The sequence below is a fragment of the Myripristis murdjan genome, chromosome 1 (genome assembly GCF_902150065.1).
Source record: "Myripristis murdjan chromosome 1, fMyrMur1.1, whole genome shotgun sequence".
Classification (NCBI taxonomy): Eukaryota; Metazoa; Chordata; class Actinopteri; order Holocentriformes; family Holocentridae; genus Myripristis; species Myripristis murdjan.
In genome coordinates, this window is record NC_043980.1 from 18,557,162 (window position 1) to 18,663,449 (window position 106,288).

General features: G+C 40.8%; 2 protein-coding genes across 2 annotated transcripts; one reads left to right on the top strand and one right to left on the bottom strand.

The window, feature by feature from the left end:
- Nucleotides 1-9,332: 9,332 nt before the first annotated feature.
- fbxo41 (F-box protein 41) lies at nt 9,333-51,905 on the top strand. The gene is made up of 13 exons (XM_030059366.1): nt 9,333-9,881; nt 10,927-11,156; nt 28,790-28,997; nt 34,922-34,995; nt 41,689-42,077; nt 43,590-43,828; nt 43,997-44,112; nt 44,923-45,075; nt 46,077-46,172; nt 46,261-46,379; nt 48,723-48,881; nt 49,927-50,042; nt 51,180-51,905. Exons 1-13 carry the CDS (start codon nt 9,333-9,335, stop codon nt 51,240-51,242), a joined length of 2,511 nt encoding a protein of 836 aa, XP_029915226.1. The 3' UTR covers nt 51,243-51,905.
- Nucleotides 51,906-60,613: 8,708 nt separating this feature from the next.
- smox (spermine oxidase) lies at nt 60,614-73,976 on the bottom strand. The gene is made up of 7 exons (XM_030062897.1): nt 73,876-73,976; nt 70,286-70,520; nt 68,221-68,447; nt 64,955-65,128; nt 63,705-64,449; nt 62,110-62,270; nt 60,614-61,189 (listed from the first exon to the last, which is right to left on the bottom strand). The coding sequence occupies exons 2-7, from the start codon at nt 70,491-70,493 to the stop codon at nt 61,037-61,039; spliced, it is 1,668 nt and encodes a 555-aa protein (XP_029918757.1). The 5' UTR covers nt 70,494-70,520; nt 73,876-73,976; the 3' UTR covers nt 60,614-61,036.
- Nucleotides 73,977-106,288: the final 32,312 nt, after the last annotated feature.

A 106,288-nucleotide genomic window follows, 5' to 3' on the forward strand; every position in this document is an offset into this window, starting at 1 on the left:
TAAATCAAATTACATTGCTTTTCTCACACCAACTCAGTGTTAAGTCTGTCTTAACTCTCCTATCCTTGTCAGACAGTGTGAACATCCCACTCATTGTCAGCTTTACGAAGGGAGCTTTTCATCTGCACTGATTTCCTCTTCTCTTCCACCAACTTCAATATCGTGCCACCACACGCTCAGGATAAAGTTGTATACAACAGCCTGAGACACAGTAAAAAAAAAAAAAAAAAAACAACCAGATGCTATTTTCTGCATCATTTCCAGCAGATGTCCTCTAAAGATGCTACGTCCCCAGTCTTGTTAAGGCTAACACAGCATGCATATTTTGTACATTAGCTTGCCTCTGTGCTTCAGGGTTGCTCAGATCATATAAGAAGCAGTTTCCCCGTCAGATAAGACTGTAGTGACATTACTTGAAGGAGATAAATATGATTAATGGATGATAAGGCTATGACCAGAAGGCTATCTGCAGTCAGCACTGTCTTAAATAAATGGGACTGAGTACTGAAAAAAAATGTACGTTGAATCACAGGACTTAACTCTGAGTCTGTAGAAGTACACAGGGAAAGTGAAACATGAATAATTAGAGTCTTGCAGTTACTTCATTCAGGAAAAAAAATCGTGCAATGGAGGTGAAAAAGGATATGGTATCCTGGCCTCTTGTCACATTAATCCTAATCTAATTTCCCCTCCTTGCCCATGAAAATGAATGCACTGAACACATACTGGCCTCCCTGTCTCATATATTACCAACCATTAATCCATACTGTGTTTACCTACACACACTGATTAAAACAAGCCTATTAATGGGGGCATGGAGGACAGGAATGGGTTAGTGCCATTAGTGTTTTCCTCCTGGGATTCATGACATGTGATGATGATCTATGTACACTGGTAGATAATTGTTCCTGTGAACAGGCCTTTGGATCAATAGTAGACAGTGGTGAGAACGAGTCTGCCTATAGGCCAACATTTGCCTCGTGGCGAGTCCTTGTGAAAATCACTCAGTCTCATTCAGTATCCCCACCTCGTTGTGACATGAGCTCCAATAATGATGCTCAGTCTGAGTCTCTGCTTTGAGAACAGTGTGATTTTATACCACAGGGCTCTTGGTGTGCTCATTTTCATCATAGTGACATGATTTCAACAGGTGTTTTCCTGGATCACAAAATATCCAACTGAACTACATACTGCCTCCTTGTTTCCCTGTGTCCTGTGTTAAAACATGAAACCAGCGAAAATGAGTAAATTGTTATAATAGGTCTGGTTAGGAGTATATATTTTCTGTTGAGATAAAATTGGTGGTCTGTTTTTTTTTTTTTTTTTCAGGCTTCATAGTGAGGAAAGCGTGCTGAATCTCTTTCAACATATTGTTAGTGGTTGGTCTTGCCCTTCACTGTCAGGTGAGCAGCTCCAGTCAGTGTGATTGGCCTGTCATGGGAGTCCCATGGCCTGCCCTGGGCTAACACACTTTGACGTGTTCATGTAGAAGCCTAGCAGGCGTTAGGAGATTTCACTAAACCTCTCTTTCAGGTTGTAGTAGAGTACATATACTGTAGTAAGCCTGCTGAGCTCCTGGGAATGTGTTGGATGTCTGATGGATTCCCATCCGTATCCGCTGCTGTCTAAATGCTAGCAGCATTTAGCACATTTTTCCATGGCATCAGTGTTGTGTCAGAGTTGGGTAATATAATTTTTTTGATGCTGTGATATTGTCTCCATATTTTACTGGGATTTTATCATGGTATTGTGAAAATGAGGTCCTGTGGGTGTGAGCTTTTTTCCAAAGGCAAAAAACTCAACAAGAAAGCAACAAGAATACTGTTATTGAAGCGTAGGCAGACACTCGTGTCACACCTTGCACTGGCATCACCAGTATTATGTACAGTGGCGTAATTGCAAGTGCTTAGTTGAGTTCAGTGCAGCAGTTTCTCCATGTGAAAGTTAGCAGAGGACAGGTATGGTGGCTCTGATGCACCTTGACTCACTCTTCTCCCCACACCTCCAAGCCAAAAAAAAAAAATCTTATCAGAGATCACAGAGAGGAATAAATCTCGCCTCTCTCTGTGTTGCTGTACCAGAGCCCAGTGTACCAAGACTGTGAGGCTGAGAGATATTTTGCTTCCAACTAGTGATTTCAGATGTCTTTCAGAATGGATTCAAACCAGTCTGATCATCTGGTGCTCATTCTTTAAGGGCTAAGCTCTATGCAGTAACTGCATTAGCCTGAGCCTGAGGGCTTGTTGATGGTGTTTTTGTACTTGGTGGTGCAGAGCTAAGGAATTTCATTGGAAAGACAGCACCATGGGCCGCACGATCTTCACACAGGTTGTGTGCAGAGTTTAATTTCATTGGTGCAACTGAGCTTATTGTTGTATGCCTCTGGTAATGGCTCGCTGATGACAGTTGATATTGACAGCGCAAAAGCCTCATTTTGCAGATGTAAGCACACTCGCAAAACATTAATGACATTTTCACTTCCTCTTGTCTCTTAGAGTACATCACTCAGGCTTAATGTGCAATCACACTAATGCTGCCCTAATTGAGCAATATTTTCAATAACTATCTGCTTTTACATTGTCTGTTTAGTCAGTAATCAATAGTCCTCTTTTGTTGATCATGTTAATAGGTGTAGAGGACACTGCAATCAGCAAATCATGTAGCTTGAAAAAGCCCATTGTTGGTGCAGACTGTTGCTGTCACTGTAAAATAAGCATAATATTGCTACTGTGTTTGAGACTAGGTAGGCCCATGTTGCCCAGAAAGGCTATTTGTGCATTTCACAGAGAAATGCTCCACTTTTCAAGAATTGCTGGATTAAAGCTCTGTCTGCATTGCCCGTTTGCAAAAATATACCCGAATGACAACGTGGGGCTGCGCTGGATTAGAGCATCCTACTCTCCCTAACCGAGACCCCATACATTTGCCAAATATGAACACTTCTCTGTCCACAGGAAATGATGAATGGAAACGAGCACATCAACACAGTGTTTCCATGCACTCTCCAGTGTCCACTGGGGCTGAACAATATGGTAAAAAAAAAAAAAAAAAATGTGATCATTTTTACAGATATTGCAATATGATTCATGATTTTAGTAGGATTAATAATTTTCACATTATAATGTTCATTTTCACTGGAAAAGCTATTACGTTGATGATGGTGTGATTTTTGGTGGAGTCTGTATCAAACAAACATGTTTTCATACATCAGGAAAGTACAATTTGTAAGCCATCTGTGGCACCATAATGCTTTATTTACAACGTTTTGTCACACATTTGACCTTTAACAAAAAATTGCAGCTCCTGTGATTCGGATAATGCACTCGACCGTATAGCCATTTCAGTAATATTTTGATTAATTGTTCAGTCGTGCTTTCCACCAAGCCCACAATTTTGAAAGGTGTGAAGAGTGAATAGGAGATTGTGTCTGCAATAATAGGCCATCGAGCTCTGCATGGAGGCAGTAATAATTTTCTGATTGCAAAGCATTAAACCTTACCCAATGCTAAAAACCTACCTTGACCTTATTGATTCAAATGTCTCCAGCATTTGAAAGTTGCAGTCCACAGAGAGCAGTGTGGCAATGATTTTTGGGCCCTAAGAGCAAAATCTGTCCAAGTAATAGAAGCTGTTCTCTATATAGAAGCCATATATCCATGATTAAGAACTCAGAAGGCATGCTGTAGTGCTGATTTGTTCCTTAAGAGCAAAATATATACTGTCTCAGCAGTGAGTGGGTGCACCGTCCAGTGAAAGTTACACCCACAAACTTTACATTTTTTGTTGCTCTTTTCCCCCTGGTATCCTTTGGTGATCACACACTAGCTGCGACATTAAGTTCAGATTTTTCAAAAGGTTACCTCTCAACTGCCCTTTGGAGCCGCCACCGCCGAGAGTTACCTAGCACAGTTTAAATAATTTAAAACTGGATTTACAGTGGTTATGCTCTCTTGGCCCTCTTCTGCTGCAGCCTCTGATTAGAATTTCCGTCTGTCAATCTCTAAACCAGCTGCACCTCGTCTGTCGCTCCCCACCACTCGGAAACACTTTCACCTTCTCTGCAGGTTCTCTTCTTCCAGCCTCCTGACGCCCACACCTCCACTCACCTGCCTGTCCTCTTTTTCACTCCTGTTCTCTGCCATCACCGGTCTATATTTTTCATGACAACTTTCACCTGTGACTTCCTTCCGACTTAATGTTAGCAAGACAGCCTTTTTTATGCCAGCAGTGGTTTGGCGGGGGTTGACAACCTCTGAAAACTGCCTGCCATTTTTTATACAGCCTTTTCTCTCATGTTACTGCCATTAGGTCAACAGCGACAGATAATGTGCCTTTTAACAGTGTCACATTCTGCCGTCCTTGCTTTTTGCAGTTACAAGGAACCCAAGTAAAATTTAACTACTTGTTTTGTTTCATGTAAGCACATACATCCCGTCATCAACATCTAATTTAATTCTGTAAGAGCTCATATACAACGGACAGACGAAAATAAGCTCATTCTAAAGGCTTTTAGAAAGTAAATTTACATTCAGATGCCAACACAGAGAGATACATTCTGGCACAATAAGGTCACTCATAGAAAGGGAACAAAACAACCAATTAGGATGATATTATTGTTTATCTATCAATGTCAGTCAAGAAATGAGGGTCTGCAGCAGTAATGGTGCATTTCCAATCTTTACTAATGCCTGTAAGCATTTCCTCTGCCCTTGACTAACATACCTCGTCATAATAAGTCATAAACCACTAAACTCTCTAGATGTGGAGTAAAAACATGATAACAATTTTAATAGGCTAGAGGAGTACAAGAAATACAGTCTGTACTCTTATTCATGATAAAACCTATCTTGCCACAGTGAGATTTGTCATTTCAGCAGGTGGCTGCGTTATGGAAGCATCATCATTACAAAGCCATTCGTTGTACAGTGTGCCTGTGTCCCAGAATAACATCACAACAAGACTTGGACTTGGGACAGCGGCAGATGTGCCTCTAATTATTACATGAGCGAAGAGCCATTTCACTTTTGCAAAGCAATTGCACAGTAGTTACCCATGTTTAAAGGGCCTCTTCTCATAGACCACCTGTCAGGGGTGGAACAATAAATTAATAATGCAATATATCTTGATACTTCCTCTTGTGATGCATCATCAATACACTTGTGCCAAGTCGATATTTGAGTTTCCAACTTCATTTGCACAGATTTTTTTTTGGCATTTTCCTTAGTATTTTTTCATCTTCTATTACAAATATTGTGATATATCATAGCTGAATTCCTTGCAACAATATATATCGCACATCACAGAATCGCCTGTCATGATACTATTGTTATCGTGGGTAAAATATTGTGAGTATGGTGTAACCCCGAACTTCAAAAGCATCAATTTGTGTTTTCTCATTTCTCTCTCACTAGTCAGTCTTGGCCAGGTCATGAAGTTGTGATTTGATGCTGGCACTGGAAAGGCGGAGAACTGAACTGCACTGGGGCAGATGGGAAACACAGTATGGTGTTGTGGTTTCACTTTTTCTTTGTGCTTGAGTGAGATACAGTCTCCAGCTAGTAGCCCGCACCCCCCTCTGTGTGTTTGTGTGTGTGTGTGTGTGTGTGTGTGTGTGTGTCATTATTACATACCCTACCACAGACACTATCTGAAAATCTACACTGAAACACTGAAGACAGTCCTCTGGGATGCCGCAGCTGTGTTCCATTTGTGAGATGTGACATGTGGCCACCAAACATCCTAACTTCCTTCCTCCCGTGCAATTAAATATCTCACTTAGCAATTTTAAGCAATTGGGCAAGCTGGCTGTCTGCAGTGTTGTGACTGTGACTGAATCCCTCCTTCTGTAATAAGTGGGCATGGCTTGCCAGTACACTCCTCATTCTACCCTCACCAGACTTCTAATAACAGTCCGCTCTGCTTGGTGGGTGCCTTGTCGGGGATTGCCAGTGTATGAGCTCTCTGCTTAGAAAAGCTTGTGTCTGTGCTTTGTTACGTCCATGGCTGTGCCCGCTTTTCTCATAATAGATGTTGCAGAGAGTGATGCCAAATCCCTAAGAGTGCGTTCTGGTTAATATTCTTGGTCTTTGAACCATTACCCATAGGGTTGCTGCTTGCAAAACAGATCTACTTAACAAGAGCAAGGGCAAATTGCTGTAATGTCACATACCATCATTGCTTGGATGAGGTATCTGCAGTATTCAGCATTATTTATTTGTGATGCTCACAATTGGATCAACATTCCAAAGGGTCCAGCAACACATTATGGAAAATGAGATGAGCAGAGCTATAGGGATTTGCAAACAAATTCTTCCTAGTAGAAAACTGATGTTTGCAAGTGCACTATAGCCTTACAGTATTCTTTCCTGTAAGCAGCTCCTCCTATAGCAGCAGCCCATGTAAAATCTTTTAGACAGATGACAAAATCAGTGTCCACAAGCCACATCTGTTAACTAGAAAATGCAGTAACACCAGTTGTTCAATATAATGTGACCACATGGAATTTGTGTGAAGCAAGACGTATGAATGTGAAGCAAAAATGGTGTAGCAGGGTACAAAGTCATTCCCAGCTGCACTGACCTCTAACAATTTTTAGGTGAAACAAATCTTAACATCTTTTTTGTCCTTTTAATAGTTGACACTGAGCCAAAATTGGGTAAAAATGTAGTATCTGATACCAAAAACCCAGAGTAACATGCCAGTAATGAGAGAAAACTGTCTTTATTTTCTGCATTTTTTATTAAATGTGTAGGTCATTTGTGTGATTGTGCTGTATCACAGTCACCTTTCAGAGACAATAAACTGCTAAACTGTTAAATTTTCCCGTGGTTATATGAGGACAAGAGACATCATTTCAATTCTGTGGTCACTATCGTCCATAACAAGCTAAACCTCACCAGCCTTTAATTGGGACGGGGCTGATGTCTGAGACTGACCTGAGGATCTCATGTGAGAGATCTTTTAGCACAGGATCTTTGCTCTGCCTCTTTAAACTTGTACTTGCTTAATTAGAGAAGCTGACGCCGGGGAAACGACAGTCAGTGGAAGCCGCCATGCTGAATTAATTGGATTTATTAAACCAGGGGCATCAATTGCGGGCTAATTGGCTGAACACGGCAATGCAATGTTCCTGCTCGGCTGTCCATGCTCAGCTTCTGAAGCGTTAGTGGCAGATGGAAATGATGAATGTTAAATGCCTTTATTCCTGACCCCACTTCTACAGCTTGTTGACGGACACATGGTCTGACAGAATGACTCATTGTTATTCAGAAGTTAATGAATTTGTCCAAGTAAAATAGTTCAAGTGTATTTGATTGCCTCTTTTTGGACTTTTTTGGCTTGCATTTTATTTGATTCTTCTGCAGCTACTATCACACAGTTGGAAATATCAGGCAAAATTTGAGGCTTGCAAGGAAATACAGAAACAAGGGCTGTGATGCAGCTCAGATAGCAGATATCAGAGGAGCTGATTGGTTATGAGATCCCTTGCGCAGGACGTTTAGCACGGTCCTTTCTGACCGCATCGACTTCGGACACTGATACAGAAAATTCCCTCACCATTCACAAGCACTCACACTAATGGATCCATTTACCTTTCCCTACTCCTCGCTCCCTCTAAGTATTTCAGCATAGGAGTGCAAATCTGAGAGCAGTTTGCCTCAGCCATAGTGAAGTTTAGGTTTCATGTTTCCTGACCGCTGACCCTAGATCAATATTCTTACTGAAGAGTCCAGACATAGCGGGCCCTGATGTCTGCCTGTCCAGTCAGCTGAAGTAGCAAACAGTGAGAGATGGACTGCCAGAGTGAGGGAATAAGGACAAGGAAATTGAACTATCATCTGGAGTGCATTTTTGACAAGTTAGAAGATCATTCCAGCATCATTGTTTAGTTGTGCCCCCTCATCTTTTATTTTTTTTTTTACATTCCCCTACATTTAATGTTATTTCTGCCTTGTTTACATGCATACAACCCAAATCAGCATTTTTTTTCAGTCTGCCTTGCCATACCTCAAAGACTCATTTGCTCTTAATCAGTTTCAAATGTCATGAAAACAATCGCCAATTTGAGGAATTTGTCAGGTGAAGGTGATCTGTCACTGTGGATGAGAGGTGTTTTGTGTAGTTGCATTAGAATGCTTTGGTTGGGTGGCACCCCTTGTTTTTAAGGTTTACCTTAAAGCAACATGGACGTTTAGTAAGGCATTATCCTGTATAAGTTTTTTAGCTCAATACAATCAATATAAGTCTATAATCTGACACTCCATATGAACTAGGTGCAAACATGACTCAAAGAGTATCTCAAAGGATGGGCAAAAAAAATATGACCACCACCTCCTTATGTGATAAAAAAGAAGATAATTTGATGGTTGAGGCAACATGGTTTTCATCATCTGCTGATTCACTAAGTAATCACTTCTTTGTTCCACATTTTTGTCAGCTGAGTCGAAATAGCCCTCAGTCTTTTTTGCAGTTTCAGTTAATGTTGGCATAAACAAACAAGGTATACCAAACAGTATTCACATAATTCACACAAAGAATTCACACAAAGATTTGCATTTTTACAGTACTATTGTCAGACTGTCGAATTGTCAGCTAATACATCTGTGCAGTTGTTTTAAAACATTTATAGCAAACGTAAGGGAAAAATATAATTGATCTCATAACATAATGAAAAGTACTGTAAAATGACCTGCAGTGGTGGAGATCATTTTCAAAATCATTTTTGTGTAGTTGGGTATTCCTATCTGTTGTCTTTTTCTGTAGTCAGATGGTATGCATAGTGGTTTTAATGAATCAGAATAGCTAAACGGTCATGGTCTATTTCAAGTCTTATTTTGAAACTGTTATTTTATATGAAACATATATAATTCATGCCTCATTCATTTTGCACTCTCAGATTTTCATTTTTCATCTGCACATTTGAGAAGCTGTGTTGCCAGCATCGCCACTGAAGAGATTTTATGCTGTAACAGGCCATACTTAAGTATGAGGCATTTAACCTGTAATCAGCATTTTTCTCTCTCTGTTTTTAGGACCTCAGGCAGGGGAACCAGAGAAGAAGCATAAGTGAAAAGAGCAGCCGAACTCATGAAGCGGGCGCCAGAAGAAAGCGTGTGGATGTGAGTGTTGCCACCATGTGTGGTTATGTGATTGAGCCGGGCTCTTTCATTGCACATGGGATCTGCCTGGGTCCTACCAACTTCCACTAACTGCCCTACTGCTCCATTTTCACCATGAGAGGATCTGCCAGGCGCTCGGCCACTGTGCCCTCATATCGGCGCTACCGTTGTGCTGCGTGAGCGCCCCCACTCATCCGGCGGTTGTTGCACGGAATGGCCTCTCTGGACCTGCCATACCGCTGTCCTCGCTGCGGGGAGCACAAGCGCTTCCGAAGCCTGTCGTCCCTACGTGCCCACCTGGAGTACAACCACACGTACGAGACCCTCTACGTCCTCTCCAAATCCAACAGTGTATGTGATGCTGCTGCTCTGCTGCCCCTAGTGGCTGAGGGAGCTCTTCTCACACCCGCCAACAACAACGACCCTTTTGAGCCACTTCGACCTTCAGCTTTCAAGGAGCGACGCTTCCCCTGCCGTGAGCTTCCTTGTCCAGACGACCTGGGATTGACCCCCGCCAACTCCAACACTGCAGCCCGCTATATCCCCAATGTGGAGTTTCCCCTGGGGGAGATTTTTATGAAGAAAGCCATGACATCCACAGACCCGGGTCCGCATGGAAACCCCAGCACAGCTGTAGCAGTGGCGGCCAATGTAGCGGCCAGTGCAGTGGAGGCGGCCTACGAGGAAGGCCTTGCCAGACTGAAGGCACGGGCGTTTGAACGACTGGAGCTGGATGAGAGGCTGGAGAAACTGTCTGAAGAGGTAAGAGGATCATTATGATCACGGTCAGAGGTAGTTAAGCTTACTGTACAGAGCTGGGTGAATTATATCATCATATTTTTAGGCTTGAAATCCTCTCTAAAGCACTTCATAAATTCTCAGTTTAACCCTTTAATGCAAAGAGTCACATCAGTATGATGATTCTAGTAGGGCTTGGCATATCATGATATTTTTGACCAAATACATCGATAATGTGACAATATTGTGGGGTTGACGCTTTCATAGAATATTTACATAATTAAATCTTTAATAACTAATCATCAGTGATGCCTATATAATATTTATGTGGGTACAGACAAATATTAGAACAGCAAGAACACTTTGGTAAGTTCCCAAAATATATCATCTTACTGTAACACAGCCCTCAAAACCAGGAAAAGACACAAAAATACTTACACCATATCACAATATTACAATATCGAAAAACCAGATGATATCTTGTCTCATATCACAATATCAATATAAAATCAACATATTGCCCAGCTCCATTAGAGGTAGAGTAAAACAACACTTTCTACTGGCACCATGGTTTGTTTTCTTGCAGACCTCAGGACTGACTTTCTTTGTTGTAACGCTTTACAAGAAAGTGTCCAACATCTCCAGATTACAAGGTCAAAGTAAAACAAATTTCCTACAAGTAGAAAAAACAAAACAGATTTTTTTCTCATCAGAGCCAGTGCTTCATTCCTTTTTATGTTGCACTGCCTCGGTACATGGTATCCAGGACATTATGTCATGGTGACCTCTGTGTGACACATTTACTATGTGTGAGCACAATAACTCAGACACAGCACGTAATAGAAACTTCATACATTACAGGTTCAACTCCTACATGCAGGAGCAAACCGAGTTTTTATTAGCATCACCTGTGCGCTATGCGAGTTCATGTTCATGTTCATAGAAAATATTTGTAAATTGATGGATTAATTGGCCTAATTAATGTCTTCAGTGGCATAACTCGCTCCGTTTAATATGTCGTGGTGATTATGACAGGACATTAGGCAGCTCAAATGCCTCTTGTTTGTAGGTGGAGCAGAAAATAGCGGCCCGTGTAGGTCGTCTTCAGGCAGAGCTGGAGAGGAAGAGCTCAGAGCTGGAGCGGGCCAAGCAGGAGAGTGAGCGGCTGAGCCAGGAGAAGCAGGACCTGGAGGACAAGGCCTCAGAGCTTTCTCGGCAGGTGGACGTCTCTGTGGAGATGCTGGCCAATCTCAAACAGGACCTGGTTAACAAGGAGGAGGAGCTCAACCACAAACAGCAGTGAGTGACACGCTGCACCTGTCTTTCAACTAACTTTCCTGCACACCCTTATGTATAACACACCACCATAGGACTGAGCAATTAATGAAAATATTAATCAAATCACAGTATGGCCATGGGCAGTATCCAAACTGAAGGAGTTGTAATTTTTTGATAAAGGTAAAATTATGTCTGGTAATCTGTAATATAAATTTAGAAATGTTAAATAAAATGTTGATTAATGTCACCATGTATATATAGTATATTGCATGATTGATGAAAAAACACCCAATCATGTGGGAAGAATACGCAGCAGGAAAAGGTCCAGTTCCATGCTGTGTTGTTTTGGTGGCTGAAGGACATTAGTAGAATGAGTTTTCTGGTTTCCCCATGTTTCACTTAGAAGCAAAACAGCCTTTAAATGTGACACAATAATCACTTGATATGTATTGATAATTATTGATATTGACTGGCATGATTTTTGGCCATGTTGCCCAGCCCCAGGTAAAATATATGACAAAATATCATCATGAACAACATATTGTGGCGCTATGGAGATGCCCCGTCCCACAAAGTGTATTCTCTAGCTGAAAGAAGGCATGTCTGTTTGGTGCACACAGCAATAACTGTTGCAAAATTACTTAATAACTGCATAACGATTCATGATATTATTCATGCAGCTCAATAATGGCAGAATTTCTTCACCATATTGCTCAGCCTAAACCAACATACACACAAAGTCACACACAACGCAATAAGTGCAACACAGAAACATATGTTGTCTCCCCTCCACCCCCCCACCCTTACCCCTCTGTTGGTGGCTGTGATCCTCACTCATATCCACCTTCCAGATGTGGGCTGCATCTGTCCTGCTGCCGTCTCCGTATCTCTAAGTGCCGAGCAGGGCTGCTTAGTCGCTCAAGCTGAATGAAGGGCAGGACAGGAGCAACTGGGCTGGCAGCAGAGGCGTCTGATGGCGCTTGCAGCACTTGGCCTGCCTCTCCACAGAGTTTCATGATCTAAACGTAGGGCTGTTGTAAATAAGAGCTGTGTGCAGACATAAATAAGTCGGGCAAAGTAATTGTTTCCTGGCTCAGGAGCTGATGAACATGGTTTGGATTTTTCTCACAGGATGGCACAAGGTTTACATCAACTACATTGTTGAAAGAAAGGCTTTCAGATTTTTACAGCTTTTATCGAAATTAGTCCCAGGGTAATTTATTATGTTGTTCAAACTCTGATGTTATTCTCAGCAGTCTACAGACTACAGATATCCATGTTTTTTTCACTGATGCTAAGTGTATTTCAAAATGAAAGGTAATGAATTAAAATACCTCATCCTCACATTAACGATTCACAGTTATGTAGAGGATGGTAGCTTTCTGCTCTGTCAGAAACTTGGTTGACTTTTTAAAATTCACTGTAAACTGTGAACTGTGATGTGACAAATAATAGGATTGAATTTGCATAAAAAATGTATTTGGTCCATGCCAAAGAGCCTAAGGCCTTCCGGTTTCTTAGAATTAATGCCAAGTGTTTACAAAAGGGAGACATGAGATGCACTGACAATTCACTTCCCCCAATTTTTTCCTTAAAGTCGCACTGATGTGGCAAAGCAGACTCTGGAAACAGAGCAAGTCAGTGTTTTGGTGTCATCCAAAATAGGAATTATGCCCCCATGAAACACTGATACTTTTCTTTTACAAATCTGTTCTTTTGCTTGAGGAAAGTCAGCGTCATCTGTATCACAACCACAGTCATCTGGCTGGTTGACGTTTGAGTTATGAACACAGACAAAAGCAGCATTAATTGCTGCTTATCAAGACATGTATTTCGTGTGGAGGTTTAATTCTCCTTAAGTGTTTGATTGGTTTTTAGATAGCACAGAAAAGGGATGGGGGAAAAGACACGGAGGCAAGATGTCTGGGTTTAGTGCTTTCATGTTGCTTGCAGTGTAGGAAAAACCCTCAATGGGATTCAGAAAATTGAACAGAATTTTAAATCGCATTTGTCAACACACCAGTAACTGGGTCCATGTCCACGCTGACAGCTCAAACTCTTTGCATTGTGTATTTTGTTACTTTTGAAACAGAGTGATAGTGTGTTACGCCACTTTCTTAAAGTGACCTACACGTGAATAATATCATTGTTTATATTAAATGGTATGGTATCTGTACTGTGCTTTCCATATACAAGTGTGTCTAGCCTCCTCCTTCTATCTTCCTCTGGGGGTTTCATCGCTTCTCCATCAGTCTCCTTAGCAGGCCTGAACGTTAGCACCAGGCCAAAGACAAAAAGACGTTCTCCAAGTACAGCAAGCCCTCCAGTCTCATCACAAACACAAAACTGACACCATACACTGTGTTTGTGTTTGTACACCACACTTTAGACATTACCAATGCAAAGCTGTTGCATATTAGTTGAGGGTCATGGTTGTGTGTCATCCAGCGTGTTTCAGTGCTCTCATTTCGTGTCTTGACATAATGTGAAATAGAGCAGGGCTATATGTATACTATATGTGTCTGAATTACAATAGATAACACATTGGGGCATCTAGAGACATGGCTTATTCAAAGTGATGCCACCAATCTCTTTGTATCTGTTAGCTTTACAGAATTAGAAATGCTTTTCTCCCGTAGTCTTTTGACAGAGACAAATGCGTAAAAGTCGACGTAGCTGATCTTGTGTCAGATTAATACGGGGCTGCATTTCATTAGTTTGAATAGGTGTGCATTGTCTCTTGGTTGTGTAATTTTTGCTCCTTAGCCCTGCTATTCTGTGTCCCTATTGTAAAAAAAAAAAAAAATACAGTAGCTGTCAGTAACAAATTGTCTGTTAAGTTCACAAAGCACTGCCTGGGCTATATGACTGCCTTGCAGCTATGCCAAAGGCCCAACATCTGTCTCTGTTTCTCCCTCTCTCTCTCCCTCTAAGGAAAAGCTGGCAGCCGAACAGTGAGCTCTTTCAGACTGTAAAGTACAGAGTAGCTCAGAGATGGAAAAAGAGCATCACAAGCGGTGAATGTCCAGCAGGTTTGACTGTGAGGATGACTAAGCAGTCGTTAACAGACACAGAACACTCATCGCTTCAAACATGGTCGCTTTAAAACCCTTACATGCCGGGCTGCAATTACAAATGAAATCTATTATATTGGCATTGAAGGATGTGTTTTTACTTTTGAGTTTTACCAATGAATTTAGAGGGTGTGTGAGGCCAAGTGTTCCCTTCAAGGATAAGCATCTATTTTTTTAAACATCAAAATGCTGTTAGATGCCAAAAATATTAGGCAGATAACTGGTGTTGCTATGCAACCGTGGGGAACTCATGAGAACTGGTTTTGGTTGCTAGCAGTGCCATGCACAAAAATAAGTCTCAGATGTGATCATTTCCTGCATTGTGAATTATTTGGGAGAGAATGCCTGTGCTAGAGCTGTGGAGCCCTAATCAGCAGACATTTTAGCCTTAAGATAATTAAAAAAAAAAAAAAAAATGAGTGAAGCTTATCTCTGTCTTTTTAGAGGTTTACACACTGACTCAGATTAGATTGGAAAACTGCAAACGTATTTTGTGTCTGTCAGAGGAATATGCTGCCATAATCTTCCTGGCCATTAATGATTGCTTGAGGGTATTTAGTGGAATTTGTTGCTGTTATGGGAATTATGTAATTATGGCAACTGCTAATAATAGTTGATTCATTGTGCCAGTTGATAATACTTAAGTGCCCTATCTGAACAATTTTGATCGTGTCAATAACATTTAAGATTCCAGCTCAGTTTCCAACAGTGTTTTGTTGGCCATTTCATACATAAATCAGACAGTGATGGCCAGTCTTGCTGAGTGCTCCTGCAGGACGATATAATACGCTTCAGTGGCAGCCACATCAACAACCACAAGCTTCAAGAGAACCAAAAGCATCTCTGCAAAGATAGTGAATAAATGTATGTTTCTGTGTGGCTGTTTTTATGCAGGCCTTTAGTTTAGCTTCAGCGTTGTAGAAAAAGCTTATGTAAGATGCATGAGTAGAGAAAGGAGAGCAGCAGAGAGTAATCAGCTTGATGGGTGCATGACAGCAAAACAGAGGAAAATTTAGACCCCTGTTAGGTTTTTTTCATATCACAGTCAGGATCAGCACACACCCAGATGCAGCAGTAGGCCTCTACCCTGAGGCTTGATTCATTCCTACATCCAGCTGCGATTAAGGGAGATAAGAAAGTTCCTTGTGATGAAATGAAAGGACTTTCTCAGCGTGTCCAGTACGCAGAACACGTGGACGAGCGTCGCTATCCCAAGTGTCAGTTTTGCTGCCGTGGAAACAAGCAGGGTTCTCATTGAACGGCATCGTTGAATGCAAAGTGAAGCTGTCAGGCTAGAGAGAGAATCTGCCTCATTAACGGCAGTGTCTTAGACAGAAGAACATGCAGTATTAACAGAGCAAGCAAGGTTAAAGCGATTGTAGTGACAAGACTTCAGAAGGCGTCCCGGTGGAATGGAGCGAGTGTATGAATGTGAATGGCTAAATTTGAAAACGTGGACAGTTTGGTTTCTGTAATGTGGAATTTATTTTGAAGCCTGCCCCTAAGATGTATATAGTCAAGGGTATTTTTGTGTTTTCAGTAAAAAAAAAAAAATGTCCTCTATAGATTCAAAGAACAGCACAGCAGAGTTTTGTTTATCCAAACGCCTCGGGGATGGAGGTCATCCAAACCAGTAAATTGTTTGGATGACAGAAATACATTGCAACACTGATGCCAAACACTTCCACATTATAAAACAGGCATCTCCAAAATGCCCAGTACAGTCTGTTTTGTATTAGAAATAGTTCCATTTATTAACAGGGAATTTGCTATAATTGTGCACAATTAACAGTGTACTATTTTGTGTGTATTGTCACGTTATTGTTTTTTTTGTAGTCCACTTGGATTGGATGTCTGGGGTTTGACATCCAATCCGGGAAGCTATCATATAACTGCACAGGATTGTGGCACCACATATAAAATATCTAACATTTTTAGCCCGTATGTATACCACAGAGACCAACGCAGATGCAGCCTCTCAGATTTCCACCAGCGATATGCATTGGTTTATAATGAGAAAGGGTTGTGCTTGTTAGCGGATAACCAAGAACACAGTGTATGGAAGGTCCAATGAATCGTAGCCCTCAGTTAGAAAAGGATTTATGGGCATGAGGCGGCTGCTCTGCGCCGTAGATGGTGGCCATGTGATGGAAAAAGTGATTTATGGGCTCTTGAGGCTGGATAAAGATGCCTTCAAAACAGAGGAAAGTGGAAACAGAAAGGTTGGCGCTCCCCCTCACCGGAAATGCTCCTCCTTTCTCACTTTGTTAAAGCTGAATTCCACCATATGGCTTTCTAACCTCTATTCACATTTTATTTTGTCTCCAGTTTACCATAAAAAATGCCTTGCACTACACTGCTTCCTCATCTCCACCTTGCTCAACTGTAAAATATGATCTAATTTCAAATATAAGGACAATAAATTTTAAAAATATGCTTGCTAATGCAGAGCACTTTGGACTGCCCAAGCAGTGTAGGCGCAGCACACATCTCATGTATTTGCCAACCAAAACAAAGCAGCTGCCACAGATAGCTGGTAGGTGAGGGAGTTAGACGGGTTCCTAAACAGGTAGATTGATTTGGTTGACTTACTTTAATGTCAGGGTTAGCCCCAGGTTATCCTCTGGGGACAGGAATAACTTCTCCAACTCTGCTCTGTGATATCAAGCACATCTCCATTTGCTGTTTCATTAGCCATTTCCATTAACTAGAACTGTCCACAGTCTCATTCATGGCAACTCAGGTAACATTAATCCACAGCTGGACACATTTAACATAACTTTAGGCACCACCAGCTACTATTTGTAGTCTGGGGAAAACAGCTGCTAACCACTCCCTTTTAGGGCTTTAGAAACTTGAATAATTTGATTATTAAAAATATTTGAATTCAAATTCTCTGCCTCAAAGCTTCTTTTACCTGTAGAACTCAATGCAGCAAGCTGTGAGACACAACGTCAATAATTACTGTGACACAAGCACATGATTTGACTGCGCAAGTTTCAAACTATGATAGCGAGACACACACAAGCGAAGAACAAGAAGAATCAGACTTGTCTTGATCACAGCAGAAAGTGTGTAAACTTAGGATCTATAGCGAATACAGCCACTGTTTCCCACTACAGGAGCTGACTACAGTTACTGTTAGTCATCACTGGCTGGCCCCTTAGTTGACTGAGACTTGAGACCCGTGAAAAATATAATGCTTTTGCAGTGTTACCATTTCCCTGGAGAAGCGAGCCAAACATGTTGCATAAATGGAGACACTGTGATGACACCCAAACTGACCACCAACGCCAGGGAACTGAGTTTTGCCCGAGTCGGCCTACAAGTCAGGACGGAACAGGGGTGAGGATCATAATCTGCTTCGAGCTGGAACAGAGACCCGGGTCTCACTGAACTGCTGTTGGCTCCGTGTTATCATTGGAGGTTGCATCAAGTTACAATGTGATGCATTCAAGCTCAGTTCAGTAAAAAATTGTTTTGAGCGAAAGTAAATTATCATTATGTATCATGATGTAAATTATAATTATTATTATCATGATGTGTTCAAATGTAATCTTGTAAATTGTAAAATTTAGTGTTTGGTGAGAAACTTGAATAAATACACAGGGTTCCTACACTGCCTGGAAAAGTATGAAAAAGTATGGAATATAATTTTGATCATTTCCAGGTCTGGATAAATATGGAAAAAGGAGAGAGTATGGAAAAATATTTGAGTTCCAGGCTATTGTCTGTATCTCCAGTTTAAAAAGCAGTTCAAACATCTGCCCATATTACGGTGCACAAATCAGTGGTGGCCCTTGCTGCACTGTCCCATCCAAGGCCACAAAATGGGAAAATGCAAATTCTCTGAGAAATGTTTTACCCGTCCACAAAATAAAAAATGGTGGGTAAAGGACTCCATCAGGGAGAAAAGAGCATGGTGCAAACTGTAGTGTGTGTGATACATTTCAACATCTCTAACAGGAGCGCGGAGCCCTCACAGGTCATATGGAAGGGAAAAAACACACAGTGCATTGTCAGCACCCGGTGTCTCATCATTTTTTGTTCACCACACCAATGCGAGGCTGAGGCGTGATGAAGCATTATGACCCATTCAGTGCCGAGGGTGACTTTAAGTGGCACTGAATGAATTAACAGTTGGCAATAGCATAGCTACAAAATATAACATGTTCACAGTTGGAGTGTTGACATGCGTGATAAACATGCTGCTATCCGTACCAGTCGTCTGAGATGTTTCACATAAAAAAATCAACTGAGCTGTCTGGAAAAGTCTGAAGTTTTGAACAGGCAAATGTGAAGGAGCCTTGAATACATTTGTTTCAAGGAGCTGTTTTCACAGCAATGTAAAATATCTATTAGAGAGGGAATTAAGACCTGTTCAACTTCCCAACATTAATTCTAACCAATAGCTGAAAATGAATTAATGTAATACGGCACTTTTTGCATTAAGAAGGTTTTGTTTGGAAAGGTAATTTCTTGTATCGTTGAAGTATGCAATAAATGTAAGTATTTCTTATCCGCTTACTTGATTAATTGATGGGATAATTGGTAGAAGACTCGATGACTAAAATATTCGATAACTGCAGAGCTGCTCCCTCTATATCCTGATGATTCCACTAGCCGTTCTGAATCCTCCCATTTATCTCTCCATCAGTCTCCCTCTCTGTGTTGCCTGGTTTGCTCCTCTGCATAATCGGACAAATAAATCCAAGTGGTATCTGAAACTTTAAATGTTGTTAATGTTGTCCTGGTCGGCCTCTTTGAACTGTGCAGGAATATCTCACAGTTTAATTCAGCTGCACGTCGTGCCCCCGTGCTGAACCGGCCTCACAACACTCCACTTCCTGTTGTAATTCCACTAAAAACAGTTCCTGTTAAACCAGGAACTGTAGACTTGATTAAAATAATGCTCTTTACATGCAGCTAGCTCTTTCATCAGCTACAACATGTGCATAGCCCTGGATTTGGTGACAAATGTTGTTTTAGGGTGAACTTATTCTTTAGTGTTGACTTGAACGGCTCACGCGACCACTGCAGGTTGGCTGGTAGAAGGTGCACTCGGCCCACAACGAAATAAGACGCTTTCATGGTTTATTGGATTTCTGCATCAGTGTGTGTGGTGCTGTTCCTCAGTGGAAAGCCCAGTCTGAGGCAATGCCATAATTTTTTTTTTTTTTTAATCTTAAGCTGTCAAGCTGTCGTAGAGCTGAGTGAGTGCTGCTAACGTGTGTGTGTGTGTGTGCATGGACTGGCTCGCAGTAGCCTACACAGTCCCAAATCGAAATTTGCTCATTTTGTTTCCATTTTTTTCCTGGGACTATACTTCTGTATCAATCACATCACTGGCAATAGCTGCGCTCCACACCTGGATATCCGCCTAGTAGTCTCACAAAATTGGTGCTGGTTAGAGGGCAAAGCACATTACAAAATCCTGCCAAGTACTGTTATCTTTGTTCACTAAACAATATCATTTAAGAAGAGATTCTCAAATATTGACTGATACATTTGTGGTAGCATTTTTCCCAAAATGAATACATACTATCCTTAAGCAAATTCCGTTTCTCTCATGCAATTTGCAGCGCACTAGATAATCACCTCGCCCTTATATCCCTGGGTGTCTGAACTAGCTGTGAATTTTAATGTGTCTTTAAAATTTTGGAGAGCAAGCAGAGGTAGCAGGAACTCTACATGGTGCCGGTGGAGCCACAATAAAATATTTACTTTCTGTGATTGATCAGAGCCAAGACCTGGATTACTGGCTTCTTGAGAAGCTAGTCATGCACTTCACTGGGAGGCTTTGAAAATGGGATTGATGAATGCATCAGGTCGGTGAATGGCATATTTTCTCCTTGTGAATGTGTCTGGTGTTCACGCTGCATTTTACACCTTATTCCTGGAGTGGAGCTGCCGCTCTTGCTCTGAGCCTGATTTCTGTGTGCCTATTCTCTCGTTCTCCTCATTGTGCCCCCTTTTCCCTTTGATTTGATTTCACCCTGTATTCCTTTCATCATCCGTTTCCTCTCATCCTTTCATCTCGGCCTTTCTCAGAGCACATCTCTCACCTCATCTCATGTCGTCATATCTTCTACACAGCCTCTTATGCAGCCCCTCCTCTTTTTATGTTTGTGTGTGTGCGTGCATGGGAGTGTAATATATGCTTATAAAAGTGTGTGTCTGTGTGTGTGTGTGACATCATGACACAGTGACACAATGTAGCCAACTGAATCCATCTTACAAAAAAAAAGCAGCATGTGATCCAGCTGTCAAAGCAGAATGGCACACGAGCAGATGCCCCTTGTTAAAGCAAAGAAAGCATTTATTCATACAATGGCTTTGTATTCTTTGCGTTTCCAGCCTTTCAGTCAATCATCTGTGCTCTTAAATATTAATGAGGAATAATTTTGAATTAATGGTCAGAGATGATGACAACTCTGAAAGGAGGCTGACAGTGATTGTAATTAACATTTAAACAGAATACTTCAGAAGATCATGCCTTATTAATCATGCCTGTAATGGCCAGTACTCTTGGCTATTCTGTCTATCACGGCTGTTAAGTGATAGTGAAATCAAACTGGCCTGGCTAACGTTATTCATTAGTTCTCTATCATGCAGCAGCAGGTTCAAGGTTTAGACTGTCCATTGTGATGTATCTTTTCATTGCAAACAACAGCAGCTTAGACAGCTGCTGGTTACAGGCTCTCAGTCTAAGTCTATATTCAACAAGGCTCGAGTGCGAGAACAAATTGGTCCTTTTTGTTTCCAAGTGCCTGAAGTGAAAACTAACCATTTCATTCCCTTTCAAGTTTTAGATGCATATTGCACAAACATGCCCCTTACTGTAGTCTTGTGGGAGCAAGCAGCAGAGAGGAAGACCAGTGTTGGTGGCTTCCTGTTGATCACTTCTTAAGGAGAGTGTAGTAAAACCAGCTAGTGTCATACTCAAGCAAAGCAGTACTTAAAGGCTTTCTTATGTATCCTTATCCTCCGCTCTTCAAAGCGACTACAGGAATTTTAAACTGGATATGAAACAGTCACAGTTTAATACCGATGCCTCTGTATAACCTACATAAGCAAACAACACCATCGGCGAGAAGATTGGCTATTTCTATAGTTCCTGTAAATGCCTGTCACCAGGCTGGTGTCCCTGCTGAATTAGACAAAATGAATTACGCACGCAGACCGGCAGCCCGTGCTCATGCTCAGATCCCACTTCACAGTTAACCTGCTCCGCTGTTTTTATCTTTGCTCTGCTTCCTGCTCCATGTCTTGTTCTCCCTGCCTTTGCATAGTTATCTGTGCCTCTATATATTATCTTTTTTTAGTGAATCTGAGACAAACGTTTGAGCGTTTGCTGCAGTCAGCTGTGGTTCAGGATCTCTCTTGACATGCTATATTTCTTTCACTTACTTTCAAAACAAGGCCAGATCAAGATGTTTACGACATGAGATGGTGGTGCTCATGCAAAATGCAGTGGAAACACTACCTCTTTGGTCCACAGGGGGCGCCAAAATCAACACTGAATGAAAGGTCCTTGTAGTTGCTTTATTTAGTTCCTTCCCAACCATGGTGCATTAGTGTTTGCGTTGAGTATTTCCCAATTGTGAGGCGCCCAGTTTGCCTCAGAGCCTCGCTAGTGTATACAGTATTTGTCAAAATGTATTTCTTGTCATGACAGTTACAACGTATTTACTGGAATTCGCTGAAATTACTCAGCTGCATTCATGGTAGAGTGTTATTGTCAGAGTGACCACATCTTAGATGATCTTAGAGATTGTTCACATACTGAGTCAATTTGATTTTCTTATTTATTTATGTCAGTAACAATCATGAACAGATTTCTGGAGTCAAGCCAGGCTGTATATGATGAGCTCAGTTTATTGTATTCTCTCTTTGGGAATGCATAGCAGTATGAAGGAGATGAAGGAGATGAAAGATACCAGTAACTCAAGGCCTAGCAACAGTAAGTGAGACTTTTTTTAGTCTCAAGGACATTCAATTCTATGAGATATTTCTAAACAAATATATCCCATCTGACAGTAATTATCCTAGATATTCTAGGTTCACTTTGAATTAATTGTAGGATTATGCTAAAGATAAGATGTGGTAAGATCAACTGTACAATTTTACATCAGATATTTGATTAGTTAGCACAATTCCACGACTCTTAGTTAAATAAGAATTTGGGAACAGATTTATAAACTTTTTTTTCCATACTGCTTACACACAAACCCATTTCTGATTTATAATAAACATTTCATGTGTGCAAGGGGCTTGTGATTTACTACAGCATGCGCTCTGATTTGTTGTTCCTCCATTTCACGACATGCAGCAGCTGAATGTGGGTTTGTTTGCTTTTATATACTCGCAAGTTTGTCAATGAGCATAACTCTTAGCATAAAATCTGTATGTGGACTGTTTGTGTGTGTGTGTGTGTGTGTGTGTGTGTGTGTGTGAGGGAGATAGATGTTGTAGACTGAAATGTTTTCTTTCAAGAATGATATAGAGCTGCAAGGCAACAGTGTGTGTGTGTGTGTGTGTGTGTGTGTGTGTATGGTCGAGATGGAAAAGGGAATAAGAAAGGAGATTATATGTGTGAGACCCATCATCGACCTGTCAGCATGTGGCCACAAATACGTTACGTGACTTCTCCTTGCTTACAAACATGGAACAGAGTCGTGAAGATGGTGCTACTCCATCAAAGAAACCGCGCTGTGCCTCGCCAGTCATATTTACTGAATCTGCCCCAGATTTAAAACCTGCTTATTCATTTCCCAGGATAGACGCCGATCTGATTTTGAGCCCCCCTAGCCACCCCCACCCCCGTGTCCGGGTAACTGTGTGTATATGTGTCACCTTCTGGCTACATTTCTTAGGTGTTAGTGTGAGTAATGCCATGAGACAGAGGTGAGTGTGCTTGTGTTTAAACTAGGATTGACAACAGGAAGCAGCCACATCCCATTTTTTTCTCTTCTCCTCTCTCAAGACTCCTCTGCTCTCTGCTTCCACATGACTGCAGATTTCTGTTTGCGGTCTCTTGCTTTCCCTGGTCCTCTGCAGTGTTTTTCTCTCACTGTCTATTCCCCCCTCCGCCCGGATTTTATCAGTTTCTGCCCTGCTTCTCCCCACCTCTTTCCATCTGAGTTTACCCCCTTATCCTTCTGTCTCCCCTGATCCGATGAGAGTATGTTTTCTCCCTTTTGCCATTGATGTTTTTTTTTCCTTTCTCTTCTGTTTCTCTCCCCCCCAGCATGACCTCTCCCCCTCCCTCTCCTGTTGTCCGCACTCCTCTGCCGATTTTGTTCTTTAGATCTCTCTCCTAATTCCCCTGCTTTCCCATCAGGAATTCCTTGCGGAGGGAAGTGCAGCCAGTCGAGTGTTTCAGCTGCCAGTGTGTTGTATAAATGCAGTGCTTCCTTAAGAGAAGGCATGTGGAGGGAAGGAGGGAGGGAGAGATATCTTGTCCTCAAAGACTCATGTGGCAGTCTCCGTTAACGACGACACACCAGGGCTGGATATTAAGTACAAATTGTTCAAACGCTGATGAAAATGCTGATACCAGAACACAAAGGCTTTTACTTTAGCCTACATGACACAGCTTTTCCAAAATATTCACAGAAATTGTACAATTGCTATTGGCTACAATATATGCTAAAATGAAAACACACCAAATTAAGACAGCCTGCCAGTGCAGTGCTGAATCATGATTGTGTGTTTTATTACCTAGTGAATAATCGGAACAATGACTTTCAACATCCAGTGCAGACTGCCAGCTCATATATTACATTACATTATACAAGTTTCGATTCAAATCATACTTGTTTAAACAATAATTGCATGCTTTTTCAATTAGTATGGTTTTAAATGGATCATAGAAGATGAATCAGTGATGGATGGGGAAGACACAAGACTTAGCTGTTCTCTCTTTGATCTACCGAGACCCATTGCCAGTGTGTGTTAGTCTTAACATGATCACAATCTATTATGTCTAGTGCTTCTTTTCATGTATTTTCAGTTTGCTGTTGAAGACAGTGGTCTTACAAACCGTCACCTTATCTCTAATTCAAACCTGACAAAGCCAGCTTCATATTCCCTCAGCTGAAAGGAGGGACGTCATGTTTTGAATCTCTGTGTCAACTCTGATGATAACCTTGAGTTTGAGCTGAGTTCTCGTTGTCAACCTGATTATTTTTGAAAGCCAATAATGTTTTATTGATATTGCACAAAGGAGACAGTAGGTTTGGTAACGCTTCATTCTGCCATCTTTCACTGTTTCACTTCCTGTAGCATCTGTGACGGCGCGTCTTACACTCCATTATTATGGGGGGAACCAGATCCTGTCATTTCCTGTCTGTTTGGTTTCCTGAGCTTTGCTGATAAGGCCCCTCTGATGTGTTGGATGAGATGGATGAGATGGAAGACCTTGGAGCGGAGACAAATGGTGTCTCATACACACATATTCACTGTGTTTGAATTTCCATAACAGTGAAGTGTCGTCTTTCGCAGTGGAGAGAGCAAGAGCGTGACTGACAATAGTCTGCTGTAATTTTAGTACTTTGTGCCAGATGTAAATAAAAAATATTGCAAATTGTGTTATCTAACATTTATACAGTGTAATTGCCAAGAGACAAACTTTAAAGATCATGTAAAGTCACTGGAGAAACACTATGGCCACTAAATTTGGATTAGTTTCTTGCAATGTAAGTACTTTTGTAACCTCACCTGCCTTCATTACTTTTCTTCTTTTTTTTTTACAAGATTATTTTCTGGCATTTCTGCTCTACCTGATAGTCACAGAGAGAGAGACAGGAAAGGAATGAGAGAGTAAGGGGATGGCATGCAGCAAAGGGCCTGGGCCTGGACTCGAACCCAGGCCGCTGTGGCTGAGTCTTAGACGAAGTGGTGCGAGCTCTACCAGGAGAGCCACCGGGGTGCCCCGCATTTCTTTTCATTTCTATAATCAAACACCTACTGTAGTCTAATTTCGGAGTCGTATTTTTTTAGATCCTTGCCTGAGGACAGGAAAAGTTAAATGTGCCAGACACTAAATTATTTTTAGCCAGATATGCCCCCATTTCAAGACATTTGAGTGTAAGTGCCAGTGCAGTTTTGTAGCAGATTGTGAATTGGATAATAGAGAGTAGTGATGTTTCAGCAATGGTTGAAACCTAACAACATCCTCCAGTGGGCCTGCATCATACATTAAAATCAAGTATGTAGATGAGAAGAGTCTACCTCAGACTGTAGATGTTCATTATTTCATCACGTTTGAGAGTTTTAACTGAATGAAAACATGAAGCATACTCTTGGCCTGAAGTGTTTAAACCACAGGGAAGCAGCTTTATGCCCCCTTTCTCTGTCTGCACTGATGGTCTGAAGTCATGTTGCATAAGCTGGCCTTGAAATTGCTCCTTTGGCCTCGTCAAGGTCAGATGACAGAATTGCCTTGTTAAGCTCTCCTGGCTACATTGTTAGCAGCTGGCACTGTTTATCAGAACACAAAATACACATATAAAGGAGACAGAGACAACTTGGAAAAGTCTTCATTTTCTGGGCATGTACAAGCAAGGAAAGCTTTGCAGTGGGAGTGGAGGGACTGGAGGGTGTTGGGGGGAAGGAGATTTGGCCTTGGTCTTGGTGGGGAATCATAATGTACAGGATGAACTGAATGTAGCGGTGTCTTTATTCATTGTCTCTGTGTCCCTTTGTGTGTGTGTGTGTGTGTGTTCAGCCATGACTGATTTATATACCAACACAGTGGCCTATCCATCACAGGGTGCACTCAGCTGGTTGACAAAGACCTCTACTTGGTCAAGGCAGGTTCCTTGACTCGCTGACAAGTAAAACTCATATTCTTAAAATGCCTTAAAAAGTAGGTGAGATCTGATCTAACAAATCACATCTGACCGTTTAGGGGTTCTTTTCAGGGTAACTCAGTCATACAGACTTTTTTCGTTAAACAGAATCACTGTCAGGAACATGTTTTTACTCACTGTGCAGGCAGGGCCAAAAATAGCACATCTCATTACATAGATCAAGTACATGCTGTCACCTTGCCCATGACGCTCATGCCCTCCAGACTACTTACCTTACTTTAGTCCAGCACCCTCTAGAGGCATAAATATACCAGGATTTCAGCATTGTGGTAAAAGCTCCCTAGGAAATATACATTACAGTGACCAGTGGTCAGAGCCAGGAATTAATATAAATGTTAAAGTAGAAATAGATAAAATGTAATTAATATAAACATAAAAATAGATTTGGATCTCAGATTTGGTCTTCTGTGGGTCTTTATGGGTTTGAAGAAATAAACTCCTCTTATCGCTAGCTCCTTCAAGTTTTTCTCCTGAAAAGCTGCTAATCTCATTTTATCTTGAGACAAAGCACTGGGGCTTTTCCTCTTAACAGTTTTTTTTTCTTAATGATCAAAGGGGGAAAGATGTCAACCTGTTGGGCATTTGTACCAGCCTCCCTTTGACGTTGTGAGCTGAGAGTCCTGTCAAGATTCCCCTTCAGCATGAAGTCTTGTATGCGAGGGAGATCAACCATTAAACATGCTCAACACGCTGCAAAACATGCCTTTCTCCAGCAGGCCGTTCACTCAAGGTGACTACTCAGGTTCTATGGTAATCCTCCATAGAGCACCAATTAAGGCCAATTAAGTAATTCCAGGTCATCGTGGACAAAGGAGATTAACCTCCAGGAAAGCATCTCCCCCTGCTCAGGCTCATTAGGTGTAACAGAATGATAACATATCCCATACAATTAGACTAGATTTAGACTCCACAGTTAGATGTCATGATCCAAAAAGCAGGGGTCCACACTGTATCCATTTCCACCCTCAGTCCGGCTTACATTGGTGTAAGCCAAAAAAAAAAAACAAGACATGGACGCGTATAGACTTGACTAAACGAGACTAATTGGCACCCTGACCTTGAATTCAAGCCAAGTGCCCAAAACTCCACTTCTGTATTCCTTATCTTGTATCCATGGTTACCCACCGTTCAAACTGCATCACATCTCCCCTTATCCACAGCAGTCGCCCCAAACCCCCACACATCAAGAGCAGTGTCCATCGCCTCCACTGCTTTCCACTAATACTCACAACAGGCACAAATCTTCACTATCTGGCAAGGCAGCCTTCAAGTCGTCTTCTGCACATTCTGCGGCATGAAGTCTCAACCCTTACATTCAAAATAAACACCGGCATTAGAATTCCAGTAAAAGCACAGTCATCTACCATCAGCGACTCCTCTACCTGGGCGAGCAATGCCAACATTCATCCCCACACATCAGGCATGCCCAACGTTATGACATCAGCAACCTTGGAGAAGGACGTCCATATGTCATAAGTGTTTATAGTAACTTGGAAACTTCAAACAATATCACCCCATCATTTTTTGCATCTTCCTCTCATGTATAATCCCTCCATGCACTCGCACACAAATCTTTAACTGTGGGAACTTCTGGACGTCTGTTACGCTCATAAAACCAATCACTAAATATCCTCCATCTAGTACCATCTAGGGTCAGTGTTTCTGATGATGTTTTTCTCCCATCCTAGTGTCTAAGCTTCCCCGTGATATCTGTTTGATCCAGCTTCGGCCTCACAGATTTATGTCCACAACACAACTTGTGACTCCTCACCCAGACCATGCCAGTGGAATTGCACATCATAACAACAAAGTATCTATTGCCTCTTATAGTGTGGACTGGCAGAGGACGTACAGCAATTTGCCTGATTGGCATTGATTATTGGACTTGATTGTGAGGTTTTTACTGTGCACTGTGGTGCTGAACTGGGTAGTGCTTGGCTTTTTCAAAACTATAATCAGTCCGAAATATTTGTAGTCAACACCTGGTAACGAAACCAGCTGTCTGTAACAAGGAATATTTTATCTTACTGGCAGTATCCCAGATCATGGCTTCCAGGACTGCATTAACTCCTGCCCGCTGAGCTGAGCCCTCGATTTTCCTTCTTCCTTAATGGACTTTATCATCTTGTCTTTTTACTACAAAGGTTCAATACACCCATTTAGCAGCTTCCTTCAACTTAGACCCATAAGTGTATACTGTCCACTTCTGAGATTCGGTATTCTTATTTGGTTCACACCATTTTCAGTTTATGAAAGTAAGTGCTGGACAAAGTTTTGCTTCTTGGTTTGTTTGCCTCTGTATGTGCTAATGGCATTAAAGCAGTTGTTGTGGTATGGAGATGATGGGAGCTTGTTCAGTGTGCACAGTGTGCGCACAGGCTCCATGTAAAGGCAGGGACAGCAGAGTCCCAGCTTGTGTGTATATGAGAAGTGGTTCTCTTAAAAAATTAAGAATAAAAGAGTGCCCCTACAGTCACATAAAACACGTTTGTAGAATACACAAGCATCCAGTATTACAGGTCCACCTCCTATATCTTCCTGCCTCAGGGGAAGAACAGCAGATCTGAAGTTTGCACCCTAATGAGAGACAGCTTGTGCAAATTATAGAGACAGAGAAAAACTGCTCGGTTTAGAGATGATGTAGTGTGTCGTCTAGAATATGATGAATGTCCCACTAATGCCGCCGTTCTGCCTCTGCCCTCAGGGAGGTCGCCCAGATTGACCAATTCCTCCAGGAGACGGCAGCACGTGAAGCCAACGCCAAGGTGCGCCTGCAGCAGTTCATCGAGGAGCTGCTGGACCGAGCCGACCGCGCGGAAAAACAGCTGCAGATCATCAGCAGTTGTGGCACCACACCAAATGGCAGCCTGGGACGATGCAGCCTCCAGGGCTCAAAGGGCAATGGACGTCAGGTGAGGAATCTCAGGACGGTCAAGGATATTACACAGTGTTAACACTTTTGTGCTACTGCTCAGAGCACTGCTAAATTTACTGTAAGCAATTCCGTGTTTTGTGTTTAAGACTGTTACTGCCACACAGTTCCTGTTTTCAAACTGTCAGGAAATAGATGGAACAATTTTAAGTCAGGCTGGCTGATATCTGTATCCTAATGATTATAAGATTTTTTGGGGTAGCAAGATATATATAACAGCATCAGCTAACATATGCAAAGACACCTTAAATTATCTTTCTGAAGCTCATGACATGACTGGATGATCATATAAATGTGACCAAAAGAAATACATTTTTAAATAATACTGTCCAATTTGTCTCAGATCTCCTTTGATGAGAGGAAAAATTTAGACGTCAGAACTGTGCATCAGCACAAGGTAGCATCATTATTTCACCACGCTATATCATTCTACTGAAATCCATTAAATGATAATATGAAATTATCACTAAGCACTAATTTCAAAGCTGCTCAGAGAACTGCTTCTAGGTTTTCAGCGGCTATTGTCAGAGCAGCTTTTTACTCTTGAATAATTTATAAGCATTGATTATATTGAGTAATGTCCTGGTAGTGCATTACAAGACAAAACCATAATACACTTACCACTGGTGATGAGGATACATCAAGTCCTAAGAACTGACTGGCAGACTTACCCTGACTTCGTTCTGATCATGGATACGAGTTTCAAGGTAAAGTACTGCCCAACAAAGAAAGTCTGTCAAAAAGGTATGTTTTTACCTGTGCAGTGGCCAAGCTAAGCATAAAATTTTAGTTTAAGTTATTTTGACTGGATGTCTTTTGCGCTATTCATTCATCAGTAGGTAAAATAAAATCCCACGCATACAGTACAAGATGAGAATATGAGTTCATTAGGGGGGTAACAATATATTGTGTCACGATACTTCACGGTGCAAAAATGTGGTGATGTTTGTCATCAGAAATGGTCAGGATGCACATTGTGGAGAGCTGCACTCAGGTTATTAAACCATCTCACAAAACGAACAAATATCAAAACAAAGCAAAAAAGTTGTACTAACTCAGCCTGGGCGCCGACACTGCCCCCGTGCAGCGAACTGGACACAATGGGAAAATGTCCTCCTCACAGCAGCTGCCGGAGGAGGCGAGTTTCTTTCCTCAGGCAGAACAGGGAAGAGCTGCACACCGCTCTCGGGAGGAAAAATGCCATGAAATGTGTCCGAAGCTGATATAATCTGTCAGCGAGCAGTGGTTAGAAACACTGATCTATTAGAGAATGTCGAGAAAACGAGAATATCATGAATTGGGATTGTGAAGTCAAATCAAGTCAAGTCAGTTCTTATTTATATAGCCCAATATCACAAATTACAAATTTGCCTCAAGGGGCTTTACAGGAATACAACATCCTCTGTCCTTAGACCCTCACATCGGATGAGGATCAACTCCCTAAAAAAATCCTTTAACAGGGAGAAAAAATAGGAATTGAGTGAATCGTTACACCCCAAGAGTTTATAGTGTTATTATAACCACAAACCTCTCCAGCGTGACATTTTTTCCACCCAAAACACTACAGTAGCTTGAAGTTCTGAAATATCAATACACCACTAGTGGATAATGTTTCTGTATGACTTTCTCAAAGATTGTAATTTTTGTTCAAATTTTCTTCACCCTGTGTCATTTGATTTGTAGTTGAGTTCAAGTTCAAGTTTATTTAGAATCCAATATCACTGTCACAGTCTCAAAGGGATTTACATGCCCACAGGTTTACAGCAAACAGGACGACACCCCCTGACTTAATCCTCATAGCGGGCAAAAAAAAAAAAACACGAAGAGAGGAGACTCCATTCTGAGCCAGAGTGGTTTGCAACAGGTGTCGACACAGTGAGAAAAATACAAACATTACAGTCATAAAGCAAATGCAAGAAAACACAGTAGCAGACAATAAGACAACAGAAGCAGCAGGAGGCCTCGACAGAGGCAGCAGACACACGCAGGATGAGGACCAGCCACAGAGCAGCCACAGCAGCCAAGACGAGGGGGGTGACGATGACGAGGAGGATAACACAGAGGAAGACAAGGAGGGGAACCTGAGAGGAAGAGCACAGGGCATGCATACTCAGGCATATGAGACACACACACACACACAGAAGATGGGGGAGGAGGGGGGAGAACATTAGTGGTTCCATGAAAAAGAACCAAGTGGATAAATGCGTGGACGCGGCAGAGCTAATGGCCTTGAAGGCACAGATGCCAGCAGGGGGAGCAGGACCAGGTAGTGCAGGGCACATGGACAGAGCCAGGGCGCCGACCTAAAGAGGTCGCAAAAATAAATGTATTTCTTTGCTCTTCTATCCATCTTACATGTGTTTTATAGCACTGAAATAAAAGTAAAATTCACTTTAAACTTTCATCAATCTTTCATTCAAGGGAGACTCCTGTAAGTCAAATTCCTGTGTAAACAAGAACAAAATCAACAAAACCAAACAACAAAATGTGCATGCCCTGTGCAGTGGGGTGCCACTGATTTTGCAGAGGACACCAGCGACAAACTTGGGAATCAATGTCCCTTTGTGGGCTGAATGTGTGCTGTATTGTGGGATTATGCCACCATTATTGGAAGAGTTTGTTTACATTCAGCTTGTATGTTGTACATGTTGGTTTTGCTGTAGTGTTCAAGAAATGAGTCGGTCACTAATGTGCATAGGACCTGCAGAGGAAAAATATTTATGCAGGATAAAGCTCACAGAGGGAGAATCAAGCAGTGATATGAACGAAAACTATTTCTTGTTGATGGCTTGGATCCATATGAACCACCGAACAAGAGTGGACTGCAGATTCAGACGCGCTGCTGCAGTTTAAAAATAGATGGGTGCACAAGATGGAAATCCACAAACCAGCCACAAACCAGTATCTACTATCTGCTGTCCTCTCATAATGGCCAAACTCCCACTGCAGTGTGACAAGTGTTGACAACATGTTCCTAAGCTCTCATTTATTTTGATTTTTCCCTCTAATCAAATGATGTTCCCTCCATGTGCTGGGTTACAGTCAGTGAAGCTGGAGAGACTGACCAGCCTGTGCTCTGAGATGTTGAGGTTAGGACTTCCATTTCCAGTGGAGTTACACCCAAGACTCGATCCCTCTCTGCTTGGCACTCACCATCAAAACACTGGGAATGGGAGTGCGGCTCTACAACAGACTACATCCTGACCAGAGGGTGTACTTGCACATAATGCTGCCACGTGCTACGGAAACCAGAGACTGGCTGGCCGCCTGGGAGCACACTCCAGCTTGCACAATGGCTCTTTCCCCTTACTTTGCCTGATTAAGTGTTAATAAAAAAAATATATTCACAGACACTTCCTGTTCTTAAAAATGTCACTTATCGGTGAAATCATTATCCAACACTGGGTGAGAAAGAGGTGGCCAGTTTCACCGCACAGATCTGTGCGCTGCCATGGAAACCGGTTCTCGCTGCTGTTAAAGATGCCAAGATGATTTTGTAACAGAGGTAGTGTACTAGAGATCCATCTGAGAGACAAACTAACTCTTTCATTCCTTAATATATGACTGACGCTCAGTGAAATCTGTCTTCCCCTCAGATCAGACCAAGATTATGTCCTCAGCTCACCCACTTCCCAAATTCATACAGTGTGAAGTAATACAATGAAAAATCTAAAAGTTGCTATAATCATCGAAAGCTGTCTTGTCTTACTTGACTACACAGCCTGTTGATGAGTGGGAGCGAAATGATGGAAATGATAAATTGGTTTAATGACACTTTTCTTGCAAACTACAAATAGACCCTAGGAGTGTTTTTAAAGACAATACATTTTGTGCATCTTTCTTTTTGAAACCCATTTGACCAGAGGCTGACCTGAAACACTACCTGATACATTTTTGCTTTGAATTCAGTCGTCAACCTGTCTCCGTATTAGCACAGCACTGTAGGACTGTGAATAATCAACGTGACAACTGCAAGTGCAAAGTCGTGAACATGCTGGCAGCTTGATATGTTATACTGGGGTGTGCCACACACACGCACACACACACACACACACACACACACACACGCACACACACACAAAACCCCACCCACCCTGACTTTCTATCTCTCTATCATGGCATCAGCAAGGTCGCCCTTATCTCCTAGGAGACAGGTTTTTAGAGAAAGCCACAGCGGTATTTTAGGACTGACAGAGAGGGGATGGATGACTGGTTTCACCTCACCTGCCAGTTCAGTCAGAGCTGAATCTAAGCTGTTTTTGTCAGGGGAGTGGTGAAGTGAAGACAGCTATAATTCACTGTTTGAGTTTAACAGTATTTTGGTTTTTATAAAAAAGAAAACTGAGGGAAGATGTCAGGGACCATCAGAAAAAGACAAGTTTTAGACATGTGCAAGTCTAGATCAGGGGTTTTCCCTCTGTTTTAGATGGATGGGACATATGCTCTGTGTTCCACTCCTTTTTTTTTTAGGAGATTTGCCCCTGTTCTGCCTTCACTGCTGGTTGGCAAGGATTTAGAGTGATGGATTGTGTTTGCCTGGTTCCTCCCTCATCCATTTTCACTGGCAAGAGGCCAGAGTATTGCGCTGTGAGATTGAGACAGAGAAATAGAGTGTGACATTGTGTGTGTGTGTGTGTGTGTGTGTGTGTGTATGTGTGTATTTCTGTATGCATGTGACTGTCTTTTCCCTCTGCAGCACTTTACAAGTTCCACCTGGCACCAGTTCATACACACGCACACATACTGTACACACACTGCACAGCATACTTGAATGCACAGGTTGCAGTGAGTGCTGTATGAAACAGTGACTAGGAGGATTTTGCTGTGACTCAGATTGCACACCCACGCCCAGATATATTTCCTTAAGTCTCACCCAATAGCTGCCGTGGCTTCAGAGCTCTAAACAAAAATTCTAGGCTATAGCAAAGATGGTGACCCTTTTTTTTATAATGGCTAGACTAACTTTTTCAGTCAGTCTCAGTAGAGCGATAAATGAACTGCTTTGGTAGGCTAGTACTAATGATTGATGCTGGAGATTGCAGCACTCTGTCGTAACAGACTTTTCTTGAAACACTGTGATTTATGGTCTCATGCCTGTCAACTTGCCCCTCCACCCACACGTGATTGAAGTCGATCCCAGTAGTCTTAACAGGTTTCCTCTTGCCTAATCCTCATTTGTGACCATCATTATCAGCTCATTGTGGTTGGATGGATTAACACGTATCCACGGATGCCCTTGGTTTAGGCCTAATGCTTTCACCAATTATGCTTTACAAGCTCAAATCGTCTGTGTGGAAGAGGGAAGATCAAGGCACGCCGCTTATCCATACTGAGATGCCAGATGTCTCCATTTTGTTGTTGGCTTTAACTTCAACTCTGATTATGTTCTGTTTGATAATCATCTGAGTTGTCATTGCTAATCTGAAATATTTATAGAAAAGATTCCCAGAATAACAACAAAATGGGTTCAATTCATCATTTTATTTATTTTTTTATTTTTTTGTAGCAGGCATTTATCAACTGATAGTTATGCCACTGTGCTAATTTCATTTCAGTAGGGACACAAACATAGTGCGTCCCTACTGTTTCTGCACTCAAGTCCCTTCTGGTCAGGGACAGAGAGAACAATTTGATAAAATCTATCTGGTGCTTCAGTTTTCAGTGGGTTCTCTATAATAGGCTGTAGATCATCTATAATGTAGGCAAGTACACATTTGTTTCACAAAAATGATGAACATCTACTCATCTACTTCATGTACTGGCAACCAAACTAATGATACAGCGAGAGCTAAATGGGCATCTCTCCTTCTTCAGGAGCTTACTGAAAGTACAGGCAGTGCACTGATGACAGTTTTCTGCCCCCTTTCTATTTTCTCTCCTCTTTGCATTATTTTGTCTCTGCAGAGAAATTCCAGCATTTCCGGGAGCACCCGAGGCATGTACCAAGTGTCCGATCGACGTTCATCCCCAAGCACAGGGTAAGTCAGCACACCACAACCACAACCATTCCACATTATATTCAATTTTTTTTTTTTTTTTTTTTTTGTATGATCAGTAGGTCTCTCTCTGAGTTGGAGTATCAAGTCGTTGAGATTGTAATGAGGACTGAAATCAAACCGACCCTGGGGACGGCTGTGCCATAAGTGGCTTTAGATAAGAGTATTTAGTACAAGTATAGAGACCCCGACATAAGTCGCTCACTAGTACACTAAACCATCATGAAGTAAGGAGAGGAGGATTATTAGAGCTCCCAATTGCCATATTACACACAGTGTAGTTAGGAATTATTTTTCTTTAAAATAATTGTAATACTAATAATCATATTTTAATAGAGAAGTAGAGCGAAGGGCCAGGCAGTTGGGGAGCTTTGCAGTGTCCTGTGTGAGGATTTTGAGCTGGCATGGGGGCTCAAACCAGGGACATACAAGTTACAAGAGGGTCGATCTTACCATCGTGTCACCACTGGATCAGTGCTGTGCTTCATTACTTTTCAAAAAACAAAACAAACAAACAAACAAACAAACAAAAAAACAATGATCTGGGATTAAGTTACTTGTTAGCAGCAAGGCATGAGACAGAATACAAATTGGAAGATTAGTGCAGTGAGCTGTACTTTTGTAAAAATGCTATTCAAAATGTAATAATATGTTTGTTTGTTTTTTAATTGTTTATTTAGTGCCAAGAGAATTTCTGAATTAGCTGTTAATCTAGCAGCTCATGGCTGTTAAATTGACTGTGTGCATCAGATTATGGCAGCATGCAAAACTGGATGCTTAGTGATAGCAGTCCTATCTCTTGTCCTCTGTCTCTCTCTTCCTCTCTCTCCCTCTCTCTCTCTCTCTCTCTCACACACACACACACAAAACCCAAGCACACCTCATCTTTCTTATCTTGTAAGCTGCTGAAGGTACAGTAAACACAGTGTGTCAGTTATGTGGAAAATATAACAGAATCCCATGAGTCCTGTAACTTTCCCATCACAGTTTAGTGTGTACGCTGCCTGTGGCTTTTGGGGTACAACTTGTCAGTCTTGTGAAAAAAGCCTGTAAGCACAGCAGTGCAGTGACAACACCTCAGAAACACAATGAAAACACAGTGACAGTGCCTGACGTCACAACCTCCATGATTGTGCGGTGGCAGAGCAGGTCATATTCACTGTTACAGATAAAACACACAAGTGTAGCCTGACACCAGTTTTTACTGCTTTATGACTTGTGTGGTTCTACTGTTGTTTGTTTCTCTCATATTTTCAGCACTTAGTCATCTAGCCCAATAAGTGATACATAAACACAGGGAATCCTAGTGGCTAAGCTGTCTAAGGTGCTTAATATAGTGGGTATGAATCCGGTTCCTATATTTCTTCACTATACAATGAGGGGAAAATGCCCAAAATACTTTGAAACAACTAAAGTATTAACGCAAGAGCCATGCTCTAACATCATGACTCACCTCTTATGGACTGCTGTCTGATTTTAAAACCACAAATTATTTAATTGAAATGATTGAAAAACAAAACCTCAAATAGGCTCTGACAAACAATTTAGGGCTAGAAGCTGTATGTTAAAAAAATGACTATTTTTCATCTCAGCCAGCAATAAATTTGCATCCTTGCACTTAGGCTAATCTGAACATATGTTTTTTGGAACAAGGAATCAATTCAGAGACCTTAACAGTTTTTCTGTCAAATATAATGGTACAGTGTTAAAGGAAAAATATTCTGTTGGACCAGTGTATGTCTGATGTGACGATGGCCCACTCTGTCATTGGGAAGTTCCATTCAAAGAGAAAATATTTGCCAAGAATATCCAGATTCCTCGATAAAGAAACCATGAGGACACTGGCTCTATCATTAGTCCAATGCCACTATGATTACACCTGCATAACTTGGTACAGTGATATTACTATACCACGTTATGCAGAAGACAAGCAGAAAATAAGCCTCAAAAGGCCCAGAATACATGAATGAGGGTCGTCCTTAATCTTAGTCCACGTACACACATTGGTCCAAACCATTTTAAAACTGGCTCCCTGTGGAAGGTAGAGTTCAACAATTAAAACTTTTTACATGGTTTATGTCCATATTATTTTTCCAGATATTTTCAGTTTATTGGGGATTCCCATGGCCTGAATACAAGAGCTAGTGTATGTAACCTGAAGCAACCCAATCTTAAAAATAAAGCAGGGAGAAGTACATTCCTCTATACGGGAACAAAATCCTATACAAAATTAAATCTGTTCATACTTTGAACAGTTTTAAAGAACAACTGAAGAACTGGATGCTGAACAAGTTATCAGGATAAAATATCCAGCTCGAGGTATTTAGGCCGGGTTTTACTTATTTATCTTGCTTTTTTTTGTTTGTTTGTTTTGTTTCTTCATTTATTTATTTACCTGTGTGTATTAGGGTAAAATATGAGTTATCAGCTTCAGTTTCTTGATATTACCAATTCTTGCCTGCCACCCAGCCATAAATTTCAAGGACTGCAATGGAAATAAGTCATGTGACTTTATTACAACTAATCGCCGACTAATTTTATTGTACTGTATGCACATTTGTGTACTGTGTTTTTAATTAGTCTAATAAAAGCAATCAATCAATCCATCAGTCAGTATCGTGCAGATTTCATTTCATTCTATGAGATTGTTATTGGTGCGCTGAGATGAATGTGGGATGTTGCAGCTGCATTTTTAGGTGTTTTTTTTTTGTGAATGGAAGTTTCTGGACCTTAGACACATGGAGGTATTCCATAATCTTTTGACTAATACAGCTGTCATTCCGTTTTGTTATGTGAATGTGTGTCCTACCGTAAACGTCACACTGACCCTCTCAGGCCTTTCCCACTGAATCATGGATGGCATTACTCAGACGGTGCCCTCGCAGCAGCGCTCAAAGCCTTCTGTCTCTGGTTACTCATTAAGTATGCTAAGTTTGTTATAACTGTAGCTATTTTTAGCACTCTGCACATAAATGGTCTTCATGTTGGGTGCACAGCAGATTTACTGACTTATTGACACCGGCTTAACCAGATATTTATGCAACAACCAGTGCTTTGCATGCGTCAGTTTTGCACCAGAATGGCTCTGTTGCTCACATTCAGTCCCAAACAGGAAACTGTATCACCATGCTGTAATCTGATTAATGATCTTTGCCCAGTCAGCTAGCTCCCCCGATTGATCATGCTCCACTGAAACAAATTGTTATCGCTATAGCTTCGGCCAGTGCTGCTTAGTTAGGTAGATTAAAACTGTGACAGTCATCATTAGCAAACATATTCCTGATCATTTGTTTTTTATTTTCAGAGTAACAAGTTGTTGAGCTGGTCTTTCTCCTTTCATTTGCCAGTTTCTCCTCCTACACACACACAATATGATTGGTAGAGAAGTGCTGCATAATGAGAATGTTGGTCCTTAAATAATAACATGCCGGCAATTATTTTAGCAATTATTTTCTGCAGTGTGTTTTCCTGGGTAGCAGGAAAACACACTGCAGGGTGCATTTTGAATTACATAAAACCTATTTATATAGTTTTTCATCATTCTATCTATCAATCTATCTATGTATTGTCATTACTGTTCTGTCTTCTGTTCTATTTTATTTATCTATTTTCTTTGTAGTTTTTGGTGTTTCTTGGGAAATTCTCAGATTATATTATTTCCGTAGTAAACCCCAGGCCCGTCATTCTGGCTGTGTTGTATTTACTCTGATCCTACCAGCAGTCAGGAGGGTGCACATGTGTCATTCATTAGCATTATTTAGCGGAAGGGTGAAGTAGAGCCGCTCATGTTTGCTTTACAGTCATTTCATTAGGCAGCAGATGACATCGCAATTACCACTTTATCATTGTGCGCATTTCCAAAGTTAATATAATGAAAGGACTGCGGTTTGATGTTGATGGATCTAAACTCATCTTGGTGCCATAATGTGCAGCTCATCAGGGCAGTGACAGTGCTGAGAGTCTGCAGCTGGCAACATGCAGTCTCACCTTCAATTCTCTCTCTTTTCTTTACTAGTTTGATGCAGAGAGACGCTTTGTTTCTCTTTGGTATGCAAAAACAAACTCAGATGGACATAACCAATTACATATTTTCCTGTTAAGATAATAGCTTTGCTTTTTGTGCACTGTGTGCTTGTTGGGTATTGTTCATAGTCAGCAGTGTTGCTTTTACTTTGACTGTAGCTGCATTTTAAACCCTAAGCTCTCTGTAAGCATTGGGCACTGGATAATCGTAATTGTATAAATTGTATGAAACTGATCTTTTTTCTACAAAAGTAACTGAGTATCTTTCACTTGGAGTACATTTTAAATGAGCTATGTTCTACTTTAACTTAGTATTTTTTCGGCTACAATTTTACCTTTACTCAAAGTGTTTCAACGAGGTAACAGCATAGCATGATTGGGATGTTTTTGGTACTCTTTCCGCCACTGAAAACAGAAGTGCTTGGAAGGAAGAAATGGCAGAGAACGAACAATGTCCTACTTTCTGAGAAGATGATATTTGTAACTGCTCATTATTTGTGTTCGGAGGAAGGTTATTTTAAGTGCTGTTGCAGTCTGTAAAAAAGCTGCCCTTTTTGTGCTATAAATCCTCTGAAATGCAGCTTTTCCTTGTCAGTCACACTAATTTGTGGCTCATTTTGCTTGAGTCTTTCGGTGCCTCTGCTGCTTTTAGAGTAACATGTTTTTTTAATTTTCTCAAATTCAGAACCAACAACATAGATTAAGAATTAAGATTCAAATGAACAGTATACCAAAGCCTTTCTATCTGGAATCAACCTGCTATGAAGGTTTTACATGTGTAACTGTAGAAATAAAGTCTTAATTATTTGTGGTGTGTGTCATTAGATGATTGCAGTCACATTTAATAATAGTATCCAGGCAATAAGGTTTTCATTAAAGTCTCAGGTGGAAACAATTTGCCCCCCTTGTATGCCTCCTCTTGGACAGATTAAAAACAGCATGCAGTTAAGATTGTTCTCTTAGCTGGGGCTACCTATCTCCACATGAGATGGCATAATAATCATAATATAAGTTATTTTCATTCATGTTTGAAAGTAATTGATTGTCCGTTAAGTGATAGGCATGGTGTGATTGTTATAAAAAAAAAAAAGTGCACAGTGCCACTAGACCACAGAAGCACCACAAACATAGGCTTTTTGAAGGTGTTCAAGTTCAAATGCTACTTGGGGTTGGCACAGTGTAAGAATTTTAAGGGGTTCCAGTTTTTTGTGGCTGGTTATGGCGGTGATATTCTTAACTACTTGCATATAAAATGGGAATACAAGAATTAACACACCAAGAGACAGGCTTTGACTATAAAGACAGCAACAATCAGAGTGGGCTAATCCATCTAATCGATAATACAACACAATTAAATTCAAGTTACATGTGTGTCCACATCACACCACATCTTAAAAACGATATGAGAGCAAAGTGACGTGTAATTCAGAGAACTGAGTTCCTGCACAGACAAATTTTATATTGTATTCTAGCAACCTGATCAGACATGTTTGAGATATTTCCAAATGTCTGTATGGAGGTGAGGTCGCTGAGGCATCAGTGGTGTCCCAGTTAAGGCAATATATCGTGGTTTTAAAGGCTGCATGACAGTGAAGGGATACAGTTTTCTGAACTTATTTGACTGTTCTAGCTGTTCTGTTATTTCCCTCTACCGGCTTGGTTATCATATCCACATTACTGATTGTTTATCAAAAATCTCATTGTGTAAATATTTTGTGAAAGCACCAACAGTCATTCCTATTGTGTCTTTACATTCTTCTCCCCGCTGCAACCCTGTATACATGTACTTCAGCAACATGCTAAAATAAGAATTGAAACACACACACATACACACACTAAGTCTAATCTGGATCAGTGTACATGCTCAAAATATGTTTTCACTTCCACCTTTAACAACAGTGTTCTGTACATGAGCACGTCCTGAGGCATCTGAAGCGTACCAAATTGCATGCAGTGTATGTCTTATTGAGACTTAACTTGGTGACCAGATCTAGCTGCCCATGCTCTACAGATTTGCTACGACTTGTTCCACCAAAGTGATTTGTTTTTGGTTGGAGATATGGGCATAGACTATGCGGTACATAGCTCATATTGTGTGTGGTCACCTGGAGAAAATCGAATGAAATGTTTATCCCATTACTTGTACTTCCTGGAAAATAGTTTATGTTTAGTGGCGAGCTCATGCCGCTCCAGTTAGCGAAAATAAAAATTCCAACCAATAAAACTATCACAGGTTTTGAAACGGTCCTGCCCCTCCAGATGAAACCGTTTCAATCTTTAACTGATATCCCATTGATTCACACTTTTGAATGTTACCTCCCTGCGTAATGGCACACCCCAACATCCATTTTCAACAGGAAATACAGTAAATAAAATCAAGGAAGCATGACAGCATTTCATGAAGGAGAGTGACTAAATTGACAAACTGGACATGCACATCCTGCTCTACTTGCCTCTGATTGGCCAGTTATTCATGCTTAGTCTCTCCCTGTCATGAGGTCCTCCAAATGAGGTGACCACTGGGCCACTTTGCTATCCTCTGTGTGACATGCCAAAATTGAAAAATCACTTATTCAGTCAGCGTTCATGTTTTTTTTTTTTTATTTAGTAATCTCACTCATCACTCACTCCTTTCCTTTTTTTTCCCCACAGGGCATCAGGGCGCCTCAAGTCAGTCTCACAGGGCTCTGGAGGTTACGACAGTGACAGTGTAGAGATGCATCCCATGGAGGAGTGTCCCGAGGCCCAGTACTACCATGTCCAGTGCCGACTGGGTGAGGGAGGTTACGAGCGTTCCCCCGGGGGAGGAGGTGGTGTGTCTCGGAGCTGGGGTCTCCGAAAACAAGCTATCCAGAACTGGCAGCGGCGGCCATACCGGAACAGCACTGAAGGGGAGGAAGGAGACGTATCAGATGTGGGTTCCCGCACCACCGAATCAGAGGTGGAGATGTGGGAGCAGGAGAGGAGGGCCGTGGCAGAGGTCCAACAGTCTGCTGCCCCGTACCCTCACCACGGCCGGGCCGGCTACCGTGCTAACGCAGGTAAGGGTACTCAGGCCAGTAAAAACTGCCCCATTGTGCTATAGCTCATACACACAGTGATCATTCCTGTCTGGTTGCCATCCAGCCAGCAGTGAGTCTGACTGAAGTGCTGAGACACACTGGAGCCCAGATTAACAGCCTGGCAGTGTAATAGTTTGCTTTGAGATTACTCCCACGGGAACAATGACTGATGTGGATCTGGGTCAGGATGAGTTGTAGTTATGGGTTTGGTAAAGTTAGGGGAGCTGTGCCAACCATGGACTGCCCAAAGAACATTCTACAAATTGAGTCTGGATCAGCCATGACTTTCTGTGGAAAAAATGTGGGGCAAAGGTCTCACATCTCCACGTCTGTCACAACAAACAAAGCAGTGCATTAACCACTATTCCTATATACTATATTGTACTGTACTCATTCAGTTGTGTGTGTTTCTCCCCCCGTACTATAAGCTTTGAGCTTTTATGTAAGAGCCATATAACAGAGGCAGTCTTGTCCACACAACACAGATTGTGCATCTCTCTCTAAACTCATTGCTGCTGCCCTCCATTTTCTCCACCTGCTGTTGTATTCATGAAAAATACCAGGTGTAGCATGGCAGTCCGGGAAGGAGCAAAACTGGGCCAGAGCCCTGTGACAGATTTGTCTGGACTGCTATGACTGTCCCATAAACACAAATAGATTCCTCTCACATAATATTCAACATGTTACTGACATTCCTACGCTCTGTCGTAGTCCTCCTTATTGGGAGAGTCCTTGCCAGGTTTTATCAGATGGTATGCATCTACAAGCACAGTTTCTTCAAGCATATAACACACAGATTGGCTGTTCAGTTCATTTGGCAATCTTGAGCGTAGGAGGTGTGTGTGTTTGTGTTTGTGCATGTATGTGTGTGTGTGTGTGTGTGTGTGTGTGTATGAGAGAGAGAGTGAAAGAAAGCAAGTGAGAGAGCAAAAGAGTGTAAGCATTGGTTCATAGCCCTGTTGCTTTCAAGATGACGCCTTCCAAGGCCAAGGATGAGTTGACTCATCCAGGAGCATTTTTGCTGGGAGGAATAAGCTTGAGTTGGATTGGACGCGAGGTATCAACCAATACATAGACATAAATAGATGCAAAAGAAGTGGGAAAAAAAGAAACATTTTTATGCACCCGGAGTGTTTGAGGTTGAAAGTTGGCGCCACCATGTGACAGAATATCAGAAAAAGAAGTAAAAAAAAAAATATATATATATATATATATGCATGTGGTGTAGTGTGTGAAGTTGAAAGTTGGCGCCACCATTTGACAGAATACCATTTTTAACATTTCATTAGTGTGCAAATTGTTAAATGCCTCTTTTAGAAATGTTGGCTGCAAAAATAACTTTCAAATCATGGAATATTCTCTCTCTGAATTTAAGTGTTGTGTTTAGTTGAATTGCACCTCTACAAGAGGCTCAAAGTATCCAGCTGCTGAATAGCAAAAATAAATTGTGCATCAGATATTAAGACAAAGTGTTGCTCCCCCTTCCCACAGCACGGTCTGAAGGCGTCTACAATAAGCCATGCCGCCATGAGAAGAGCCCGTCTAAATCCAATGAGGTCATCAGCCCAGAGATCCTGAAGATGCGTGCAGCCCTTTTCTGTATCTTCACCTACCTGGATACTAAAACCTTACTGAGGGCCGCTGAGGTCTGCCGTGACTGGAAGTTTGTGGCCCGTCACCCGGCAGTGTGGACCAGAGTGCTGCTGGAGAACGCTCGCATTTCTTCCAAGGTGAACGCTGTGATGCTGTACGCAGTCAATATTCAAAGCGCCTGGCGAGGCAGGTTTACTCCATCTGGCTGATCACCAGTTTGGAATAGTAGCATGCGCTGAAGTAAACAATGTTGTCTTTGCAGCATATAGCATTCATGCTCACTCATGCTGATGTCTGCCTCTCAGTTCCTGGGCACACTGTCTCAGTGGTGCACTCAGACGCACTCGCTCATCCTGCAGAACCTCAAACCACGACAGAGGGGCAAGAAGGAAACCAAGGAGGAGTACCTCAAAAGCACACGGTGAGACACTCACAGTGGAAACAACCATACACACATACTGCTAAGGCTGTAAAAAGTTATATTGTTACCGTGGGATCTTTATTGTAATAGATTTGGAATTGGAAATCACACTGCGTTGAAAATCATTCATAGTGTTAAACTACTGACTGATTTTTCGTGTTGTTTGACGGCAGCATTCCATTAGAAGGTATAAGACGGAGAGTTGAGATAATCATGTAGCAGTGCTCTGATACCCAGTGACATACTGTTGGTATAGGTGTGTGTGTGTGTATGTGTGTGTGTGTGTGTGTGTATGTGGGTGTGAGGGAGATAGACAAGGTAGACTAAAATGTTTTCTTTCTAGAATGATATAGAACTGCAAGGCAACAGGACTTTAACCCCTTCAGCTACCTCCCACTGCAACCTTTTTCTCTCTTTTTGTGTGTGCATGTGTATGTGTATGTGCACGTGTGTGTTTGTAAATATGTGCTTGTCCCTTATCAGTGTATGAATGTGCAGACTCAGAGTTCCTTTCTCATTTCAGCATACTCTGACGACAGTGTACTCTCTCTCCGGCTGCTATCTCCATATTCCCATGAAAATATAGGATGTATTTTTCTATTTAGTTTTGGGTTTCAAAATTTCTGCAGAATATATGACACCTCAGAGGTGCCTCTTAATTTTGCATACATTGCATGGTCTTGGTGTTTTGCCAGATAATGGTTGTGGCAAAAATTGCAGATATTTTGTTATATGCCTTAAAAGATTGAGGCGCTCTGCTCATTTCGTTGTCGTGTTTTCTGTCATCCTCCTCTTGCCGTCCCATCTCAGTGGCTGTCTGGAGGAGGGTCTGGAGGCCATACTGAAAGCCACAGGAAGCAACCTACTGATTCTGAAGGTATCTCACTGCCCCAACTTGCTGACCGATCGCTCCCTCTGGCTGGCCAGCTGCTACTGCCGAGCCTTGCAGGCTGTAACCTACAGGTACACCGCCACACTGTGATCTTTACTCATTCATAAAGCATTGTAGGGGGGTGGGTGTACATGTCTTAGTGCAGTTCCCTGATGTTACACTGATGTTTATGGTCATGTCATCAGTGCATGGTTTCTCCAGTGCATCTTGGTCCTGAGTTTTTTCCAGTGATCTTTGGCTCTCACTCAATCCACTCCCCCTCCACTTGCGCTTCCTCATCGGAGCTTTACACCATCTCTAAATGGAAGTGCACATGCAGAAGGAAGGAATAAACATTATACAAATGTAGCATCCATCTTGCTAACATTATATTGTCAAGCATTGTTGTTTCCCCCCCACAGTCTTCCCACTTGGCTTTAAATATCATGGAATAGCACTGAAAAACAGGGGATGATCATTTTGTTACTAAGTTTAAAGGACATGCAGATATTATTGACAAATTAAAACCATCCAAAATTTATCTTATAGCGTAAGTACAACGGCATACTAAGGTCAATGTAGGGAGAAAAAAAATTACTGTGTTGTATCTAAGAGAGGTTATTTTAGTGAAGCTACACTTTTGCAGAGACATTTCAAAAGACGAAGGACCTTAGACCTTTTTTTTAGACCGTTTTTGCTTTTGTTTTACAAAAACAGGATCTTAGCAAGAGATGTGTCTAACAGTAGCTATGGCAACAGCTGCTCCCTGCCTCATGTAGTGAGTGTCAAGAGTGAGTGACAAGAGAGTTTAGCTATGGTTTTAGACTCTCTTCTTATCAAGGATTTGCCTGGACATTTGTGAGTGTGACTCCATTAGGGGTGTCACTCCTTATCAAAATGCTAATGGAGAGGAACCCATTTGGGAGAGGCCCCTTTTCTTACAAATGACCTTACAATGAAGATCATCTTGGAAAACCACACTTTTAAGCTCTGGCTATGACTTCGCTCCACCAGAGGATAGCACTTGACATATCACTTGCATTCAATATGGGTTGAACATAGACATGAATTATGTATATTTGTTATATCGCAGGAGTGCCACAGACCCAGTTGGCCAGGAGGTGATCTGGGCCCTCGGGGCAGGCTGCAGAGACATCATCTCCCTGCAGGTGGCACCACTGCACCCATGGTAAAAGACTGGCGAAAATACCTGTGGATTTTTTGCTTTTTACCAAATACTGTGTGCATTATGAAGACTATGCTTCTGTCTCTTTCAGTCAGCAGCCAGCTCGCTTCAGTAACCGATGCCTTCAGACCATAGGAAGATGCTGGCCACACCTGCGTGCTCTTGGTGTGGGTGGGGCCGGGTGTGGCATCCAGGGGCTGGCCTCACTGGGTAAACAGAATCACATACATTGAATAGAAGTGTGTACAGAACAGTGTATACAGTCATCATTCACTACACGGTGCAAACCATGTGAGGGATGGCAGCTACTTGAACAATAATACACAACAGGGGGCGCAATACATCACATAGCACATATGTCATGCAGCTCAGCCTCAAGTGTATTATAACAGTTATACCACAGTTTCATTGTTAGTTTGTTACTGATTGTTTATGATTCGCTGCTGAGAAAAGGATTTCAAGAAAAATAGTTCCATCTACGGCCTGATTTTTACGGGGTTTCAGTTCAATAGGTCAGACATCACTTTGTGTCAGCTTAGTTAATCAAGTTAAATAAGGCGGAGTGATACAATGCCAACATCAGAATGCCTCAGCCAATCAAAATGCAAGATTGTAACTAACAGTGGTACAATCTGCTATTACACACTTTGTATTTGTAGGTAATCTGATTGCTTGCAAATGCTGACAAGTTAAATCTAGTATTTTCAGTATAGGTAACCTCTTTGATTTATAGCCAGTAAATTGTTCTTTGATATCTTCTTTTCTAAATTACATTTTCAAATAAAAATAAATCATATGAAGTTACTACAATTGTTTTTCCCTCACACTTTCTCATCAAATCAAATCGCTCCATGTAATTGTCTTGTTGCTGTTTACACACAAGGGGATGCACTTGTTTTTCTTACTTACTTTCTTTACTTCTTTACTGTTCTTACTTACTTTACTGTATAATATTAGATCTTTGTTATGTGCCATCAATGATATCATATTACTCTATCATACTGTCTTATTTTTTAAAGAACACTCCTGTAAGCGCTGTCTTAGAAGTAAGTTGCAAGCAAATTCAAACACTACTATCATTGTCTCTTTATCCAGTGAAAGTGAAAAAAGTAACATTTGTGGCTTGATGGTAGAAAAATGCTGTGTGCTTAGGGCACAAATGGCCATCAAAGCTGAGAAAAAGAAAGTACAGATAGTGCAAAGAAGGAACAGATGACGAGAGTTCAGTCTGTGTCCTGTAACTACCTTTTTATCTGAGAGAGACAAAAACGTCTTATGGAGCAGTGTGGAGTATAACAAAACATTGGTTTCTTTCTGATATTATTTATAGACGCTCCAGAAAAACGCGGTTATGCAATCGCATGAATTCGCATAAATCACCCAAATGTCGCTGATTATGTGGGGGTCAGTTGTTTTCCAAAAGGGCGCATAATCCCTGCAATAATCGCAAATTCCCACGGAAAATATGCGAAATATGCGGGTCTTGCTTGATTTCATAATTTCCGCATTTCCGCAAAAATGAAGAAAGCTAATCAATCTCATTTGCACATTACATTATTGCATAGCAATATAGTATTCAATGGTTCTAAAATATGATATTGCACTGAACAGGGTTCCCACAAATGGTGCAATAAGGCTCTTAAACTATTTAGACCTATAGGTTTGGCTCATTGAGAGCTGTTATTTCTAGATTTTAGAGTTGATGTTCAACAGTTGAGTTTAAACTGTTTTTGAAAACATTGTAGCAGATGGTTTGTTCTACCGCAATTTATACCTCAGCAGGAAACATGTTTTATTTTTGACAAATTTGTGATTGATGAATGTTTAAGCCATGCTTAAGTTGATAAAATAAAATAAATTAAACATTACCAGCACCTTCTGTGATGTAGCTTGCTTCTAGTATGCCTGTCTATCATAGGATATCTTTAACTATCTTTATCTTTAACTCACCTTTTTTTTTCCAGTTCCCGCATATTTCGCATCTTTTCACATATTTCACAATTATTCGCATACTTCGCAACTTCCCGCAATTTCACCACATAAAATGACATAAAAAGCCCGTATATTTAATCGCATAATCAAAGAATCAAGGATTTTAGTCCGCATAATCAAGGATTTTTGGCCGCGTTTTTCTGGAGGGTCTATATTTAGATGTAAAATAATTGTCCATCCTTCATATACTGGCTCCTTGACAGTTGGACAAAGAAATGCACCAAAACCACAAAAAATGACAATTGCTCTTGTACTTAGTAGTGTGAGAGAATCTACTTGCACTTCAGATAGTGCATTTGATGTCTCCTTTTATAATGGTTAGGGCATAGCTACCTTGGACCTGTTGGGTCCTAAGACCAAGCCTTATATTTTTTTCATGTAATTAATCAATGGACTTTCATGGTCAAAATGATAAATGTACTGTTAACAGTTCCTTGGTGTTTATCTCCCACTTTAGCCTTTGCTGTTTATCATTACCTTTTCCTCCATTCCTCTATTTATTCCACCCTCTTCTTCCCCATCTCTGTATTTCTCCTCCCACCTCCCCTCGCCTGCTGCCAGCGAGGAACTGCATGCGTCTGCAGGTGCTGGAGCTGGACCACGTGAGTGAGATCAACCAGGAGGTGGCAGCAGAAGTTTGCAGGGAAGGCCTGAAGGGCTTGGAGATGCTGGTTCTCACCTCCACACCAGTCACTCCCAAGGCTCTGCTCCACTTCAACAGTGAGTTTGAACAGAACAGATTACTGCACAGAGTACAGTACGTGCATTTTTATGGTGCATTCACAGCATGCTTTACAGTTCACAAATACACAGTCCTTCTGAATCAGGACTAAGATAGTATTGGTTGTACAGTACTATACTATACAGTACTATAGTGTTCATTTAATGTACTGTATGTCAGTTTCTACACTACATGTACATATAATATGTCTTCATGCAACATTTGTGTGTTATATAACAAAAAGGTATACATCTATCAGTCATATTACACCTACTACTTTAATTTGTACTATCTATGGCTACCAGCCATATAATCTGCATTAAAGGAAGCAATTATGGTCATGGTTAAAATTATATTGAAGGGTGAGGTTAGTTTTTAGTGTAGGCAACTAAAGCTTTGCTTAAGGTAAGGTAACTGGAATGTAGCATAGCTTGCTTCATCAAGAAGTGGCTACACAACCACAAACATCCTAGACTCAAGTGTGACCATCCACAGCTTTCTGTGCGGGTGGACAAAGACCATCGTGAGAGTGGGCAGCCTATGACAGAGGACACTGTCCGGTCCTCTGACCATCAAGGACAGTCGCTCTCGTCCACTGCCCAAAGGTCAGAATGCCATGGTGCACCACTGAGCGGAGCCGTAGATCCTTCTTACCTGCCGCCATCAGACTCTTCAACTCTGTAACTGCTGCAACAACATAGTTTCTCCTTCTGGAGATCAGTAAAATACTCTATGTATATATGTATTTAATTAAACCAATTTGGCTAATATTAGGTTAAGCTTTTGGTAATAAGAAAATGTCTTTGCATGATTAGGGAACCAAAAGCAAACGTATCCTCCGTCCACCACCCCCCAGCCACCATGTCCTTACTTTGTACTGCTCCATTTAAATGTCAAACTACTGCCTGTTTTAGTCACATGAGGTCTGTTTTCTGTTTCACCTGATTCAAGAATATCCTAAAAAAAAAAATTAGGATGCATTTACTTTTTGTATCCTGTATGAGAGCACCCTGATTGACACCCATACTCTCTCCACTCACGTAGGCGTGTGTCGCAACCTGAAGTCCATCGTTGTTCAGATTGGCATAGAAGACTACTTCGAGGACCCCAACAGCCCTGAGGCAAGGAAACTGTTTGACGAGATGGTCAACAAGCTGCAGGTAACAGCACCTTTATATCTCATACAACACTGAGCCCACACCCAGTTTTCTGTTTGATATGCAGGTATTTCAGATATTGTAACGTCCATAAAGTTGTAAAACCTGAAAAAGGTCAAGACCAAGTTTGTAGTGGGTTTGCACTTTGCATTCACGTCTAGTTTTATGTTTTTGTAAAACAAGATTTCTGTTTCAGTTAGTCCTCAAAATACAGAGAGTCTTGGTATTTCCAGCCCACAAGTCTATGGACTTTTTATACCACACTGTACACATGACTAACTCTTACAATCATCCATCTAACAGCTGTTCAGTGGGTAAGATGCAGCTATTTTTATTACAACTTCAAAATGTTGAAACCACGACTCAAACCTTGAAATCCCCTTGATGGCTGGTGGAAGCGATTGCTGGCAGTAGCTCACTCAGTACGTCGTTTTGTGAGAGGATGTGATACATGCAGGCTCGGGTCACATTCCTTATAGCTGACCATTTGCTGGAGAGATGAGATACAATAGCTGTGAAATCCCAGGGTTTTATTTATGTTTTGTTTCTGTGAGTCAGAAACAGTGTGTCCCTCTTGGATACTACACTGTAGATGGTGGGATGGCTCATTGCAGTTAGGTAACTTCTCCACAGCTACAGCCAAACAATTTATTTTTATTCCAACCTCTTTTTTTCAGTATGCAGTTTAAAGTAAGGCAATTCTCTCCTCTTATATTCATCAGCCCTCTTGAATAGTGACTCTGTAGAGGCGAAGCCTAAGAACAAAGACGAGCATTCATAACCTTCCCTTAATTTTTGCATAGAAAATTGTGCTCAGGATTGTCAGTCAACTAAAACATTATAATACACAAAATGTGGTTGTCACTATACCACAGTACAGCTTTGTGCTTATAACTAAACCAGTGTGGGTTTTCTCATGGTCCATTCTCACCCAAATCTAAAAATCTTAAAAGCTATCACTAGATTGGAATGTTTTTTTTTTTCATCAAGGAAAAGAGGGGGTTGCTGATAGAAAAAAAGAAATCCTTGAAGAGCAGCAAAATGGTTTCTTATTAATATTGTACCGTGAAATTCCTACACCAGTTTCCTTTTCAAGAATTACAGTGGCATTCTGATATCCATCCCTTCTTTTCCTTTCAGGCTCTGAAGAAAAGACCTGGCTTCTCCAAAATTCTCCATGTAAAAGCAGAGAGTCTCTGCTAACATCCCTCGTGCAGCTAAAAGTCGTGGAGGGACTCCATCTTGGCTCTAAGCCATTCAAACAGACCTGGCCGTTTTGAGCCCTCTCCGTGGGGCTCAATCAGTCTGCAGCACCAACAGAAACAATGGAAGACCACAGATCGCCATGACGAACCAGGAAGTTAGCTATACTAAAGGCTCAATGTGCATACTCTATAACTACAAACTTGCAAAAAAAACTCATTTACTATTCCGGGCGGAGAAATCACAATCTCCCTCACTTTCATTATGACAGAACACTGGTCAGGAGGATTATTTGGATCTTAAGTCTTTCCACAATGGCACGATCTATCAAAAAAGGGGCCTGTCTTTAACATGCCAGTTAGGCTCAGAAAGAAACCCCAACAAAACTATCAGATTCTTTATTATCAGTTGTCTTTTGCTTCCACCATACCAACGGATCATGTCGTAACAGAGCCAGACCTCTTCCTATGAATACCTGGAGCTAGGTGATGATGCTGTATGTCAGTGTCTGCATCCACGTGTATGACCTTTAGCTCAGACTACCTTAGACACCAACAACTAGGGGGCAGGAGCACGTTAACAGTGCACAGCATATATAAATTTTCCACTGAGAAGGACATAAAACTTAATAGAAAAGGAAATTGTTTTTGATTTTGCAAGGGATCTCAACTGACTTCTTTGTGCAAGGGCAGAAAATCTCGAGGCAGTGTATGTAGAGGCTTTATGTTTGTGTGTGTGTGCGTGTGCATGTGTGTGTGTGTGTGTGTGCGAGTGTCTGTGTGTTTGTGTGTGTGTGTGTGTGCTTGCATAAAGCAAATGAGCAGGAACAGGATAGATGGGTTTCATCCAGCCTGCCCTGCACTCTGCTGGACTCATCTCCTGTGTGGATGACTTTCAAAAGAAAAAACATATTGCTTCCACCCCGTACAGAGACGTACTGTGCCAAATTCCCGGCTTTGGTGGAGAGAGCGAGGACAACCCTCCTATAATACACAGACAGTCTTCATCGACAGTCTTCTAGTCACTGCATGGTGTGGTTGTCATGGCAGCAATGCATTTTACCTCGTCTCCCATCCTCTGGTTTCTGTGTGAGCAGGATCCTAAGGTTCAGGATCAGGAAAAGGTTGCGCACAGACCTACAGCTCACCTCCCCGGACTCAACGTTTGATTCTGTTCACCGCTCATATCTGAGAGAACAGAACACAGTGTCTGGGTGTTGTTCTTAAACAAGGCTGCAAGTTTATTCATAATGTATTTCTCTCAAAAACAGGTGCCATTTGTAAGAGCATGTGTTTTGTCCTCATTCCATTGAGTGTTTTCTCCAATGTGCCATTAACAGCAAAAACGAGGGACCATGCAAGGCAGATGTTTATCTCTTCAAATCACAAGCAACACAAGTTTAACCCGAGTTTGATGTGAGAGCAAGCAAATGTTACTACTAACAACTGTGCTTCATGTAAGGACATGGTGCATATAGTTCTTCTCTGGGTAAATACAGTGGTGTTTATAAATCATATTTTACCATATTGTGGTAACAGCACCATGACAGTAACATAACAGTGCCATGCAAAGGGCTCGTCATCAGTGAACCCCCTCGCTGTTCCCTGCTCATGTGAATAATTATCAGGCATCGTTCTCAGGCTCCCTCTGCTGGTGTAAAGAGGCAGTTACACAGCTGAAAGGCCTGTGGGTGTTTTTGATTGATCTAGGAGATGATGTGCCCTTTGTAGTGTGTACTGCACAGACAACTACTACCCTGACTATTACGCAGTACTCTGATCAGGTCTTTAGAATCATGTTTAATTAACCTTCAGGCTGAGAATTAAATATGGTAATATGGTGATCTATCGCAGACTCTAAGGTGGTATTAGCAGCAATACTTTCAGTGGTAACAGTGCGCACTTTACCGTGCTGCAGTGCAGATAACCCTGATTTACAAAGGTCTACGTCTACATACGCCCACTTTGTTTGAAATAAATAATTAAGGTAACATAAAAGGTTTGCATTTGAGAGCTCCTCCGGCGTAGACATTTGGGTGAATATCGCAAAGTCTCCTCCCTTGTGACAAGTTTCCTGCAGGAGCAGAGAAAGTCTCTCTTTATTTTATCTTGCATAGTCACCTCATTTGTTACCAGGCAACAAGCCTTGTGTCTAAGTTTAATATTCAATAAATCTGAACACTTGTGGGTGGAGTGTACAACAGAGCAAGGTGAATGATTCCTGACTGCTGAGCGGGCGTTAGATCAGTGGGTTATTTAATATTCAAAATTTATTGGTGAAGAGAATGTTAGGTGCTGTTTTGGTCTCTGCTTCATAGTCAATATGTTTATGAGGAGTTGTGTAGCTGCGTGTCGTAGTACCAATGTGCTTGTTCCAAATCGATATGTGAGACACATTGTAACAGTTGTGGTTGTCCATTTCTCCATGTTTTCTTCAGTACTGCATATTATGGTGAGCCGGTACTGAATCGTTGAAAGATTTTGAGCTCAATTTCGTAGAGAGAAAAAGGTTTCAGGAAGGGGGTGTTTTAACTTTGCGGACACAATAGAGAAAACACAATGCACTTGTTGATTTTGAGTTTTAGACAATCCTGCCTTCGCTAAGAACTATTCTGTACATAAATTGTTTGTAAAGAAAAAAAAAGAAGAGCAAACATTTGATGTTATATAATATTAAGGTCATAATTACTAGGGATCTTCTTGATGGACAAAAGTTTACAGGTCTTCATTCTGTAAGCGACTTCTCTCCAAAGTGGAATGAAAGATAAACATAGAGAATTATATTATGTATAACAGTAGTGTTGAAATTGCAGTTGTGTATTATAGATACTTTATATTAAATGTGCATCAGAGTCATATAGAGATGGAAATTATTTAAGAAGAGGATAAAGATGATAATTCAGCTATTTATTTCTATAAAAAGAACAATGTCTATAATGTTGGCATGTTTGTGTTAAGCATCAATCATTAAGTTGCCTTCTTAACTGTTCTGCTACCGTGGCAAGAAAAATTATTAGATGTTTAAGAGCTTTGATTGCTTGCAGGTCAATACTGTTTCTCTTTATTTGATCAAGTCTGTTGTTGCACTAGTGAGGAAAAAAATAATATTTCAGATGTTTATTATTAGAGTGTTGTTTTTAATGTTCAGCTGTTTCTCAGTATTTGACAAAATATAATGCACTTTTTCTAGAACACTTTTATTGGCCCCATTTTTTTCTTTTCTTTTTTTTTCTTTTAATTTTAATTTATTTATTTATTTATTTTTTTTAAATTTCTGTGAACATGATGCCCAGCGTCCTCTGTTGTGCGGTGCAGGCTGTTCACTCACATGGTTATGGAAAGGAGATTGAGGAAACAGGATGATTGCCAGTGAACCACTCTGAGTGAACAGACTATTTACAGTCAGCCTTGCGACAATGAGGAAAACGCGCTTAGTCCGATGCATATCTTCTCTCTTAAACCATCTCTCATCTCTCATTGATCAGGAAAGTCATGATGCAACCTGATTCAACCACATTCAAGTGCTTTTATTTGGGTTCATTGCCAATATGACCTTATGCTCACCTTTATCACTGTCTTAAGATTGCTGGGTATGAACAGTGTTCTCTCTATGCCGATATGCTTTACATTACTTTTTAGCATTACAGATTTCAACGTCATACCTACTTTCTGCTTTATTCTGATAACGGACCTGCTGAAGTCTTTCCAGAGCGATGTTGTCTCTGGAAAAAGGAGAATCGAGGTGTTAAGTATGCCAGAATAATTCATATCTGCTTACTTCACCGTTCTCTGCCATTCCAAATGTTAACCAGATGTATTTCTTCTGTCAGTTTTTAAAAAATAAAACTTGTAATTTATTTACTGTATTAATTTAACACCAGAAGCTTCACTTATCATACTGAGGTGCTTCCTTGTAGGCACATTTATTTCATTATTATTATTATTTTTTTTTTTTTTACTAATTTTATTACTTCGTTGCTGGAGCTGCACCAATTTGTCATACTGTGCAATTTGAAAAGCAGTATCTATTCATCAGTCTTAATGTACCTCTGTATATATTTTCTGTATCAATGATTGTACTCTGCCCGTTCATCTGAATCGTATTTTACACATTACCTCAACACTTATCTGGGCAGTTAAGTGTGACTTTTTTTTTCTTTTTTTCTTTTTTTTCTTGTAACTTTGATTTTTAATTACCATTCACAGGTATGCCAGATGATTCATGAATTTCAGTCATGTGCTACAATGACAAAGTGGATTTTGTTGCTGGAAAAACTTCCAATAGAGGATCAGCATTCTCAAATGACTGCAATAGACGAAATGTTATCATTCATTTTTACTCATTCCTTGTCATCAATAAAATTGCTTAATTACATTTGCAAGTAGTTTCAGCAACTTTTTAAAAAAAAAAAAAATAATAAATTTATGATGACTAGAAGATTAGAGGGTTTCATTATTCAGATTTGGTATTTTTGTTTGTTAATCAAACAAGTAAACATCATGCACTTTATAGTCTTTATAGCAGCTGGGTTAACTACAAAGAGACAAAGAGGAGTTGTGTTGACCAATACTGTCAATTCACAAATTTTCTTACTGATTTTTACTTGTTTGAGAGGGACTGTGTGATTGAAAGTGATGAATGCACACAGGTGTTCATTTCCCCGACTGTTTCAACCACAACAGAACGAGTGCCTGTTAATGTTAGAAGTTATTTATCCTGGCTTCATTAAGAGATTTGCTGTAAATAAGAAGAAAAAGACAAATGGAGATGGAGAGGTGGTTTGTTGGCAGTGGTGTTAATAGCTGGCAGTTTATTTTTATATTTTCAAATCTTTTTACATGGGTTTGGGTGCGAATGTGTCGTTCTCACACGGAGTCTTGGTTCTTTCCATTCCATCTCGTCCGCCAAGTCCCCAACAAGTCTTGATATTTGCAGTTGGCAACAAGTTAATATCCATAAAATTTATCAGTTCCTTGTTCTTGGCACTCTTTTGGAATTGTTGTTTGGCCATTACATAATACTTAGGAGGTATGCAAGGACACAGTATCAGACAAGACGATGTGTATTTATAAATCATTAAAATGACTTTACTGATGGTAAACAGTTAGTCTTGCTTAGGTGATACGAAATCTGACTGATTTTTTTAAAAAATAGCCTATAGGAAGAGTTGTGAATGATCATTTTATTCATGTAACTTCTTCCACAGCGAGTTTGCAGCGTGTTTTATTGTCACTTTGTGGAAGTTTCAGTTTGTAATAGGGTCACAATGTGGTGATCCATTCATTAACCTTTGCTGTTTCTGGTAAATAACAAAAAAGATAAGGATAAAGCTACTACTACTGCTACTGCTACTACTAATAATGGTGGAACTAATTTATATACAGCACTTATGAAAACAGGATCACAAGATATACAAGTGAAAGCAATAACAGAAATGAAAAATTACACATTTAAACCAGATGCAGCTGCCACTTTCACCATTAAAATGAGGAACATGCATTACCATGTGTCTCTTTAAACAAAGCCATTAATGACAGTCATGAGTAATAAGTTAAAGATGATTAATGTTGAGCAAACTCACTCAAATGATGAGCAACCATTTTATATGCAAAGGTTTGAAAAACATCAGCAGTTACATTTTTTCTCTTTGTGCTTGTTGTTTTGGCTGCATGACCTTCCAAAGCTCAGATTTTTTAAACTTGTTTCACCCTCTTGTTCTGCCTTTATCTCAGCTTTGCAGTTTCAGAAAAAGAAAACCTTCTTGCCAAAGGGGGACAAAAAGCTTATTTATCCACCCCAGTCACTTTAAGACCTCATGTTCCCTCTTGGTCCCTGGTGCAGACTACCAGGCAGTGAAAAATGAAGAGCTGTCCAGCAGCTACAACTAATACCTGGTGCAGACCATTGTGGGAAAGGGGAGTTTTGGAGAAGCTGCAAGGTGACTGAAATAGTATACCAATGAGACTGTAAAGGTCTTAAACAAGAGAAGGAGTTATACCTTTGAGGCTAAAAGAAGCTGGGTTATTTTATTGTTTATGCTTGCAAAGCCTTGGCAATTTTGCCTGATCCACAGAAAAAGTTGGTTTGTGAACTGAGGCAACAAATAATGAAACAATCTCTGACTTTGTGTCATCAGGTGTCCTGAAACAACTCATCCATTTGTAGGCTAGAGCTCATCGGGTTTCATGTTAGAAGGTCACACTCGTCTCATGTTCTCAGTGTTGGACAGCAGCCTCTGGCACCACCTGAGGCAAAGTTTCTCCTCTGCCTTTCAATAAGGCCCCTCACTGATTAGGTACAGATGATCTGATGACAGCCATATTTATGCTCACCCTTGGTAATAAATTTTATTCCCCTCACTTTGTACATAGAGCTGGCTGAAGCAGTCAAGCATGTTATCCATATGAATGTAAACCCAGGTGGCATTATGCTGGTGGATTATTTGCAACAGAGCCTTCAGGGTGAAGCTGATTGACTTTGACCTTTACTGCAGGTGAGTTCTAATGATTCAGCCCTGAACTGGTGTTTTAATGCTGTGTGTTAGTCGTTTCCAAGGTCCAGTGTGAATAAATAGATTTGGATGTGTGACATAACCACACACACTTGGAGAAAATGTTGAAATTTGAAGCGACTTAATCTTAGTGTTGCAACTTAGATGCTGTGCGCTCCTATTTGTCAGGGCTTGCTGCCATTTTCAGTGTTGCATTGTTCACTCTGAAAACATAACATTCATCATGATGTATGCTCTTCTTCCAGAAATCGTCTCCGTGCTGATTTATGGAGGCACCGTCGTGGTCTCTCTGAGCTGTGTCAAGATTGTTATGGTCAGATCAGATCCAGAGTGGACATCACAGGGTTTCCTGCTGATCACTGGGTGCACCTGTGTCGTTCTCTCCAGCTGCTGCTCGTCAGCCTGGCTGGGAGGTTTTATTAAGAGGGAGCTTCGCCTGCTCAGTTGGGTGTGGGTCTCCAGAGAGTCAACACCAACAGTTGGCTTTCTGTGTTTTTTGTTATGAGTGGAAATCTGAGTTGTGTGTGTAATGGAAGTTTGAGTTGTTGTTGTTTTGTCAGTTTTTCATTTCCCCTCTCTCTCGTGACTCCCACTTTTCTTTAGTTTTGGGTCAAAATCCTTAGTTTGTCTATCATTTAGATAGAATCAGTGAGTGGCTCTGGGGAGTTTTATCCCATGTCACCTTTTTAGATACAAAAGGGCCCATTGTGTTTTGATTTGTTCAAACCTGCGCAGTGTTTGTTAGTTTCCCAAAGCTGTGACACTCATCCTTCAGGTTACACTTCTCTGGTGAAATGTAACAAAGGTTGATTGTTCTTTGATGACTCACTCTACCCTGTTAAGTGTTTGCTACAAATATGTCAGGAACTTATTATAAACATGGACACTATTCCTAGTCGATCTAGTACTCCTGCTTCCACATTTAATCCTCCTGAAAGGCCATCAATTACAGAAATTAATGCTGTGTGTTGTTCTCCAGCATTCACACACAGGCTGAGAATACAGAAATCTGTTGTTGTTCTTGTTGTTGTCTTTTTTCAGAGAACTTTCTTTTTATGCATGTTGCCACTAATTCTGGAGGCTCAATGTACTCCTACAAACCTGATTTGGCTTTGGGAGTAAAAACATTATCTCAGAAGAACTCCTGTTGATTATTGTAAGCATAACTCAGAAAAATTACAGAGAATGACATACAGGGGTGTGTTCTGTGTTGTGAGTGTATATGAGAGGACAGTCTAGATAAAGCTGTTATAACACATTTTGCTGTCTGGATGATCATTTTCTTTAGCTCAATTTCCCTAAGTAGAAAGTTGATTTGGATAACTTCTTAATATAGATTGCTAGCTGTCTCCAAATCTGAGTTTTCCAAACCCAGACTGTGCAAGAAGCAGCAGCTCAACATACAATGGCATGCTGGTCAGTATACCAGGGAATTTATTTAGGTTGTGCAGGGCAGCAGGACAGGCAGGGACGACTGACTGGTGGTTGAAGGGACAGAGTAACTTGTTATTTCAACATAAAAATAGAAGAAATGCAGTTTTAAAGATGCCTCTGTAGGCTTTTCAAAATTGATTTAATTTTAGGCAAAGTGATTATTGAAGTTTATGATTACATTCATCTAGTTTCCCTTTTGAAACTGAGGTTATGTGAATGTAAACCGTCTGACGGAACCATACAGAACCAAACACACATCCCAGAGTAATAAGACACTATCTCTATTTGGGGCCTCTTCAATTTCAAGATGATTCTGCGTTGATGCTCAACATCTCAAAACAGCTCTTTACCCAGACTGAACCTTCAAGCTAAAAATATATTAAGTATATATGTCTTCTTTGAGCAACACCAGAGGGACCCTACAAACCTTTGTAACAACACTGCCAGTCGCTATGCCGCCTGCATCATCCGTCTGTCCTAATCACCATCCAGAATGATACTGCTTCTGAAGAGGATAGCAATTCTCAATATTTTAGGTAAGCCATAATCTTCTGCAAGCTCCTTGTGAAACTCAGTAAGGCTGGAAAGATGAGAACAACACAAGCTTAGTGAGGAAATATGGAGAGTCCACCAGAGGGCTTTTTTGTGTTAGAAAAAAACAAACACACCCAGGTAAAGGTCAATATGGGAAAACTAAAGAAATTATAACAAAACTAAAGCAGCAGCTTTTGTTGCCATTAATACAAATTTAGTGTACTAACACATTTTCTGCCATAAAATATGGGAAAAAACAATTTCTATCATTGAAGGTAATTAGACAGATTTTTAAGTGGCCAAAAATGCCTATGTGGGGAAACTGAAGAAAATTAGAACAAAATTAAAGCATTTGTTTGACTTTTTGCCCCTGACTGATTTTTGAATGAAATCAAAACTCTTGATATGCTCCTTATCTCCCCTGAGGCCAGGACACTACTGTAAATAATTGTAAACCAGCTCTCATCATAGTGTCTAATACATGACAGTAAAACTTTTACACATCACTAATAGGTGGATACAAGGAGTAGAGTATGGGTGCAGAAATAAATTGCCCTGGTTTCCACGGCTTTTCTTGTCTTGTTTTCTTGTTTTTTTCTTGTTGTCCAAAAGAGGTGAAGACTGAGTTGAGGTCTGTACTAATACCATCTGTCACTTTTGGCAGAAAAAATACAAGTTTGGGGCCTTTTTTCTTTTTCTTTCTTTTCATTTGCACTTTGCTCACTTGGTTTAACCAGTTTAAAACATTATCTAAAGATGTTGGCAATATGGAAACAGCTTTTGCCTGTGGTTACACCCATCATAGGTTTCTACCACTCTGAAATATAATTAGGATAGATAGTTATATCACTATCCATTGAATATATGGGAAAAAATGAATTAGGACTTAGTGTTAGAGTTAGAAGTGCTGATTATGCAGTTTTTATTCTGTTAAACCTCATTTTTTTTATTTAGTCTTTCCATTATTTTGAAATAACAACATTAAGTACAGAAGGCACTTACAAAAAGAAGTTAAATTATTGATGCTGTTGTTAAAAACATTAACTTACTGATTAAAAAAACAACAGAAAAACATGATAAAGACAAATGACAGCACCATTGGCAACTTTTGAACAGTACATATCAAATAAAATCTAACTCTAAATCATGTGAATCTACAATACAGTAGAAACAATACTTATTTGTTATCATCAATGTAATGCCCCAACTATGCTTTAATATGTATAACTTAATAATTTCCCATAAGATAGAAAGCTTAGAACACAACAGTATTGTATGTTTGTCACTAGTCAGTGGTTCATTTTTTTTTTTCTTTTTACAAATTAGGCTTTGTGGTTTCAGCGCTGTGCAAGTCCTGATACATCTCTATCAGGCGAGTGGCCTCTCTCTGTCCTGACAGCAAAGCACCATGGGTAGTGGAATAGTATTTTCTGTGGGTGGCCTCTCCGGCGAACAGGACCTGCAGAGGCTGGAAAGGGGGAAAACAAGAGAAGGAAACAAGCAGAGACAGCCAAAGGAGAAGAGAAGGAAGAGGAATGATTTGAGAGAAGGGGGAAAAAAAGAACATGGAGACCAGATTAGACCAGATTAAAAACAAAATCTGCTGAAGTCATTTTGAAACACCATGTTTGACCCCTCGCAGGTCCCTAAGCAACACTGCTCTATTTTGGTGACAGACTGCTTCCTTGGTGTACTATATGTAGAGGGCAAATTTTTCTAAGTGGCTGTTTTCTGCTGCCAGTGTAACAGGGTTAAAGAGGGACTGCTGCAGAGGGTCACACTGTTCCTTCAGCACCATTAAGTGGGCACACAGACACCCACCCACCCACACACACACACACACACACACACACACCAGAGCGCATCAGATTTCACGGTCTACACTTCTGGCAGGGAAACAGGATTCATAACTCTCCTTACACCAGCTGTATTTGCTGTACATATGTGACATGTCAGTGATGACACAGCTGCATTAGTGAGATGCTGGGTTTGTAAACAACCAAAAGTGCAGTTTAATCTTCAATTCAGCGCTGTAATAAAAGAACTACATCCCTGCTGCATCAAAATAACGACAAATATAGCAAAATGGAATGTGGAAAAAAAATGTTATGCTTTATATGTATTTTTATCTGCAAGGACAATCTTCCATCCAAAAGCAGAAGAAAAGTTAATCCTCCTTGTTAATCTGTGATGTCATCCCAATACACAAGTCAAAAAATTGTCACGTGCATTGGCTGCACTGTCTTTAACAGTTTCTCTGTTTGCATGGTTACTAAACTGAGTAGCATTCTTTTGAATTATGATTAATGCAATCTGCAGGCAGATTGGAGGCAGGATCTGGCTGATCTACAGACAGGCACAGATGTGTTTTCTTGTGGTTTTCCTCACCGGGGCCTTGGTGCTCTTGGCATAAGGCAGTGGCATGGCCAGCCTCTCGAAATCTCCCCCGTTGGACCCCACCCTGGTGAAGGAGTAGGAGCCCCGGATGTAGGGGTTACTACCCCAGGAGGAGCGCAGGATACGCCTCGGCTTTGGAATGTTTGGGTTCCCTGACGATGGAGAGACAGACAGACAGACAGAGGCACCGGAGAAACAGGGACAGATTTAATGAGGAAGCAAAATTAGAAATGCATTCACACAAATACAGTTTGCTCAAAACTTGCACGGGTCCTCAGTTTTGATGAGTGCCTCAAACAGACCACTGACTACAGTCTGGAGCCGTGAGGACGTAAGCTCAGGCCACTCACTGGGACATCCAAGCCCAATCTGCCACCACGGATCATCTCATGTCCCTGTAAGAGCAGTGAGGCACAAGCTAGGCTATATGTAATAAGGCGACAAGTGAGGGGATTAACCCACAGTGACCTAAATAAGGAATCCATGTGTCTGTGTTTAAGTAAGTGTGTGCATGTGTGTGTGTGTTTATTTGTGTGTGTATATGGCTTGTGGGTGTACATTACAGTATGCATGCACTGTGGGGAACCCCCCCCCCCTTCCCCCAGACTAATCATGAAGTGACCTTGGCTGTATTATTGACATAATGCTAAACATAGCACATACCTTGTAACCCACTTTGTGTAACCCATTTTTCTATTCACTTTCTATTACTGATTCACCCCAGTGATTCAAACCAGTTTACCCATACAATAATATGCCAGCATAATAATGATGTAATATTTTATGTGTAATATTCTGTAAGGTACCTGTTGCAGCTACTCTGTGCCTTTTTGACTTCACATATACAAGAGCGAACCGTCTTACTCAGGTGTATCTGTCCATTTGATCAATATGGTCGTACTGACTCAAGACTAGTTAGTATGGCGTGCTGGACTGAAACATACACAGAACCTGAGTCACACAGCATCATCTGTCAGCCTCTCCATCAAATAAAACAAAATCATTTACCTCACAGCTAAAGCTTATGTCACTTCCCTTATCTAGATCACAGAAATCCAGCAAAAGGATGAATCACTGCTGAATGAGTCACTGGGCTGTGACTCAGTAACACAGTAGTAGTGATGCATGTCACTTACACAAGGTAGCATTAAGTTACTAATTCCTGGCATACGCAATACAGTGGAATTAGAGGTTAGTGTTTACTGTAGTGACTTTGTGGTATAATCTTTGAGTCACAAGGATAAAGAAAAGTACATTTTATTTGTACACAAACACATAGAATGATTGAAGCATTGTATTATTGTAATATGTAAACTGTAGCTATGTATGTGGGCATTATTGTTCTTGAACTTCCGTGTCAATAAAACTCATTAAATTAAAACTGAAATTTAAAAAAAAGAAAAAAGAGAGCAACAGTGGAATTAAGTGGCACTATGAATTTTTTTCAAGAAATTCTGCTCAAGAAATTACAAAGTCTTCTACTGTAGAGAGTTAATGTGATTTTTTTTTATGGGTATTGCTGATCACAAAACATACATGTCATAGGTTTCTTTGTGTGTTTTGTGCTGTGTGTGTATCCTGCTAACCTGTGAAGCGCCGCAGCAGCTCGGTGCAGATCTCAGCGACTAACTCGTCGTCGCAGCGCTCCATCAGCAGCGCCTCCTGGCCACAGATCCAGCCACTCAACATGTAGCCATAGCGCTCTGGCGGGTAGAGAACGTCGAAGCTGCAGATCTTCTTGTACCACAGCTCCTCAGGGTAGACCAGCTGCTCCAGCTGGGCCTCGTCCTCCCACACAAACTGAATGCTGTTGCACTCAGGGCTCCAGAAGGGCTCAGCATACTCGAGAAAGATCTTGTCGGTGGTGCTGATGCCCAGCTTCTCGATGGCCAGCACCTTGTCCTCTGGCAAAGATGGGGAGAACATGGCCTCATGGCTCTCCTTTAGCACGCCCAGAGAGGCTGTCACGATTACGTGGTCAGCAGTGATCCACTCCTCATCTTCGCACTCCACGCAAACGGGGTGACCTACGATCAGGGGGTACTCATGAGGTTGACAGCCACGGTTGTTGTCATTGTGATTGTTGCCCTGGTTAGTGTTGCTGCCCCTGGCGATCTCCTCCTGTTGCTGGGCGGAGAAGTTCCAGTGGATGCAGCGGACCGGTTTGCTAAGGCAGATGGTGCGGGAGGGGATGTCCTGGGCCAGGAGCTCCACAATCTTCATAAAACCTCCTGGAATGACATGATGGGCGCCAGGAATTTCTGTCCACTCACCGAACTCACTCAGAGACACCTCGTCCATACTGGCAGAGCTGCTTTCGCAACTCTCCACCTGAAAGGGACAATCACATTGACAGACAATCAAACAAAACAAAACATTTCTGCCCAATATCTACACATAGAATGCAGCCAAATTACCAGGAAACAAGAAGGCACTCCAAATTCTTACACTCAGTTAAATTTTAAGTACCAAATTTATTTTTGGCCCTACAAACATATACTCTGGTTTGGAATCAAGTCCCTGTCCACAGTTTCAGGTACTTAAAGTTACTGCTAAAAAGCAGTAACTTTCTAATGGTAGAAAAATAATGTGTCAGAGCTTCACCTGGTGCCACACCCATTCCTTGTAATCGGGCGTATGAGTGTATAGCACACAAGTCTCAACAATGTTTTGCAATTGTGTCAAAAGAGATTGCAAATGACAAAAGAAACCAGAGACGTACGGCATTATTACAATTAAGGTTACAGTGTCACACCCACAGACACATGCATGTGGAGAATACACACACACACACACACACACACACACACACACACACACACACACACACACACACCTTGAGGTATTGCTGAAGCATGGACAGCTTGAGCTTCTTGGTGCTTTCAGAATCATCGGGATCCAGCATGATCTTCTTGCGCACCACGTCCCGTGTAAAGACACCGACGCTGTTCTGGCTCTCAGCGCACACAGGCTTCCCATTCTGGAAGAACTCCTGAGTCAGCTCGTACACCTTAGGAAAGACGAAGGGGGAGATGGAGGATGGACATCCACAGAGATGAGGGAAGTAAGAGGGAAGAAAAAAATAATGGTGAACAAACCGCAGACAGAAACAAGAGAGAAAAGACATGCTATGCTGACCAAATGCTGATTACAGCCACAGATTGGCATCATGGCATCTAAATTCCAAGATTCAAACTACACACAAAATTTTCCTATAAGTGTTTATTTTTCAGTGACAATATTTTAAGTGCAGACCGGAGGGTTATCTGTTAACTTTGGCATTGTGTTGGTTTTTAACACTGTCAGAGATAAATGAAAAGTGATGACTCTGCTTTGCAAACTAATACACTGAATTGAAACTGAGAGCTGAGTGGGTGAGAAAAAGATCTGGGAGGTTATGACCCTTGTTTTGAGATGAATATGTGTGTTTAGTAACGATGCCCTTAAATCTCAGTCACACTTCATGTACTTCATGCTAGCAGTTCATTCATTTTAAATGAGAATCTATTACATCATTGCATAACAAATCCACTGTGTTGCAATACAAACACTGTATGCATTAAAATTAATGTACTTAAACATTTATTATGCAGGAATAAATTAAAGCAAATGCTTTACTCCATTTTTGATATCATCATATTTTGTGATAAAAATCAGTTCTAACACAATGATTAACAACATGCCTGATCAGTTCAGTCTCAACCTGTTTTGAGCCACAGCTTCATTGAGCTGATGTAAGTAAATTACTCTAGGTGAAGTAGAGTGTTGGTGTCTTCATTCAGAAAGCACAGAGTGTTGCAACCATATGTATTATGACAATCTCACTGACACGCTTTGACAATGAATCATAAATGTAGTGTTACTCAATATGATACTACAGACTGTACACAGTGTTAGGTGACACGAATTTATCACTGCACTTGTAATAGTGTTTTAAATATGTGCATGTGTGGCTACAGCAGAATCTCAAAGAGAAACATTCCTTTAAAACATACATAATAGACACTGTTGCATATGAGGAATTCCACTGTTAGTTTGTGTCTGAGGTCTACATGAAATCTAACAATAATCGTGTTGGTGGTTGGCTTGATCTTGCTGCTATAATGAGGCTAATATCCAGGCAGATGTCCAGTGAGTGGCGAGTGAGACTGTGTAGGAGCTGCAGTGCAGTACAGACAGCAGCAGCCTACAGTGATGGTGATGGAGCTCAGCTTGTGAACAGAAGGTTGCAGGCTCCATTCACCAGGCTGGTCAACAAACTATCATGTGGAGTGGAAAGAGAACAAAATACTCTCTCCCCACCCAGAGGCAGAGAGAGTACTAGAATGTCCCACTCAAGTAGAGGCACTGCTCATATTTATTTAAAGGTGTCCTGTGTAAAATGTGAAGGGACCCCTTGGACTCACCATACAAAAGTGTAATAAGCACAAAATCTGAAAATGAGACTACATGGTTGACTCACTGATATATTATATGCTTATTCTGTGTTTTTTTGTTTGTTTGTTTGTTTTTCAGTTGAGTTAAAACACTCCGTTTTTCAACCCTTAATTCTGCGCAGTGCTCCTTTAATTAGAAATAAAGTATTGGTGTAATAACCTGTCTCACTGAAGTAATACAGAGCAAATTTAAAATGTTAAAGTAAGTTTTACTTACTCTGCTTACTTTGAGTACAAGTTCTAATTACAATTCCTTTAACTGGAAAATTTGAAATAAAAAAAAAGTGCTACTTACTCTCCCTTACTTTAACAGCTACTACTGAGGTGCCCTTGGGCATGGCACCTAACAACAAAGTGCTCCAGTGCAGCTGCTTGGTGGTCAGCTACAGCCTCAACTGGTTAAATCCCAGGTGTGAGGGTATGTCTGTCTGTTTTTTTTTTTTTTACCTTCCTTTCCCCTCCTTATATTGAATGTTTTGCAAATTTGGTCTTAGTCAGTTTGTCTGGTTGAATAGAAGGTTCAAGAAAAAAAGCTGCATTCTGTCTGTGCTATATCTTCTCTCTTGTAAGTGTTTTCCCAGGCATGACCTAGTTTAACTATGCCAGTTATACAGCAGCTTATGTCTCCGTGTCACAGAGGAAACAGTATAGTCACAGCAGGCTGTAAATCAATCTGCATTAGTGTGTTGTGATGGGCAGTAGGACCTGAGAAGAATGGAATAATTAGACAAACATTACAGTGACGGAGTGGTACAGAGAAGAGTGTTTACCCTCTGCTCTTAAAGGGCGAGTTAAAATTTACTGATACAAGATGATATGACGTGCATATTACTACACACATTTCCCTCTTGGTACTTCTTCTGCTTGCAGAACAGATGGAGTAATAGGTGGAGTTATAGGTAAACTAGTGTGTCGTAATTGAGTGGCATTCTTCAATTAACAAAGTGGCTCCAAGATGTAGTGCCCGTCTTATGGGAACACTGAGCATCAGAGTACATTATTGTTGCATTTTGTTGTGGATGGTTTCAAAATTTTTAGGTTGTCTGTAGGGCTGGGCAATATATTGATATTACATTGATTTTGTGATACACGACTAGATATAATATGGAATTTTGGACATTGTAATATCGTGATACAGCATAAGTGATGTCTTTTCCTGGTTTTAAAGGCTGCATTACAGTTAAAGTGATGCAATTCCTTGACCTTATTAGACTGTTCTAGATGTCATATTATTTTTCTCAACCTGTCTGGTCATCATATCCCCATTACTAATGGCTGTTTATCAAAAATGTTATTCTGTAAATATATTGTGAAAGCACCAATGGACATCTCTGCAACATAAAAAACAATATCAATATTGCGGTAGTCGGTAGTCAAAAATATTGTGATATTTGATTTGCTGTCTGTGACTATAGGCTGCTATTGATTTTGCTATACCTGCTCAGGCAATTAGCCTCATCTCACACCACAGGGATCACCTCTTGAGATAATGCCTCTGGATCAATATCACTGAGTAAGTCATGCCAGCTTGTGCCAATGGATCCTGATTATCCCTTTAAGACACATCTCTATTGAGCATGAGTGTTTATGAGTATACATGTGCATACTTTGTTCACAGGTATACAGACACGTGTGTGTGTTCATATGTATCCCCTCATCTCCTCACCTCGTTGTACAGGTCACTGAACTCCTCCACCAGGTCCTTGGGGATCCTCTTCCCACTGTTGGTCTGGTAGTGAGCCACACCATTTTTGGTGTACAGGCTGATGCGTCCCACACTCCTCTCTCCATCCGTGGTGTGCTCCAGCAGCCCATTGTCCTCTGCCAGGTGGTACACTGGGTTCCCATTTGCACCATGGATCCAGGTGGCTCCAAGCTCCAAAGTTGCTTTTCCTGCACACACAACAGATGAAGGTACTGAGATCATATCATCATATATAAAATCGGATGTACAGGCAGCACAGCCGTTCAACAACTCCCAAAGGTGGTCAATTCAGTTCACATACAGCAAATACTGAAAGCCATCTGTATGCTGTCAATGTAGCATTCTTTCTTGTGGATGATGGAGTCACACATGCAACTAAGATTCATTAGGGAAATTTGCTTTTGAAATTCATTTATGTAATAAACATGGACTAACGCCAGGGACGAAAATGGCAAAATGCCTCTGTGATTACATAATGGCTAAACACATAAACAGACATTTACATAACTGGCACAAATTACAATCATGACAGACACCAAGGTTTACGCTTCATGGTGATGTATCTGTATTTTTATATGCGTGAGTCTCTCAAACTGAATCAAACCAAAATTGAGGGAGTCTATTTTTATTAAAACCAGATCTGGTGAGGTCTCCTTCAAAGCACATAATTGCCCAGTTTAACAGCTGTGTGTGCTGTAAAACAAATATCACAGAAATTACCATTCTATCTATAATAACAGCGAAAACATACTAGGGGAGCTTTAAAAAAGTACTTAACAGCCTGACAACATTTTCTCAGTCTATTTGCTGAGTGCATAAATACATGGCTGGCCACTTCCAGATCTCCAGTCAAAATGGCAGTTAATTACCAATCAAAAGTAAAGAATTGGGGAATGAGGAAAAAAAAATTGAACTGCACTTTGATAGGAAATAGACCTACTGTGGATTTCATAAACTAACTGGTTCTGCAGAATGGCATTTTAATCTCAATTTGTGCCATAAATTGAGTTTGTTCTCTAACAGTGCAGCAGACAAAAAGTGTCCAGTCTTGCTTTGTATGGAGCTTTACTGAGAAGACTCTGAAATATGAATAGCACCAGTAACTCTACTATTGATAAAATAACATTAATATTTGAAAATAATTATTTTTGCAGGTGTAAGAGTTGACTGTATGATGCAAAATAGAGGACTCACTCATTCTAGGTATTTTAAATGTCTTTCTATCCACAGTATTGAGCAAAATGTGTAAAAAAAACACATCACTTCTTTGGTCGATGCATCAGTTATGTCACAGTTTATTAACTGGCAGTCCAAGGTTTAATGATAACAATAAGTTATTAGTTTACATATCAATGTGTTTTAGTGCCACTGGTGATAAAGTGTATCTATAAAGGGTACCAGTTTATTATTGACTGTTTTTATCTGTATTTGTTTAGCTGAGAAATCAATTGGTCAGGCAATCAACTTTTATTGATGCTAACAGCTCTGAGTAGGTGAAATGGAAAAATCTACAATAACCCATACTCATATGGTATAATCAGAAAGATAACAAGCCTAAGGAGACAATTTTCTATAAAGCCATAGGTTTCATGCCAGTATGATGTAGTCCTTTCCCATTTAACTTGAACATACTGATTAAAACAAATTATTAAATGTGACACATGAATAAATATGGTAATTAATAATTTCTTTGCACATTTGGGAGTCTAAAAATCAGAGTAATTACATTTCACATCATCATTTTCTCTGGAAAAGCCACCGCTGTAGTTGTTTTTATTGATCCCATTAGAGCACTGTTAAAATGGAACTGATTGATGATTGGGCCTTTGGAAAATCACTCATCTGGCAATCAAAAGTCCTGTTGCCCCTGCGTGAGTTTACCCACAGGTACTGGAAGGGGAGTGATTTGGCAAGGGAGCTATCCCATGAGAAACCAGATAAGCCACAATTTAAATTACTGAGAAAATTTTGTGGGCTAGCAATTCAAGAATAAGTTTAAGACAGATGCAGGCGCACATCCTCTCACCGTGCTGAAAGCTTTGAACTCTCCCTCCAATATGGTCTGATGCTTCTAGGACTCTGACATCCGTAAAGCCGTTTTCCAGTAGGATCTTAGTTGCAGCAAGGCCGGCCAAGCCAGCACCAATCACCACTATTCGAGGCTGCCGATGAGTGCGTAGGCCGCTACTAAGAGGATCATCAGTGCTGTCTGACGAAATTTCACAACTTTGCATGCCGTCCAAGCTCCTCTTCTAGGGGGTCTGAGGACAAATGAGAAGAACAACGTTAAAAATGACACGTGCTACAGAAAATCAGCGGGCGACAGGAGTGAAGACTGAACTTCACACAGGAGGATATGTCAGTGGGACAAAGGTTGTTGCTGTCAATTCAATTTCCTGCTGTATGGCACCAAGAAACATAAACATTTTTAAAAACAAATTGTTACTGTTGTCAGAGCCTGCATCCTAGATTTCATCCCTTACTATATGTCAGTTACTTAAGGATGCTACCATTCATAGAGATGAATGTCTTTGAGAAGTACAAGCAATCTTGTTATTCCATTATGTTTGGCAGATTTGTTTTGAATGTATGGACAGCTGCCTGCAAGAGTAACGCAACGGGAGATCTATTCAGGACAGTCCTCTTATCCTACTAGACAAAACTACAAACTACCACATTGTGAGTAAACAGTAAACATTGTGAGTCTTTTTTTGTCATAATGGATTCTTTATTGTAAACTGTGGTAACCTTAGAGTAATTTTCTTTCCCAATGCCTCTGCAATGACAGTTTTTAATATGAAATGGGCCAGTTTTCTGACTTCTTACATGCACAAGCAAATCTGTCAACTCCTCTGAGGTAACAGAGTGCACTCCTGCTGTTGCACAAGACACACATACACACACACACACACTCCCCGCTTTGTTACCACAGCAACACTGGACACATGGTGGCACACATAGTACTATGCAGAAAAAACAAACTGATTCTTACTCATGCGGAGGTCAAATGATTTGAACACATTTGTTTGCTCCAAACAATGCACTACAGCTGTATGTGTGCATATATGTGACTCATGCACACATGAACCATACTGTTCATCTGTAACATTTAATGTGAGGCTATCCACCTGCCTCTGAATGGCCAGGACTGGGGAGCAGCTTTATACGCTCCACGAGTACAGGTGTACATTTAACAAAATGGATAATGTATTCACTGTGTATACTGTGAGGCATGTCAGTCATGAAGGACTTGTGAAACATTTCTTAAATGTTGACCCCTAGGAAAATGACACCTAAGCAGTACAAAGGTTTCCCATCAGCGTATTCATTTCCTATCACTCAGCTGGTTGCATCACATTGGGGCTGACACTACTAACCACAGAAGTCTGGGTGAGTCTTCACACTTAACCTCATACATTGCCTGCTCATGAAAAATTACAATGTACAGTGCTTAATACTGTAGGAAAAAAAAAAAAACACTAGCAATAACAACGCACATTTACCCAACTTGTATTTTATTAACATTGATAAGAGACTTAAATGTACATCATGTGTTTTATTGAAATTAATGTGGAAAATGTCTTATTGGTTTCAGTGGTATAATGCATTCCTTCATCTTGTAGTTTAACATCTTGCACTCTCATTTTTGTGTGAAAAGTAGGATGTAAACATATTTGCGTCCTGACTCAGGAAACCTCTGTTTAGCGAGAATTATTCTGTTCATGCCACTCTTGATTTAAAGGGTAATAGCCCATCTGTAGCATTCACAGGGTCAAAATACAGGGTTGGTATACACGGAGCTTAACACCATAAATGTGTGCTGAGTTCACAAAGGAACAACAGTTACATATGAATGACTCATCAAATTCACAGGAAGATGTCACACACTATGGCCTCTCTGACACACGAAGATCATGCATCCCTCTGTGGTTGCTTGTAATTCTGTGGCCAGTTAATACACTTGCCACATGTCACCACTCCTCGCTTCCCTGAAACAGATTACTGCATAGACTGGCCTTGGGTGGATAGAGGGTTGGGGATGGGGGGAGGGGATGAGAGGGTGGGCCACGACTGACCTAGAAATGGCAATCTACGCCTGACAGCGGCCTTTTCAAGGGTAAGGTAGGCCTCGATGCAGCGATGCCTTTAAAGGGCTGTTTGTGTGTCCCGTCTTTTTCTTCTAGACTAAATAATTCTGCTCTATCCAACTGTCCATGCACACAGACATATATACACACACACAGACATCTGCACTCATACCATTTGCTTTATCAGTCCACTAGCATGGCAACTAACATCTCACTTCGTAGGACATCAAAAAGGCAGAGTAGTCCGGGGCCCCGTGCCAAAGGCCAGACATTCCACACTTCTCTCCCAGCTCTGATGTTCCCAAGCTGGGATGTTGGAGCAGAGATACCCACCCCCACCCCTGCCACCACCACCACCCTGCCACTGTGGTGTGCACTTGGATGTTATCTTGGTCCAAAAAAAACAGGAGAACAGTGCCCCGGCGGTGCAGCACTACTGCCAAAGGTAAACACAAGTTAAGGAAGTGTAGATGGCTCGAACAACAAAAGCTCAACACATTAACTTGGAATTAGTGATGACAAAAGCACATCATCACCATTAAGAGGGATAATGCTCTCCAGGGCTTAATGAAAAGCGTCCAATAAAAATTAATGAAAGTGGATTGATGGGGGAGATTTTTTTTTTTTTTTTTTTTTTTTTTTTTTTACATAAATAAATGAAGGTAAACACACTCACACCCAGGCCATTCATCAACATTAAAAGACAAGAAATTATGATTTTATACTGTTATATTTTTAAAATCCCTATGACTCCAACACAGCGATTCCTCTAGGTACTGTGATTCAGATATAAGATACAGATGATGTAAAAAAATAAAATAAAATAAAATAAAATAAAGCAAAATGTGAAAGATGTGTGACTGAATAAAGAGAACCGATAACAAAGAGCATGGACGCTGTCTTTATGTGTGTAAAAAATAAAATAACAACAATCAATAGGTAAAGAGCTGCGCTTTAGCCTATACACGGTCATCGCTGCCACGTAATGAAGCCCTGATGCCAAACAGGCAGCAGTTTGAAACAAAGAGACAAGTTCATTGAGTTACTTTGATTAACTCGGTGTGAAAGAAAACGCAGCGGCAACATAACAAAACTTGACAAGAACACGAATTCAAAGCGTCAAATGGAGCGACAATTAATAACACAAACCACACTGATTTACCAATCCTGGGGTAAAGTGTCCGGTTAAACAGCGACCAGACGGCAGGCTATTGATATACAACGTTATCGATACGCGTTTGATACAACCTGACAGCGGTACGCTATGATTTAATTCGCCACTTAGCTGTTTTATACATCAACAATCCAGTGACATTTGGAAAATAAGGTATCTACGTCGACCCTTGGTGCTGACAACTTCAGCACACAGAGGCTGCTTGTTTAGCCAACTTGAGTTCACATCACAGGCTGATTTAGCTTGTTTTCCCGATTAACGTTTTCTGTCACCGGAATCGTCATTGTCGACTCGCTGTTTTGTCACTACACTGTTTTTCTTATCGGGCTGTAGCTTTAGCACGCTGCTCGTTACCTGACTCTCTTGGTCTTCAGCTTTAAAACCTCAGAGTGCTCCGCTTTCCTTTGTGCCGTTTTTCCCTCGGACCCGGCTCAGCTTTGTATTTATGTGCCTCGAAACCAGAAGCAGCCAGTTTTCCCGTGGCCGCTGCCTCCTGGTTAATAAATATGAAGCACGGTGACGCCAAAGAGCAGCCGTCCACTGCGGGAGCCCGCCGTCAGTGCATATGCTGATGCCTGCATGCATGCATACATAAAATATTCATCACAGCCACAGCCATAACCGCAACAGTGGTACTAATAATACCACCACCAACAACAATCATTACAATATTAAATGTAGTAGTAGTAGTAGTAATAATAATAATAATAATAATAATAATAATGTTATTATGTTGTAATTGATGTTGCTGATATAGCTAACAGTGCACAAAGTCTCAATCCAATGAATGCGGGCGTCGAAATTATTAAATTAATTTTAAGTAGTGACATTAAGGCACAACAACACATTTGGAGAAGTGAGAGCTAGATAGATATAGATAGATGTTCTATGTTTAAAAATGATCAACCCAAGGTGTTAAGATAGAGATTGGAAAAAAAAAAAAAAAAAAAAAACAGTTTTTATGGTGCGCTTTCTTGACACCAAGGAACCCCGCTTTTGAGCAGATAATACCGCATGCATATTTGTTTCATGTTGTCGAACAGGAAACCCCTCAGGAAGTGGGAACTGTTTGTTTTGGCGGGTTGACCCTTTAACATCTCCAAAGGCTACCCCCCAACCCACCCCGCACTGTTTTGTCTACAGGTCAAACCCCATAAATCAACAGGAAGTCACGTGGGTGATTCAATCACAGGGTGCACCTCTCGGATGTCATCAGCGTTTGTCTGTGTTTGAGCCATTAATCACTGAAGTTCATCTTGCAGGTTCCCTCCCTTCCTGCCCTGTGCTTTGTCTGTGCTTTGTTAAAAAAAAAAAAAAAAAGTTTCCCATATGCTCATCAGAATAATCTGCTTGTTATGAAAGATGATGACACTAACTAAAGTGCACCACAGCTCCCTTTCATGACAAATCTCAAAGTCTTTGTGTTGCTTGTTGAACAAAGAGTTGTGCATATGCTTGATTCTGCTTTCCTGCTGACTTCACTGTGAGTTTAATTGGCTCCCACCAGCCGCTTCAAATGAAAAGAAAGTGAAACATTTTGAGCTTGTTCAGTTTCCTGTTTGTCAGTTTTCATACAGATTAACAGTGACATCTTCAACTATAGTTTCAATTAACTTAATTAAGTGCAAAACCCATGATGATTTTTTACTGGCAGGCATAGCAGACTTACGTTCCAGAGGTCAGATTTACACTGCGATTCAAAATCATAACTATTACTTCTTTGCAGAACCATTAATATCTCTAATCAGAATCAGAATCAAAAATAGTTTATTGATTCCTGAGGGGAAACTGGGTCAGCTGCAACCGCTCAGTTCTGAAGAGAATGATTAAATTATAAGAAAAATAGAAGGACAAAATATATCTAAATCAAATCTGCCTTTCAAATGTTTAAACAGTATGTGCATCATGGGTATTAATCAAAAGGAATACATTCAGAAATACAGAAATAAGAAACTGAGCATATGTAAAAAAGTATACCCACATATACCTTATGTACACAGGGATATTGTACTGTTGAATTATTGTCAAGTCCTACAGGTATCAACTATTGTACAATTAAATGGTTGAATCAACAGTATAAATAGCGTACAGTTATGTAGTTAACTCTGACTATGTGACCCTCCACATGAGACGTTAAACAGTCTGAAAGCCACAGGGACGAATTACTTCCTGTGGCGCTCTGTTGTGCATTTCGGTGGAATTAGTCTTCCACTGAATGTACTCCTGTGTGACCAGTGTGTCATGGAGTGGGTGGGGGACATTGTCCAAGATGCATAGTTTTGACAGCATCCTCCTCTCTGACACCAATACCAGAGAGTCTAGCTCCATCCTCATAATTTCATCAGCCTTCTTGATCATTTTATTGAGTCTGATGGCGTCAGCTGCCCTCAACCTGCTGCCCCAGCACACCACAGCAAACAGGAGAGCGCTGGCCACCACAGACTCATAGAACATCCTCAGCACTGTCCCGCAGATGCTGAAGGACCTCAGCCTCCTCAGAAAGTAGAGATGGCTCTGTCCCTTCTTGCAGAGGGCTTCAGTGTTCTTAGCCCAGTCCAGTTTATTGTCTATATGCACTCTCAGGTATTTGTAGTCCTCCACAATATCCATGCTGACCCCCAGATCCACAACCAGCTCCATAGTCTTTGCCACACTGAGCTACAGATTGTTCTGCTGACACATAGGCATAGTTTAGTATGAAATGATGGCACCCTCAACTCCAAGTCAGGGCTGGTAGGCAAACTGGATGGGGCCCAAGAGTGGCTTGACCGCGGGCCAGAGCTGCTCCAGTACAAGTCTCCCCGGGGTCTTCATGACGTGGCAGGTCAGTGCCACCTGTCTGTAGTCCTGGGAGCCACTGGGACATGGCATCTTAGGCACAGGAATGAAGCAGGATGTTTTCCACAGAGCAGGGACCCCCTGAAGACTCAGGCTCATGTTGAGGATATGATGAAGTTCTCCACATAGCTGGGTCGCACAGGCTTTGAGGCTGATACCATCAGGGCCTGTAGCCTTGCTTAAGCGGAGTCTCTTCAGCTGTCTTCTTACATGGTCAGGTGTGAGGTACACTGTACACTGGTTGTGGTGGTGGTGGTGGGGAGGGGGGGGTTATAAGCCTGGAGAGGGATAGTAGTTAGGAAGTCATGAGTCCATGTCCATGTTGCAGCCCATGATTCCCGGTACTGAGTGGCAGGAGCTGGGGGTTCTGTGTTTCTTGCAGGTGAAGGATAAACCGGGGATTATGAAAGAAAGGGCCAGTGAAAACTTGTAGGAGGCTCAATGCAAACAAGCTACAGTATGTCGCAACAAGCAAATTAGAGAGAGAACTGAAACCTGGACTAAAGGTTCTGGCTTTGACCCCAGAAAGTATCAAAGCTCCTAAAAAAAGTTACAAAGAAGCAACGTTCTTCTGCATGTGACCGTGTCTGTGCACATAAGCAGAAGTTCAAGCAGCTTCTCCATGTGATCTGGCTGAGGAAGTTCAAAATGGTAAAAGAACCAGAATCAAATAGTAAGAAGGTCATGATAGTCAGGGAAATCCAAATTCAAATGTATGACGATTGAGGAAGTGGAGCTCATTGTCATCAATTGAGCAAGGTTACACATTCATTTTCATTACTGTTTGGAAGAAATGATCAAACTATTCCTATTATTTCACACACTGACACTTAAAGGCACATCCATCATTTGGATGGACAGTTTATAATGTTATCAGCAACAAGATTTCTAGGTAAGTAGCCAAAGTTTTGGCCTATGTTTTACAGATTCTAACTTAATTTAATGTGTTATTGCATCACTGTTCTGTCCAGAAATGTTCTAGTAGGAGCTGGATAGACAGTCCAGACAAGAGACAAACTGACACAACATAGGTTTCAGTTTTCACACACACACACACACACACACACATTGGTTAGCACAATTATGTCATTTTTAACTTCACCATTGCCTTATTTAATTAGACTGCATTAGCTGAGAGGGTAAATTACAACACAAGACCTGAGAGAGACTGTTCACCTTCCTCTGGCTGGATACTTTTAATTGATTAACAAACACAAGCTGGATGAGCAAGTGCAATAACAGCAAAACATCAGTAATGAAGGTGTATTCATTTAATCTGGAAGTCAGATTTTGCTGAATGGAAGTAGAATTTCAGACACAAGTCCACAAAATCAAATCACAATTTACTCCAGTGCTGAAAATGTGGGCACGCTTTCCAGCTGTTTGCCACAAGTGTTTTAGTAGGGTGAAGGATGTATTGTATATGTGGTGAGTCATGACGTTAACTATGGATGAACTGTAATTAATTTATTTTCTTTATCTCCTTCCTCTCAGTTCTTCCTGTTCAAGGCTGCAGGCTCCATGCCAGCATCCACTGAGGGCAGGTCACCAGTGTGGAATGGGTGAAGGGGTAGGATTGTTCAAAATTTTAAGGTTTTATTAGTTGAAATTGTTATTTATGCGTATTAGTGCAGCCTGCAGTCACCATTAATGATACACTACTTTCCAGGAAATAGGTCTATGAGGAGTTTGAGTGGTGGGATTTTTGCCAAGCAGCAAATCGCACTCGATTGATTTGCTAAGTGCAGACCACATTTATTTCTGCTAGCTAGCCTGGCCAACTTAGTTTATGTTACCTGATGTTGGACAAAATGCAGTTGGTGCATTGTACCGGAGGTGGGTTCAGCTCTTTAGCATTTCTCTTTTTAACATTTCTCTTTAGCAAATGAAAAACTACATAGGACAACAAGCGCATTGCCCAGTTTTGGGTTTAACAGCAAACACCTGCTAAGATGAATAACGCCAACATATTGGTAGTTGTATGTATTATGAAACAATTTATAACAGCTGTACACACATCACAGTTGTACACAACTCACTTTATGAAGTTTTACATAGTTTTTTATTATGAACAAAAAAAAAGGCAAACAGAAAAACACAGGGTGTGACTCAACTTGCCTCATCATCATGAGTCATTTCCTGTCCCAGCCATTGATTGTGCTGTAATCCATTTTTTTATCATAACTTTTGTAATTTCAGTACCAATACTTTCAACCTATTGCGTAACATACAAAGGGACAGTCATAGACGGATACCAATCCCTATTCTGAATAGTTTTTATCTATTATACTATTGATTTGACAGTTCGATTTTGGTTCAGTGAATTCTGTTGAGAATCCATAAATTACTGCTAGAGACCGATTGCAATTTGAGATACTGAGGTAATTGTCACTGCACTGTTGTTTCCCAAAATAATATTGTTCTTTTAACATACAGAGTCTGGAGATCAGAATTGCACTGGGTATCTGCAAAATAGATTTATGGTACCATGCATCAACAGATTTGGAAGTAAGTCATGCTGTCTAACAACAGTATAGAAAAGAATCTACATTTTAAAAGAAAAGTTTTGTGTCTGTGCAGTAGCACTGGGAAATATCTGAGTAGCGTCGTTATTTGCTGAGGGAGATGAATTTTTCAATCATGGCCCTATGAAGAACAATGTCAATGTAAAGTAATGTAGCGGTTGTTTATAATGTATTGTGCTCCTATATTAAATGAAGGTAGCAGTGACACTTTACAATAAGCTCATTTCAGCAGCACAACTCCACAAAAGCATGTTCAAAGTACACAATAATACTCTGAAGCACTCCATTCTGTGTACATTTTGCATTTGGTTTGTTATTCCTGTGTAAGTAAAATATGTATTAGTATAATTCCACATTTGTCTACTAACCACTCAGAGGAATGAGAAGTGCATTAATGAGATAATTGTGCTGACGAGGGATGGGTTCATTAAATCTTAGCTAAAATTGTAAGGGCACAGTATGAAATCCTGTGGGTCCCTACAAGACAAGTTGACACTACTGACACAAGTGACACTATTATGCAATCTCGTACAACGCGTTTTGTCCAGGCCATGTATTTCTCCCTCAGGACCAAATGTCCCCTTACTATCTTAATTACTTTACAGGCTTCCCCAGTCGAGGTGGCCATGTAACGTGATTGGCACATGAATATGCATGTGTTTGCTGCATAATTTAAGAACAGAGGAATGCTGGTGTGGGATTGGTAAAGAGGTTGGATCATAAGAAAGGCTTCTCTGTTTGTTGGTCCACTAGGGTACAGAGACCTCACATTGTGAGTCTGGCCGGCGTTGGGTTTGCTGCATTGTCTATCGCTCCCCCACCTCCCTTTCGCTCTCTTGCACAGCTACGCACAAAAGAGGGGGAAGAAAGTGCCTTTTCATTGATGGGTGAGTTGGAACATGAACAGGAACTCGGTAAAGAGGGGAGCTAGTCAGCTGGCTACAACTGCCTTTCATGATCCTAAATGTTTCCCCAGCAACAACTGACCTGCATGAATCTAACAGAGCTTTTCACTACCACAACCAGTGCCTTAAAGAAGTGAGGAGGGTGCAAAGGATCGATCAAAGTACAGTCATTAATGGTTTGTTTGATTGCTGTTGTGTAACCTGCTTTGGTTAGTCTTAAAGGCCTTCTATGAATGGTAAAGAGTACATGGTCTGGAAAGGCAGCAGGGAGTCAACTGGAAAGTTCAGCTCAGGACTTTTTGGACAGAAAGCACTTGATTTATATGAGAGGGATGCAATATATCTAGTGCAAAGGTTTTGATTTGAAACAAATAAAAACATTTGCAACAGATATTATGTTAAGATATATTTATACTGTATCTCCAGAAGCAGAATGATGTACTTTTGACTTGAGAATTGAAATGAAATTGTGACTGGAAATTATTGTAGCGCCAAACACAAAAGATGGGGTTGTCATATTACACAGCACCTTCTTTGTTTTCCAGTTGTAGTTAAATTCTCTGATGTTCATCATTTCTGTCATTGAAATTCAATAGTATATTCATTGTTTCCCCCCACTTATTCCTATTCAGAGCCTATGGCAGCATTCATTGGGCAGAAGATAGGTACACACCATGGACAGGTCACCAGTCCATCAAACAACTAACACTAGAATACAGTTAATCACACTCACATGAAATTTTGAATCTCCAGCCCACCTAACTTGCATGTTAAAAACAACTATATCCATGGTGACCCCTGATGGAAGTACAAACCTTACAAACAAACAAACAAAAACAAACAATAAAGACGTGTACCTATTTAAAATATTGAAATACTAGAAAAATTAAAGCCATATAATCAGTCCCACAAATGCCTGATTTCCACACCGTAATCCGTATGTGCGAAGTTCCAGAGCAGTACAAAGTAATTGCTAAAGCATCCCATATATAAGTATTGCTTAAGGTGTTTTTTGAAGAACTCCTTTTGTCTGATTTGTTTAATCTATAGAGGCAGATTACTTTAGATATTAATCTCAACAGATAAAAAAAGTTTCTTGCAGTTCTACTGTTCCTCAAAGGCATAGTGCAAGACATAACACTTGTTTGTGTTATTAAGGCCTATGCACCAAGTGGCACAAAGGCCCTACTATTTCCAGTTCTTATTTCTCCACCTAAAACGCATTTTTGAGGTACGAGCTTGGTTGCTTGGAAACTCACAAAATTTGCAAATTTGCAAAACATGCATCAGAAGTGGCGAAAATTGATATCTGATATGGGTCTTGGGCTTAGATGTTGCAAATTGGTTCAAAAGCACTTTTCAAAGTCAAAGCCCCCACCTTTAAGTTTAACATAGATGCACAAAATTTGGTAGGCTGTTGTAACATCTCCAGACTCACAAAGAAACCTCTTGGAGCCATACCCTAACTCCAACAGGAGGTCAGCCATTTCGAATTTACTGTGCACTGTTTGCGCAGTTTTGACATTTCCAGGCATGGCACTTTAACAAATTCCTAGAGATTTCGCTAGAGCGACTTCAGATTTGGTGTGACCTCTAAAGTCCTTTTGCAATGCTAAATTGTGAAGCTTGTGAACATTTGTATGTTCTGCCATGAAAGACGAAGCTATTGTAATTTGACTTTATATTGTCCAGTCCACCCCAAATTTCACATGCTGGATAAGAATCCCAGCCTACACTACACTCAGCCTTATTTGACAAACATCCTTGGATTTACATCAGACTCACATGGTGTAGTCTACAGATGTTATACCGCAACTTGTTCACCAACTAACTACTGCAGAATTATGTACCACCGGATCTTGTTTCCTTTGGACCCCACTTGTGTTGTGTGCTTAAACTGCTTAGTACTGAGACCTCAGTTTTTTTTTGTTTGTTTGTTTTTTTTTTCAGTTTTTTGTGGACCTGTCGCGCTGTGTGTTGGATCCCCACTGCTGCCAGCTCTCTGACTATATGTTGCATAACATCCTCATTTTGGCAAACGCTGTCGATTTGGCCTGCTCACTGTCTGCCCAGATAGTGAGCAGAACCTTAATGTCCTTGTTTGACCAGGACTGCCGGTTGTTCTCCATTTTTCTTTTCTCTGTTATTTTTCTGCTACAAAAGCGAGCTGCTGCACTGACATCTGTGCTTACCAGCTGCACCCGTCTCACCACTTACGACCCTTAACTCCCCCTCACACCACACATCGCCCTGTGTGGCCATGAGAATTTGGTGGGCCATTAGCACCTAAAAACTGACCCCAACAGCCACACCGAGGTGTGATCAAAGCCGGAAGTGGCAATGGAAATTCAACTGGCCTTGGCACGCACTACCACACCCACATTTGGTGCAACAGTGGAAAGCTGGCAATTTAGTGCGTGTTTTCAGGCAACCCATTGTGGACACAGGAGTGGATAGTTACCTCTTACATGCAATGTCCAGTAGTCATGAAATTGTATATCTTTGTGTGGCCTACATTAGCATTAGTGATTAGTGATACCAAAGCTGCCGTTCCCTTTGATACCTGTGGGGGTGCAACAGCACATTCATCGCTGCTTGCAGCTATAATAATTATGCTGACCTTTAACCGTATAAATGTGAAAACCATTCCTGCATATTTTCTTTCATTTTTTTCTTCCCTTCTCCTGTTGCTCTTTTTTATACACCTTCACACCACCGGTTTCACAACTGGTCTTGGCCAGAGTTTTGTTTTTGTGGTGTAGCATGGAGTTTGGTCACACGGCATTGTGCCAAATCGTCCCCACCACCCCCACCCCACCACCACCACCACCACCACCACCTCTAATCTTTGTATCAAAAAAGCACAGACGTGTTAACAACTTTGCAGAACAGCCTAAACGACAAAGCAGCTTATCTTAAGACCGAGAAGTGGTGACTGTGTGCATATCCAGCACCACAAATCCTTGAGTTGCCCCTTTATAGTGAGTTACTACTAAAATATACTGTTGCCCAAATTCTACTGTTGTTGATGTGGGGATTATATGAATTTCAGAAATGAGGACACAGTTGAATGAAGCTCAATCCATGACCTGTATGATCCATTAATTGTGATAATGCACTGAAATCCCTGTTTTCAGAAGTTCTAACCTGGGGAACAAACAGGATCAAACAAAGCTGGAAAGGATTTTCACATTCTTTGGGATCACAGCAACACTTTCATATAAAAAAAAATGCTGCTTGTAATAAGCCTTCCTTTGCTTTAAGAAAGTTCAGAGCTGTAACAATGCCTCACAAAAGGAATAAGCTCTGTATGGTAACAAAATATTCTGAACTAATCTGAGATTTTGCATTTAGGTTAGCAAGCAACTGTTGTGTGTGTGTGTGTGTGTGTGTGTGTGTGTGTGTGTGTGTGTGTGTGTGCGTGTGTGTGTGTGCACGTGTGTACATGAGTGATTTAGGCATGGAGTGAACAAGTTAGAGTGAAAGAGAAAGAAAAGGAAAAGAATATGGGGAAGAGACTCATAACTGAACAGTTTATTTTAAATCTCCTTCCATTATTGTTTTAAAATTTCTTTCCACTTGACTGTGACCATGTATAGAAGGAATATAGACAAGCTTACAATATTAAGACTTTCACCCACTTTACTTCCACCTGAGTAAATTGTCTTTACTTTCAAGCACAAAGCTGACTGAAACATCAGCCTGAAAATCTGATAAATCCAGCATCAGTAGGTATTTTTTAGCCAACTTAGTTTGATACTAAATTCAGCATTTCACCCCCGCCAAATCAGTGTTAAAAACAGATTATCACCAAAAAGACATCCAAATGTGAGCAACATTAATTTAATAATTTAATCATTTTCATCAATGAAATGGTCGCAAGTAAACTTATAAAGTCAGTTTTTTATCATGTTTGACAATTGTATTAATTGTAAGTGGGTACTGATATCACCCTTTTAGAGACAAGGCAGTACTCTTTTTTTCTATTGTGGGACTGCTGCACATGATAAGAAAACACAACATGATTATGGCTTTAAAGCAGGAGAGCTTAAAGTGTTTGTACATGGCTCTTATTGAATCCACTGTGCCTATTTTTTTCAACCTGTGAACAAAATGCTAGGAGTTAGAGCGAGGGTGCTGGCCAGGCAGTACAGGTCATGCTCACTTAGACTGCATAGCTAAGTCTTTCCATCTGCCTTTCTGTTTCACAATTCAGCATATTCGATTCCTTTGTATATTCCCACTTCTCCATCTGATGCTGCATTACCAGAACATCTGGCTGCAGTTCTCGTATATTTTCAGCTGACTCTGTCTGGTGTCATGGAGTAAAAAACTTCTTGTTCAGAGGACAACGGGAATGCGACCTGGTATAATCAGTGCTAAACAAAAAGATTTTTATCCCCTTAAAAACTTTTTCTATTAGTTAAGTCACTTCTGCAACAACGTGCCCCATGTGCAAATCACAATAATAGAGACATGTAGCCCTTTGGCTATTTATTGACCAGACTGAAATGTGAATGAGTCCTTGAGCTCATGAATTCCAAAAATCCAATTATCCCAGTTTAAGACACGCTTCAGGATGTGAGGCTGTAATGTTGCCTCATTATCAATTAATCCCCAAAAGGTAGACAGAACAAAGTGGATTTCTAAACTGAGATGAGTTAGAAATGACTAAGGTACTAGATCTCTATAATCAATAAATTGTATTATTTGTTTCATACTTCAAATAACCTGTTTTGGTAATTACAAGGCATTTTTTCATTTTTCATCTTTTACTTTACAAAACAGTTTTTCTAGAACTGCCCTTACTTTACATGACAGTAATTATCTGTATTAATTTCTATTGGATTTGTTACAAGGTGTGTTTCTGAAAGTAATTATATGAGGAATACATTAGTCTATGTCTAGTATTTCTTATTAACTTAACTCGCATCTTGGATTTTTTCACCTGGGATTCTGTTTTCAGCACAGCAGGTGTATGGAGGCAGTTTGTGATTAATGACATATTGAAACAATAGAAACCAACATGGTATTGAATGACACCTCCTTTTCCCAAATCTGTGTAGTAGAGAGGCTTTTAAGGTACCATAAAGATACTGAATTTTGATACCCAGCTCTACGAATAACATGCTTAAGATTGTGTGAGTCGGTATGTTGGCAAACAAAGGTGGTGGTTGCACGGTGATGATCACGGCTGATCAGGTATTATAAGCACTCTCCTTACTTTTCCCTAACCTTAATCCCCCTTTAGGGGGCCGTGTGTTGGATGGACCAATGTGGACATGTCTTTGACTGGTGTGGGCGTGTCTTAGAAAAGTCTGTCTTGGAGTCTGCAATCTGCAATCTGGATTGTCTTAAAAAGGTGAGGAATCAGCCTCAAGGGGGTATGACACACTTAAAAAAAAACAAAAAAAACAATTTACCACTCTCTAGTGCAATTTAATTCAAATAAATACTAAGGTGAGGCACTTGATGTAAACAAAGACAGCAATTGTAGCATTACATGGTGCACTGAATTACTACATATTTGACAAAGCGTAAAAAAATGCAACTCCCATATTAGCCTTTGTAATAACGGCTATAGTTCAAAATGCAGGAAAATGTATTACATTTTAGGACTTTACTTATGTTTCATTACAAAATGCTGCATTACTGTGTAATGCGTCGTTATTGTAACACAAGCCCAGTGTAAACTAAAATAAGCTAATAAAACTAAACATGACTGGAACTTAGAACAAAATCAAAGCATTGGAATTCCATTTCTACGGGCAAAACAGACTTGATCTGATTAGACTAATGCACAATAGAACAATAACTTACTAGTTTTATAAATTTACTAATGACAGCATGAGTAAAATTTCATGTGCATCGTCTCTTGCTTTCTGTTGCTATGACTTGTCCCAACAATAGCACATTGCATCTGTCGAGGTTTTACAGATGTTGGTTGAGTAAGGGAAGTGTGAAGTCGAGATCCAGAGTCAGATGTCCGTAGTGCCTCTGAAGACAATCAAGACTATCTGCCAGGGGGTCAAGGTGGAGTTGAGGCGATGCCTATGAGTCCATCTCCTCAACAAACAGACACAGAAGATTTCTCTGAAGAGGAAGTTCTGACACATCCCTGCAGACTGAGTACAATGGATCCGACCCCCACGCAGGGAGGAATTAGAACCTGTAACATCCTGAAGTGCTGCCCATGACCTGCACTAGGGTCAACAACAAACTCACCAAAAGATGCCTGGAAATATTTTATGAGTGATGATATCATTATGATGGTGCTAAAATTCAAACATGGAGGGACAGAGAAAACCAGCAGGAAATGTGACAGGATAGAGACTTGTTTACAGAGAGGAACTAATAGCAGTGGTCTGATCATCAACGTAGGATGTGGGAGTTGGTTTTGGATTGTTTGCAAAAGCCACTGTACAAACAACTATGAGCATATGGAAATAGGAAGAATGGTTTGATGACAGGAGGACCAGGGATTTGTTTCAGGAAATAAACCACATGGCAGCATTCAGGTATGTGTGGGACTGTTTCTTTGACAACTGTGGAAGACATTTCATTGCTAGTGATTGTGTCACAGTACATACAGTAAACAGCTCATGCCATTTTGGGGCAGGTGCAAGTTCCTGCAATATATGCCCGGAAAGCCAGCTAAATATGGCATCAAAATATTCTTGCTCTGTGATGCAAGGCTCCAGTATGCTGTAGACGGTCTACACAGGGAGAGAACCAGGAGAGGAGGTCAAGAGCGATCTTGTCAAGACAGTGTGTGCAGTATAGTCCAGCAGCTATGTGCAATATTTTGATGGAATCGTGCACTTCACGATACAAGCATGAAATTTGGCACACTGTTAGAGCATGCCCTAAGGTTCATTTTTGGCTATAGGGCCATCGCAGATTTGTCCCGTGGTAACCGTGGCAACCATTTTTCAAAATGGCTGACACCTGCTGTGATTTTACCTATAACTCAGGTTCTTGACCACCTAGGATCTTGATCCTGGTGGCGAATCCTACATTTTCAAGGATGAGGAATACAATGGTACTATTTACAACATGCTAGGAACTACCTAACTACATATTTCCAGCATTCAGTTAATTAAATAATAGTAAAAACCATCAAAATATGTATTTCGGTATAGAGTATACTGTACATGTTTTCTAAGATGTTGACAGATATGACATGAAATGCATGTGTGTTATGGCAATAGCCAAAGTGGAACTATACAGCAGTACAGAGACAGGATACCATTTAGCCTAAAGGCATTTTTAATAAAGCCAAAGAGGAAAGAAAGTGTGACAACACAAAGTTACGTATGATGACACAGTCCACCACAGTAGCAAAGGGCAGTGCACTGAAGTGCTGCCTCGGCACATTTGCATCTTCCACAACACCCCTTTTTGCAACCACAGTGGAGGAGGTTGCGACATGCCAGGCTTGCTTCTGGTAGTGTGGTCCAGTGAACTTCCCATCCACCTGACAGAATCAGAACCAACTTTGTTGTCACATGACACATTTTACAGGTGTAAAAAAAAGTGGGTTAAATTATTTATTCATTCATTCTGTGTCCTTCCTCTTCCACCCCCAGTCACCTGGGGAGGGGAGTTCAGGGACTGCAACCATGGCCTGTCCCCAGCAGTGACCAGTTTGAAAGGCTGCTCTCTTTGTATGTTGTGCTGCTTGTGTTGGGGGGAGTCCACCAATCGTTCTACCTTTTTGGGTGAACAGCTGCTTCCGTGATTCCTTGCTGCTAGTGCGGTCATTCAGGAATACCACAAATCACTCAAGAGGCTCCATCCAGTCATCTACGGCGTCTGGTGTGGTAGCCAAGGCACAGAAGGCACGAGTCACATCACTGAAGTTCTTCCATGTATCCCATGTTGTCTTCTTAGCCCTGCCTCCTAATGATGACACAGTGTCAAAACCAGTAAAGGCAAACAGCATGATGAGTGCTGATTACCTGTTTCTCAGTGGCAAGGGATGTAACAGAAGTTGCCAGGAAGGAGAACAGCTCAGCTTTGTTCTCATCAATATGTAGATACTCTGACCAATTCCCAGGAATAGCACTGGATTGCTCAATGTGTCAACGAATTCCCTTCCCTCTCTTGCTGCATGTTTCAGCCTTCAGCGTTTCTAGTTAATCAGACAACACCCCACAAAATTTCCCATCAAGAGAAAAAAAAACCTGCCTCTAATTGGCTGGCCTCCAGACCAAGAAAAATCCAAGTCTCAACAAGAAAATATCATTCCTGAAGAATGACTGTTCCTTGTTCTCGAGGCTCTACATTGCATCACAGACATGGGATGGAAATCTGGTTGAGATCTTTGAGCATGAAAACCAGGCATGTCCACCAGCACTGTCACGAATGGGCAAGCTGAGAACTGGTACCAAGTCGAATTTGGTGGGCTATTTGATGGACCTGGTTCCTTCACATGAAAATGCATCCATTCCCACTGTCCAGGTCATCATTCCTGTGGTAGCCAAGGCACAGAAGGCATCAGTCACATCACTGAATTTTTTCCATGTATCCCATGTCGTCTTCTTGCCCCTGCCTCCAAATGATGACACAGTGTCAAAACCAGTAAAGGCAAGGAACATTGGCAAGGCTACACATCGATCTGGGCCTAATGTCCCCGCCATCTCATGAGTTGCTAAATACCAGAAACTCTTCCCAGCTCCAAAGGCAACCCACAGCTGAGCAATGTTGAGGCGTTGGGCTGCCATCACTGCCAGTACCAGCACATCTGTGTCAACTGTGCATATAGAGAGGTTGTCATACCCTTCCTTCACAGCATCTTCCAGGTGTAGTATGATGCGTGTATCAGCCTCCACATGTGTGCATGGTGCAAAACCTGATGTATCTTGGGGCTGAGTACAGACGACTTCAGCATGATGAGTGCTGATTACCTGTTTCTCAGTGGCAAGGGATGTAACAGAAGTTGCCAGGAAGGAGAACAGCTCAGCTTTGTTCTCATCAATATGTAGATACTCTGACCAATTCCCAGGAATAGCACTGGATTGCTCAATGTGTCAACGAATTCCCTTCCCTCTCTTGCCGCATGTTTCAGCCTTCAGCGTTTCTAGTTAATCAGACAATACCCCACAAAATTTCCCATCAAGAGAAAAAAAAACCTGCCTCTAATTGGCTGGCCTCCAGACCAAGAAAAATCCAAGTCTCAACAAGAAAATATCATTCCTGAAGAATGACTGTTCCTTGTTCTCGAGGCTCTACATTGCATCACAGACATGGGATGGAAATCTGGTTGAGATCTTTGAGCATGAAAACCAGGCATGTCCACCAGCACTGTCACGAATGGGCAAGCTGAGAACTGGTACCAAGTCGAATTTGGTGGGCTATTTGATGGACCTGGTTCCTTCACATGAAAATGCATCCATTCCCACTGTCCAGGTCATCATTCCTGTGGTAGCCAAGGCACAGAAGGCATCAGTCACATCACTGAATTTTTTCCATGTATCCCATGTCGTCTTCTTGCCCCTGCCTCCAAATGATGACACAGTGTCAAAACCAGTAAAGGCAAGGAACATTGGCAAGGCTACACATCGATCTGGGCCTAATGTCCTCGCCATCTCATGAGTTGCTAAATACCAGAAACTCTTCCCAGCTCCAAAGGCAACCCACAGCTGAGCAATGTTGAGGCGTTGGGCTGCCATCACTGCCAGTACCAGCACATCTGTGTCAACTGTGCATATAGAGAGGTTGTCATACCCTTCCTTCACAGCATCTTCCAGGTGTAGTATGATGCGTGTATCAGCCTCCACATGTGTGCATGGTGCAAAACCTGATGTATCTTGGGGCTGAGTACAGACGACTTCAGCATGATGAGTGCTGATTACCTGTTTCTCAGTGGCAAGGGATGTAACAGAAGTTGCCAGGAAGGAGAACAGCTCAGCTTTGTTCTCATCAATATGTAGATACTCCGACCAATTCCCAGGAATAGCACTGGATTGCTCAATGTGTCAACGAATTCCCTTCCCTCTCTTGCCGCATGTTTCAGCCTTCAGCGTTTCTAGTTAATCAGACAATACCCCACAAAATTTCCCATCAAGAGAAAAAAAAACCTGCCTCTAATTGGCTGGCCTCCAGACCAAGAAAAATCCAAGTCTCAACAAGAAAATATCATTCCTGAAGAATGACTGTTCCTTGTTCTCGAGGCTCTACATTGCATCACAGACATGGGATGGAAATCTGGTTGAGATCTTTGAGCATGAAAACCAGGCATGTCCACCAGCACTGTCACGAATGGGCAAGCTGAGAACTGGTACCAAGTCGAATTTGGTGGGCTATTTGATGGACCTGGTTCCTTCACATGAAAATGCATCCATTCCCACTGTCCAGGTCATCATTCCTGTGGTAGCCAAGGCACAGAAGGCATCAGTCACATCACTGAATTTTTTCCATGTATCCCATGTCGTCTTCTTGCCCCTGCCTCCAAATGATGACACAGTGTCAAAACCAGTAAAGGCAAGGAACATTGGCAAGGCTACACATCGATCTGGGCCTAATGTCCTCGCCATCTCATGAGTTGCTAAATACCAGAAACTCTTCCCAGCTCCAAAGGCAACCCACAGCTGAGCAATGTTGAGGCGTTGGGCTGCCATCACTGCCAGTACCAGCACATCTGTGTCAACTGTGCATATAGAGAGGTTGTCATACCCTTCCTTCACAGCATCTTCCAGGTGTAGTATGATGCGTGTATCAGCCTCCACATGTGTGCATGGTGCAAAACCTGATGTATCTTGGGGCTGAGTACAGACGACTTCAGCATGATGAGTGCTGATTACCTGTTTCTCAGTGGCAAGGGATGTAACAGAAGTTGCCAGGAAGGAGAACAGCTCAGCTTTGTTCTCATCAATATGTAGATACTCTGACCAATTCCCAGGAATAGCACTGGATTGCTCAATGTGTCAACGAATTCCCTTCCCTCTCTTGCCGCATGTTTCAGCCTTCAGCGTTTCTAGTTAATCAGACAATACCCCACAAAATTTCCCATCAAGAGAAAAAAAAACCTGCCTCTAATTGGCTGGCCTCCAGACCAAGAAAAATCCAAGTCTCAACAAGAAAATATCATTCCTGAAGAATGACTGTTCCTTGTTCTCGAGGCTCTACATTGCATCACAGACATGGGATGGAAATCTGGTTGAGATCTTTGAGCATGAAAACCAGGCATGTCCACCAGCACTGTCACGAATGGGCAAGCTGAGAACTGGTACCAAGTCGAATTTGGTGGGCTATTTGATGGACCTGGTTCCTTCACATGAAAATGCATCCATTCCCACTGTCCAGGTCATCATTCCTGTGGTAGCCAAGGCACAGAAGGCATCAGTCACATCACTGAATTTTTTCCATGTATCCCATGTCGTCTTCTTGCCCCTGCCTCCAAATGATGACACAGTGTCAAAACCAGTAAAGGCAAGGAACATTGGCAAGGCTACACATCGATCTGGGCCTAATGTCCTCGCCATCTCATGAGTTGCTAAATACCAGAAACTCTTCCCAGCTCCAAAGGCAACCCACAGCTGAGCAATGTTGAGGCGTTGGGCTGCCATCACTGCCAGTACCAGCACATCTGTGTCAACTGTGCATATAGAGAGGTTGTCATACCCTTCCTTCACAGCATCTTCCAGGTGTAGTATGATGCGTGTATCAGCCTCCACATGTGTGCATGGTGCAAAACCTGATGTATCTTGGGGCTGAGTACAGACGACTTCAGCATGATGAGTGCTGATTACCTGTTTCTCAGTGGCAAGGGATGTAACACAAGTTGCCAGGAAGGAGAACAGCTCAGCTTTGCTCTCATAAATAATGTTATGGATGGGCAAAGAATTCATTCATTCTTGTTGAGACTTGGATTTTTCTTGGAATGGAGGCCAGCCAATTAGAGGGAGTTTTTTTTTCTCTTGATGGGAAATTTTGTGGGTATTGTCTGGTTAACTGGAAATGCTGAAGGCTGAAACATGCAGCAAGAGAGGGAAAGGAATTCGTTGACACATTGAGCAATAAAGTGCCATTCCTGGGAATTGGTCGGAGTATCTACGAATTGATGATATAACTTGTGTTACATCCCTTGCCACTGAGAAACAGGTAATCAGCACTCATCATGCTGTTTGCCTTTACTGGTTTTGACACTGTGTCATCATTTGGAGGCAGGGCTAAGAAGACGACATGGGATACATGGAAGAACTTCAGTGATGTGACTCGTGCCTTCTGTGCCTTGGCTACCACACCAGATGTCGTAGATGACTGGATGGAGCCTCTTGAGTGATTTGTGGTATTGCTGAATGACCGCACTAGCAGCAAGGAATCACGGAAGCAGCTGTTCACCCAAAAAGGTAGAACGATTGGTAGACTCCCCCCAACACAAGCAGCACAACATACAAAGAGGGCGAGAGGGCAGCCTTCCAAACTGGTCACTGCTGGGGACAGGCCATGGTTGCAGTCCCTGAACTCCCTTCCCCAGGTGACTGGGGGTGGAAGAGGAAGGACACAGAATGAATGAATGAATAAATGATTAATTTAACCCACTTTTTTACATCTGTAAAATGTGTCATGTGACAACAAAGTTGATTCTGATTCTGTCAGGTAGATGGGAAGTTCACTGGACCACACTACCAGAAGCAAGCCTGGCATGTCGCAACCTCCTCCACTGTGGTTGCAAAAAGGGGTGTTGTGGAAGATGCAAATGTGCCGAGGCAGCACTTCAGTGCACTGCCCTTTGCTACTGTGGTGGACTGTGTCATCATACGTAACTTTGTGTTGTCACACTTTCTTTCCTCTTTGGCTTTATTAAAAATGCCTTTAGGCTAAATGGTATCCTGTCTCTGTACTGCTGTATAGTTCCACTTTGGCTATTGCCATAACACACATGCATTTCATGTCATATCTGTCAACATCTTAGAAAACATGTACAGTATACTCTATACCGAAATACATATTTTGATGGTTTTTACTATTATTTAATTAACTGAATGCTGGAAATATGTAGTTAGGTAGTTCCTAGCATGTTGTAAATAGAGTACCATTGTATTCCTCATCCTTGAAAATGTAGGATTAGCCACCAGGATCAAGATCCTAGGTGGTCTAGAACCTGAGTTACAGGTAAAATCACAGCAGGTGTCAGCCATTTTGAAAAATGGTTGCCACGGTTACCACGGGACAAATCTGCGATGGCCCTATAGCCAAAAATGAACCTTAGGGCATGCTCTAACAGTGTGCCAAATTTCATGCTTGTATCGTGAAGTGCACGATTTTTCGCATAGCCGCCGGACTAGTAGATTCAGGCGGATTTTAACATCACAATAGAATAACTTCTTTACCAGAGTCCAACCAGAGCAACTCAGCTCAAACAAACTTTACCATTTTCACTACAATCCAGACCACATGCCATAAAGACGGCCAGATCCACAAATGTGCAAAGCTCAGAATTTGGTTTCAGTGACAACATGACCATGGTGGATTATTTGCCAAAGAAGGGCAAGGCAGTTGGGTTTGACACACAGACATGGATGCAACCGGGGGTGCAAGCTGTGTCCGCAAGTCTCAGAGGAGATCCTCCTCTTTGTTCCTGCCTCCTTTCCCATATCCTTCCTGCCTTTCTGCTGAGCAAATCATCACAGCAGGTGGATGTGCGTTATTGTAGCCACTGTCCACCTGGTTTCAGTTTTCATCCTGTGCTCAACCAAACTTATGACTATTGCTACTAGCCAACATGCATGACTGTATAGCACCCCTTCTTGTGTCCATTGAAAGCATGAGTGAAGACTTATCCTGCTGTGCCTGAGGACAAAGCAGCTGATGATGGCAGTGTAAAGAAAAAGACAGATAATGTATTATAATCAAACAATAGGAGGAGTGGTCGCAACGGTGCTCTGGTATAACCAGTACTTACACCTTCTTCACTGCACAGCACTCTGATTACATGGCAGGTGTGAGCAACCCATTGCAGCTATTCGTCAAGAACCTGGCTAAAAAGATGATAAGTTAAGAATGCAATTAACACCCAGTGCCAAACTCAGAAAAAAAGCATTGTTCACGGCCACAAAATCTTCAAAACTGCTTTTAATGAAGCATTGTATAGGAAGAGGGGATGCCGCCAAAGATTGCCCCCCCACACAAAAACATATAACAGGTAATGATGTAATGTAGGATGTTGAGTGATGAAATAAATTACTGCCAACCAACCACAGGAGGATAGACAGGACCAAATAAGGAGGAAGAAGTGCCGGATTTGCCCAGCTGCCAAAGACTGAAAAGTCAAACTTTTGTGTTCACAAATCAGAGGAGCTGTATGCAAAATTCACAGCTACACACAAGTTGCTGAAATTTGCCAGGTCTGTATGCCCTACATACACACCCAAGGAAAACAGGTTGCTATTACTGTTAACATCTTTAGTTTGGTTTGGCTTGTTTATTTCCACATGTGAAATGTGAGGGAGAATTACCTAAAAACCATCAAGGATCTTGAAAAAGTGGCATTCTCCAGGCAGCGTATCAATTGAAATAATTTCGGCAATGAAGTATACACAATTTGTATGTGTCATACCAATGATTTTACATAAAGTAAAAGAAAAAATAATAATATAGTATATGATTTTGACAGCAATGTCCATCTAAATAACCATCTACCTTATGTTTTGATAAGTTGTTGAGTTACATTACATTACAATTCCTTTTATTTAATTTTTTTTCTATTTCATTATCTGCGTATATCTGTGTATATTAACTAAAAAAAATCACAAATAAATACATTTTAAACATCAAGGCAATCTAGTATAGATTTTGTTACTTCAATTAGTAATATCAGTATTACAAATTTGCTACTAAACTGTTACACATTTAAAAAAAAAAAAAAAAAAACACTTTTGCACATGAGTTCTTTTTGGATTCTCAGAGTTGAATAGAACATGTCATGCGTCAAAGGGTTAATTTAGGTCAGGACACACACTGCACTAAATGCCCCCACTCTCATTTTTAAACTGGTCCATTTATTCTTAAGCCCCCTCTGAGAGAGAAAAGGGAGTGACTGTACGGGTGCAAACAGATGCAGCCAAGGAGGAGGAGAGGAGCCAAGGATGTTGAAAAGTAGTGAAGCGTTATGAGTGGGTTGAGAGGAATAAAAGGGGGTGGCCAACAGGAGCAAGAGGCAGAGTGAGAGAGTGAGATGGAGAGGGAGGGGGACATTACAATAACAAATACAGCTTCCTGCCCAGACCGTCTGTGGCCTGAAGAGGGGAAAAATGACAAACGATTATCACATTAGTGTCCAGGCCCCTCTCTGTGGCTCATCCGGTGGTCCTGCAGTGAGGACGTGACTGGGGGGTGGGAGATAACCCTCTCACCTGACCTGTGCTCGCGGGGTTAAATTTAGAAGCAAGTTCAGGAAAGGGATGAGTGACCAACACCCTGATACAGTTGTTCTATGACCGGCATCGATGTATAATTAAACTATGTGCTGTGCTGCTTTGAACAGGGTTATGAGAATATAAACAAATGAAAACTATCTTAGCACTTACACATCCTTGCCAGCTGTGAGCTTTTTAGCTAATAATGGAACAAATATAAATGTTTTTCTATGACAGTCGTGAGTACAGACGTCCCAAATCTTTCAGCAACACCCCTTACTGAAATGAGTGGATAACATGATGACAACTGAGTGGTAAGACTCATTGTTTGGGCATAGAGAACAACAAAATGTGTTGACAGTCTCATTCATTAAACTGCATTTGACAGTAGTGTAAATATGGTGTGTAGCATTACATCAATGTTTTACTCAGAGTTTTTGCATTTTTTTTCTTTAATTCTTTAAGGCTTTAATGTTAACTGTGTAATATCTTGTTTGTCTGTATCAAACATTTGTTTAGCACTGATTCTTGGGAATTTGGATAAAACAGGTTTTAATTTTGAAAAAAAAAAAAAAAAAAAAAAAGAGTTAAATTACAAAATCTGAAGGTATATCATTATAGGCCAAGGTCTTGGCTGTTCAGCAGTGTACTGGTGCAACCTCCTCATTTTGCATTTTTTTCATAAAACAGGCGTTTTTCCAGTTATTAGGCTACTTTGTTTTTGTCAACACCGTCACCGTAATTTTTTTTTTTTTTTTATTTGAAAAACATATTTTTGTATTAAAAGAGACTATTACTTCAATAACTCAACAGCACCAAAGAAACATATTGTAAGCATATTCATTTAAAACAAATATAACTGCCTCTGACGGTGGTGACAGTGGCCTCATTACAACATACAATTCCAAAATTTATACCACTCAAGTCAATGGCTTCTTGCTTAACAACTTTATTTAACTATTTGGTACAAAAAAATAACAATCCTGAGCACTGTTATAAGCATTTTTCAGACTTCAGTCATCACCGTCAGACAGAAAACCTGACGGTGGTGACGTCTGACGGTGGTGACAAAAACCTACTCTTTCACATGATAAGCATGAGTTGTTCACATTAGCCATCTTGTTTCCCCCCTGTTGCTACCTACATCAGACCTCTTCTTAAAAAGTATACATTTATTCCATAATCGAATCTAATATTTTTTATACAAAAGTGACGGTGTTGACATGTTATGGTTGTGACAGTAGCAGTGTCCAAAAATATGAAGAGATTTAAGAGAAAATAGAAAACTTCCAGGAGCCTGAGTGGTCTTGAAGCATGCAGTAGAGCTCAAGGTTTGAAAAGGGATCCTCAGGAATGTAATTGACCTTGTAGTTTTTTTATTATTATTTTTTAAATAAATATCTGACGGTGGTGACGAATATGTGGGACACATTTTGAGCAACCACAAAATAATAGTAAATATTGTTCAAAACCCATCGTTTGTAGTTTTTAATACATATTATGATGTACTCTTTCATGTGGTAAATATATTATTCAATGAAATTATTACTTTTTGTTTTTAATCAAGTTGAAATGATTATCTCCTATCTGAGGACAACTGGTTTTGTAGGCCATGGGTCAACATATAATCATTAAATTAATACAAATTAAAAATAAACTTATAAAAAAACGTTACAAATGTGCAAAGGACCCCCTGATTATGCCCTTGATTCTTTTTATTAATTAAAATGTTGTAAATTTCCAACAGAAATAGCATTTTTCTTAGTGGGACATGATTTATCCAAATTCCCAAGTATCAGTGCTAGGTGAAGAGTTATATATTGTATGCACTGATTACAGTATTGTGTTTCAAGTCCATTAACCCATTGTGGGTTGAAAACCACTTCATGATGCTGATGAGGCAGACCCACCATGTGTTTTGTGCACTGGCAAGGTTGTGGGAGGAGGTTATTTCAGATTTGCAGCTCTTTAAATGCACTTTTTTGTGCTGACCACTAGATGTCATGTATTGCATGACAGATTGTCTTTCATATCAGCAGATTGTAGTCGTCACCTACTATAATCACTGTTTGTTTTGAGTTATATTGAAGTTGTCCAAAATAATAGTAATACTAATAACTTTATTTGTATAGCACTTTTTAAAAAACATAAGTAACATAACAAGCACCAGCACATTACCAAAAACAGGAAAATAAAATCATAAAATTCCAGTAGATTAAAAGACAAAACATAGAAAGTGTAGCATGTGATAGCATGTTATTATAGAGTTGCAAGGACTTTTAAAGTGTAAACACAGACTGAAATTTTTACAATCAATTTTACACTGCTTGCCATTGCACACCCCCCACACCTCACTCCGTGTGCAGTCAGCAAAGATACTTTTGCTTCAGTCTTCCCTGTGTTTGGCTCTGGATACTCTGCCTCATCACAGCACCTGATATATGTGTCTCAGTGGGAGAGCAGGGGGAGCTATGTGACCACGGACTTCTCCTGTTACAAAACATACAGTGCAGCGCTCCGGCTTTGCTGATTCTAAATGTCACAAGGACAGCAGGGGCTGCACTCACACACATGTAGGTTAGACTTGGTAAGCTATTCTATTCTTCACACCAAACTGACAGGCTTGGGTTAAACATTGGACAAATTCTTGGCTGTGGCTGCCAGGTGACTAGAGTCGCTGAGATGTAGTATAAAGTGTGTATGACCTTGCTGATTGGGCCTAAAACTGTCATAGTAAATTAATAACAACAGCACTTTTGGCAAACGGTGAAGGTGTACAGTTCTGCATTGTACCTAGGAAAGACTACATTAAACAAAATAAAGTCATCAAGGAATAATAATCTATTAGGCTACTTGAAATACTATCCTTAGGCTAATTTTAAATACTTCCAAATAACTTTTAGCCTAAGGATAGTATTTCACCCAGCTTTTCTTCAGAAACTTTAATGGTCCAATGGGGAGCCTGTTGGAGACATTATGTACTCTAGAGCTGGCAAGTCACCCTTTCCCTTTTCCCCTAATTTAAAAGTGTGGGATTCATATGACGTTCGGAAATGCAAAAGCCTAAAATGAAAGAAAGAATGAAAGAAAATGTTCTAATTATATAAGGGTTTGAAGTCTATGAGAACCATTTCACTTTACATTTTCACTTTTCCAGAGTTCTTTTCATGTGAAATTTGAACATATTTCCCCAGTATCAGGTAGCTTATACTGCACTAATAAAGGGCACATTGTACACCTAGCAGAAATATTTTACATACCATGAAGAGATAAAAGACACAGATATCAGTCTCTGAGTACTTAGGAAATTGCTGTTTGTTTTGCCATGTTATCTCTTGCTTTGTTGTTCTACCTTTCAACTTTGAACAGCAGATAAAGTATTCATGCATGAATGAAGGGATGGATGGATGGATGGGTATCACAATAACATGTCTTCTACAGAGATGGTGGCACCACAGAAATCCACATTTAGTCAGATAGCACTGACACAAAATTTGCTATAGACTAGCTTCTTTTTAAACACTGAGAAGTGTGCACATAACCCTGAGGCAGAAGATGTGTGTGCTCAGCATCATTGTCTATGAGAAGTCTAACAAGATTTCACTTTTCTGTGATTTTTTTAAACATGTTGTTTTATGTTAATATTATGTTCCTGTGCTTTACTATCTTGCTGTTTTTTTTTATTGTTTTAACTTCATCTTCCTACTTAGCAAGTTTAACAACTCTTTGTAGGTAGCAGTGCTGCCAGAGAGTACATACAAGACAATTAAACATGCCATCGGCGTGTTATTACCCTACATAAGCTATCTGTTAGACAGAGCTACAACAAGCTTTGTCATTTCTAAACTGTCAAGCTGTCATGCTTGTTGAACACTCGATCGTATCAGTATTGCATTCCTGTGATGCTGTTCCCACGCTACCAAATCACTTCAAAGAGTATGGTTTGACTTTATGAAAATAAGGGAAGCTGATACGCTATGCACTATTGCAGCTAGTCAAAGGTTACTTAGTGATCCAATCTAAAGTCTGTTTTGGTCTATTTAAAACGTTTGTCATCTGTAAGAGGGTTGGGGTGTGAAAGATGGACTAAAAATATGAGGATACCGAACATATGCTATAACTCGTCACATAGAAAAGTGCAATTTCTGGGGAATCTGTGATGGCTAGCTGAAAGCAGCTTAAAATGAGAACTAAAAGCTGCCTGCTGAAAATCACAGGTGGTTACTATGGTGTTCAGGGTGGTTGCTAGGGTAGAAAAAGTAGGAGGGGTTGGAGCACTGGTAGTAGTACTAAATGTAGGAATGGCTGAAAGGGTTGAAGTCCTTCATGTAGTACTGGATGTGGTAGTAGCTGAAGGGGTTGAAGTACTTGAAGAAAAGATTGTCTCAAAAGAAATCCCCAAATATTTAAAAGGGATGAAAATGCTGAAGTAAAATTATTTTTCAAGTGGTACTGTACATAAAAATAGTAGCACCTTATCCACCATCCAGCCCATGGAGAAGACTGCCTCTATGACCACATTCACTTTTTGAATAAGGCTGTCCCTGTGTTCACCAAGACAATGACAGATGCTACATTAACCTGCAGAATTACTGTGTGCACATATCAGAAATATCCCAGATATGACGAGACAACTATCAGCAGCCACAAGGAGACCACCACAACAAACTGGCTGTCATTTCATATCAAGATGTAAAGCACTTAAAAAAATAAAGCCACTATAAGCAAGATGTAATTCTTATTATGTCACTTTCTTTATCAGCTCTCCTTTTTGCAAACATGTAAATAGCCGTTCACAAATTTGCATAAAGGTTTACATGGCCAGGTAATCTGTTTTCTCCAGCAGAAATCTAGCTGTGTAAATAGAGCTTCTATTAATCCCTTAACCCGATTATGGAAACTGGGTTTCTTGTTAACATGACATTTCAGACATCAGATAACAACTACACATGGGGGGTAACCTGATTAGTGCAGTGCATGTAAACGCACTGAATGTTCTCTCTCTGTCTGCCCTGCTGGCTCTCCTGAGGAACAGAGATCCCTTTTCCTGCTCTCTCTCTCTCTCTCTCTCTCTCTCTCTCTCTCTCTCTCTCTCTCTCTCTCTCTCTCTCTCTCTCACTCTCTCGCTCATTCACAGGAGTGAGCACATTTTTCCTCTGCTGGGAAAGTGGAGCAACAAGAACTAGAGGCCTACACCAGGAAAGCCATTCTCTCCTATTCTCCTATTTGCAGAGCTATCAACAGATGAGAAAGGAAATCGCCTACATGGTCTCTCTCTTTCCCGACATGACCGACACAAAGAACCCATACAGACACCGTGTTTGCTGTGAGATACAGCTGGATCACTGCACCAGACGTCAGGACAAAAAAGAGCAAATCTTTTTGCTGTGGAAAACCAATCCTAAACTACAAGCTCCCAAATGTGCAATGTGAAAACTCAAAGGACCCCAAGTAAGGGTGTAACACGAGCACAAACATTATATAATAATATCAATAATAATAATAATAATAATACTAATAATAATAATAATAATAATTATTATTATTATTATTATTATAGACTAAATCAACACTAAATGAGACTGCAGGGTATATATAAGGCAGAATATTGTTGCATTGTTCTTCATGGGTTAAATCTTTGCAGCACGCTGCACTTTTGGCTACAGCCCAATCTGTTATCAAAGCAGATGTTTTCCATCAGCTGTTGAAGACTAAAGTCATGGGATTATTTACAGTTCAACACTTCTGCACATTAATGTCCCACAACAAGACCAACAGGTTGGTTGAGTGATTCAAGTTAATTTCCCTCCAGGCATTGCCTTGTATCTTGAAGTACTGACACACTTTTACTCTTCGACTTTTATTTGCCTCACTAGTGCCACAATTAATTTGAAGTCTTGTTTAAATGGCACAGGATGTGCTGTCTGGGGATGTTACTTAACTTGTGTTTCCTTAACCTTAAAAACTCTTTATACTCTCACATCCCCCACATTTTCATACATTTCATCATATGGGTAGTTTTGGCTAGTACTATAAATCTGTTTGCTTTTCTGCATTCCCCACTAAAGTCAAAAACTATGTCTACCTTTACGTCCAGTGTGTTTGAATACAAAACAGTCAGTTGCATATGTTTAACCTGGATTGCTCTATTCTTATTTATATTGTTTTACTCTGATTTGTCCTGTTGCTCTATGTTGCTTCAATAACATTTCTGCAAGGGGGTGATTAAAGTTTCATCTTACCATGTAATTTTCTTTAACCTAAATATGAAAATGAATGCATTTTTGCATAACATGTATGTATGCTGTAATATATCAATCGCTTGATACACTGTTATTCCTATACTGATGCTGATACTAATGGTGGTCTGAATGTGGGAATCTATATATTTCTGATGAAGCTGCATTTAGATTGTCAGTTTTGTATGTGCATAACCTCTGTCCAACTTATTATTATTTTTTATTTTATTTGTATCCTATTCTTATTGCTGATCATTTGCTGCTTCAATGACCCAATTTCCTCAGGACAAGCATATAGATAGATATATAGCAAGAAAGAAAGAAAGAAAGAGATATATAAGTGTTTAGCTGTTCTGCACGCATTTTGACTATGATGTTGCAAGTAAAATACTCTGCGGTGAAAATGAATAGTGGTTCATAATTCTCCCTGACACATAACCTGTGATTAAAGCTGTGATTATAGCTGATGACTTACTTGGACGTCATCCACATACATCTCTGTCTCGCATGAAACTGTATTCTCTGAATTCTTATACCCCTTTCAGTTCAAAATAGCTTTGCAAATGGAAAGCTGACTAATGCCACAGGCTGCATCCCTAACCCCAGCCCTATATATTACGCGTAAAAGTCCTCAAACCAGCTATTTAAGTAGGTTAGCAGGATGTTTTTTGGTATGTTGGTAGTCATTGTGCCAGGCTCACAGACATGGCTTAAAATGCCAAAAACTGCACAGAGTTGTACAGACCTCATTAATACCAACACAACTTCATGGCTTAATTGTGAATTTTATTTGATTTGAATTTTATTTTATTGGATTTTAATTGTTTGATATTTTGATTGTTCTTACTTTGTATTTATTTGTCTCATTATCAATTGCTTTTACCTTTTGACCTTGTATTATTTAATTGATGTGGCCATGTATTCTGTTTTTTTTTTTGTTTTTTTTGTTTTTTTTTTTGTTTTTTGTTTGTTTGTTGTTTTTTTTTTTGCAACGTCCTAGCTTTCTTTTGGTGGCTTTGGTCGTATCTGTTCTTATTGTATGTCTGTACCTCAGCACCATTGTAAATGAGGGTTTTCCCTCAGTGTGTTTTCTGGGGATGCAAATAAATCAGTCAGATGTGAATCTTTAACCCAGGGCTAACTGTATGGCCAAGGTTAAGACGTGTGAACTGAACCCAAACTATCTTACCTGTGGCATAGTAAAAGACAACACTGACAACATTTTTAAAGATCAAGCAATGAATATCAGAATAAAAAAAATTAAACCCCTCAACAGCTGTAATCAAAGATTAGTGCTAAAGTAACTGAGGCCTTGGTTCACAGATGGCAGTGGGAATAATTTGAATAATGTGAATGTGAATATGTCTCATTCTCGCTTGTATTCTGAACGCCACTCTGCCCTCTACAGGCAATTAATGAAATGCCGGCACACTCTGCAGTACATCATAGTCTTCAGCTCTTCACAGGAGGACCATGATGTACAGCAGTGTGCTGTTGTAACACAGAAAAACACACATATGTGCCTGAGCAGTGCATCAGTCATATGCACTATATCCTCAATATTTTCACAAAAAGAATACATAAAGAGCCGTTCTTCTGCATTGATGGCATTGATGATACTGATGTTTTAAAATAATCCAGAACACTTTCAGGCACACAAGCCTCTTTTGCAAACATTTTATCACAGCCAAAAGAAAATTTCTCACCATATTGCCTGCTTGGTACCTCTCTTTTATTCCCTGCTTGTCAACAGATCTACATGCCTCATTTATATTTATCACCCCACATGTAATAACAATAATAAAAATATGATGCAGTAATTACACCACCAGGGGGCAGCAAATATACATTAAAACATCAGGAAGGAAACGCCAGCAGGATCATTATGGTCACTGAGGGATTTCAAAGTGTGTCCTTAACTTGCATCAGAAATGACAGATTTTCACTTTAAGATATGGAAATGATACAAAATGCAGTCAGTTCCACTGTTGATACCTTTCCAGTCCATTTAGGCCTATGGTTGTCCAATAACACTCATAATTGCTTGCTAAAAAAATCAGTATCATATCATTTGATGAAAATATCACGTTTTCCTTGAATGTGCACTTGTTTCCTGAAGAGGAATTGTCTCTGGAGAAGAATCTCTTCATCCTCATTTTAATCTACTAAGGCACAGTGGAGACAGTTGCATTTCTGAACGGATTTTTGGTGTGTGTATAAGTGTTATGGTCAGGTTGGATTCAAAGAGTGTGCCACACGGTTTCCTGCTAATCAGGAGCTATTGGGTGCACCTCTGTCATTCTCTCAGCTGCTGCTAATCAGCCTGGCTGGATATATAAGGGAGTGGGTTTTGTCTGCTCAGTTGGGCTGTGTCTCCAGAGAGTCAACACCATCAGTTGTCAAAAACCTTTAGTTTGTCTACCTTTTACGTACAATCAGTGGGTGGCTGTGGGGAATTCCACCCCACGCCACCTTTTAGAACCCATAAGGCCCATTGTGTTTTGGTTTGTTTCAAAGTTGTGCAGTGTTTGCTCGTTTTCCCAAACTGCGACCCCTGTCATTCAGGCTACACATTCTGGGGGAAACATAACAATAAGATACATTTTCAGATTCAACAGTAAAATCAAATGCTATTGGTGAACAGGCACAATTTGACTGCTATTTTGTCAAAATTTGCCTTGCCTGAAATGAAGCTATCTTCTCCAAGCAAACTCTCACTTTACATACTGTATGAACCCCCTCACTGTCTAAGTATCAATGTATCTATGTATCTGATCCTCTATTTGTTAAATACACAGGATTGTTCTAATTGCAAAGTTAGTTCATGTCTCCGAGTAATAAATTATTAAGCTACTAGTTTTGGTGGAACCAGAGAGATGCCACCTATCGGTCACCCTCAGGGAGCGATGTAGAGTGCTAAGACCAGGCTAGACATATACACTTTTCTATGTACCTCGATGAATGAAATGTGTAACCATTTAAGAATTAAATGTTTTCCCCTCTCTACTTGTGCGACCAGTCAACACCACATAGCCACAGTTCTAGTGAAAATCTTCTGAAAATGCCATCATTTTGCAACCACTGATTTCACTTTAGCTTGTTGGCTATTTATGTCTTCATAATAAATAATGGGTTATGTGGCAATTACAGCAATGGTCCAGTTACTCATAAATATTTGGAAGCAAACGTGGCAATCATTTTATAGCATTTAATCCCACTGACCATCATATATTCTTCCCTGTTCAGCAAGTGCTCAGCACTGCCGCCCTTGAATGATGCTGAAAAGACTGTATGGCATTCTTTTTTTCTGTCTCACATCATAAATGGTCATGGTTCAGTTTTTTGTCTCTGCAGGCCTTGACAGAACTGTGCGGTAGCTTTGAATCTCTAAGACAAGTTAAGCAACGCTGAAAGAGTCAAAACAAGACTGAAATGTATGATATATAATTTTGTATATCTGATACCGTCCTTCTAGAAACTGTGAAAAACCGTAGTTATTTTACTGGACTCTGTCTCAAATGTGTTTGGTATGGGGCGCCCCATACGTATCAAGGCTGAGTCCTTACCAGGGGGTTGAGAACAGAAATGGCAAAAAATTATTATACTTGAATCTTTTTTAGGGGTGAAGCCACTGCAAGCCATTGTTAAGCAGTGACCTTTTTTATATATATATAGAGGTGAAATATAAGATAAAATGTTCATGGCTGAGCACAAACAATCATGCATGAAATCATCAGGTCTAGGGTTAGGGTTAGGGCTAACACAGCCATTTTTGTAACAGTACCTTTTTAACTTTGCCAGTGAGTGCATACTGCTAACCTTTTGGCCTTGGCTTAGTACAAAACATTAGTAACGAATAATATCTCTGTGACCCTTTTGAATATTTTACAAGGTTGGCGATGAAAATGCTATAACCTATTATTAGCTGTATGGACAAAATGCAATGGTAACTCTAACAAGCCAGTAGTGTATGAGCAGAGCTGGACATAATGACCATTAGCAAACTGGATGAAGTGTAACATCGTGTTAATCAACCTCCTCTCTCCAATTCTTCTGAAAGAATCTATCCATTCAGTCAGTACCAGGCAGCATCCTCCGCCTCTATCCACCCCACTCATGCCCACTATCCCATGGAAGGGAAGGAGGACCAGTGCCAGTCTCGTACCTACTATGCATCCTTTCAATGGGCCTTTGTGGATGCTGCCATCCTTCCCCCCCGGACCAACCCCCGGCAGCCCATTCAGAAGGGTCACATGACACTCCCACTCTGCGCCCATCTCACAATGCAACCCTGTCATTTGCACCTCATTGACATGCACTCATAGTTATGTGCATTGGGGAATAGTCGTGCTCCTCCACTATTCTCAAAGCAAATGGAGTGCCAGGCTGGGTGTCTGTAGTGTGGCTTCCTGGGTACATTATTCATATCTCTAAGGAGGTATTGAAAAGTGTGTGTGTGTGTGTGTGTGTGTGTGTGTGTGTGTGTGTGTGTGTGTGGTGGTCTAAGATTACAGCAAATGTACCACACTAACCTTGTACATCTTAACTGTCAGATACCATCAGCAAATATTATAAATAAGTGAGTCTTTTCAGCTCAAACTTGAGATTAAGTAACTGAGTCACTGCAGGAAAACTCACACCGAAAAGTTGGCTGCGTATAGCAATCAGCAGACACAAAAACAGGCCCCACAGTGTGAGAGTCAAACATCTAAATGGCAGGAATTACTCAGGAAGAATTACTCAGGACTGTGGTATTAGAGGCCATGATGGTGATGTGGTGTCTGAGTCAGTCAGGAAAATCCCCCAAATCACCTCTGGACAATAACAGCTCCTCTGTCTATTTCATGTCAACAAATCAGCTCTACATTTTGGGAGAGGGGATTTCACTGCAATTGTAC

Excerpts from the sequence above, each read along its gene's own strand:
- fbxo41 (XM_030059366.1), top strand. The coding sequence starts at position 9,333 with ATGGCCTCTCTGGACCTGCCATACCGCTGTCCTCGCTGCGGGGAGCAC. Across the intron at positions 42,078-43,589 it reads CGGCTACCGTGCTAACGCAG|CACGGTCTGAAGGCGTCTAC; the intron begins GTAAGGGTACTC and ends CCCTTCCCACAG. Across the intron at positions 45,076-46,076 it reads TTGCAGGCTGTAACCTACAG|GAGTGCCACAGACCCAGTTG; the intron begins GTACACCGCCAC and ends GTTATATCGCAG.
- smox (XM_030062897.1), bottom strand. The coding sequence starts at position 70,493 with ATGCAAAGTTGTGAAATTTCGTCAGACAGCACTGATGATCCTCTTAGT. Across the intron at positions 68,448-70,285 it reads AGTTCAAAGCTTTCAGCACG|GAAAAGCAACTTTGGAGCTT; the intron begins GTGAGAGGATGT and ends TTGTGTGTGCAG. Across the intron at positions 62,271-63,704 it reads GCTGCTGCGGCGCTTCACAG|GGAACCCAAACATTCCAAAG; the intron begins GTTAGCAGGATA and ends CTCCATCGTCAG.